At 46.7% G+C, this 137,512-nt stretch overlaps 66 non-coding genes and 7 pseudogenes across 66 annotated transcripts; all 73 read right to left on the bottom strand.

Moving 5' to 3' along the window:
* Positions 1 to 1,307: 1,307 nt before the first annotated feature.
* On the bottom strand, positions 1,308 to 1,418 carry LOC142727897 (U2 spliceosomal RNA; annotated as a pseudogene).
* Positions 1,419 to 2,724: 1,306 nt separating this feature from the next.
* LOC142727857 (U2 spliceosomal RNA) lies at positions 2,725 to 2,915 on the bottom strand. Its single transcript, XR_012877307.1, has one exon. It is a non-coding gene; the product is annotated as a U2 spliceosomal RNA (small nuclear RNA).
* A 1,306-nt stretch (positions 2,916 to 4,221) lies between these two features.
* Positions 4,222 to 4,412, bottom strand: LOC142727856 (U2 spliceosomal RNA). Its single transcript, XR_012877306.1, has one exon. It is a non-coding gene; the product is annotated as a U2 spliceosomal RNA (small nuclear RNA).
* Positions 4,413 to 5,716: 1,304 nt separating this feature from the next.
* Positions 5,717 to 5,907, bottom strand: LOC142727855 (U2 spliceosomal RNA). Its single transcript, XR_012877305.1, has one exon. It is a non-coding gene; the product is annotated as a U2 spliceosomal RNA (small nuclear RNA).
* A 1,306-nt stretch (positions 5,908 to 7,213) lies between these two features.
* On the bottom strand, positions 7,214 to 7,404 carry LOC142727854 (U2 spliceosomal RNA). The gene has a single exon (XR_012877304.1). It is a non-coding gene; the product is annotated as a U2 spliceosomal RNA (small nuclear RNA).
* Positions 7,405 to 8,712: 1,308 nt separating this feature from the next.
* Positions 8,713 to 8,904, bottom strand: LOC142727877 (U2 spliceosomal RNA). The gene has a single exon (XR_012877325.1). It is a non-coding gene; the product is annotated as a U2 spliceosomal RNA (small nuclear RNA).
* Positions 8,905 to 10,210: 1,306 nt separating this feature from the next.
* Positions 10,211 to 10,401, bottom strand: LOC142727853 (U2 spliceosomal RNA). Its single transcript, XR_012877303.1, has one exon. It is a non-coding gene; the product is annotated as a U2 spliceosomal RNA (small nuclear RNA).
* A 1,308-nt stretch (positions 10,402 to 11,709) lies between these two features.
* On the bottom strand, positions 11,710 to 11,900 carry LOC142727852 (U2 spliceosomal RNA). Its single transcript, XR_012877302.1, has one exon. It is a non-coding gene; the product is annotated as a U2 spliceosomal RNA (small nuclear RNA).
* Positions 11,901 to 13,204: 1,304 nt separating this feature from the next.
* On the bottom strand, positions 13,205 to 13,395 carry LOC142727851 (U2 spliceosomal RNA). The gene has a single exon (XR_012877301.1). It is a non-coding gene; the product is annotated as a U2 spliceosomal RNA (small nuclear RNA).
* A 1,306-nt stretch (positions 13,396 to 14,701) lies between these two features.
* Positions 14,702 to 14,892, bottom strand: LOC142727849 (U2 spliceosomal RNA). Its single transcript, XR_012877299.1, has one exon. It is a non-coding gene; the product is annotated as a U2 spliceosomal RNA (small nuclear RNA).
* A 1,306-nt stretch (positions 14,893 to 16,198) lies between these two features.
* LOC142727847 (U2 spliceosomal RNA) lies at positions 16,199 to 16,389 on the bottom strand. Its single transcript, XR_012877298.1, has one exon. It is a non-coding gene; the product is annotated as a U2 spliceosomal RNA (small nuclear RNA).
* A 1,308-nt stretch (positions 16,390 to 17,697) lies between these two features.
* On the bottom strand, positions 17,698 to 17,888 carry LOC142727846 (U2 spliceosomal RNA). Its single transcript, XR_012877297.1, has one exon. It is a non-coding gene; the product is annotated as a U2 spliceosomal RNA (small nuclear RNA).
* A 1,307-nt stretch (positions 17,889 to 19,195) lies between these two features.
* On the bottom strand, positions 19,196 to 19,386 carry LOC142727845 (U2 spliceosomal RNA). The gene has a single exon (XR_012877296.1). It is a non-coding gene; the product is annotated as a U2 spliceosomal RNA (small nuclear RNA).
* A 1,307-nt stretch (positions 19,387 to 20,693) lies between these two features.
* LOC142727844 (U2 spliceosomal RNA) lies at positions 20,694 to 20,884 on the bottom strand. The gene has a single exon (XR_012877295.1). It is a non-coding gene; the product is annotated as a U2 spliceosomal RNA (small nuclear RNA).
* Positions 20,885 to 22,194: 1,310 nt separating this feature from the next.
* On the bottom strand, positions 22,195 to 22,385 carry LOC142727953 (U2 spliceosomal RNA). Its single transcript, XR_012877380.1, has one exon. It is a non-coding gene; the product is annotated as a U2 spliceosomal RNA (small nuclear RNA).
* A 1,310-nt stretch (positions 22,386 to 23,695) lies between these two features.
* Positions 23,696 to 23,886, bottom strand: LOC142727952 (U2 spliceosomal RNA). Its single transcript, XR_012877379.1, has one exon. It is a non-coding gene; the product is annotated as a U2 spliceosomal RNA (small nuclear RNA).
* Positions 23,887 to 25,196: 1,310 nt separating this feature from the next.
* Positions 25,197 to 25,387, bottom strand: LOC142727951 (U2 spliceosomal RNA). The gene has a single exon (XR_012877378.1). It is a non-coding gene; the product is annotated as a U2 spliceosomal RNA (small nuclear RNA).
* A 1,310-nt stretch (positions 25,388 to 26,697) lies between these two features.
* On the bottom strand, positions 26,698 to 26,889 carry LOC142727878 (U2 spliceosomal RNA). The gene has a single exon (XR_012877326.1). It is a non-coding gene; the product is annotated as a U2 spliceosomal RNA (small nuclear RNA).
* Positions 26,890 to 33,786: 6,897 nt separating this feature from the next.
* Positions 33,787 to 33,978, bottom strand: LOC142727879 (U2 spliceosomal RNA). The gene has a single exon (XR_012877327.1). It is a non-coding gene; the product is annotated as a U2 spliceosomal RNA (small nuclear RNA).
* A 6,899-nt stretch (positions 33,979 to 40,877) lies between these two features.
* Positions 40,878 to 41,068, bottom strand: LOC142727950 (U2 spliceosomal RNA). The gene has a single exon (XR_012877377.1). It is a non-coding gene; the product is annotated as a U2 spliceosomal RNA (small nuclear RNA).
* Positions 41,069 to 42,414: 1,346 nt separating this feature from the next.
* LOC142727949 (U2 spliceosomal RNA) lies at positions 42,415 to 42,605 on the bottom strand. The gene has a single exon (XR_012877376.1). It is a non-coding gene; the product is annotated as a U2 spliceosomal RNA (small nuclear RNA).
* Positions 42,606 to 43,915: 1,310 nt separating this feature from the next.
* Positions 43,916 to 44,125, bottom strand: LOC142727889 (U2 spliceosomal RNA; annotated as a pseudogene).
* Positions 44,126 to 50,990: 6,865 nt separating this feature from the next.
* LOC142727946 (U2 spliceosomal RNA) lies at positions 50,991 to 51,181 on the bottom strand. Its single transcript, XR_012877374.1, has one exon. It is a non-coding gene; the product is annotated as a U2 spliceosomal RNA (small nuclear RNA).
* Positions 51,182 to 52,487: 1,306 nt separating this feature from the next.
* Positions 52,488 to 52,678, bottom strand: LOC142727945 (U2 spliceosomal RNA). The gene has a single exon (XR_012877373.1). It is a non-coding gene; the product is annotated as a U2 spliceosomal RNA (small nuclear RNA).
* Positions 52,679 to 53,984: 1,306 nt separating this feature from the next.
* On the bottom strand, positions 53,985 to 54,191 carry LOC142727890 (U2 spliceosomal RNA; annotated as a pseudogene).
* Positions 54,192 to 55,541: 1,350 nt separating this feature from the next.
* LOC142727896 (U2 spliceosomal RNA) lies at positions 55,542 to 55,652 on the bottom strand (annotated as a pseudogene).
* A 1,306-nt stretch (positions 55,653 to 56,958) lies between these two features.
* On the bottom strand, positions 56,959 to 57,149 carry LOC142727944 (U2 spliceosomal RNA). Its single transcript, XR_012877372.1, has one exon. It is a non-coding gene; the product is annotated as a U2 spliceosomal RNA (small nuclear RNA).
* Positions 57,150 to 58,455: 1,306 nt separating this feature from the next.
* Positions 58,456 to 58,646, bottom strand: LOC142727943 (U2 spliceosomal RNA). The gene has a single exon (XR_012877371.1). It is a non-coding gene; the product is annotated as a U2 spliceosomal RNA (small nuclear RNA).
* A 1,306-nt stretch (positions 58,647 to 59,952) lies between these two features.
* LOC142727942 (U2 spliceosomal RNA) lies at positions 59,953 to 60,143 on the bottom strand. Its single transcript, XR_012877370.1, has one exon. It is a non-coding gene; the product is annotated as a U2 spliceosomal RNA (small nuclear RNA).
* Positions 60,144 to 61,449: 1,306 nt separating this feature from the next.
* LOC142727941 (U2 spliceosomal RNA) lies at positions 61,450 to 61,640 on the bottom strand. Its single transcript, XR_012877369.1, has one exon. It is a non-coding gene; the product is annotated as a U2 spliceosomal RNA (small nuclear RNA).
* A 1,306-nt stretch (positions 61,641 to 62,946) lies between these two features.
* LOC142727940 (U2 spliceosomal RNA) lies at positions 62,947 to 63,137 on the bottom strand. The gene has a single exon (XR_012877368.1). It is a non-coding gene; the product is annotated as a U2 spliceosomal RNA (small nuclear RNA).
* A 1,306-nt stretch (positions 63,138 to 64,443) lies between these two features.
* LOC142727939 (U2 spliceosomal RNA) lies at positions 64,444 to 64,634 on the bottom strand. The gene has a single exon (XR_012877367.1). It is a non-coding gene; the product is annotated as a U2 spliceosomal RNA (small nuclear RNA).
* Positions 64,635 to 65,940: 1,306 nt separating this feature from the next.
* On the bottom strand, positions 65,941 to 66,131 carry LOC142727938 (U2 spliceosomal RNA). The gene has a single exon (XR_012877366.1). It is a non-coding gene; the product is annotated as a U2 spliceosomal RNA (small nuclear RNA).
* A 1,306-nt stretch (positions 66,132 to 67,437) lies between these two features.
* Positions 67,438 to 67,628, bottom strand: LOC142727937 (U2 spliceosomal RNA). The gene has a single exon (XR_012877365.1). It is a non-coding gene; the product is annotated as a U2 spliceosomal RNA (small nuclear RNA).
* A 1,306-nt stretch (positions 67,629 to 68,934) lies between these two features.
* Positions 68,935 to 69,125, bottom strand: LOC142727934 (U2 spliceosomal RNA). The gene has a single exon (XR_012877363.1). It is a non-coding gene; the product is annotated as a U2 spliceosomal RNA (small nuclear RNA).
* A 1,308-nt stretch (positions 69,126 to 70,433) lies between these two features.
* On the bottom strand, positions 70,434 to 70,624 carry LOC142727933 (U2 spliceosomal RNA). The gene has a single exon (XR_012877362.1). It is a non-coding gene; the product is annotated as a U2 spliceosomal RNA (small nuclear RNA).
* A 1,306-nt stretch (positions 70,625 to 71,930) lies between these two features.
* On the bottom strand, positions 71,931 to 72,121 carry LOC142727932 (U2 spliceosomal RNA). Its single transcript, XR_012877361.1, has one exon. It is a non-coding gene; the product is annotated as a U2 spliceosomal RNA (small nuclear RNA).
* Positions 72,122 to 73,430: 1,309 nt separating this feature from the next.
* On the bottom strand, positions 73,431 to 73,621 carry LOC142727931 (U2 spliceosomal RNA). The gene has a single exon (XR_012877360.1). It is a non-coding gene; the product is annotated as a U2 spliceosomal RNA (small nuclear RNA).
* Positions 73,622 to 74,927: 1,306 nt separating this feature from the next.
* LOC142727930 (U2 spliceosomal RNA) lies at positions 74,928 to 75,118 on the bottom strand. Its single transcript, XR_012877359.1, has one exon. It is a non-coding gene; the product is annotated as a U2 spliceosomal RNA (small nuclear RNA).
* A 1,306-nt stretch (positions 75,119 to 76,424) lies between these two features.
* LOC142727929 (U2 spliceosomal RNA) lies at positions 76,425 to 76,615 on the bottom strand. Its single transcript, XR_012877358.1, has one exon. It is a non-coding gene; the product is annotated as a U2 spliceosomal RNA (small nuclear RNA).
* Positions 76,616 to 77,928: 1,313 nt separating this feature from the next.
* Positions 77,929 to 78,143, bottom strand: LOC142727894 (U2 spliceosomal RNA; annotated as a pseudogene).
* Positions 78,144 to 84,457: 6,314 nt separating this feature from the next.
* Positions 84,458 to 84,648, bottom strand: LOC142727928 (U2 spliceosomal RNA). Its single transcript, XR_012877357.1, has one exon. It is a non-coding gene; the product is annotated as a U2 spliceosomal RNA (small nuclear RNA).
* Positions 84,649 to 85,954: 1,306 nt separating this feature from the next.
* LOC142727927 (U2 spliceosomal RNA) lies at positions 85,955 to 86,145 on the bottom strand. The gene has a single exon (XR_012877356.1). It is a non-coding gene; the product is annotated as a U2 spliceosomal RNA (small nuclear RNA).
* A 1,306-nt stretch (positions 86,146 to 87,451) lies between these two features.
* Positions 87,452 to 87,642, bottom strand: LOC142727926 (U2 spliceosomal RNA). The gene has a single exon (XR_012877355.1). It is a non-coding gene; the product is annotated as a U2 spliceosomal RNA (small nuclear RNA).
* A 1,306-nt stretch (positions 87,643 to 88,948) lies between these two features.
* LOC142727924 (U2 spliceosomal RNA) lies at positions 88,949 to 89,139 on the bottom strand. The gene has a single exon (XR_012877354.1). It is a non-coding gene; the product is annotated as a U2 spliceosomal RNA (small nuclear RNA).
* A 1,306-nt stretch (positions 89,140 to 90,445) lies between these two features.
* Positions 90,446 to 90,636, bottom strand: LOC142727922 (U2 spliceosomal RNA). The gene has a single exon (XR_012877352.1). It is a non-coding gene; the product is annotated as a U2 spliceosomal RNA (small nuclear RNA).
* A 1,306-nt stretch (positions 90,637 to 91,942) lies between these two features.
* LOC142727921 (U2 spliceosomal RNA) lies at positions 91,943 to 92,133 on the bottom strand. The gene has a single exon (XR_012877351.1). It is a non-coding gene; the product is annotated as a U2 spliceosomal RNA (small nuclear RNA).
* A 1,306-nt stretch (positions 92,134 to 93,439) lies between these two features.
* LOC142727920 (U2 spliceosomal RNA) lies at positions 93,440 to 93,630 on the bottom strand. The gene has a single exon (XR_012877350.1). It is a non-coding gene; the product is annotated as a U2 spliceosomal RNA (small nuclear RNA).
* Positions 93,631 to 94,936: 1,306 nt separating this feature from the next.
* On the bottom strand, positions 94,937 to 95,127 carry LOC142727919 (U2 spliceosomal RNA). The gene has a single exon (XR_012877349.1). It is a non-coding gene; the product is annotated as a U2 spliceosomal RNA (small nuclear RNA).
* Positions 95,128 to 96,433: 1,306 nt separating this feature from the next.
* Positions 96,434 to 96,624, bottom strand: LOC142727918 (U2 spliceosomal RNA). The gene has a single exon (XR_012877348.1). It is a non-coding gene; the product is annotated as a U2 spliceosomal RNA (small nuclear RNA).
* Positions 96,625 to 97,930: 1,306 nt separating this feature from the next.
* LOC142727917 (U2 spliceosomal RNA) lies at positions 97,931 to 98,121 on the bottom strand. Its single transcript, XR_012877347.1, has one exon. It is a non-coding gene; the product is annotated as a U2 spliceosomal RNA (small nuclear RNA).
* A 1,306-nt stretch (positions 98,122 to 99,427) lies between these two features.
* Positions 99,428 to 99,644, bottom strand: LOC142727893 (U2 spliceosomal RNA; annotated as a pseudogene).
* A 1,351-nt stretch (positions 99,645 to 100,995) lies between these two features.
* LOC142727895 (U2 spliceosomal RNA) lies at positions 100,996 to 101,106 on the bottom strand (annotated as a pseudogene).
* Positions 101,107 to 102,412: 1,306 nt separating this feature from the next.
* On the bottom strand, positions 102,413 to 102,603 carry LOC142727916 (U2 spliceosomal RNA). The gene has a single exon (XR_012877346.1). It is a non-coding gene; the product is annotated as a U2 spliceosomal RNA (small nuclear RNA).
* Positions 102,604 to 103,909: 1,306 nt separating this feature from the next.
* On the bottom strand, positions 103,910 to 104,100 carry LOC142727915 (U2 spliceosomal RNA). The gene has a single exon (XR_012877345.1). It is a non-coding gene; the product is annotated as a U2 spliceosomal RNA (small nuclear RNA).
* A 1,306-nt stretch (positions 104,101 to 105,406) lies between these two features.
* LOC142727913 (U2 spliceosomal RNA) lies at positions 105,407 to 105,597 on the bottom strand. Its single transcript, XR_012877344.1, has one exon. It is a non-coding gene; the product is annotated as a U2 spliceosomal RNA (small nuclear RNA).
* Positions 105,598 to 106,903: 1,306 nt separating this feature from the next.
* On the bottom strand, positions 106,904 to 107,094 carry LOC142727912 (U2 spliceosomal RNA). The gene has a single exon (XR_012877343.1). It is a non-coding gene; the product is annotated as a U2 spliceosomal RNA (small nuclear RNA).
* Positions 107,095 to 108,400: 1,306 nt separating this feature from the next.
* LOC142727910 (U2 spliceosomal RNA) lies at positions 108,401 to 108,591 on the bottom strand. Its single transcript, XR_012877341.1, has one exon. It is a non-coding gene; the product is annotated as a U2 spliceosomal RNA (small nuclear RNA).
* Positions 108,592 to 109,897: 1,306 nt separating this feature from the next.
* On the bottom strand, positions 109,898 to 110,088 carry LOC142727909 (U2 spliceosomal RNA). Its single transcript, XR_012877340.1, has one exon. It is a non-coding gene; the product is annotated as a U2 spliceosomal RNA (small nuclear RNA).
* Positions 110,089 to 111,392: 1,304 nt separating this feature from the next.
* On the bottom strand, positions 111,393 to 111,583 carry LOC142727908 (U2 spliceosomal RNA). Its single transcript, XR_012877339.1, has one exon. It is a non-coding gene; the product is annotated as a U2 spliceosomal RNA (small nuclear RNA).
* A 1,306-nt stretch (positions 111,584 to 112,889) lies between these two features.
* Positions 112,890 to 113,080, bottom strand: LOC142727907 (U2 spliceosomal RNA). The gene has a single exon (XR_012877338.1). It is a non-coding gene; the product is annotated as a U2 spliceosomal RNA (small nuclear RNA).
* Positions 113,081 to 114,386: 1,306 nt separating this feature from the next.
* LOC142727906 (U2 spliceosomal RNA) lies at positions 114,387 to 114,577 on the bottom strand. Its single transcript, XR_012877337.1, has one exon. It is a non-coding gene; the product is annotated as a U2 spliceosomal RNA (small nuclear RNA).
* A 1,306-nt stretch (positions 114,578 to 115,883) lies between these two features.
* Positions 115,884 to 116,074, bottom strand: LOC142727898 (U2 spliceosomal RNA). The gene has a single exon (XR_012877336.1). It is a non-coding gene; the product is annotated as a U2 spliceosomal RNA (small nuclear RNA).
* Positions 116,075 to 117,380: 1,306 nt separating this feature from the next.
* Positions 117,381 to 117,571, bottom strand: LOC142727886 (U2 spliceosomal RNA). Its single transcript, XR_012877333.1, has one exon. It is a non-coding gene; the product is annotated as a U2 spliceosomal RNA (small nuclear RNA).
* A 1,306-nt stretch (positions 117,572 to 118,877) lies between these two features.
* On the bottom strand, positions 118,878 to 119,068 carry LOC142727874 (U2 spliceosomal RNA). Its single transcript, XR_012877322.1, has one exon. It is a non-coding gene; the product is annotated as a U2 spliceosomal RNA (small nuclear RNA).
* Positions 119,069 to 120,374: 1,306 nt separating this feature from the next.
* On the bottom strand, positions 120,375 to 120,565 carry LOC142727888 (U2 spliceosomal RNA). Its single transcript, XR_012877335.1, has one exon. It is a non-coding gene; the product is annotated as a U2 spliceosomal RNA (small nuclear RNA).
* A 6,648-nt stretch (positions 120,566 to 127,213) lies between these two features.
* Positions 127,214 to 127,404, bottom strand: LOC142727862 (U2 spliceosomal RNA). The gene has a single exon (XR_012877311.1). It is a non-coding gene; the product is annotated as a U2 spliceosomal RNA (small nuclear RNA).
* Positions 127,405 to 128,734: 1,330 nt separating this feature from the next.
* Positions 128,735 to 128,925, bottom strand: LOC142727850 (U2 spliceosomal RNA). Its single transcript, XR_012877300.1, has one exon. It is a non-coding gene; the product is annotated as a U2 spliceosomal RNA (small nuclear RNA).
* A 1,295-nt stretch (positions 128,926 to 130,220) lies between these two features.
* On the bottom strand, positions 130,221 to 130,411 carry LOC142727948 (U2 spliceosomal RNA). Its single transcript, XR_012877375.1, has one exon. It is a non-coding gene; the product is annotated as a U2 spliceosomal RNA (small nuclear RNA).
* Positions 130,412 to 131,761: 1,350 nt separating this feature from the next.
* On the bottom strand, positions 131,762 to 131,952 carry LOC142727935 (U2 spliceosomal RNA). The gene has a single exon (XR_012877364.1). It is a non-coding gene; the product is annotated as a U2 spliceosomal RNA (small nuclear RNA).
* A 1,342-nt stretch (positions 131,953 to 133,294) lies between these two features.
* On the bottom strand, positions 133,295 to 133,485 carry LOC142727923 (U2 spliceosomal RNA). The gene has a single exon (XR_012877353.1). It is a non-coding gene; the product is annotated as a U2 spliceosomal RNA (small nuclear RNA).
* A 1,340-nt stretch (positions 133,486 to 134,825) lies between these two features.
* LOC142727911 (U2 spliceosomal RNA) lies at positions 134,826 to 135,016 on the bottom strand. The gene has a single exon (XR_012877342.1). It is a non-coding gene; the product is annotated as a U2 spliceosomal RNA (small nuclear RNA).
* Positions 135,017 to 136,311: 1,295 nt separating this feature from the next.
* LOC142727843 (U2 spliceosomal RNA) lies at positions 136,312 to 136,502 on the bottom strand. Its single transcript, XR_012877294.1, has one exon. It is a non-coding gene; the product is annotated as a U2 spliceosomal RNA (small nuclear RNA).
* Between the last annotated feature and the right edge of the window lie 1,010 nt (positions 136,503 to 137,512).

The raw sequence follows: 137,512 nt of genomic DNA, 5'->3' as shown, positions 1-137,512 counted from the left end.
GAAAACGTACAATTAATTTTTGTTTTCCTCTTTCCTTTTTTTTCCTTAAGAAATCAAAAAAACATTCCTTTTTTAACAGCAATAGTTCCTAACATATCCACTAGATGTTCCTGCAAATCATTACCATCCCACTCACAGTTTACAATGCACGTTAACCATGTTGGCACACCATACCTTTCAAGAAACCCTGGTAAATTTTCTCTTACACAGAGCCGCACCCTCCTCCGCATTTTTTCAAAATTAATTTTACTACGTAACTGCTCTACTTCTTCCAATAACCTGTCTCTTTCTGCTCTTTCCTCTTCTGAAATGACACTTTTTTTCTTTCTCTCTGCTTTTTTCCTTTTTTTCTCATCACTTTGCCCACTTCCTTCCAATTTATGAAGCTTGCCTTCTTCCAAACTAACTTCCGCTTCCTTTCTTTTGACTATCTTCTTATTTTCCTCTTGTACCTCACGTTTGCTTTTCTTTGGGCACGATTTGAATATGTGCCCCTCCTCTCCACACATATTACATACTTTCCCTTTCTGACATTCATTATACTTATGTCCCTCTTGCAGACATTTTGTACACATTACTTTCTCACAGGCTTCTCTCTCATGACCATACTCTTTACAATTCAAACAAAACATATCCATTCCAAGAAAAAATAAATTTCCACACGCACTTCCAATCTTGAACCGCGCTGGAGGAAACAATAGGTTTCTAGATTCACCAATTCTCACAAATTTACAAAGAAATTTCCACTTCCCAGTCCAAAATCCAAAAGGGTTAAACACTTTCCCCTTTCCCACCACCTCCTCACAAAACTTATTGAGAAATAACTTAATGTCCTCTTCATCCACGTAAGGCGAAAACATTTTTACAACCACCAACTTTTTGTTTGGCACAAAATGTGGTGTTACCTTCACACCCACAAGTCTTGGGTCCCTTTTACCTTCCTTCAAGCGTTCTAAAAAGACAGCATAAATTTCTTCTGTGGCGAAGGTAACGTCAAAGCACCCTCTCCTCGGATAGTCCATCACCGCCAAAATGCATGATCTCTCCAGCTGAAAGAAATCCAACAAAAGAACCTTTGTGATGAACTCCAGATCCTTCCTTTGTCGCTCAGATTCCTCCACGAAAAACCGGACAGCATTCCTGGTACGCATATATTCGGGAATTTCCTCCATCCTGCTCCAAACGAATTCCAGCAATCTCCAAAGAATACCTTCAGTACCGAAGTACCAGGCAGGTGATCGCTCCCCGTTGCCCTGGACTAATCCTCCTCCCCAATAGCAGCAGAGGGGTGAAGTCTCTCCTAAGAGAAACGATCCCCCCAGGCCAAGGAAAAGGGTACCAGGGCACCTCCTGACCAAGAAACAAGGCAATACCCTAAAGTACTACACTTGATCTTAGCCAAAAGGCCGAGAAGCGATAACCCGAGCGGCCCTTGCCTTGCCCGAGCCTGTCCCATACTGCTGTTCACCCCTTGCAGCGATTGATTCAGCCTACTCCTAGGCAATTCCATGGGGCCCTGCAGGCTCACACACATTTACAGCTACTAAGCGGGAGGGAGGTGAATAAAGGCCGGAGAGGAAGCTACACAGGATTTGCTTCTTTTGCTTGCACCACAATGCAGTGCTGAAAGAGGAGGAATCTACATAAAAACGCCTTCCTGGCAACGCCCAAATGCCCTCCTGCCATGCAGATAAACACTGGCAGCGGCAGCAAGTGCATGCCCACAGCCACCCCTTGTTCCTTCACACCTTGTATCAGCTGTAATCCAGTCCAGTCCAGTCCAGTGCTGCCTGCTGAGCAGCACTGACCAACACTGCCTGGGCCCAGGCTTTTATCTATCTCTGAGGCAGGCCCCATTATGATGTCAGAAAGCTGGCTCTGGAATCCTGAGGGCTCCACTATGACACGTGCAAAGTTCCGTCTGAACTTTATATAAGACGGTGCGGCTCAGTCAGTCACTCAGTGTTGCCTGAGAGGGCAACACTGCAACAGCCGGCCGCCAGGCTGTCTTTTTTTTGCACATTTATTTGCCTCCAGGAGGCCACAAGAGGGAGACAAGGGACTGCAAAATGGAAAATAGGCATCCACCAACTTTACAGACAACTTCTCTTTGCTCCTACAACCTCCATCCTTGCACAGTTTGTTATTCTTCCAGGTAACATAGTAACAAATCCAAATTGCTGCTCTCTTTGTAGGCAAGCAAGGGTTTGTTGCAACTGCAATTCTTACTTCTTCTTGGAAATGTAGGGACGACAGTACATTCCATCACATCCATCTAGTGTACACAGGTAGGTCCATTGTGGCGGGCGGGCTGCTTTAATGGCTGTTTGCTGTTCCCCCTACTCCACTCCACTATTTGACTGTGGTGCTGCATCAATCAATCAGTGGCTGGCTCAGGTGCAGCTCTTTAACCTACCTAAAAGGGAGGGCGGAGAGAAGACAAGGAAGGTGAATGAGCTGTTCCAATGTGAAATGCCGGAAACACAGAAACACAGAAGACACACACACACACACACACACACACACACACACACAACAAGAGGTGGCAATGTATTAATTAATTGCATTTAATAAATGAGCTCATTATCACACATGACTGTACAAATGCATTGTCCAACAGGTGTTGAAATAATGGGATTAAAAGGGGAGATCCCATCAGAAAGACAAAAACAATAGCAAACACAAATAGCACTTTTGGAATCTGATTTTAGTCAACACATAAGGGAAGGGTGCACCGGTCCTGGAAATACTGCAATACCAGGTCAATGCGTGGAGTGGACAGAGCAAGCTCTATTTCCATCTCCCTGTTCTAAAAATCCATTTAATATATGGTCCCCAGATAGGGGACGTATCAGATATTAAACTGATAAGAACAGATACTACACTTGATCTTAGCCAAAAGGCCGAGAAGCGATAACCCGAGCGGCCCTTGCCTTGCCCGAGCCTGTCCCATACTGCTGTTCACCCCTTGCAGCGATTGATTCAGCCTACTCCTAGGCAATTCCATGGGGCCCTGCAGGCTCACACACATTTACAGCTACTAAGCGGGAGGGAGGTGAATAAAGGCCGGAGAGGAAGCTACACAGGATTTGCTTCTTTTGCTTGCACCACAATGCAGTGCTGAAAGAGGAGGAATCTACATAAAAACGCCTTCCTGGCAACGCCCAAATGCCCTCCTGCCATGCAGATAAACACTGGCAGCGGCAGCAAGTGCATGCCCACAGCCACCCCTTGTTCCTTCACACCTTGTATCAGCTGTAATCCAGTCCAGTCCAGTCCAGTGCTGCCTGCTGAGCAGCACTGACCAACACTGCCTGGGCCCAGGCTTTTATCTATCTCTGAGGCAGGCCCCATTATGATGTCAGAAAGCTGGCTCTGGAATCCTGAGGGCTCCACTATGACACGTGCAAAGTTCCGTCTGAACTTTATATAAGACGGTGCGGCTCAGTCAGTCACTCAGTGTTGCCTGAGAGGGCAACACTGCAACAGCCGGCCGCCAGGCTGTCTTTTTTTTGCACATTTATTTGCCTCCAGGAGGCCACAAGAGGGAGACAAGGGACTGCAAAATGGAAAATAGGCATCCACCAACTTTACAGACAACTTCTCTTTGCTCCTACAACCTCCATCCTTGCACAGTTTGTTATTCTTCCAGGTAACATAGTAACAAATCCAAATTGCTGCTCTCTTTGTAGGCAAGCAAGGGTTTGTTGCAACTGCAATTCTTACTTCTTCTTGGAAATGTAGGGACGACAGTACATTCCATCACATCCATCTAGTGTACACAGGTAGGTCCATTGTGGCGGGCGGGCTGCTTTAATGGCTGTTTGCTGTTCCCCCTACTCCACTCCACTATTTGACTGTGGTGCTGCATCAATCAATCAGTGGCTGGCTCAGGTGCAGCTCTTTAACCTACCTAAAAGGGAGGGCGGAGAGAAGACAAGGAAGGTGAATGAGCTGTTCCAATGTGAAATGCCGGAAACACAGAAACACAGAAGACACACACACACACACACACACACACACACACACACAACAAGAGGTGGCAATGTATTAATTAATTGCATTTAATAAATGAGCTCATTATCACACATGACTGTACAAATGCATTGTCCAACAGGTGTTGAAATAATGGGATTAAAAGGGGAGATCCCATCAGAAAGACAAAAACAATAGCAAACACAAATAGCACTTTTGGAATCTGATTTTAGTCAACACATAAGGGAAGGGTGCACCGGTCCTGGAAATACTGCAATACCAGGTCAATGCGTGGAGTGGACAGAGCAAGCTCTATTTCCATCTCCCTGTTCTAAAAATCCATTTAATATATGGTCCCCAGATAGGGGACGTATCAGATATTAAACTGATAAGAACAGATACTACACTTGATCTTAGCCAAAAGGCCGAGAAGCGATAACCCGAGCGGCCCTTGCCTTGCCCGAGCCTGTCCCATACTGCTGTTCACCCCTTGCAGCGATTGATTCAGCCTACTCCTAGGCAATTCCATGGGGCCCTGCAGGCTCACACACATTTACAGCTACTAAGCGGGAGGGAGGTGAATAAAGGCCGGAGAGGAAGCTACACAGGATTTGCTTCTTTTGCTTGCACCACAATGCAGTGCTGAAAGAGGAGGAATCTACATAAAAACGCCTTCCTGGCAACGCCCAAATGCCCTCCTGCCATGCAGATAAACACTGGCAGCGGCAGCAAGTGCATGCCCACAGCCACCCCTTGTTCCTTCACACCTTGTATCAGCTGTAATCCAGTCCAGTCCAGTCCAGTGCTGCCTGCTGAGCAGCACTGACCAACACTGCCTGGGCCCAGGCTTTTATCTATCTCTGAGGCAGGCCCCATTATGATGTCAGAAAGCTGGCTCTGGAATCCTGAGGGCTCCACTATGACACGTGCAAAGTTCCGTCTGAACTTTATATAAGACGGTGCGGCTCAGTCAGTCACTCAGTGTTGCCTGAGAGGGCAACACTGCAACAGCCGGCCGCCAGGCTGTCTTTTTTTTGCACATTTATTTGCCTCCAGGAGGCCACAAGAGGGAGACAAGGGACTGCAAAATGGAAAATAGGCATCCACCAACTTTACAGACAACTTCTCTTTGCTCCTACAACCTCCATCCTTGCACAGTTTGTTATTCTTCCAGGTAACATAGTAACAAATCCAAATTGCTGCTCTCTTTGTAGGCAAGCAAGGGTTTGTTGCAACTGCAATTCTTACTTCTTCTTGGAAATGTAGGGACGACAGTACATTCCATCACATCCATCTAGTGTACACAGGTAGGTCCATTGTGGCGGGCGGGCTGCTTTAATGGCTGTTTGCTGTTCCCCCTACTCCACTCCACTATTTGACTGTGGTGCTGCATCAATCAATCAGTGGCTGGCTCAGGTGCAGCTCTTTAACCTACCTAAAAGGGAGGGCGGAGAGAAGACAAGGAAGGTGAATGAGCTGTTCCAATGTGAAATGCCGGAAACACAGAAACACAGAAGACACACACACACACACACACACACACACACACACAACAAGAGGTGGCAATGTATTAATTAATTGCATTTAATAAATGAGCTCATTATCACACATGACTGTACAAATGCATTGTCCAACAGGTGTTGAAATAATGGGATTAAAAGGGGAGATCCCATCAGAAAGACAAAAACAATAGCAAACACAAATAGCACTTTTGGAATCTGATTTTAGTCAACACATAAGGGAAGGGTGCACCGGTCCTGGAAATACTGCAATACCAGGTCAATGCGTGGAGTGGACAGAGCAAGCTCTATTTCCATCTCCCTGTTCTAAAAATCCATTTAATATATGGTCCCCAGATAGGGGACGTATCAGATATTAAACTGATAAGAACAGATACTACACTTGATCTTAGCCAAAAGGCCGAGAAGCGATAACCCGAGCGGCCCTTGCCTTGCCCGAGCCTGTCCCATACTGCTGTTCACCCCTTGCAGCGATTGATTCAGCCTACTCCTAGGCAATTCCATGGGGCCCTGCAGGCTCACACACATTTACAGCTACTAAGCGGGAGGGAGGTGAATAAAGGCCGGAGAGGAAGCTACACAGGATTTGCTTCTTTTGCTTGCACCACAATGCAGTGCTGAAAGAGGAGGAATCTACATAAAAACGCCTTCCTGGCAACGCCCAAATGCCCTCCTGCCATGCAGATAAACACTGGCAGCGGCAGCAAGTGCATGCCCACAGCCACCCCTTGTTCCTTCACACCTTGTATCAGCTGTAATCCAGTCCAGTCCAGTCCAGTGCTGCCTGCTGAGCAGCACTGACCAACACTGCCTGGGCCCAGGCTTTTATCTATCTCTGAGGCAGGCCCCATTATGATGTCAGAAAGCTGGCTCTGGAATCCTGAGGGCTCCACTATGACACGTGCAAAGTTCCGTCTGAACTTTATATAAGACGGTGCGGCTCAGTCAGTCACTCAGTGTTGCCTGAGAGGGCAACACTGCAACAGCCGGCCGCCAGGCTGTCTTTTTTTTGCACATTTATTTGCCTCCAGGAGGCCACAAGAGGGAGACAAGGGACTGCAAAATGGAAAATAGGCATCCACCAACTTTACAGACAACTTCTCTTTGCTCCTACAACCTCCATCCTTGCACAGTTTGTTATTCTTCCAGGTAACATAGTAACAAATCCAAATTGCTGCTCTCTTTGTAGGCAAGCAAGGGTTTGTTGCAACTGCAATTCTTACTTCTTCTTGGAAATGTAGGGACGACAGTACATTCCATCACATCCATCTAGTGTACACAGGTAGGTCCATTGTGGCGGGCGGGCTGCTTTAATGGCTGTTTGCTGTTCCCCCTACTCCACTCCACTATTTGACTGTGGTGCTGCATCAATCAATCAGTGGCTGGCTCAGGTGCAGCTCTTTAACCTACCTAAAAGGGAGGGCGGAGAGAAGACAAGGAAGGTGAATGAGCTGTTCCAATGTGAAATGCCGGAAACACAGAAACACAGAAGACACACACACACACACACACACACACACACACACACAACAAGAGGTGGCAATGTATTAATTAATTGCATTTAATAAATGAGCTCATTATCACACATGACTGTACAAATGCATTGTCCAACAGGTGTTGAAATAATGGGATTAAAAGGGGAGATCCCATCAGAAAGACAAAAACAATAGCAAACACAAATAGCACTTTTGGAATCTGATTTTAGTCAACACATAAGGGAAGGGTGCACCGGTCCTGGAAATACTGCAATACCAGGTCAATGCGTGGAGTGGACAGAGCAAGCTCTATTTCCATCTCCCTGTTCTAAAAATCCATTTAATATATGGTCCCCAGATAGGGGACGTATCAGATATTAAACTGATAAGAACAGATACTACACTTGATCTTAGCCAAAAGGCCGAGAAGCGATAACCCGAGCGGCCCTTGCCTTGCCCGAGCCTGTCCCATACTGCTGTTCACCCCTTGCAGCGATTGATTCAGCCTACTCCTAGGCAATTCCATGGGGCCCTGCAGGCTCACACACATTTACAGCTACTAAGCGGGAGGGAGGTGAATAAAGGCCGGAGAGGAAGCTACACAGGATTTGCTTCTTTTGCTTGCACCACAATGCAGTGCTGAAAGAGGAGGAATCTACATAAAAACGCCTTCCTGGCAACGCCCAAATGCCCTCCTGCCATGCAGATAAACACTGGCAGCGGCAGCAAGTGCATGCCCACAGCCACCCCTTGTTCCTTCACACCTTGTATCAGCTGTAATCCAGTCCAGTCCAGTCCAGTGCTGCCTGCTGAGCAGCACTGACCAACACTGCCTGGGCCCAGGCTTTTATCTATCTCTGAGGCAGGCCCCATTATGATGTCAGAAAGCTGGCTCTGGAATCCTGAGGGCTCCACTATGACACGTGCAAAGTTCCGTCTGAACTTTATATAAGACGGTGCGGCTCAGTCAGTCACTCAGTGTTGCCTGAGAGGGCAACACTGCAACAGCCGGCCGCCAGGCTGTCTTTTTTTTGCACATTTATTTGCCTCCAGGAGGCCACAAGAGGGAGACAAGGGACTGCAAAATGGAAAATAGGCATCCACCAACTTTACAGACAACTTCTCTTTGCTCCTACAACCTCCATCCTTGCACAGTTTGTTATTCTTCCAGGTAACATAGTAACAAATCCAAATTGCTGCTCTCTTTGTAGGCAAGCAAGGGTTTGTTGCAACTGCAATTCTTACTTCTTCTTGGAAATGTAGGGACGACAGTACATTCCATCACATCCATCTAGTGTACACAGGTAGGTCCATTGTGGCGGGCGGGCTGCTTTAATGGCTGTTTGCTGTTCCCCCTACTCCACTCCACTATTTGACTGTGGTGCTGCATCAATCAATCAGTGGCTGGCTCAGGTGCAGCTCTTTAACCTACCTAAAAGGGAGGGCGGAGAGAAGACAAGGAAGGTGAATGAGCTGTTCCAATGTGAAATGCCGGAAACACAGAAACACAGAAGACACACACACACACACACACACACACACACACACACACAACAAGAGGTGGCAATGTATTAATTAATTGCATTTAATAAATGAGCTCATTATCACACATGACTGTACAAATGCATTGTCCAACAGGTGTTGAAATAATGGGATTAAAAGGGGAGATCCCATCAGAAAGACAAAAACAATAGCAAACACAAATAGCACTTTTGGAATCTGATTTTAGTCAACACATAAGGGAAGGGTGCACCGGTCCTGGAAATACTGCAATACCAGGTCAATGCGTGGAGTGGACAGAGCAAGCTCTATTTCCATCTCCCTGTTCTAAAAATCCATTTAATATATGGTCCCCAGATAGGGGACGTATCAGATATTAAACTGATAAGAACAGATACTACACTTGAATCTTAGCCAAAAGGCCGAGAAGCGATAACCCGAGCGGCCCTTGCCTTGCCCGAGCCTGTCCCATACTGCTGTTCACCCCTTGCAGCGATTGATTCAGCCTACTCCTAGGCAATTCCATGGGGCCCTGCAGGCTCACACACATTTACAGCTACTAAGCGGGAGGGAGGTGAATAAAGGCCGGAGAGGAAGCTACACAGGATTTGCTTCTTTTGCTTGCACCACAATGCAGTGCTGAAAGAGGAGGAATCTACATAAAAACGCCTTCCTGGCAACGCCCAAATGCCCTCCTGCCATGCAGATAAACACTGGCAGCGGCAGCAAGTGCATGCCCACAGCCACCCCTTGTTCCTTCACACCTTGTATCAGCTGTAATCCAGTCCAGTCCAGTCCAGTGCTGCCTGCTGAGCAGCACTGACCAACACTGCCTGGGCCCAGGCTTTTATCTATCTCTGAGGCAGGCCCCATTATGATGTCAGAAAGCTGGCTCTGGAATCCTGAGGGCTCCACTATGACACGTGCAAAGTTCCGTCTGAACTTTATATAAGACGGTGCGGCTCAGTCAGTCACTCAGTGTTGCCTGAGAGGGCAACACTGCAACAGCCGGCCGCCAGGCTGTCTTTTTTTTGCACATTTATTTGCCTCCAGGAGGCCACAAGAGGGAGACAAGGGACTGCAAAATGGAAAATAGGCATCCACCAACTTTACAGACAACTTCTCTTTGCTCCTACAACCTCCATCCTTGCACAGTTTGTTATTCTTCCAGGTAACATAGTAACAAATCCAAATTGCTGCTCTCTTTGTAGGCAAGCAAGGGTTTGTTGCAACTGCAATTCTTACTTCTTCTTGGAAATGTAGGGACGACAGTACATTCCATCACATCCATCTAGTGTACACAGGTAGGTCCATTGTGGCGGGCGGGCTGCTTTAATGGCTGTTTGCTGTTCCCCCTACTCCACTCCACTATTTGACTGTGGTGCTGCATCAATCAATCAGTGGCTGGCTCAGGTGCAGCTCTTTAACCTACCTAAAAGGGAGGGCGGAGAGAAGACAAGGAAGGTGAATGAGCTGTTCCAATGTGAAATGCCGGAAACACAGAAACACAGAAGACACACACACACACACACACACACACACACACACACAACAAGAGGTGGCAATGTATTAATTAATTGCATTTAATAAATGAGCTCATTATCACACATGACTGTACAAATGCATTGTCCAACAGGTGTTGAAATAATGGGATTAAAAGGGGAGATCCCATCAGAAAGACAAAAACAATAGCAAACACAAATAGCACTTTTGGAATCTGATTTTAGTCAACACATAAGGGAAGGGTGCACCGGTCCTGGAAATACTGCAATACCAGGTCAATGCGTGGAGTGGACAGAGCAAGCTCTATTTCCATCTCCCTGTTCTAAAAATCCATTTAATATATGGTCCCCAGATAGGGGACGTATCAGATATTAAACTGATAAGAACAGATACTACACTTGATCTTAGCCAAAAGGCCGAGAAGCGATAACCCGAGCGGCCCTTGCCTTGCCCGAGCCTGTCCCATACTGCTGTTCACCCCTTGCAGCGATTGATTCAGCCTACTCCTAGGCAATTCCATGGGGCCCTGCAGGCTCACACACATTTACAGCTACTAAGCGGGAGGGAGGTGAATAAAGGCCGGAGAGGAAGCTACACAGGATTTGCTTCTTTTGCTTGCACCACAATGCAGTGCTGAAAGAGGAGGAATCTACATAAAAACGCCTTCCTGGCAACGCCCAAATGCCCTCCTGCCATGCAGATAAACACTGGCAGCGGCAGCAAGTGCATGCCCACAGCCACCCCTTGTTCCTTCACACCTTGTATCAGCTGTAATCCAGTCCAGTCCAGTCCAGTGCTGCCTGCTGAGCAGCACTGACCAACACTGCCTGGGCCCAGGCTTTTATCTATCTCTGAGGCAGGCCCCATTATGATGTCAGAAAGCTGGCTCTGGAATCCTGAGGGCTCCACTATGACACGTGCAAAGTTCCGTCTGAACTTTATATAAGACGGTGCGGCTCAGTCAGTCACTCAGTGTTGCCTGAGAGGGCAACACTGCAACAGCCGGCCGCCAGGCTGTCTTTTTTTTGCACATTTATTTGCCTCCAGGAGGCCACAAGAGGGAGACAAGGGACTGCAAAATGGAAAATAGGCATCCACCAACTTTACAGACAACTTCTCTTTGCTCCTACAACCTCCATCCTTGCACAGTTTGTTATTCTTCCAGGTAACATAGTAACAAATCCAAATTGCTGCTCTCTTTGTAGGCAAGCAAGGGTTTGTTGCAACTGCAATTCTTACTTCTTCTTGGAAATGTAGGGACGACAGTACATTCCATCACATCCATCTAGTGTACACAGGTAGGTCCATTGTGGCGGGCGGGCTGCTTTAATGGCTGTTTGCTGTTCCCCCTACTCCACTCCACTATTTGACTGTGGTGCTGCATCAATCAATCAGTGGCTGGCTCAGGTGCAGCTCTTTAACCTACCTAAAAGGGAGGGCGGAGAGAAGACAAGGAAGGTGAATGAGCTGTTCCAATGTGAAATGCCGGAAACACAGAAACACAGAAGACACACACACACACACACACACACACACACACACACACAACAAGAGGTGGCAATGTATTAATTAATTGCATTTAATAAATGAGCTCATTATCACACATGACTGTACAAATGCATTGTCCAACAGGTGTTGAAATAATGGGATTAAAAGGGGAGATCCCATCAGAAAGACAAAAACAATAGCAAACACAAATAGCACTTTTGGAATCTGATTTTAGTCAACACATAAGGGAAGGGTGCACCGGTCCTGGAAATACTGCAATACCAGGTCAATGCGTGGAGTGGACAGAGCAAGCTCTATTTCCATCTCCCTGTTCTAAAAATCCATTTAATATATGGTCCCCAGATAGGGGACGTATCAGATATTAAACTGATAAGAACAGATACTACACTTGATCTTAGCCAAAAGGCCGAGAAGCGATAACCCGAGCGGCCCTTGCCTTGCCCGAGCCTGTCCCATACTGCTGTTCACCCCTTGCAGCGATTGATTCAGCCTACTCCTAGGCAATTCCATGGGGCCCTGCAGGCTCACACACATTTACAGCTACTAAGCGGGAGGGAGGTGAATAAAGGCCGGAGAGGAAGCTACACAGGATTTGCTTCTTTTGCTTGCACCACAATGCAGTGCTGAAAGAGGAGGAATCTACATAAAAACGCCTTCCTGGCAACGCCCAAATGCCCTCCTGCCATGCAGATAAACACTGGCAGCGGCAGCAAGTGCATGCCCACAGCCACCCCTTGTTCCTTCACACCTTGTATCAGCTGTAATCCAGTCCAGTCCAGTCCAGTGCTGCCTGCTGAGCAGCACTGACCAACACTGCCTGGGCCCAGGCTTTTATCTATCTCTGAGGCAGGCCCCATTATGATGTCAGAAAGCTGGCTCTGGAATCCTGAGGGCTCCACTATGACACGTGCAAAGTTCCGTCTGAACTTTATATAAGACGGTGCGGCTCAGTCAGTCACTCAGTGTTGCCTGAGAGGGCAACACTGCAACAGCCGGCCGCCAGGCTGTCTTTTTTTTGCACATTTATTTGCCTCCAGGAGGCCACAAGAGGGAGACAAGGGACTGCAAAATGGAAAATAGGCATCCACCAACTTTACAGACAACTTCTCTTTGCTCCTACAACCTCCATCCTTGCACAGTTTGTTATTCTTCCAGGTAACATAGTAACAAATCCAAATTGCTGCTCTCTTTGTAGGCAAGCAAGGGTTTGTTGCAACTGCAATTCTTACTTCTTCTTGGAAATGTAGGGACGACAGTACATTCCATCACATCCATCTAGTGTACACAGGTAGGTCCATTGTGGCGGGCGGGCTGCTTTAATGGCTGTTTGCTGTTCCCCCTACTCCACTCCACTATTTGACTGTGGTGCTGCATCAATCAATCAGTGGCTGGCTCAGGTGCAGCTCTTTAACCTACCTAAGGGAGGGCGGAGAGAAGACAAGGAAGGTGAATGAGCTGTTCCAATGTGAAATGCCGGAAACACAGAAACACAGAAGACACACACACACACACACACACACACACACACACACAACAAGAGGTGGCAATGTATTAATTAATTGCATTTAATAAATGAGCTCATTATCACACATGACTGTACAAATGCATTGTCCAACAGGTGTTGAAATAATGGGATTAAAAGGGGAGATCCCATCAGAAAGACAAAAACAATAGCAAACACAAATAGCACTTTTGGAATCTGATTTTAGTCAACACATAAGGGAAGGGTGCACCGGTCCTGGAAATACTGCAATACCAGGTCAATGCGTGGAGTGGACAGAGCAAGCTCTATTTCCATCTCCCTGTTCTAAAAATCCATTTAATATATGGTCCCCAGATAGGGGACGTATCAGATATTAAACTGATAAGAACAGATACTACACTTGATCTTAGCCAAAAGGCCGAGAAGCGATAACCCGAGCGGCCCTTGCCTTGCCCGAGCCTGTCCCATACTGCTGTTCACCCCTTGCAGCGATTGATTCAGCCTACTCCTAGGCAATTCCATGGGGCCCTGCAGGCTCACACACATTTACAGCTACTAAGCGGGAGGGAGGTGAATAAAGGCCGGAGAGGAAGCTACACAGGATTTGCTTCTTTTGCTTGCACCACAATGCAGTGCTGAAAGAGGAGGAATCTACATAAAAACGCCTTCCTGGCAACGCCCAAATGCCCTCCTGCCATGCAGATAAACACTGGCAGCGGCAGCAAGTGCATGCCCACAGCCACCCCTTGTTCCTTCACACCTTGTATCAGCTGTAATCCAGTCCAGTCCAGTCCAGTGCTGCCTGCTGAGCAGCACTGACCAACACTGCCTGGGCCCAGGCTTTTATCTATCTCTGAGGCAGGCCCCATTATGATGTCAGAAAGCTGGCTCTGGAATCCTGAGGGCTCCACTATGACACGTGCAAAGTTCCGTCTGAACTTTATATAAGACGGTGCGGCTCAGTCAGTCACTCAGTGTTGCCTGAGAGGGCAACACTGCAACAGCCGGCCGCCAGGCTGTCTTTTTTTTGCACATTTATTTGCCTCCAGGAGGCCACAAGAGGGAGACAAGGGACTGCAAAATGGAAAATAGGCATCCACCAACTTTACAGACAACTTCTCTTTGCTCCTACAACCTCCATCCTTGCACAGTTTGTTATTCTTCCAGGTAACATAGTAACAAATCCAAATTGCTGCTCTCTTTGTAGGCAAGCAAGGGTTTGTTGCAACTGCAATTCTTACTTCTTCTTGGAAATGTAGGGACGACAGTACATTCCATCACATCCATCTAGTGTACACAGGTAGGTCCATTGTGGCGGGCGGGCTGCTTTAATGGCTGTTTGCTGTTCCCCCTACTCCACTCCACTATTTGACTGTGGTGCTGCATCAATCAATCAGTGGCTGGCTCAGGTGCAGCTCTTTAACCTACCTAAAAGGGAGGGCGGAGAGAAGACAAGGAAGGTGAATGAGCTGTTCCAATGTGAAATGCCGGAAACACAGAAACACAGAAGACACACACACACACACACACACACACACACACACACAACAAGAGGTGGCAATGTATTAATTAATTGCATTTAATAAATGAGCTCATTATCACACATGACTGTACAAATGCATTGTCCAACAGGTGTTGAAATAATGGGATTAAAAGGGGAGATCCCATCAGAAAGACAAAAACAATAGCAAACACAAATAGCACTTTTGGAATCTGATTTTAGTCAACACATAAGGGAAGGGTGCACCGGTCCTGGAAATACTGCAATACCAGGTCAATGCGTGGAGTGGACAGAGCAAGCTCTATTTCCATCTCCCTGTTCTAAAAATCCATTTAATATATGGTCCCCAGATAGGGGACGTATCAGATATTAAACTGATAAGAACAGATACTACACTTGATCTTAGCCAAAAGGCCGAGAAGCGATAACCCGAGCGGCCCTTGCCTTGCCCGAGCCTGTCCCATACTGCTGTTCACCCCTTGCAGCGATTGATTCAGCCTACTCCTAGGCAATTCCATGGGGCCCTGCAGGCTCACACACATTTACAGCTACTAAGCGGGAGGGAGGTGAATAAAGGCCGGAGAGGAAGCTACACAGGATTTGCTTCTTTTGCTTGCACCACAATGCAGTGCTGAAAGAGGAGGAATCTACATAAAAACGCCTTCCTGGCAACGCCCAAATGCCCTCCTGCCATGCAGATAAACACTGGCAGCGGCAGCAAGTGCATGCCCACAGCCACCCCTTGTTCCTTCACACCTTGTATCAGCTGTAATCCAGTCCAGTCCAGTCCAGTGCTGCCTGCTGAGCAGCACTGACCAACACTGCCTGGGCCCAGGCTTTTATCTATCTCTGAGGCAGGCCCCATTATGATGTCAGAAAGCTGGCTCTGGAATCCTGAGGGCTCCACTATGACACGTGCAAAGTTCCGTCTGAACTTTATATAAGACGGTGCGGCTCAGTCAGTCACTCAGTGTTGCCTGAGAGGGCAACACTGCAACAGCCGGCCGCCAGGCTGTCTTTTTTTTGCACATTTATTTGCCTCCAGGAGGCCACAAGAGGGAGACAAGGGACTGCAAAATGGAAAATAGGCATCCACCAACTTTACAGACAACTTCTCTTTGCTCCTACAACCTCCATCCTTGCACAGTTTGTTATTCTTCCAGGTAACATAGTAACAAATCCAAATTGCTGCTCTCTTTGTAGGCAAGCAAGGGTTTGTTGCAACTGCAATTCTTACTTCTTCTTGGAAATGTAGGGACGACAGTACATTCCATCACATCCATCTAGTGTACACAGGTAGGTCCATTGTGGCGGGCGGGCTGCTTTAATGGCTGTTTGCTGTTCCCCCTACTCCACTCCACTATTTGACTGTGGTGCTGCATCAATCAATCAGTGGCTGGCTCAGGTGCAGCTCTTTAACCTACCTAAAAGGGAGGGCGGAGAGAAGACAAGGAAGGTGAATGAGCTGTTCCAATGTGAAATGCCGGAAACACAGAAACACAGAAGACACACACACACACACACACACACACACACACACACAACAAGAGGTGGCAATGTATTAATTAATTGCATTTAATAAATGAGCTCATTATCACACATGACTGTACAAATGCATTGTCCAACAGGTGTTGAAATAATGGGATTAAAAGGGGAGATCCCATCAGAAAGACAAAAACAATAGCAAACACAAATAGCACTTTTGGAATCTGATTTTAGTCAACACATAAGGGAAGGGTGCACCGGTCCTGGAAATACTGCAATACCAGGTCAATGCGTGGAGTGGACAGAGCAAGCTCTATTTCCATCTCCCTGTTCTAAAAATCCATTTAATATATGGTCCCCAGATAGGGGACGTATCAGATATTAAACTGATAAGAACAGATACTACACTTGATCTTAGCCAAAAGGCCGAGAAGCGATAACCCGAGCGGCCCTTGCCTTGCCCGAGCCTGTCCCATACTGCTGTTCACCCCTTGCAGCGATTGATTCAGCCTACTCCTAGGCAATTCCATGGGGCCCTGCAGGCTCACACACATTTACAGCTACTAAGCGGGAGGGAGGTGAATAAAGGCCGGAGAGGAAGCTACACAGGATTTGCTTCTTTTGCTTGCACCACAATGCAGTGCTGAAAGAGGAGGAATCTACATAAAAACGCCTTCCTGGCAACGCCCAAATGCCCTCCTGCCATGCAGATAAACACTGGCAGCGGCAGCAAGTGCATGCCCACAGCCACCCCTTGTTCCTTCACACCTTGTATCAGCTGTAATCCAGTCCAGTCCAGTCCAGTGCTGCCTGCTGAGCAGCACTGACCAACACTGCCTGGGCCCAGGCTTTTATCTATCTCTGAGGCAGGCCCCATTATGATGTCAGAAAGCTGGCTCTGGAATCCTGAGGGCTCCACTATGACACGTGCAAAGTTCCGTCTGAACTTTATATAAGACGGTGCGGCTCAGTCAGTCACTCAGTGTTGCCTGAGAGGGCAACACTGCAACAGCCGGCCGCCAGGCTGTCTTTTTTTTGCACATTTATTTGCCTCCAGGAGGCCACAAGAGGGAGACAAGGGACTGCAAAATGGAAAATAGGCATCCACCAACTTTACAGACAACTTCTCTTTGCTCCTACAACCTCCATCCTTGCACAGTTTGTTATTCTTCCAGGTAACATAGTAACAAATCCAAATTGCTGCTCTCTTTGTAGGCAAGCAAGGGTTTGTTGCAACTGCAATTCTTACTTCTTCTTGGAAATGTAGGGACGACAGTACATTCCATCACATCCATCTAGTGTACACAGGTAGGTCCATTGTGGCGGGCGGGCTGCTTTAATGGCTGTTTGCTGTTCCCCCTACTCCACTCCACTATTTGACTGTGGTGCTGCATCAATCAATCAGTGGCTGGCTCAGGTGCAGCTCTTTAACCTACCTAAAAGGGAGGGCGGAGAGAAGACAAGGAAGGTGAATGAGCTGTTCCAATGTGAAATGCCGGAAACACAGAAACACAGAAGACACACACACACACACACACACACACACACACACACACAACAAGAGGTGGCAATGTATTAATTAATTGCATTTAATAAATGAGCTCATTATCACACATGACTGTACAAATGCATTGTCCAACAGGTGTTGAAATAATGGGATTAAAAGGGGAGATCCCATCAGAAAGACAAAAACAATAGCAAACACAAATAGCACTTTTGGAATCTGATTTTAGTCAACACATAAGGGAAGGGTGCACCGGTCCTGGAAATACTGCAATACCAGGTCAATGCGTGGAGTGGACAGAGCAAGCTCTATTTCCATCTCCCTGTTCTAAAAATCCATTTAATATATGGTCCCCAGATAGGGGACGTATCAGATATTAAACTGATAAGAACAGATACTACACTTGATCTTAGCCAAAAGGCCGAGAAGCGATAACCCGAGCGGCCCTTGCCTTGCCCGAGCCTGTCCCATACTGCTGTTCACCCCTTGCAGCGATTGATTCAGCCTACTCCTAGGCAATTCCATGGGGCCCTGCAGGCTCACACACATTTACAGCTACTAAGCGGGAGGGAGGTGAATAAAGGCCGGAGAGGAAGCTACACAGGATTTGCTTCTTTTGCTTGCACCACAATGCAGTGCTGAAAGAGGAGGAATCTACATAAAAACGCCTTCCTGGCAACGCCCAAATGCCCTCCTGCCATGCAGATAAACACTGGCAGCGGCAGCAAGTGCATGCCCACAGCCACCCCTTGTTCCTTCACACCTTGTATCAGCTGTAATCCAGTCCAGTCCAGTCCAGTGCTGCCTGCTGAGCAGCACTGACCAACACTGCCTGGGCCCAGGCTTTTATCTATCTCTGAGGCAGGCCCCATTATGATGTCAGAAAGCTGGCTCTGGAATCCTGAGGGCTCCACTATGACACGTGCAAAGTTCCGTCTGAACTTTATATAAGACGGTGCGGCTCAGTCAGTCACTCAGTGTTGCCTGAGAGGGCAACACTGCAACAGCCGGCCGCCAGGCTGTCTTTTTTTTGCACATTTATTTGCCTCCAGGAGGCCACAAGAGGGAGACAAGGGACTGCAAAATGGAAAATAGGCATCCACCAACTTTACAGACAACTTCTCTTTGCTCCTACAACCTCCATCCTTGCACAGTTTGTTATTCTTCCAGGTAACATAGTAACAAATCCAAATTGCTGCTCTCTTTGTAGGCAAGCAAGGGTTTGTTGCAACTGCAATTCTTACTTCTTCTTGGAAATGTAGGGACGACAGTACATTCCATCACATCCATCTAGTGTACACAGGTAGGTCCATTGTGGCGGGCGGGCTGCTTTAATGGCTGTTTGCTGTTCCCCCTACTCCACTCCACTATTTGACTGTGGTGCTGCATCAATCAATCAGTGGCTGGCTCAGGTGCAGCTCTTTAACCTACCTAAAAGGGAGGGCGGAGAGAAGACAAGGAAGGTGAATGAGCTGTTCCAATGTGAAATGCCGGAAACACAGAAACACAGAAGACACACACACACACACACACACACACACACACACACACACAAGAGGTGGCAATGTATTAATTAATTGCATTTAATAAATGAGCTCATTATCACACATGACTGTACAAATGCATTGTCCAACAGGTGTTGAAATAATGGGATTAAAAGGGGAGATCCCATCAGAAAGACAAAAACAATAGCAAACACAAATAGCACTTTTGGAATCTGATTTTAGTCAACACATAAGGGAAGGGTGCACCGGTCCTGGAAATACTGCAATACCAGGTCAATGCGTGGAGTGGACAGAGCAAGCTCTATTTCCATCTCCCTGTTCTAAAAATCCATTTAATATATGGTCCCCAGATAGGGGACGTATCAGATATTAAACTGATAAGAACAGATACTACACTTGATCTTAGCCAAAAGGCCGAGAAGCGATAACCCGAGCGGCCCTTGCCTTGCCCGAGCCTGTCCCATACTGCTGTTCACCCCTTGCAGCGATTGATTCAGCCTACTCCTAGGCAATTCCATGGGGCCCTGCAGGCTCACACACATTTACAGCTACTAAGCGGGAGGGAGGTGAATAAAGGCCGGAGAGGAAGCTACACAGGATTTGCTTCTTTTGCTTGCACCACAATGCAGTGCTGAAAGAGGAGGAATCTACATAAAAACGCCTTCCTGGCAACGCCCAAATGCCCTCCTGCCATGCAGATAAACACTGGCAGCGGCAGCAAGTGCATGCCCACAGCCACCCCTTGTTCCTTCACACCTTGTATCAGCTGTAATCCAGTCCAGTCCAGTCCAGTGCTGCCTGCTGAGCAGCACTGACCAACACTGCCTGGGCCCAGGCTTTTATCTATCTCTGAGGCAGGCCCCATTATGATGTCAGAAAGCTGGCTCTGGAATCCTGAGGGCTCCACTATGACACGTGCAAAGTTCCGTCTGAACTTTATATAAGACGGTGCGGCTCAGTCAGTCACTCAGTGTTGCCTGAGAGGGCAACACTGCAACAGCCGGCCGCCAGGCTGTCTTTTTTTTGCACATTTATTTGCCTCCAGGAGGCCACAAGAGGGAGACAAGGGACTGCAAAATGGAAAATAGGCATCCACCAACTTTACAGACAACTTCTCTTTGCTCCTACAACCTCCATCCTTGCACAGTTTGTTATTCTTCCAGGTAACATAGTAACAAATCCAAATTGCTGCTCTCTTTGTAGGCAAGCAAGGGTTTGTTGCAACTGCAATTCTTACTTCTTCTTGGAAATGTAGGGACGACAGTACATTCCATCACATCCATCTAGTGTACACAGGTAGGTCCATTGTGGCGGGCGGGCTGCTTTAATGGCTGTTTGCTGTTCCCCCTACTCCACTCCACTATTTGACTGTGGTGCTGCATCAATCAATCAGTGGCTGGCTCAGGTGCAGCTCTTTAACCTACCTAAAAGGGAGGGCGGAGAGAAGACAAGGAAGGTGAATGAGCTGTTCCAATGTGAAATGCCGGAAACACAGAAACACAGAAGACACACACACACACACACACACACACACACACACACACACAAGAGGTGGCAATGTATTAATTAATTGCATTTAATAAATGAGCTCATTATCACACATGACTGTACAAATGCATTGTCCAACAGGTGTTGAAATAATGGGATTAAAAGGGGAGATCCCATCAGAAAGACAAAAACAATAGCAAACACAAATAGCACTTTTGGAATCTGATTTTAGTCAACACATAAGGGAAGGGTGCACCGGTCCTGGAAATACTGCAATACCAGGTCAATGCGTGGAGTGGACAGAGCAAGCTCTATTTCCATCTCCCTGTTCTAAAAATCCATTTAATATATGGTCCCCAGATAGGGGACGTATCAGATATTAAACTGATAAGAACAGATACTACACTTGATCTTAGCCAAAAGGCCGAGAAGCGATAACCCGAGCGGCCCTTGCCTTGCCCGAGCCTGTCCCATACTGCTGTTCACCCCTTGCAGCGATTGATTCAGCCTACTCCTAGGCAATTCCATGGGGCCCTGCAGGCTCACACACATTTACAGCTACTAAGCGGGAGGGAGGTGAATAAAGGCCGGAGAGGAAGCTACACAGGATTTGCTTCTTTTGCTTGCACCACAATGCAGTGCTGAAAGAGGAGGAATCTACATAAAAACGCCTTCCTGGCAACGCCCAAATGCCCTCCTGCCATGCAGATAAACACTGGCAGCGGCAGCAAGTGCATGCCCACAGCCACCCCTTGTTCCTTCACACCTTGTATCAGCTGTAATCCAGTCCAGTCCAGTCCAGTGCTGCCTGCTGAGCAGCACTGACCAACACTGCCTGGGCCCAGGCTTTTATCTATCTCTGAGGCAGGCCCCATTATGATGTCAGAAAGCTGGCTCTGGAATCCTGAGGGCTCCACTATGACACGTGCAAAGTTCCGTCTGAACTTTATATAAGACGGTGCGGCTCAGTCAGTCACTCAGTGTTGCCTGAGAGGGCAACACTGCAACAGCCGGCCGCCAGGCTGTCTTTTTTTTGCACATTTATTTGCCTCCAGGAGGCCACAAGAGGGAGACAAGGGACTGCAAAATGGAAAATAGGCATCCACCAACTTTACAGACAACTTCTCTTTGCTCCTACAACCTCCATCCTTGCACAGTTTGTTATTCTTCCAGGTAACATAGTAACAAATCCAAATTGCTGCTCTCTTTGTAGGCAAGCAAGGGTTTGTTGCAACTGCAATTCTTACTTCTTCTTGGAAATGTAGGGACGACAGTACATTCCATCACATCCATCTAGTGTACACAGGTAGGTCCATTGTGGCGGGCGGGCTGCTTTAATGGCTGTTTGCTGTTCCCCCTACTCCACTCCACTATTTGACTGTGGTGCTGCATCAATCAATCAGTGGCTGGCTCAGGTGCAGCTCTTTAACCTACCTAAAAGGGAGGGCGGAGAGAAGACAAGGAAGGTGAATGAGCTGTTCCAATGTGAAATGCCGGAAACACAGAAACACAGAAGACACACACACACACACACACACACACACACACACACACACAACAAGAGGTGGCAATGTATTAATTAATTGCATTTAATAAATGAGCTCATTATCACACATGACTGTACAAATGCATTGTCCAACAGGTGTTGAAATAATGGGATTAAAAGGGGAGATCCCATCAGAAAGACAAAAACAATAGCAAACACAAATAGCACTTTTGGAATCTGATTTTAGTCAACACATAAGGGAAGGGTGCACCGGTCCTGGAAATACTGCAATACCAGGTCAATGCGTGGAGTGGACAGAGCAAGCTCTATTTCCATCTCCCTGTTCTAAAAATCCATTTAATATATGGTCCCCAGATAGGGGACGTATCAGATATTAAACTGATAAGAACAGATACTACACTTGATCTTAGCCAAAAGGCCGAGAAGCGATAACCCGAGCGGCCCTTGCCTTGCCCGAGCCTGTCCCATACTGCTGTTCACCCCTTGCAGCGATTGATTCAGCCTACTCCTAGGCAATTCCATGGGGCCCTGCAGGCTCACACACATTTACAGCTACTAAGCGGGAGGGAGGTGAATAAAGGCCGGAGAGGAAGCTACACAGGATTTGCTTCTTTTGCTTGCACCACAATGCAGTGCTGAAAGAGGAGGAATCTACATAAAAACGCCTTCCTGGCAACGCCCAAATGCCCTCCTGCCATGCAGATAAACACTGGCAGCGGCAGCAAGTGCATGCCCACAGCCACCCCTTGTTCCTTCACACCTTGTATCAGCTGTAATCCAGTCCAGTCCAGTCCAGTGCTGCCTGCTGAGCAGCACTGACCAACACTGCCTGGGCCCAGGCTTTTATCTATCTCTGAGGCAGGCCCCATTATGATGTCAGAAAGCTGGCTCTGGAATCCTGAGGGCTCCACTATGACACGTGCAAAGTTCCGTCTGAACTTTATATAAGACGGTGCGGCTCAGTCAGTCACTCAGTGTTGCCTGAGAGGGCAACACTGCAACAGCCGGCCGCCAGGCTGTCTTTTTTTTGCACATTTATTTGCCTCCAGGAGGCCACAAGAGGGAGACAAGGGACTGCAAAATGGAAAATAGGCATCCACCAACTTTACAGACAACTTCTCTTTGCTCCTACAACCTCCATCCTTGCACAGTTTGTTATTCTTCCAGGTAACATAGTAACAAATCCAAATTGCTGCTCTCTTTGTAGGCAAGCAAGGGTTTGTTGCAACTGCAATTCTTACTTCTTCTTGGAAATGTAGGGACGACAGTACATTCCATCACATCCATCTAGTGTACACAGGTAGGTCCATTGTGGCGGGCGGGCTGCTTTAATGGCTGTTTGCTGTTCCCCCTACTCCACTCCACTATTTGACTGTGGTGCTGCATCAATCAATCAGTGGCTGGCTCAGGTGCAGCTCTTTAACCTACCTAAAAGGGAGGGCGGAGAGAAGACAAGGAAGGTGAATGAGCTGTTCCAATGTGAAATGCCGGAAACACAGAAACACAGAAGACACACACACACACACACACACACACACACACACACACACAACAAGAGGTGGCAATGTATTAATTAATTGCATTTAATAAATGAGCTCATTATCACACATGACTGTACAAATGCATTGTCCAACAGGTGTTGAAATAATGGGATTAAAAGGGGAGATCCCATCAGAAAGACAAAAACAATAGCAAACACAAATAGCACTTTTGGAATCTGATTTTAGTCAACACATAAGGGAAGGGTGCACCGGTCCTGGAAATACTGCAATACCAGGTCAATGCGTGGAGTGGACAGAGCAAGCTCTATTTCCATCTCCCTGTTCTAAAAATCCATTTAATATATGGTCCCCAGATAGGGGACGTATCAGATATTAAACTGATAAGAACAGATACTACACTTGATCTTAGCCAAAAGGCCGAGAAGCGATAACCCGAGCGGCCCTTGCCTTGCCCGAGCCTGTCCCATACTGCTGTTCACCCCTTGCAGCGATTGATTCAGCCTACTCCTAGGCAATTCCATGGGGCCCTGCAGGCTCACACACATTTACAGCTACTAAGCGGGAGGGAGGTGAATAAAGGCCGGAGAGGAAGCTACACAGGATTTGCTTCTTTTGCTTGCACCACAATGCAGTGCTGAAAGAGGAGGAATCTACATAAAAACGCCTTCCTGGCAACGCCCAAATGCCCTCCTGCCATGCAGATAAACACTGGCAGCGGCAGCAAGTGCATGCCCACAGCCACCCCTTGTTCCTTCACACCTTGTATCAGCTGTAATCCAGTCCAGTCCAGTCCAGTGCTGCCTGCTGAGCAGCACTGACCAACACTGCCTGGGCCCAGGCTTTTATCTATCTCTGAGGCAGGCCCCATTATGATGTCAGAAAGCTGGCTCTGGAATCCTGAGGGCTCCACTATGACACGTGCAAAGTTCCGTCTGAACTTTATATAAGACGGTGCGGCTCAGTCAGTCACTCAGTGTTGCCTGAGAGGGCAACACTGCAACAGCCGGCCGCCAGGCTGTCTTTTTTTTGCACATTTATTTGCCTCCAGGAGGCCACAAGAGGGAGACAAGGGACTGCAAAATGGAAAATAGGCATCCACCAACTTTACAGACAACTTCTCTTTGCTCCTACAACCTCCATCCTTGCACAGTTTGTTATTCTTCCAGGTAACATAGTAACAAATCCAAATTGCTGCTCTCTTTGTAGGCAAGCAAGGGTTTGTTGCAACTGCAATTCTTACTTCTTCTTGGAAATGTAGGGACGACAGTACATTCCATCACATCCATCTAGTGTACACAGGTAGGTCCATTGTGGCGGGCGGGCTGCTTTAATGGCTGTTTGCTGTTCCCCCTACTCCACTCCACTATTTGACTGTGGTGCTGCATCAATCAATCAGTGGCTGGCTCAGGTGCAGCTCTTTAACCTACCTAAAAGGGAGGGCGGAGAGAAGACAAGGAAGGTGAATGAGCTGTTCCAATGTGAAATGCCGGAAACACAGAAACACAGAAGACACACACACACACACACACACACACACACACACACACACAACAAGAGGTGGCAATGTATTAATTAATTGCATTTAATAAATGAGCTCATTATCACACATGACTGTACAAATGCATTGTCCAACAGGTGTTGAAATAATGGGATTAAAAGGGGAGATCCCATCAGAAAGACAAAAACAATAGCAAACACAAATAGCACTTTTGGAATCTGATTTTAGTCAACACATAAGGGAAGGGTGCACCGGTCCTGGAAATACTGCAATACCAGGTCAATGCGTGGAGTGGACAGAGCAAGCTCTATTTCCATCTCCCTGTTCTAAAAATCCATTTAATATATGGTCCCCAGATAGGGGACGTATCAGATATTAAACTGATAAGAACAGATACTACACTTGATCTTAGCCAAAAGGCCGAGAAGCGATAACCCGAGCGGCCCTTGCCTTGCCCGAGCCTGTCCCATACTGCTGTTCACCCCTTGCAGCGATTGATTCAGCCTACTCCTAGGCAATTCCATGGGGCCCTGCAGGCTCACACACATTTACAGCTACTAAGCGGGAGGGAGGTGAATAAAGGCCGGAGAGGAAGCTACACAGGATTTGCTTCTTTTGCTTGCACCACAATGCAGTGCTGAAAGAGGAGGAATCTACATAAAAACGCCTTCCTGGCAACGCCCAAATGCCCTCCTGCCATGCAGATAAACACTGGCAGCGGCAGCAAGTGCATGCCCACAGCCACCCCTTGTTCCTTCACACCTTGTATCAGCTGTAATCCAGTCCAGTCCAGTCCAGTGCTGCCTGCTGAGCAGCACTGACCAACACTGCCTGGGCCCAGGCTTTTATCTATCTCTGAGGCAGGCCCCATTATGATGTCAGAAAGCTGGCTCTGGAATCCTGAGGGCTCCACTATGACACGTGCAAAGTTCCGTCTGAACTTTATATAAGACGGTGCGGCTCAGTCAGTCACTCAGTGTTGCCTGAGAGGGCAACACTGCAACAGCCGGCCGCCAGGCTGTCTTTTTTTTGCACATTTATTTGCCTCCAGGAGGCCACAAGAGGGAGACAAGGGACTGCAAAATGGAAAATAGGCATCCACCAACTTTACAGACAACTTCTCTTTGCTCCTACAACCTCCATCCTTGCACAGTTTGTTATTCTTCCAGGTAACATAGTAACAAATCCAAATTGCTGCTCTCTTTGTAGGCAAGCAAGGGTTTGTTGCAACTGCAATTCTTACTTCTTCTTGGAAATGTAGGGACGACAGTACATTCCATCACATCCATCTAGTGTACACAGGTAGGTCCATTGTGGCGGGCGGGCTGCTTTAATGGCTGTTTGCTGTTCCCCCTACTCCACTCCACTATTTGACTGTGGTGCTGCATCAATCAATCAGTGGCTGGCTCAGGTGCAGCTCTTTAACCTACCTAAAAGGGAGGGCGGAGAGAAGACAAGGAAGGTGAATGAGCTGTTCCAATGTGAAATGCCGGAAACACAGAAACACAGAAGACACACACACACACACACACACACACACACACACACACACAACAAGAGGTGGCAATGTATTAATTAATTGCATTTAATAAATGAGCTCATTATCACACATGACTGTACAAATGCATTGTCCAACAGGTGTTGAAATAATGGGATTAAAAGGGGAGATCCCATCAGAAAGACAAAAACAATAGCAAACACAAATAGCACTTTTGGAATCTGATTTTAGTCAACACATAAGGGAAGGGTGCACCGGTCCTGGAAATACTGCAATACCAGGTCAATGCGTGGAGTGGACAGAGCAAGCTCTATTTCCATCTCCCTGTTCTAAAAATCCATTTAATATATGGTCCCCAGATAGGGGACGTATCAGATATTAAACTGATAAGAACAGATAAGGTTTCAACTAAGTTTTTTATTGGCAAAAATAATATATTTTACAGACTTTTTTTTAAAATTGAAACCACAAGATAAAATCAACAGCATAATACATGAATATTCATACATTTAAATGAATACAAAAGTAATAATAATAAGACCATTAATACAGATGTTATAATAAAAGTACAGAACAATAGCAGGATAAAATTTATACAGGGCATAAAAGACATAAAAGAATAAAACCATTTTTATTTACAATGTTATGGTATTCCACATTTGCAAACACCACATGGATGTTGCTTCTTTTACCCCTAGCTGCTTTTTGTCCCTAAGATAATAAATATACATTTCACTTAGGGCATATTTCACACAATTTTTAACGTCAATAAAATCATGTTTAAAAAGCAGAATGTTCCTAACCTTCCAAATGGCATTCTTAAAACAGTTTAAAATGATCCAACAGACCATTTGCTGTTTAAAACTTGGGCAGTTAAAAAGACCATAAAACACGTATTCAAATTTAAGATCTTTAAGACCGCAGGCCCATTTCAGCAATGGGCCTACCTTCCTCCAAACCTCCTGTGCATATGGGCAGTTCCAAAACAGGTGCATTATCGTCTCGTCGTCACCACACCTGTCTCTCGGGCACTTGGCTCTCGCCACCAGTCCTCGCCTATGCTGGAATTCACGAGTAGGGAGGCACTGGTGAACGATTGCCCAGGCAAGGTCCTTGTGCACATTTGCCATAAATTTCCCGAAAACGTTCCGCCACACCACCTTGGACCTTGCCTGTGAGAAATTTGAAACTGCCAGTGTATCCTCCTGCCGCCTACAGGAGAGTGACACTTTTTTCTGGTCCCCCAATATGTCAGGCTCCAATTCTTGGAGACCTAGGAGCCTGACAGTTTTTTCGAGCACCGCATATTGTTTTGGGGGACACAGAAGCACAGGAGAATTCAAAGGGACACGAAACCATCGTTTAAAAATCATGCCCGTAGCGTACTTTAAAAAGTAGCTAAAAATACCATCAGAATTATACATTTTAAAACAGAAGCAAAAGTATTTAATGTAAAAGAAGTTAAAAAGGTTAGGAACATCTCTCCCGCCATTGTCCTTACATCTGTACATAAAATCACGTTTTAGTTTTTCCATTTTGGAACCCCATAAAAACATAAAACAGATCCTGGTCACTTTTTTAATATATAAAATTGTTGGAGGGAAAACCATAGCTACATAAAGCATTATGGGTAATAAAACAGATTTAATTATTAAAACTTTTCCCTCCATGGTGAGATTTCTCAAATTCCACATTAAAACCTTTTTTTCCATTTTGGCAATTACTGAATCCCAATTGGGTCTCCCATCGTTTTCTTGATTAAAAACAATTCCTAAAATTTTTATCTGATCCTGCTGCATGTTAACTCCTGGTGTCACAGAGGAATCCCATACACCAGTATAAAAACAGTCACACTTATCAACGTTTAATTTAAAACCAGAGGCTTCACAAAAAAAGCCGGTGTTCCTCAATGCCCGTCTCATAGAAGCGGCGTCTGGGCATAGGACGGTGGCGTCATCCATATAGCCTAGGATTTTTACCTGGTTCCCCCTTCCTCCAGGTATGGGCACGCCTCTGATGACTTTATCATCTCTTATTAGGGTGAACAGAGGTTCTATGGCACAAATAAAAAGGAGCGGAGACAACGGGCACCCCTGTTTCACCCCTGATAAAAGAGGAACACCTTTAGTTAAAAATCCGTTGATAGAAATTTGGCTAAAACAGGATCGATATAAAAGCTTAATACGTGTTAAAATAATTTCAGGAACAGCCATCTTTTTAAGAACCATAAAAAGATATTCATGGGAGACCCGGTCAAAAGCCTTCTCGAAATCTAAGGATAAAATAGCAAGGCTTTGACCCCTTTCTTTAAAATACCAAATGATGTCACGTAAAATATTCAGGGACTCAGTAATTGACCTCCCAGGTACCCCACATACCTGGTTTGGATGGATTAATTTATGAATAAAAGGTTTAAAACGGATTGTTATTAGTTTAGCTAAAATTTTACAATCAACGTTTAAAAGAGTAATAGGGCGCCAGTTTTTTAACTGGTCCCTCTCACCTTTTTTAAAAATTAAGGACACAATCCCCCTCCTCCAGGAAGGGGGCAGCTCTTCAGTAATAAAAACTTCCTTATACAATAAAAACATGTCATTCTTTAAAATTTCCCAAAAAGCATGATAAAATTCGATGGGCAGACCATCTTCCCCAGGAGCTTTCCCATTAGAAAAACTTTTAAAAGCAAATAAAAGTTCCTCCAAGGTAATATTACGGGATAAAACTTCCTGGTCTAAAATATCTAGCTTGGCATCAAGGGAATTAAGAACATGTTCTAAAAAGGAAGGATCAATATTTTTCTTGTTAAAAAGAGATTGGTAGAAATTAAAAGCAGAATTTAAAATGCCGACCATAGTGGTTTCTCCTTCAAGGTTTAAAATGACATCTCGTTTATCCATTACCTTTTTGAAGAAGAACCGGGAACACTTCTCGCCATCCTCGAGGTGCTTTACATGTGAATTAAAAATTATTTGTTTCCCTTTCTCTTCTATGGCATATTTTATTTCAGCTTTAAGATTTAAGATATCATCATCAACATCCATACCAATCTCCTTCAATTTAAAAAGTACATGTAAACGTTTATTAAGAACATAAAACCATTGTTTTTTCTCTTTTGCTTTCTTCTTACCTGCTCGAATAAAAAAAGCTCTGATTTTGGGTTTAATGCCCTCCCACCAGTGTAGCATAGGCTGACTGGGCGCTCTATGGGACTGCCAACACTGGTAGGTCCGCACAAACTCCTCTTTAATGATGGGGTCCTCCAGGAGTGTGGTGTTTAGTCTCCAGGGACCCCTACAAGCTTTTTGCTCTCCCTCTAGCTCCAGGTGCACTGAAAGGAGCTTGTGATCAGATAAAATATTTGTTAAAAGCAAACATTTTTTGGGAATAAAACTATTAGAAGTGAAAATAAAATCAATTCTGGAGCTCACTCTTCCATTGGACCAGGTGGGGCCTGGGTCCGCAGGCAAGAGTTCCCTCCAGCAATCTTTCAATTTAAAATCACCAATAAAATTCTTGAGCAGGTAAGAAGTACGGTCAATTTTTCGATTAAAATCCCCACCCTGGCGGTGTTCTCCATCTCGCACACAGTTAAAATCACCACCCACCAGCAGGGGGGTAGACCCAACACAAAACAATGGTAAAATCTCTAATAGTTCTGCCCTCTCCTGTTTGGTAGGAGGGGCATAAACGTTTAAAACACGAATTAAAGTTCCATTAAAAAGCAAATGTATTAAAATAGCTCTGCCGGGCATGATTTCAGTCACTGTTTGGATGGAGATAAAACGACCTCGGCAGAGCAATCCAACCCCCGCAGAGCGACAGTCATTTCCACCAGACCAGACTGAGGGGCCTAGTTTCCAGTCCATCTTTAAATCTTGATATTCCAAGTCATTAGGGATTCCACATTCTTGAAGCAGGCAAAGGTCAAAGTCCACAGTCTCTAAAAATGAAAATAAAGCAGTCCTGCGGACAGGGCTCTTTAGGGACCTCACATTTAGTGAGGCGACTTTGATAGGAACCAACATAGTCTTAGTTGAGGTCAGGGTCCGAACCAGAAGAGTCGTACTCGGAGATCAGCTGCGAGTCTGGACCCCCTTTTTGAGGGGTCAATAAATCTTGGATGTTGGTAGGGTCAGAGCCAGATACGTGGGCGGCTCCAACCCCCACACTGCTCTCATCCGAACTCCGATAGGCAGCTTTCCTCCGAACTCCGGACTCCTCTTCCTCTCGCTGTCTCTTTGCAGAATGGCTCCTATCCATCTCCTCGAAGTCGCTCTCACCCATCTCTGGCCCCTGGCTGAAGATATCGCTGATGTCCTTCCTGGGCAGCTGCACAGGGGCCTGTGAGGTCCCATCGCTCTTGGCAACCTTTGCCTGCTTACGGGGAGCCTTCATCGCAAGCCCCTCCACAACCGCAGTGGAGGAACTTTGCTCCGACCCCCCCGTTGACCGGAAATGGTCAAAACGAGGCTCCAATCCAGCATATTTTAGGGTTTTCTTAATGGAGCCCTCGTCTGACACAGAGTGTCTCCGCTCCATGCCCACACTCTTGGGACAGGCGTCAGGTCCTACTGCAGAACCTACGGAGCCACGACGCCTGTCGCTAACCACTGCCTCAACAGGGTCCACTGCAGGCGGAGCAGAGGACCTGTTTGCAGAGGTGCCGGTCAACTTATGTCCAGCAGAGTCAGAATTCCTCCTGCTCTGCCTGGACCCGGTGGAATCCCTATGGCCGTCCCTCGAGGCTGACATCGGTGGGCCCCCCGATGGAGCTGTGAAGGACTTTGGCCTGGACCCCTCAGTCGTCAATGCTCGTTTTGGGGCATTACCAGCGGCGTCTGCACATGTTGCAAACTGCCGCTCTGGCCCTGGTCTGGGTGGCCCAGATTTCGCTCTGCGGGGGCAATCTTTAAAAGCATGCCCAGTCATGCCGCACAGATTGCACAACACCTCGGAACTGCATTTTGCCGCTACGTGTCCAACCTGGCCACACCTGTTACACTGCACCACATGGGGCCGGTCACAATGTTCTCTGGTGTGGCCATATCTCAAGCAGTTCCGGCAGGCTATTGGCATCTGGGGGTAAAATAGGAATCCTCGATTCTTCCCAATGGCAAAGTTCTGGGGTGGGTGATGTAAGCCTCCAATGCCATTGGGATCCTGGCGGAACTTCACCCAATATTTTCTTTTGCCATTCCAGAAGCTCTGGGTGTTCAAGATTTTATGTGAGAAGCGGACCTCCCTGCAGTAACGACTGAGGAAGGTTTCAATGTCACACTCTGAGACAAATGGACTGAACATGCACATCACGAGCGGGACTTCTTCCTCCCCGTAGAGGAATAAAAAGTTCAGTCCATTTAGCCGCTCCTCACTCTGGTCCGCATCAGACAATCTTTTGTGCATGTTGTCGCAACATGCCGCGGCCGTAAAGGATACGGTGTACCGACCGCGGCTTTCCTGGTCGTTGAGACACAGGATGTCCGCCCGCTTGAGCCCCAGGAAGTCCAGCAGAATCACCTCCACAATGAAGCGAAGGTTCTTCCGCTGGCGATGGCCTTCTTCCACCTCGATGCGGACGGACTGGCGCAACCGGGTGTCCCCGGATGCAAATCCAAATGTATATGGCATTTTCAGTGCCTGGGGGCTAAGCCTGTCCCTTATAGCAGCAAGGGCTCAGATTCCACAATTAAGTGGAACCCTCCCCCAAGGCCAAGGATTAGGGTACCCCAGACACCTACGAAGCCCGATAAACGCCCTCGGAACGCTCTTAGAAAAACGCCTCAAGGCCGGTTGACCTCTTGGGTAAGGCGCGATCGCAACTCGTTGTCCGGGGGCTAAGCCCACTCCCCAAATAGCAGCAAGGGGGTGAAGTCTCTCTGTGAAAAGAGACGATCCCCCAAGGCCAAGGAGCAGGGTACCCTGGACACCTCCCAACAAAACCAGATGCAGAAATACTACACCTGATCTTGCCAAAAGGCCGAGAAGCGATAACCCGAGCGGCCCTTGCCTTGCCCGAGCCTGTCCCATACTGCTGTTCACCCCTTGCAGCGATTGATTCAGCCTACTCCTAGGCAATTCCATGGGGCCCTGCAGGCTCACACACATTTACAGCTACTAAGCGGGAGGGAGGTGAATAAAGGCCGGAGAGGAAGCTACACAGGATTTGCTTCTTTTGCTTGCACCACAATGCAGTGCTGAAAGAGGAGGAATCTACATAAAAACGCCTTCCTGGCAACGCCCAAATGCCCTCCTGCCATGCAGATAAACACTGGCAGCGGCAGCAAGTGCATGCCCACAGCCACCCCTTGTTCCTTCACACCTTGTATCAGCTGTAATCCAGTCCAGTCCAGTCCAGTGCTGCCTGCTGAGCAGCACTGACCAACACTGCCTGGGCCCAGGCTTTTATCTATCTCTGAGGCAGGCCCCATTATGATGTCAGAAAGCTGGCTCTGGAATCCTGAGGGCTCCACTATGACACGTGCAAAGTTCCGTCTGAACTTTATATAAGACGGTGCGGCTCAGTCAGTCACTCAGTGTTGCCTGAGAGGGCAACACTGCAACAGCCGGCCGCCAGGCTGTCTTTTTTTTGCACATTTATTTGCCTCCAGGAGGCCACAAGAGGGAGACAAGGGACTGCAAAATGGAAAATAGGCATCCACCAACTTTACAGACAACTTCTCTTTGCTCCTACAACCTCCATCCTTGCACAGTTTGTTATTCTTCCAGGTAACATAGTAACAAATCCAAATTGCTGCTCTCTTTGTAGGCAAGCAAGGGTTTGTTGCAACTGCAATTCTTACTTCTTCTTGGAAATGTAGGGACGACAGTACATTCCATCACATCCATCTAGTGTACACAGGTAGGTCCATTGTGGCGGGCGGGCTGCTTTAATGGCTGTTTGCTGTTCCCCCTACTCCACTCCACTATTTGACTGTGGTGCTGCATCAATCAATCAGTGGCTGGCTCAGGTGCAGCTCTTTAACCTACCTAAAAGGGAGGGCGGAGAGAAGACAAGGAAGGTGAATGAGCTGTTCCAATGTGAAATGCCGGAAACACAGAAACACAGAAGACACACACACACACACACACACACACACACACACACACACACACACACACACACACACACACACACACACACACAACAAGAGGTGGCAATGTATTAATTAATTGCATTTAATAAATGAGCTCATTATCACACATGACTGTACAAATGCATTGTCCAACAGGTGTTGAAATAATGGGATTAAAAGGGGAGATCCCATCAGAAAGACAAAAACAATAGCAAACACAAATAGCACTTTTGGAATCTGATTTTAGTCAACACATAAGGGAAGGGTGCACCGGTCCTGGAAATACTGCAATACCAGGTCAATGCGTGGAGTGGACAGAGCAAGCTCTATTTCCATCTCCCTGTTCTAAAAATCCATTTAATATATGGTCCCCAGATAGGGGACGTATCAGATATTAAACTGATAAGAACAGATAAGGTTTCAACAAAGTTTTTTATTGGCAAAAATAATATATTTTACAGACTTTTTTTTTTAAAAATTGAAACCACAAGATAAAATCAATGGCATAATACATAAATATTCATACATTTAAATGAATACAAAAGAATAATAATAAGACCAGTAATACAGATGTTATAATAAAAGTACAGAACAATAGCAGGATAAAATTTGTACAGGGCATAAAAGACATAAAAGAATAAAACCATTTTTATTTACAATGTTATGGTATTCCACATTTGCAAACACCACATGGATGTTGCTTCTTTTACCCCTAGCTGCTTTTTGTCCCTAAGATAATAAATATACATTTCACTTAGGGCATATTTCACACAATTTTTAACGTCAATAAAATCATGTTTAAAAAGCAGAATGTTCCTAACCTTCCAGATGGCATTCTTAAAACAGTTTAAAATGATCCAACAGACCATTTGCTGTTTAAAACTTGGGCAGTTAAAAAGACCATAAAACACGTATTCAAATTTAAGATCTTTAAGACCGCAGGCCCATTTCAGCAATGGGCCTACCTTCCTCCAAACCTCCTGTGCATATGGGCAGTTCCAAAACAGGTGCATTACCGTCTCGTCGTCACCACACCTGTCTCTCGGGCACTTGGCTCTCGCCACCAGTCCTCGCCTATGCTGGAATTCACGGGTAGGGAGGCACTGGTGAACGATTGCCCAGGCAAGGTCCCTGTGCACATTTGCCATAAATTTTCCGAAAACGTTCCGCCACACCACCTTGGACCTTGCCTGTGAGAAATTTGAAACTGCCAGTGTATCTTCCTGCCGCCTACAGGAGAGTGACACTTTTTTCTGGTCCCCCAATATGTCAGGCTCCAATTCTTGGAGACCTAGGAGCCTGACAGTTTTTTCGAGCACCGCATATTGTTTTGGGGGACACAGAAGCACAGGAGAATTCAAAGGGACACGAAACCATCGTTTAAAAATCATGCCCGTAGCGTACTTTAAAAAGTAGCTAAAAATACCATCAGAATTATACATTTTAAAACAGAAGCAAAAGTATTTAATGTAAAAGAAGTTAAAAAGGTTAGGAACATCTCTCCCGCCATTGTCCTTACATCTGTACATAAAATCACGTTTTAGTTTTTCCATTTTGGAACCCCATAAAAACATAAAACAGATCCTGGTCACTTTTTTAATATATAAAATTGTTGGAGGGAAAACCATAGCTACATAAAGCATTATGGGTAATAAAACAGATTTAATTATTAAAACTTTTCCCTCCATGGTGAGATTTCTCAAATTCCACATTAAAACCTTTTTTTCCATTTTGGCAATTACTGAATCCCAATTGGGTCTCCCATCGTTTTCTTGATTAAAAACAATTCCTAAAATTTTTATCTGATCCTGCTGCATGTTAACTCCTGGTGTCACAGAGGAATCCCATACACCAGTATAAAAACAGTCACATTTATCAACGTTTAATTTAAAACCAGAGGCTTCACAAAAAAAGCCGGTGTTCCTCAATGCCCTTCTCATGGAAGCGGCGTCTGGGCATAGGATGGTGGCGTCATCCATATAGCCTAGGATTTTTACCTGGTTCCCCCTTCCTCCAGGTATGGGCACGCCTCTGATGACTTTATCATCTCTTATTAGGGTGAACAGAGGTTCTATGGCACAAATAAAAAGGAGCGGAGACAACGGGCACCCCTGTTTCACCCCTGATAAAAGAGGAACACCTTTAGTTAAAAATCCGTTGATAGAAATTTGGCTAAAACAGGATCGATATAAAAGCTTAATACGTGTTAAAATAATTTCAGGAACAGCCATCTTTTTAAGAACCATAAAAAGATATTCATGGGAGACCCGGTCAAAAGCCTTCTCGAAATCTAAGGATAAAATAGCAAGGCTTTGACCCCTTTCTTTAAAATACCAAATGATGTCACGTAAAATATTCAGGGACTCAGTAATTGACCTCCCAGGTACCCCACATACCTGGTTTGGATGGATTAATTTATGAATAAAAGGTTTAAAACGGATTGTTATTAGTTTAGCTAAAATTTTACAATCAACGTTTAAAAGAGTAATAGGGCGCCAGTTTTTTAACTGGTCCCTCTCACCTTTTTTAAAAATTAAGGACACAATCCCCCTCCTCCAGGAAGGGGGCAGCTCTTCAGTAATAAAAACTTCCTTATACAATAAAAACATGTCATTCTTTAAAATTTCCCAAAAAGCATGATAAAATTCGATGGGCAGACCATCTTCCCCAGGAGCTTTCCCATTAGAAAAACTTTTAAAAGCAAATAAAAGTTCCTCCAAGGTAATATTACGGGATAAAACTTCCTGGTCTAAAATATCTAGCTTGGCATCAAGGGAATTAAGAACATGTTCTAAAAAGGAAGGATCAATATTTTTCTTGTTAAAAAGAGATTGGTAGAAATTAAAAGCAGAATTTAAAATGCCGACCATAGTGGTTTCTCCTTCAAGGTTTAAAATGACATCTCGTTTATCCATTACCTTTTTGAAGAAGAACCGGGAACACTTCTCGCCATCCTCGAGGTGCTTTACATGTGAATTAAAAATTATTTGTTTCCCTTTCTCTTCTATGGCATATTTTATTTCAGCTTTAAGATTTAAGATATCATCATCAACATCCATACCAATCTCCTTCAATTTAAAAAGTACATGTAAACGTTTATTAAGAACATAAAACCATTGTTTTTTCTCTTTTGCTTTCTTCTTACCTGCTCGAATAAAAAAAGCTCTGATTTTGGGTTTAATGCCCTCCCACCAGTGTAGCATAGGCTGACTGGGCGCTCTATGGGACTGCCAACACTGGTAGGTCCGCACAAACTCCTCTTTAATGATGGGGTCCTCCAGGAGTGTGGTGTTTAGTCTCCAGGGACCCCTACAAGCTTTTTGCTCTCCCTCTAGCTCCAGGTGCACTGAAAGGAGCTTGTGATCAGATAAAATATTTGTTAAAAGCAAACATTTTTTGGGAATAAAACTATTAGAAGTGAAAATAAAATCAATTCTGGAGCTCACTCTTCCATTGGACCAGGTGGGGCCTGGGTCCGCAGGCAAGAGTTCCCTCCAGCAATCTTTCAATTTAAAATCACCAATAAAATTCTTGAGCAGGTAAGAAGTACGGTCAATTTTTCGATTAAAATCCCCACCCTGGCGGTGTTCTCCATCTCGCACACAGTTAAAATCACCACCCACCAGCAGGGGGGTAGACCCAACACAAAACAATGGTAAAATCTCTAATAGTTCTGCCCTCTCCTGTTTGGTAGGAGGGGCATAAACGTTTAAAACACGAATTAAAGTTCCATTAAAAAGCAAATGTATTAAAATAGCTCTGCCGGGCATGATTTCAGTCACTGTTTGGATGGAGATAAAACGACCTCGGCAGAGCAATCCAACCCCCGCAGAGCGACAGTCATTTCCACCAGACCAGACTGAGGGGCCTAGTTTCCAGTCCATCTTTAAATCTTGATATTCCAAGTCATTAGGGATTCCACATTCTTGAAGCAGGCAAAGGTCAAAGTCCACAGTCTCTAAAAATGAAAATAAAGCAGTCCTGCGGACAGGGCTCTTTAGGGACCTCACATTTAGTGAGGCGACTTTGATAGGAACCAACATAGTCTTAGTTGAGGTCAGGGTCCGAACCAGAAGAGTCGTACTCGGAGATCAGCTGCGAGTCTGGACCCCCTTTTTGAGGGGTCAATAAATCTTGGATGTTGGTAGGGTCAGAGCCAGATACGTGGGCGGCTCCAACCCCCACACTGCTCTCATCCGAACTCCGATAGGCAGCTTTCCTCCGAACTCCGGACTCCTCTTCCTCTCGCTGTCTCTTTGCAGAATGGCTCCTATCCATCTCCTCGAAGTCGCTCTCACCCATCTCTGGCCCCTGGCTGAAGATATCGCTGATGTCCTTCCTGGGCAGCTGCACAGGGGCCTGTGAGGTCCCATCGCTCTTGGCAACCTTTGCCTGCTTACGGGGAGCCTTCATCGCAAGCCCCTCCACAACCGCAGTGGAGGAACTTTGCTCCGACCCCCCCGTTGACCGGAAATGGTCAAAACGAGGCTCCAATCCAGCATATTTTAGGGTTTTCTTAATGGAGCCCTCGTCTGACACAGAGTGTCTCCGCTCCATGCCCACACTCTTGGGACAGGCGTCAGGTCCTACTGCAGAACCTACGGAGCCACGACGCCTGTCGCTAACCACTGCCTCAACAGGGTCCACTGCAGGCGGAGCAGAGGACCTGTTTGCAGAGGTGCCGGTCAACTTATGTCCAGCAGAGTCAGAATTCCTCCTGCTCTGCCTGGACCCGGTGGAATCCCTATGGCCGTCCCTCGAGGCTGACATCGGTGGGCCCCCCGATGGAGCTGTGAAGGACTTTGGCCTGGACCCCTCAGTCGTCAATGCTCGTTTTGGGGCATTACCAGCGGCGTCTGCACATGTTGCAAACTGCCGCTCTGGCCCTGGTCTGGGTGGCCCAGATTTCGCTCTGCGGGGGCAATCTTTAAAAGCATGCCCAGTCATGCCGCACAGATTGCACAACACCTCGGAACTGCATTTTGCCGCTACGTGTCCAACCTGGCCACACCTGTTACACTGCACCACATGGGGCCGGTCACAATGTTCTCTGGTGTGGCCATATCTCAAGCAGTTCCGGCAGGCTATTGGCATCTGGGGGTAAAATAGGAATCCTCGATTCTTCCCAATGGCAAAGTTCTGGGGTGGGTGATGTAAGCCTCCAATGCCATTGGGATCCTGGCGGAACTTCACCCAATATTTTCTTTTGCCATTCCAGAAGCTCTGGGTGTTCAAGATTTTATGTGAGAAGCGGACCTCCCTGCAGTAACGACTGAGGAAGGTTTCAATGTCACACTCTGAGACAAATGGACTGAACATGCACATCACGAGCGGGACTTCTTCCTCCCCGTAGAGGAATAAAAAGTTCAGTCCATTTAGCCGCTCCTCACTCTGGTCCGCATCAGACAATCTTTTGTGCATGTTGTCGCAACATGCCGCGGCCGTAAAGGATACGGTGTACCGACCGCGGCTTTCCTGGTCGTTGAGACACAGGATGTCCGCCCGCTTGAGCCCCAGGAAGTCCAGCAGAATCACCTCCACAATGAAGCGAAGGTTCTTCCGCTGGCGATGGCCTTCTTCCACCTCGATGCGGACGGACTGGCGCAACCGGGTGTCCCCGGATGCAAATCCAAATGTATATGGCATTTTCAGTGCCTGGGGGCTAAGCCTGTCCCTTATAGCAGCAAGGGCTCAGATTCCACAATTAAGTGGAACCCTCCCCCAAGGCCAAGGATTAGGGTACCCCAGACACCTACGAAGCCCGATAAACGCCCTCGGAACGCTCTTAGAAAAACGCCTCAAGGCCGGTTGACCTCTTGGGTAAGGCGCGATCGCAACTCGTTGTCCGGGGGCTAAGCCCACTCCCCAAATAGCAGCAAGGGGGTGAAGTCTCTCTGTGAAAAGAGACGATCCCCCAAGGCCAAGGAGCAGGGTACCCCGGACACCTCCCAACAAAACCAGATGCAGAAATACTACACCTGATCTTGCCAAAAGGCCGAGAAGCGATAACCCGAGCGGCCCTTGCCTTGCCCGAGCCTGTCCCATACTGCTGTTCACCCCTTGCAGCGATTGATTCAGCCTACTCCTAGGCAATTCCATGGGGCCCTGCAGGCTCACACACATTTACAGCTACTAAGCGGGAGGGAGGTGAATAAAGGCCGGAGAGGAAGCTACACAGGATTTGCTTCTTTTGCTTGCACCACAATGCAGTGCTGAAAGAGGAGGAATCTACATAAAAACGCCTTCCTGGCAACGCCCAAATGCCCTCCTGCCATGCAGATAAACACTGGCAGCGGCAGCAAGTGCATGCCCACAGCCACCCCTTGTTCCTTCACACCTTGTATCAGCTGTAATCCAGTCCAGTCCAGTCCAGTGCTGCCTGCTGAGCAGCACTGACCAACACTGCCTGGGCCCAGGCTTTTATCTATCTCTGAGGCAGGCCCCATTATGATGTCAGAAAGCTGGCTCTGGAATCCTGAGGGCTCCACTATGACACGTGCAAAGTTCCGTCTGAACTTTATATAAGACGGTGCGGCTCAGTCAGTCACTCAGTGTTGCCTGAGAGGGCAACACTGCAACAGCCGGCCGCCAGGCTGTCTTTTTTTTGCACATTTATTTGCCTCCAGGAGGCCACAAGAGGGAGACAAGGGACTGCAAAATGGAAAATAGGCATCCACCAACTTTACAGACAACTTCTCTTTGCTCCTACAACCTCCATCCTTGCACAGTTTGTTATTCTTCCAGGTAACATAGTAACAAATCCAAATTGCTGCTCTCTTTGTAGGCAAGCAAGGGTTTGTTGCAACTGCAATTCTTACTTCTTCTTGGAAATGTAGGGACGACAGTACATTCCATCACATCCATCTAGTGTACACAGGTAGGTCCATTGTGGCGGGCGGGCTGCTTTAATGGCTGTTTGCTGTTCCCCCTACTCCACTCCACTATTTGACTGTGGTGCTGCATCAATCAATCAGTGGCTGGCTCAGGTGCAGCTCTTTAACCTACCTAAAAGGGAGGGCGGAGAGAAGACAAGGAAGGTGAATGAGCTGTTCCAATGTGAAATGCCGGAAACACAGAAACACAGAAGACACACACACACACACACACACACACACACACACACACACACACACACACACACACACACACACACACACACACAACAAGAGGTGGCAATGTATTAATTAATTGCATTTAATAAATGAGCTCATTATCACACATGACTGTACAAATGCATTGTCCAACAGGTGTTGAAATAATGGGATTAAAAGGGGAGATCCCATCAGAAAGACAAAAACAATAGCAAACACAAATAGCACTTTTGGAATCTGATTTTAGTCAACACATAAGGGAAGGGTGCACCGGTCCTGGAAATACTGCAATACCAGGTCAATGCGTGGAGTGGACAGAGCAAGCTCTATTTCCATCTCCCTGTTCTAAAAATCCATTTAATATATGGTCCCCAGATAGGGGACGTATCAGATATTAAACTGATAAGAACAGATACTACACTTGATCTTAGCCAAAAGGCCGAGAAGCGATAACCCGAGCGGCCCTTGCCTTGCCCGAGCCTGTCCCATACTGCTGTTCACCCCTTGCAGCGATTGATTCAGCCTACTCCTAGGCAATTCCATGGGGCTGCAGGCTCACACACATTTACAGCTACTAAGCGGGAGGGAGGTGAATAAAGGCCGGAGAGGAAGCTACACAGGATTTGCTTCTTTTGCTTGCACCACAATGCAGTGCTGAAAGAGGAGGAATCTACATAAAAACGCCTTCCTGGCAACGCCCAAATGCCCTCCTGCCATGCAGATAAACACTGGCAGCGGCAGCAAGTGCATGCCCACAGCCACCCCTTGTTCCTTCACACCTTGTATCAGCTGTAATCCAGTCCAGTCCAGTCCAGTGCTGCCTGCTGAGCAGCACTGACCAACACTGCCTGGGCCCAGGCTTTTATCTATCTCTGAGGCAGGCCCCATTATGATGTCAGAAAGCTGGCTCTGGAATCCTGAGGGCTCCACTATGACACGTGCAAAGTTCCGTCTGAACTTTATATAAGACGGTGCGGCTCAGTCAGTCACTCAGTGTTGCCTGAGAGGGCAACACTGCAACAGCCGGCCGCCAGGCTGTCTTTTTTTTGCACATTTATTTGCCTCCAGGAGGCCACAAGAGGGAGACAAGGGACTGCAAAATGGAAAATAGGCATCCACCAACTTTACAGACAACTTCTCTTTGCTCCTACAACCTCCATCCTTGCACAGTTTGTTATTCTTCCAGGTAACATAGTAACAAATCCAAATTGCTGCTCTCTTTGTAGGCAAGCAAGGGTTTGTTGCAACTGCAATTCTTACTTCTTCTTGGAAATGTAGGGACGACAGTACATTCCATCACATCCATCTAGTGTACACAGGTAGGTCCATTGTGGCGGGCGGGCTGCTTTAATGGCTGTTTGCTGTTCCCCCTACTCCACTCCACTATTTGACTGTGGTGCTGCATCAATCAATCAGTGGCTGGCTCAGGTGCAGCTCTTTAACCTACCTAAAAGGGAGGGCGGAGAGAAGACAAGGAAGGTGAATGAGCTGTTCCAATGTGAAATGCCGGAAACACAGAAACACAGAAGACACACACACACACACACACACACACACACACACACACACACACACACACACACACACACACACACACACACACACACAACAAGAGGTGGCAATGTATTAATTAATTGCATTTAATAAATGAGCTCATTATCACACATGACTGTACAAATGCATTGTCCAACAGGTGTTGAAATAATGGGATTAAAAGGGGAGATCCCATCAGAAAGACAAAAACAATAGCAAACACAAATAGCACTTTTGGAATCTGATTTTAGTCAACACATAAGGGAAGGGTGCACCGGTCCTGGAAATACTGCAATACCAGGTCAATGCGTGGAGTGGACAGAGCAAGCTCTATTTCCATCTCCCTGTTCTAAAAATCCATTTAATATATGGTCCCCAGATAGGGGACGTATCAGATATTAAACTGATAAGAACAGATACTACACTTGATCTTAGCCAAAAGGCCGAGAAGCGATAACCCGAGCGGCCCTTGCCTTGCCCGAGCCTGTCCCATACTGCTGTTCACCCCTTGCAGCGATTGATTCAGCCTACTCCTAGGCAATTCCATGGGGCCCTGCAGGCTCACACACATTTACAGCTACTAAGCGGGAGGGAGGTGAATAAAGGCCGGAGAGGAAGCTACACAGGATTTGCTTCTTTTGCTTGCACCACAATGCAGTGCTGAAAGAGGAGGAATCTACATAAAAACGCCTTCCTGGCAACGCCCAAATGCCCTCCTGCCATGCAGATAAACACTGGCAGCGGCAGCAAGTGCATGCCCACAGCCACCCCTTGTTCCTTCACACCTTGTATCAGCTGTAATCCAGTCCAGTCCAGTCCAGTGCTGCCTGCTGAGCAGCACTGACCAACACTGCCTGGGCCCAGGCTTTTATCTATCTCTGAGGCAGGCCCCATTATGATGTCAGAAAGCTGGCTCTGGAATCCTGAGGGCTCCACTATGACACGTGCAAAGTTCCGTCTGAACTTTATATAAGACGGTGCGGCTCAGTCAGTCACTCAGTGTTGCCTGAGAGGGCAACACTGCAACAGCCGGCCGCCAGGCTGTCTTTTTTTTGCACATTTATTTGCCTCCAGGAGGCCACAAGAGGGAGACAAGGGACTGCAAAATGGAAAATAGGCATCCACCAACTTTACAGACAACTTCTCTTTGCTCCTACAACCTCCATCCTTGCACAGTTTGTTATTCTTCCAGGTAACATAGTAACAAATCCAAATTGCTGCTCTCTTTGTAGGCAAGCAAGGGTTTGTTGCAACTGCAATTCTTACTTCTTCTTGGAAATGTAGGGACGACAGTACATTCCATCACATCCATCTAGTGTACACAGGTAGGTCCATTGTGGCGGGCGGGCTGCTTTAATGGCTGTTTGCTGTTCCCCCTACTCCACTCCACTATTTGACTGTGGTGCTGCATCAATCAATCAGTGGCTGGCTCAGGTGCAGCTCTTTAACCTACCTAAAAGGGAGGGCGGAGAGAAGACAAGGAAGGTGAATGAGCTGTTCCAATGTGAAATGCCGGAAACACAGAAACACAGAAGACACACACACACACACACACACACACACACACACACACACAACAAGAGGTGGCAATGTATTAATTAATTGCATTTAATAAATGAGCTCATTATCACACATGACTGTACAAATGCATTGTCCAACAGGTGTTGAAATAATGGGATTAAAAGGGGAGATCCCATCAGAAAGACAAAAACAATAGCAAACACAAATAGCACTTTTGGAATCTGATTTTAGTCAACACATAAGGGAAGGGTGCACCGGTCCTGGAAATACTGCAATACCAGGTCAATGCGTGGAGTGGACAGAGCAAGCTCTATTTCCATCTCCCTGTTCTAAAAATCCATTTAATATATGGTCCCCAGATAGGGGACGTATCAGATATTAAACTGATAAGAACAGATTTTTTTTTTTTTTTTTTTTTTTTTTTTCAACAAAGTTTTTTATTGGCAAAAATAATATATTTTACAGACTTTTTTTTAAAATTGAAACCACAAGATAAAATCAACAGCATAATACATGAATATTCATACATTTAAATGAATACAAAAGTAATAATAATAAGACCATTAATACAGATGTTATAATAAAAGTACAGAACAATAGCAGGATAAAATTTATACAGGGCATAAAAGACATAAAAGAATAAAACCATTTTTATTTACAATGTTATGGTATTCCACATTTGCAAACACCACATGGATGTTGCTTCTTTTACCCCTAGCTGCTTTTTGTCCCTAAGATAATAAATATACATTTCACTTAGGGCATATTTCACACAATTTTTAACGTCAATAAAATCATGTTTAAAAAGCAGAATGTTCCTAACCTTCCAAATGGCATTCTTAAAACAGTTTAAAATGATCCAACAGACCATTTGCTGTTTAAAACTTGGGCAGTTAAAAAGACCATAAAACACGTATTCAAATTTAAGATCTTTAAGACCGCAGGCCCATTTCAGCAATGGGCCTACCTTCCTCCAAACCTCCTGTGCATATGGGCAGTTCCAAAACAGGTGCATTATCGTCTCGTCGTCACCACACCTGTCTCTCGGGCACTTGGCTCTCGCCACCAGTCCTCGCCTATGCTGGAATTCACGAGTAGGGAGGCACTGGTGAACGATTGCCCAGGCAAGGTCCTTGTGCACATTTGCCATAAATTTCCCGAAAACGTTCCGCCACACCACCTTGGACCTTGCCTGTGAGAAATTTGAAACTGCCAGTGTATCCTCCTGCCGCCTACAGGAGAGTGACACTTTTTTCTGGTCCCCCAATATGTCAGGCTCCAATTCTTGGAGACCTAGGAGCCTGACAGTTTTTTCGAGCACCGCATATTGTTTTGGGGGACACAGAAGCACAGGAGAATTCAAAGGGACACGAAACCATCGTTTAAAAATCATGCCCGTAGCGTACTTTAAAAAGTAGCTAAAAATACCATCAGAATTATATATTTTAAAACAGAAGCAAAAGTATTTAATGTAAAAGAAGTTAAAAAGGTTAGGAACATCTCTCCCGCCATTGTCCTTACATCTGTACATAAAATCACGTTTTAGTTTTTCCATTTTGGAACCCCATAAAAACATAAAACAGATCCTGGTCACTTTTTTAATATATAAAATTGTTGGAGGGAAAACCATAGCTACATAAAGCATTATGGGTAATAAAACAGATTTAATTATTAAAACTTTTCCCTCCATGGTGAGATTTCTCAAATTCCACATTAAAACCTTTTTTTCCATTTTGGCAATTACTGAATCCCAATTGGGTCTCCCATCGTTTTCTTGATTAAAAACAATTCCTAAAATTTTTATCTGATCCTGCTGCATGTTAACTCCTGGTGTCACAGAGGAATCCCATACACCAGTATAAAAACAGTCACACTTATCAACGTTTAATTTAAAACCAGAGGCTTCACAAAAAAAGCCGGTGTTCCTCAATGCCCGTCTCATAGAAGCGGCGTCTGGGCATAGGACGGTGGCGTCATCCATATAGCCTAGGATTTTTACCTGGTTCCCCCTTCCTCCAGGTATGGGCACGCCTCTGATGACTTTATCATCTCTTATTAGGGTGAACAGAGGTTCTATGGCACAAATAAAAAGGAGCGGAGACAACGGGCACCCCTGTTTCACCCCTGATAAAAGAGGAACACCTTTAGTTAAAAATCCGTTGATAGAAATTTGGCTAAAACAGGATCGATATAAAAGCTTAATACGTGTTAAAATAATTTCAGGAACAGCCATCTTTTTAAGAACCATAAAAAGATATTCATGGGAGACCCGGTCAAAAGCCTTCTCGAAATCTAAGGATAAAATAGCAAGGCTTTGACCCCTTTCTTTAAAATACCAAATGATGTCACGTAAAATATTCAGGGACTCAGTAATTGACCTCCCAGGTACCCCACATACCTGGTTTGGATGGATTAATTTATGAATAAAAGGTTTAAAACGGATTGTTATTAGTTTAGCTAAAATTTTACAATCAACGTTTAAAAGAGTAATAGGGCGCCAGTTTTTTAACTGGTCCCTCTCACCTTTTTTAAAAATTAAGGACACAATCCCCCTCCTCCAGGAAGGGGGCAGCTCTTCAGTAATAAAAACTTCCTTATACAATAAAAACATGTCATTCTTTAAAATTTCCCAAAAAGCATGATAAAATTCGATGGGCAGACCATCTTCCCCAGGAGCTTTCCCATTAGAAAAACTTTTAAAAGCAAATAAAAGTTCCTCCAAGGTAATATTACGGGATAAAACTTCCTGGTCTAAAATATCTAGCTTGGCATCAAGGGAATTAAGAACATGTTCTAAAAAGGAAGGATCAATATTTTTCTTGTTAAAAAGAGATTGGTAGAAATTAAAAGCAGAATTTAAAATGCCGACCATAGTGGTTTCTCCTTCAAGGTTTAAAATGACATCTCGTTTATCCATTACCTTTTTGAAGAAGAACCGGGAACACTTCTCGCCATCCTCGAGGTGCTTTACATGTGAATTAAAAATTATTTGTTTCCCTTTCTCTTCTATGGCATATTTTATTTCAGCTTTAAGATTTAAGATATCATCATCAACATCCATACCAATCTCCTTCAATTTAAAAAGTACATGTAAACGTTTATTAAGAACATAAAACCATTGTTTTTTCTCTTTTGCTTTCTTCTTACCTGCTCGAATAAAAAAAGCTCTGATTTTGGGTTTAATGCCCTCCCACCAGTGTAGCATAGGCTGACTGGGCGCTCTATGGGACTGCCAACACTGGTAGGTCCGCACAAACTCCTCTTTAATGATGGGGTCCTCCAGGAGTGTGGTGTTTAGTCTCCAGGGACCCCTACAAGCTTTTTGCTCTCCCTCTAGCTCCAGGTGCACTGAAAGGAGCTTGTGATCAGATAAAATATTTGTTAAAAGCAAACATTTTTTGGGAATAAAACTATTAGAAGTGAAAATAAAATCAATTCTGGAGCTCACTCTTCCATTGGACCAGGTGGGGCCTGGGTCCGCAGGCAAGAGTTCCCTCCAGCAATCTTTCAATTTAAAATCACCAATAAAATTCTTGAGCAGGTAAGAAGTACGGTCAATTTTTCGATTAAAATCCCCACCCTGCCGGTGTTCTCCATCTCGCACACAGTTAAAATCACCACCCACCAGCAGGGGGGTAGACCCAACACAAAACAATGGTAAAATCTCTAATAGTTCTGCCCTCTCCTGTTTGGTAGGAGGGGCATAAACGTTTAAAACACGAATTAAAATTCCATTAAAAAGCAAATGTATTAAAATAGCTCTGCCGGGCATGATTTCAGTCACTGTTTGGATGGAGATAAAACGACCTCGGCAGAGCAATCCAACCCCCGCAGAGCGACAGTCATTTCCACCAGACCAGACTGAGGGGCCTAGTTTCCAGTCCATCTTTAAATCTTGATATTCCAAGTCATTAGGGATTCCACATTCTTGAAGCAGGCAAAGGTCAAAGTCCACAGTCTCTAAAAATGAAAATAAAGCAGTCCTGCGGACAGGGCTCTTTAGGGACCTCACATTTAGTGAGGCGACTTTGATAGGAACCAACATAGTCTTAGTTGAGGTCAGGGTCCGAACCAGAAGAGTCGTACTCGGAGATCAGCTGCGAGTCTGGACCCCCTTTTTGAGGGGTCAATAAATCTTGGATGTTGGTAGGGTCAGAGCCAGATACGTGGGCGGCTCCAACCCCCACACTGCTCTCATCCGAACTCCGATAGGCAGCTTTCCTCCGAACTCCGGACTCCTCTTCCTCTCGCTGTCTCTTTGCAGAATGGCTCCTATCCATCTCCTCGAAGTCGCTCTCACCCATCTCTGGCCCCTGGCTGAAGATATCGCTGATGTCCTTCCTGGGCAGCTGCACAGGGGCCTGTGAGGTCCCATCACTCTTGGCAACCTTTGCCTGCTTACGGGGAGCCTTCATCGCAAGCCCCTCCACAACCGCAGTGGAGGAACTTTGCTCCGACCCCCCCGTTGACCGGAAATGGTCAAAACGAGGCTCCAATCCAGCATATTTTAGGGTTTTCTTAATGGAGCCCTCGTCTGACACAGAGTGTCTCCGCTCCATGCCCACACTCTTGGGACAGGCGTCAGGTCCTACTGCAGAACCTACGGAGCCACGACGCCTGTCGCTAACCACTGCCTCAACAGGGTCCACTGCAGGCGGAGCAGAGGACCTGTTTGCAGAGGTGCCGGTCAACTTATGTCCAGCAGAGTCAGAATTCCTCCTGCTCTGCCTGGACCCGGTGGAATCCCTATGGCCGTCCCTCGAGGCTGACATCGGTGGGCCCCCCGATGGAGCTGTGAAGGACTTTGGCCTGGACCCCTCAGTCGTCAATGCTCGTTTTGGGGCATTACCAGCGGCGTCTGCACATGTTGCAAACTGCCGCTCTGGCCCTGGTCTGGGTGGCCCAGATTTCGCTCTGCGGGGGCAATCTTTAAAAGCATGCCCAGTCATGCCGCACAGATTGCACAACACCTCGGAACTGCATTTTGCCGCTACGTGTCCAACCTGGCCACACCTGTTACACTGCACCACATGGGGCCGGTCACAATGTTCTCTGGTGTGGCCATATCTCAAGCAGTTCCGGCAGGCTATTGGCATCTGGGGGTAAAATAGGAATCCTCGATTCTTCCCAATGGCAAAGTTCTGGGGTGGGTGATGTAAGCCTCCAATGCCATTGGGATCCTGGCGGAACTTCACCCAATATTTTCTTTTGCCATTCCAGAAGCTCTGGGTGTTCAAGATTTTATGTGAGAAGCGGACCTCCCTGCAGTAACGACTGAGGAAGGTTTCAATGTCACACTCTGAGACAAATGGACTGAACATGCACATCACGAGCGGGACTTCTTCCTCCCCGTAGAGGAATAAAAAGTTCAGTCCATTTAGCCGCTCCTCACTCTGGTCCGCATCAGACAATCTTTTGTGCATGTTGTCGCAACATGCCGCGGCCGTAAAGGATACGGTGTACCGACCGCGGCTTTCCTGGTCGTTGAGACACAGGATGTCCGCCCGCTTGAGCCCCAGGAAGTCCAGCAGAATCACCTCCACAATGAAGCGAAGGTTCTTCCGCTGGCGATGGCCTTCTTCCACCTCGATGCGGACGGACTGGCGCAACCGGGTGTCCCCGGATGCAAATCCAAATGTATATGGCATTTTCAGTGCCTGGGGGCTAAGCCTGTCCCTTATAGCAGCAAGGGCTCAGATTCCACAATTAAGTGGAACCCTCCCCCAAGGCCAAGGATTAGGGTACCCCAGACACCTACGAAGCCCGATAAACGCCCTCGGAACGCTCTTAGAAAAACGCCTCAAGGCCGGTTGACCTCTTGGGTAAGGCGCGATCGCAACTCGTTGTCCGGGGGCTAAGCCCACTCCCCAAATAGCAGCAAGGGGGTGAAGTCTCTCTGTGAAAAGAGACGATCCCCCAAGGCCAAGGAGCAGGGTACCCCGGACACCTCCCAACAAAACCAGATGCAGAAATACTACACCTGATCTTGCCAAAAGGCCGAGAAGCGATAACCCGAGCGGCCCTTGCCTTGCCCGAGCCTGTCCCATACTGCTGTTCACCCCTTGCAGCGATTGATTCAGCCTACTCCTAGGCAATTCCATGGGGCCCTGCAGGCTCACACACATTTACAGCTACTAAGCGGGAGGGAGGTGAATAAAGGCCGGAGAGGAAGCTACACAGGATTTGCTTCTTTTGCTTGCACCACAATGCAGTGCTGAAAGAGGAGGAATCTACATAAAAACGCCTTCCTGGCAACGCCCAAATGCCCTCCTGCCATGCAGATAAACACTGGCAGCGGCAGCAAGTGCATGCCCACAGCCACCCCTTGTTCCTTCACACCTTGTATCAGCTGTAATCCAGTCCAGTCCAGTCCAGTGCTGCCTGCTGAGCAGCACTGACCAACACTGCCTGGGCCCAGGCTTTTATCTATCTCTGAGGCAGGCCCCATTATGATGTCAGAAAGCTGGCTCTGGAATCCTGAGGGCTCCACTATGACACGTGCAAAGTTCCGTCTGAACTTTATATAAGACGGTGCGGCTCAGTCAGTCACTCAGTGTTGCCTGAGAGGGCAACACTGCAACAGCCGGCCGCCAGGCTGTCTTTTTTTTGCACATTTATTTGCCTCCAGGAGGCCACAAGAGGGAGACAAGGGACTGCAAAATGGAAAATAGGCATCCACCAACTTTACAGACAACTTCTCTTTGCTCCTACAACCTCCATCCTTGCACAGTTTGTTATTCTTCCAGGTAACATAGTAACAAATCCAAATTGCTGCTCTCTTTGTAGGCAAGCAAGGGTTTGTTGCAACTGCAATTCTTACTTCTTCTTGGAAATGTAGGGACGACAGTACATTCCATCACATCCATCTAGTGTACACAGGTAGGTCCATTGTGGCGGGCGGGCTGCTTTAATGGCTGTTTGCTGTTCCCCCTACTCCACTCCACTATTTGACTGTGGTGCTGCATCAATCAATCAGTGGCTGGCTCAGGTGCAGCTCTTTAACCTACCTAAAAGGGAGGGCGGAGAGAAGACAAGGAAGGTGAATGAGCTGTTCCAATGTGAAATGCCGGAAACACAGAAACACAGAAGACACACACACACACACACACACACACACACACACACACACAACAAGAGGTGGCAATGTATTAATTAATTGCATTTAATAAATGAGCTCATTATCACACATGACTGTACAAATGCATTGTCCAACAGGTGTTGAAATAATGGGATTAAAAGGGGAGATCCCATCAGAAAGACAAAAACAATAGCAAACACAAATAGCACTTTTGGAATCTGATTTTAGTCAACACATAAGGGAAGGGTGCACCGGTCCTGGAAATACTGCAATACCAGGTCAATGCGTGGAGTGGACAGAGCAAGCTCTATTTCCATCTCCCTGTTCTAAAAATCCATTTAATATATGGTCCCCAGATAGGGGACGTATCAGATATTAAACTGATAAGAACAGATACTACACTTGATCTTAGCCAAAAGGCCGAGAAGCGATAACCCGAGCGGCCCTTGCCTTGCCCGAGCCTGTCCCATACTGCTGTTCACCCCTTGCAGCGATTGATTCAGCCTACTCCTAGGCAATTCCATGGGGCCCTGCAGGCTCACACACATTTACAGCTACTAAGCGGGAGGGAGGTGAATAAAGGCCGGAGAGGAAGCTACACAGGATTTGCTTCTTTTGCTTGCACCACAATGCAGTGCTGAAAGAGGAGGAATCTACATAAAAACGCCTTCCTGGCAACGCCCAAATGCCCTCCTGCCATGCAGATAAACACTGGCAGCGGCAGCAAGTGCATGCCCACAGCCACCCCTTGTTCCTTCACACCTTGTATCAGCTGTAATCCAGTCCAGTCCAGTCCAGTGCTGCCTGCTGAGCAGCACTGACCAACACTGCCTGGGCCCAGGCTTTTATCTATCTCTGAGGCAGGCCCCATTATGATGTCAGAAAGCTGGCTCTGGAATCCTGAGGGCTCCACTATGACACGTGCAAAGTTCCGTCTGAACTTTATATAAGACGGTGCGGCTCAGTCAGTCACTCAGTGTTGCCTGAGAGGGCAACACTGCAACAGCCGGCCGCCAGGCTGTCTTTTTTTTGCACATTTATTTGCCTCCAGGAGGCCACAAGAGGGAGACAAGGGACTGCAAAATGGAAAATAGGCATCCACCAACTTTACAGACAACTTCTCTTTGCTCCTACAACCTCCATCCTTGCACAGTTTGTTATTCTTCCAGGTAACATAGTAACAAATCCAAATTGCTGCTCTCTTTGTAGGCAAGCAAGGGTTTGTTGCAACTGCAATTCTTACTTCTTCTTGGAAATGTAGGGACGACAGTACATTCCATCACATCCATCTAGTGTACACAGGTAGGTCCATTGTGGCGGGCGGGCTGCTTTAATGGCTGTTTGCTGTTCCCCCTACTCCACTCCACTATTTGACTGTGGTGCTGCATCAATCAATCAGTGGCTGGCTCAGGTGCAGCTCTTTAACCTACCTAAAAGGGAGGGCGGAGAGAAGACAAGGAAGGTGAATGAGCTGTTCCAATGTGAAATGCCGGAAACACAGAAACACAGAAGACACACACACACACACACACACACACACACACACACAACAAGAGGTGGCAATGTATTAATTAATTGCATTTAATAAATGAGCTCATTATCACACATGACTGTACAAATGCATTGTCCAACAGGTGTTGAAATAATGGGATTAAAAGGGGAGATCCCATCAGAAAGACAAAAACAATAGCAAACACAAATAGCACTTTTGGAATCTGATTTTAGTCAACACATAAGGGAAGGGTGCACCGGTCCTGGAAATACTGCAATACCAGGTCAATGCGTGGAGTGGACAGAGCAAGCTCTATTTCCATCTCCCTGTTCTAAAAATCCATTTAATATATGGTCCCCAGATAGGGGACGTATCAGATATTAAACTGATAAGAACAGATACTACACTTGATCTTAGCCAAAAGGCCGAGAAGCGATAACCCGAGCGGCCCTTGCCTTGCCCGAGCCTGTCCCATACTGCTGTTCACCCCTTGCAGCGATTGATTCAGCCTACTCCTAGGCAATTCCATGGGGCCCTGCAGGCTCACACACATTTACAGCTACTAAGCGGGAGGGAGGTGAATAAAGGCCGGAGAGGAAGCTACACAGGATTTGCTTCTTTTGCTTGCACCACAATGCAGTGCTGAAAGAGGAGGAATCTACATAAAAACGCCTTCCTGGCAACGCCCAAATGCCCTCCTGCCATGCAGATAAACACTGGCAGCGGCAGCAAGTGCATGCCCACAGCCACCCCTTGTTCCTTCACACCTTGTATCAGCTGTAATCCAGTCCAGTCCAGTCCAGTGCTGCCTGCTGAGCAGCACTGACCAACACTGCCTGGGCCCAGGCTTTTATCTATCTCTGAGGCAGGCCCCATTATGATGTCAGAAAGCTGGCTCTGGAATCCTGAGGGCTCCACTATGACACGTGCAAAGTTCCGTCTGAACTTTATATAAGACGGTGCGGCTCAGTCAGTCACTCAGTGTTGCCTGAGAGGGCAACACTGCAACAGCCGGCCGCCAGGCTGTCTTTTTTTTGCACATTTATTTGCCTCCAGGAGGCCACAAGAGGGAGACAAGGGACTGCAAAATGGAAAATAGGCATCCACCAACTTTACAGACAACTTCTCTTTGCTCCTACAACCTCCATCCTTGCACAGTTTGTTATTCTTCCAGGTAACATAGTAACAAATCCAAATTGCTGCTCTCTTTGTAGGCAAGCAAGGGTTTGTTGCAACTGCAATTCTTACTTCTTCTTGGAAATGTAGGGACGACAGTACATTCCATCACATCCATCTAGTGTACACAGGTAGGTCCATTGTGGCGGGCGGGCTGCTTTAATGGCTGTTTGCTGTTCCCCCTACTCCACTCCACTATTTGACTGTGGTGCTGCATCAATCAATCAGTGGCTGGCTCAGGTGCAGCTCTTTAACCTACCTAAAAGGGAGGGCGGAGAGAAGACAAGGAAGGTGAATGAGCTGTTCCAATGTGAAATGCCGGAAACACAGAAACACAGAAGACACACACACACACACACACACACACACACACACACAACAAGAGGTGGCAATGTATTAATTAATTGCATTTAATAAATGAGCTCATTATCACACATGACTGTACAAATGCATTGTCCAACAGGTGTTGAAATAATGGGATTAAAAGGGGAGATCCCATCAGAAAGACAAAAACAATAGCAAACACAAATAGCACTTTTGGAATCTGATTTTAGTCAACACATAAGGGAAGGGTGCACCGGTCCTGGAAATACTGCAATACCAGGTCAATGCGTGGAGTGGACAGAGCAAGCTCTATTTCCATCTCCCTGTTCTAAAAATCCATTTAATATATGGTCCCCAGATAGGGGACGTATCAGATATTAAACTGATAAGAACAGATTTTTTTTTTTTTTTTTTTTTTTTAATTCATTCAGATCACGTCTTAAAAATCATAAAATTCAAAATAAAAAAGACTTAGATCATCACAATGAAAACTGAAAACGTACAATTAATTTTTGTTTTCCTCTTTCCTTTTTTTTCCTTAAGAAATCAAAAAAACATTCCTTTTTTAACAGCAATAGTTCCTAACATATCCACTAGATGTTCCTGCAAATCATTACCATCCCACTCACAGTTTACAATGCACGTTAACCATGTTGGCACACCATACCTTTCAAGAAACCCTGGTAAATTTTCTCTTACACAGAGCCGCACCCTCCTCCGCATTTTTTCAAAATTAATTTTACTACGTAACTGCTCTACTTCTTCCAATAACCTGTCTCTTTCTGCTCTTTCCTCTTCTGAAATGACACTTTTTTTCTTTCTCTCTGCTTTTTTCCTTTTTTTCTCATCACTTTGCCCACTTCCTTCCAATTTATGAAGCTTGCCTTCTTCCAAACTAACTTCCGCTTCCTTTCTTTTGACTATCTTCTTATTTTCCTCTTGTACCTCACGTTTGCTTTTCTTTGGGCACGATTTGAATATGTGCCCCTCCTCTCCACACATATTACATACTTTCCCTTTCTGACATTCATTATACTTATGTCCCTCTTGCAGACATTTTGTACACATTACTTTCTCACAGGCTTCTCTCTCATGACCATACTCTTTACAATTCAAACAAAACATATCCATTCCAAGAAAAAATAAATTTCCACACGCACTTCCAATCTTGAACCGCGCTGGAGGAAACAATAGGTTTCTAGATTCACCAATTCTCACAAATTTACAAAGAAATTTCCACTTCCCAGTCCAAAATCCAAAAGGGTTAAACACTTTCCCCTTTCCCACCACCTCCTCACAAAACTTATTGAGAAATAACTTAATGTCCTCTTCATCCACGTAAGGCGAAAACATTTTTACAACCACCAACTTTTTGTTTGGCACAAAATGTGGTGTTACCTTCACACCCACAAGTCTTGGGTCCCTTTTACCTTCCTTCAAGCGTTCTAAAAAGACAGCATAAATTTCTTCTGTGGCGAAGGTAACGTCAAAGCACCCTCTCCTCGGATAGTCCATCACCGCCAAAATGCATGATCTCTCCAGCTGAAAGAAATCCAACAAAAGAACCTTTGTGATGAACTCCAGATCCTTCCTTTGTCGCTCAGATTCCTCCACGAAAAACCGGACAGCATTCCTGGTACGCATATATTCGGGAATTTCCTCCATCCTGCTCCAAACGAATTCCAGCAATCTCCAAAGAATACCTTCAGTACCGAAGTACCAGGCAGGTGATCGCTCCCCGTTGCCCTGGACTAATCCTCCTCCCCAATAGCAGCAGAGGGGTGAAGTCTCTCCTAAGAGAAACGATCCCCCCAGGCCAAGGAAAAGGGTACCAGGGCACCTCCTGACCAAGAAACAAGGCAATACCCTAAAGTACTACACTTGATCTTAGCCAAAAGGCCGAGAAGCGATAACCCGAGCGGCCCTTGCCTTGCCCGAGCCTGTCCCATACTGCTGTTCACCCCTTGCAGCGATTGATTCAGCCTACTCCTAGGCAATTCCATGGGGCCCTGCAGGCTCACACACATTTACAGCTACTAAGCGGGAGGGAGGTGAATAAAGGCCGGAGAGGAAGCTACACAGGATTTGCTTCTTTTGCTTGCACCACAATGCAGTGCTGAAAGAGGAGGAATCTACATAAAAACGCCTTCCTGGCAACGCCCAAATGCCCTCCTGCCATGCAGATAAACACTGGCAGCGGCAGCAAGTGCATGCCCACAGCCACCCCTTGTTCCTTCACACCTTGTATCAGCTGTAATCCAGTCCAGTCCAGTCCAGTGCTGCCTGCTGAGCAGCACTGACCAACACTGCCTGGGCCCAGGCTTTTATCTATCTCTGAGGCAGGCCCCATTATGATGTCAGAAAGCTGGCTCTGGAATCCTGAGGGCTCCACTATGACACGTGCAAAGTTCCGTCTGAACTTTATATAAGACGGTGCGGCTCAGTCAGTCACTCAGTGTTGCCTGAGAGGGCAACACTGCAACAGCCGGCCGCCAGGCTGTCTTTTTTTTGCACATTTATTTGCCTCCAGGAGGCCACAAGAGGGAGACAAGGGACTGCAAAATGGAAAATAGGCATCCACCAACTTTACAGACAACTTCTCTTTGCTCCTACAACCTCCATCCTTGCACAGTTTGTTATTCTTCCAGGTAACATAGTAACAAATCCAAATTGCTGCTCTCTTTGTAGGCAAGCAAGGGTTTGTTGCAACTGCAATTCTTACTTCTTCTTGGAAATGTAGGGACGACAGTACATTCCATCACATCCATCTAGTGTACACAGGTAGGTCCATTGTGGCGGGCGGGCTGCTTTAATGGCTGTTTGCTGTTCCCCCTACTCCACTCCACTATTTGACTGTGGTGCTGCATCAATCAATCAGTGGCTGGCTCAGGTGCAGCTCTTTAACCTACCTAAAAGGGAGGGCGGAGAGAAGACAAGGAAGGTGAATGAGCTGTTCCAATGTGAAATGCCGGAAACACAGAAACACAGAAGACACACACACACACACACACACACACACACACACACAACAAGAGGTGGCAATGTATTAATTAATTGCATTTAATAAATGAGCTCATTATCACACATGACTGTACAAATGCATTGTCCAACAGGTGTTGAAATAATGGGATTAAAAGGGGAGATCCCATCAGAAAGACAAAAACAATAGCAAACACAAATAGCACTTTTGGAATCTGATTTTAGTCAACACATAAGGGAAGGGTGCACCGGTCCTGGAAATACTGCAATACCAGGTCAATGCGTGGAGTGGACAGAGCAAGCTCTATTTCCATCTCCCTGTTCTAAAAATCCATTTAATATATGGTCCCCAGATAGGGGACGTATCAGATATTAAACTGATAAGAACAGATACTACACTTGATCTTAGCCAAAAGGCCGAGAAGCGATAACCCGAGCGGCCCTTGCCTTGCCCGAGCCTGTCCCATACTGCTGTTCACCCCTTGCAGCGATTGATTCAGCCTACTCCTAGGCAATTCCATGGGGCCCTGCAGGCTCACACACATTTACAGCTACTAAGCGGGAGGGAGGTGAATAAAGGCCGGAGAGGAAGCTACACAGGATTTGCTTCTTTTGCTTGCACCACAATGCAGTGCTGAAAGAGGAGGAATCTACATAAAAACGCCTTCCTGGCAACGCCCAAATGCCCTCCTGCCATGCAGATAAACACTGGCAGCGGCAGCAAGTGCATGCCCACAGCCACCCCTTGTTCCTTCACACCTTGTATCAGCTGTAATCCAGTCCAGTCCAGTCCAGTGCTGCCTGCTGAGCAGCACTGACCAACACTGCCTGGGCCCAGGCTTTTATCTATCTCTGAGGCAGGCCCCATTATGATGTCAGAAAGCTGGCTCTGGAATCCTGAGGGCTCCACTATGACACGTGCAAAGTTCCGTCTGAACTTTATATAAGACGGTGCGGCTCAGTCAGTCACTCAGTGTTGCCTGAGAGGGCAACACTGCAACAGCCGGCCGCCAGGCTGTCTTTTTTTTGCACATTTATTTGCCTCCAGGAGGCCACAAGAGGGAGACAAGGGACTGCAAAATGGAAAATAGGCATCCACCAACTTTACAGACAACTTCTCTTTGCTCCTACAACCTCCATCCTTGCACAGTTTGTTATTCTTCCAGGTAACATAGTAACAAATCCAAATTGCTGCTCTCTTTGTAGGCAAGCAAGGGTTTGTTGCAACTGCAATTCTTACTTCTTCTTGGAAATGTAGGGACGACAGTACATTCCATCACATCCATCTAGTGTACACAGGTAGGTCCATTGTGGCGGGCGGGCTGCTTTAATGGCTGTTTGCTGTTCCCCCTACTCCACTCCACTATTTGACTGTGGTGCTGCATCAATCAATCAGTGGCTGGCTCAGGTGCAGCTCTTTAACCTACCTAAAAGGGAGGGCGGAGAGAAGACAAGGAAGGTGAATGAGCTGTTCCAATGTGAAATGCCGGAAACACAGAAACACAGAAGACACACACACACACACACACACACACACACACACACAACAAGAGGTGGCAATGTATTAATTAATTGCATTTAATAAATGAGCTCATTATCACACATGACTGTACAAATGCATTGTCCAACAGGTGTTGAAATAATGGGATTAAAAGGGGAGATCCCATCAGAAAGACAAAAACAATAGCAAACACAAATAGCACTTTTGGAATCTGATTTTAGTCAACACATAAGGGAAGGGTGCACCGGTCCTGGAAATACTGCAATACCAGGTCAATGCGTGGAGTGGACAGAGCAAGCTCTATTTCCATCTCCCTGTTCTAAAAATCCATTTAATATATGGTCCCCAGATAGGGGACGTATCAGATATTAAACTGATAAGAACAGATACTACACTTGATCTTAGCCAAAAGGCCGAGAAGCGATAACCCGAGCGGCCCTTGCCTTGCCCGAGCCTGTCCCATACTGCTGTTCACCCCTTGCAGCGATTGATTCAGCCTACTCCTAGGCAATTCCATGGGGCCCTGCAGGCTCACACACATTTACAGCTACTAAGCGGGAGGGAGGTGAATAAAGGCCGGAGAGGAAGCTACACAGGATTTGCTTCTTTTGCTTGCACCACAATGCAGTGCTGAAAGAGGAGGAATCTACATAAAAACGCCTTCCTGGCAACGCCCAAATGCCCTCCTGCCATGCAGATAAACACTGGCAGCGGCAGCAAGTGCATGCCCACAGCCACCCCTTGTTCCTTCACACCTTGTATCAGCTGTAATCCAGTCCAGTCCAGTCCAGTGCTGCCTGCTGAGCAGCACTGACCAACACTGCCTGGGCCCAGGCTTTTATCTATCTCTGAGGCAGGCCCCATTATGATGTCAGAAAGCTGGCTCTGGAATCCTGAGGGCTCCACTATGACACGTGCAAAGTTCCGTCTGAACTTTATATAAGACGGTGCGGCTCAGTCAGTCACTCAGTGTTGCCTGAGAGGGCAACACTGCAACAGCCGGCCGCCAGGCTGTCTTTTTTTTGCACATTTATTTGCCTCCAGGAGGCCACAAGAGGGAGACAAGGGACTGCAAAATGGAAAATAGGCATCCACCAACTTTACAGACAACTTCTCTTTGCTCCTACAACCTCCATCCTTGCACAGTTTGTTATTCTTCCAGGTAACATAGTAACAAATCCAAATTGCTGCTCTCTTTGTAGGCAAGCAAGGGTTTGTTGCAACTGCAATTCTTACTTCTTCTTGGAAATGTAGGGACGACAGTACATTCCATCACATCCATCTAGTGTACACAGGTAGGTCCATTGTGGCGGGCGGGCTGCTTTAATGGCTGTTTGCTGTTCCCCCTACTCCACTCCACTATTTGACTGTGGTGCTGCATCAATCAATCAGTGGCTGGCTCAGGTGCAGCTCTTTAACCTACCTAAAAGGGAGGGCGGAGAGAAGACAAGGAAGGTGAATGAGCTGTTCCAATGTGAAATGCCGGAAACACAGAAACACAGAAGACACACACACACACACACACACACACACACACACACAACAAGAGGTGGCAATGTATTAATTAATTGCATTTAATAAATGAGCTCATTATCACACATGACTGTACAAATGCATTGTCCAACAGGTGTTGAAATAATGGGATTAAAAGGGGAGATCCCATCAGAAAGACAAAAACAATAGCAAACACAAATAGCACTTTTGGAATCTGATTTTAGTCAACACATAAGGGAAGGGTGCACCGGTCCTGGAAATACTGCAATACCAGGTCAATGCGTGGAGTGGACAGAGCAAGCTCTATTTCCATCTCCCTGTTCTAAAAATCCATTTAATATATGGTCCCCAGATAGGGGACGTATCAGATATTAAACTGATAAGAACAGATACTACACTTGATCTTAGCCAAAAGGCCGAGAAGCGATAACCCGAGCGGCCCTTGCCTTGCCCGAGCCTGTCCCATACTGCTGTTCACCCCTTGCAGCGATTGATTCAGCCTACTCCTAGGCAATTCCATGGGGCCCTGCAGGCTCACACACATTTACAGCTACTAAGCGGGAGGGAGGTGAATAAAGGCCGGAGAGGAAGCTACACAGGATTTGCTTCTTTTGCTTGCACCACAATGCAGTGCTGAAAGAGGAGGAATCTACATAAAAACGCCTTCCTGGCAACGCCCAAATGCCCTCCTGCCATGCAGATAAACACTGGCAGCGGCAGCAAGTGCATGCCCACAGCCACCCCTTGTTCCTTCACACCTTGTATCAGCTGTAATCCAGTCCAGTCCAGTCCAGTGCTGCCTGCTGAGCAGCACTGACCAACACTGCCTGGGCCCAGGCTTTTATCTATCTCTGAGGCAGGCCCCATTATGATGTCAGAAAGCTGGCTCTGGAATCCTGAGGGCTCCACTATGACACGTGCAAAGTTCCGTCTGAACTTTATATAAGACGGTGCGGCTCAGTCAGTCACTCAGTGTTGCCTGAGAGGGCAACACTGCAACAGCCGGCCGCCAGGCTGTCTTTTTTTTGCACATTTATTTGCCTCCAGGAGGCCACAAGAGGGAGACAAGGGACTGCAAAATGGAAAATAGGCATCCACCAACTTTACAGACAACTTCTCTTTGCTCCTACAACCTCCATCCTTGCACAGTTTGTTATTCTTCCAGGTAACATAGTAACAAATCCAAATTGCTGCTCTCTTTGTAGGCAAGCAAGGGTTTGTTGCAACTGCAATTCTTACTTCTTCTTGGAAATGTAGGGACGACAGTACATTCCATCACATCCATCTAGTGTACACAGGTAGGTCCATTGTGGCGGGCGGGCTGCTTTAATGGCTGTTTGCTGTTCCCCCTACTCCACTCCACTATTTGACTGTGGTGCTGCATCAATCAATCAGTGGCTGGCTCAGGTGCAGCTCTTTAACCTACCTAAAAGGGAGGGCGGAGAGAAGACAAGGAAGGTGAATGAGCTGTTCCAATGTGAAATGCCGGAAACACAGAAACACAGAAGACACACACACACACACACACACACACACACACACACAACAAGAGGTGGCAATGTATTAATTAATTGCATTTAATAAATGAGCTCATTATCACACATGACTGTACAAATGCATTGTCCAACAGGTGTTGAAATAATGGGATTAAAAGGGGAGATCCCATCAGAAAGACAAAAACAATAGCAAACACAAATAGCACTTTTGGAATCTGATTTTAGTCAACACATAAGGGAAGGGTGCACCGGTCCTGGAAATACTGCAATACCAGGTCAATGCGTGGAGTGGACAGAGCAAGCTCTATTTCCATCTCCCTGTTCTAAAAATCCATTTAATATATGGTCCCCAGATAGGGGACGTATCAGATATTAAACTGATAAGAACAGATACTACACTTGATCTTAGCCAAAAGGCCGAGAAGCGATAACCCGAGCGGCCCTTGCCTTGCCCGAGCCTGTCCCATACTGCTGTTCACCCCTTGCAGCGATTGATTCAGCCTACTCCTAGGCAATTCCATGGGGCCCTGCAGGCTCACACACATTTACAGCTACTAAGCGGGAGGGAGGTGAATAAAGGCCGGAGAGGAAGCTACACAGGATTTGCTTCTTTTGCTTGCACCACAATGCAGTGCTGAAAGAGGAGGAATCTACATAAAAACGCCTTCCTGGCAACGCCCAAATGCCCTCCTGCCATGCAGATAAACACTGGCAGCGGCAGCAAGTGCATGCCCACAGCCACCCCTTGTTCCTTCACACCTTGTATCAGCTGTAATCCAGTCCAGTCCAGTCCAGTGCTGCCTGCTGAGCAGCACTGACCAACACTGCCTGGGCCCAGGCTTTTATCTATCTCTGAGGCAGGCCCCATTATGATGTCAGAAAGCTGGCTCTGGAATCCTGAGGGCTCCACTATGACACGTGCAAAGTTCCGTCTGAACTTTATATAAGACGGTGCGGCTCAGTCAGTCACTCAGTGTTGCCTGAGAGGGCAACACTGCAACAGCCGGCCGCCAGGCTGTCTTTTTTTTGCACATTTATTTGCCTCCAGGAGGCCACAAGAGGGAGACAAGGGACTGCAAAATGGAAAATAGGCATCCACCAACTTTACAGACAACTTCTCTTTGCTCCTACAACCTCCATCCTTGCACAGTTTGTTATTCTTCCAGGTAACATAGTAACAAATCCAAATTGCTGCTCTCTTTGTAGGCAAGCAAGGGTTTGTTGCAACTGCAATTCTTACTTCTTCTTGGAAATGTAGGGACGACAGTACATTCCATCACATCCATCTAGTGTACACAGGTAGGTCCATTGTGGCGGGCGGGCTGCTTTAATGGCTGTTTGCTGTTCCCCCTACTCCACTCCACTATTTGACTGTGGTGCTGCATCAATCAATCAGTGGCTGGCTCAGGTGCAGCTCTTTAACCTACCTAAAAGGGAGGGCGGAGAGAAGACAAGGAAGGTGAATGAGCTGTTCCAATGTGAAATGCCGGAAACACAGAAACACAGAAGACACACACACACACACACACACACACACACACACACAACAAGAGGTGGCAATGTATTAATTAATTGCATTTAATAAATGAGCTCATTATCACACATGACTGTACAAATGCATTGTCCAACAGGTGTTGAAATAATGGGATTAAAAGGGGAGATCCCATCAGAAAGACAAAAACAATAGCAAACACAAATAGCACTTTTGGAATCTGATTTTAGTCAACACATAAGGGAAGGGTGCACCGGTCCTGGAAATACTGCAATACCAGGTCAATGCGTGGAGTGGACAGAGCAAGCTCTATTTCCATCTCCCTGTTCTAAAAATCCATTTAATATATGGTCCCCAGATAGGGGACGTATCAGATATTAAACTGATAAGAACAGATACTACACTTGATCTTAGCCAAAAGGCCGAGAAGCGATAACCCGAGCGGCCCTTGCCTTGCCCGAGCCTGTCCCATACTGCTGTTCACCCCTTGCAGCGATTGATTCAGCCTACTCCTAGGCAATTCCATGGGGCCCTGCAGGCTCACACACATTTACAGCTACTAAGCGGGAGGGAGGTGAATAAAGGCCGGAGAGGAAGCTACACAGGATTTGCTTCTTTTGCTTGCACCACAATGCAGTGCTGAAAGAGGAGGAATCTACATAAAAACGCCTTCCTGGCAACGCCCAAATGCCCTCCTGCCATGCAGATAAACACTGGCAGCGGCAGCAAGTGCATGCCCACAGCCACCCCTTGTTCCTTCACACCTTGTATCAGCTGTAATCCAGTCCAGTCCAGTCCAGTGCTGCCTGCTGAGCAGCACTGACCAACACTGCCTGGGCCCAGGCTTTTATCTATCTCTGAGGCAGGCCCCATTATGATGTCAGAAAGCTGGCTCTGGAATCCTGAGGGCTCCACTATGACACGTGCAAAGTTCCGTCTGAACTTTATATAAGACGGTGCGGCTCAGTCAGTCACTCAGTGTTGCCTGAGAGGGCAACACTGCAACAGCCGGCCGCCAGGCTGTCTTTTTTTTGCACATTTATTTGCCTCCAGGAGGCCACAAGAGGGAGACAAGGGACTGCAAAATGGAAAATAGGCATCCACCAACTTTACAGACAACTTCTCTTTGCTCCTACAACCTCCATCCTTGCACAGTTTGTTATTCTTCCAGGTAACATAGTAACAAATCCAAATTGCTGCTCTCTTTGTAGGCAAGCAAGGGTTTGTTGCAACTGCAATTCTTACTTCTTCTTGGAAATGTAGGGACGACAGTACATTCCATCACATCCATCTAGTGTACACAGGTAGGTCCATTGTGGCGGGCGGGCTGCTTTAATGGCTGTTTGCTGTTCCCCCTACTCCACTCCACTATTTGACTGTGGTGCTGCATCAATCAATCAGTGGCTGGCTCAGGTGCAGCTCTTTAACCTACCTAAAAGGGAGGGCGGAGAGAAGACAAGGAAGGTGAATGAGCTGTTCCAATGTGAAATGCCGGAAACACAGAAACACAGAAGACACACACACACACACACACACACACACACACACACAACAAGAGGTGGCAATGTATTAATTAATTGCATTTAATAAATGAGCTCATTATCACACATGACTGTACAAATGCATTGTCCAACAGGTGTTGAAATAATGGGATTAAAAGGGGAGATCCCATCAGAAAGACAAAAACAATAGCAAACACAAATAGCACTTTTGGAATCTGATTTTAGTCAACACATAAGGGAAGGGTGCACCGGTCCTGGAAATACTGCAATACCAGGTCAATGCGTGGAGTGGACAGAGCAAGCTCTATTTCCATCTCCCTGTTCTAAAAATCCATTTAATATATGGTCCCCAGATAGGGGACGTATCAGATATTAAACTGATAAGAACAGATACTACACTTGATCTTAGCCAAAAGGCCGAGAAGCGATAACCCGAGCGGCCCTTGCCTTGCCCGAGCCTGTCCCATACTGCTGTTCACCCCTTGCAGCGATTGATTCAGCCTACTCCTAGGCAATTCCATGGGGCCCTGCAGGCTCACACACATTTACAGCTACTAAGCGGGAGGGAGGTGAATAAAGGCCGGAGAGGAAGCTACACAGGATTTGCTTCTTTTGCTTGCACCACAATGCAGTGCTGAAAGAGGAGGAATCTACATAAAAACGCCTTCCTGGCAACGCCCAAATGCCCTCCTGCCATGCAGATAAACACTGGCAGCGGCAGCAAGTGCATGCCCACAGCCACCCCTTGTTCCTTCACACCTTGTATCAGCTGTAATCCAGTCCAGTCCAGTCCAGTGCTGCCTGCTGAGCAGCACTGACCAACACTGCCTGGGCCCAGGCTTTTATCTATCTCTGAGGCAGGCCCCATTATGATGTCAGAAAGCTGGCTCTGGAATCCTGAGGGCTCCACTATGACACGTGCAAAGTTCCGTCTGAACTTTATATAAGACGGTGCGGCTCAGTCAGTCACTCAGTGTTGCCTGAGAGGGCAACACTGCAACAGCCGGCCGCCAGGCTGTCTTTTTTTTGCACATTTATTTGCCTCCAGGAGGCCACAAGAGGGAGACAAGGGACTGCAAAATGGAAAATAGGCATCCACCAACTTTACAGACAACTTCTCTTTGCTCCTACAACCTCCATCCTTGCACAGTTTGTTATTCTTCCAGGTAACATAGTAACAAATCCAAATTGCTGCTCTCTTTGTAGGCAAGCAAGGGTTTGTTGCAACTGCAATTCTTACTTCTTCTTGGAAATGTAGGGACGACAGTACATTCCATCACATCCATCTAGTGTACACAGGTAGGTCCATTGTGGCGGGCGGGCTGCTTTAATGGCTGTTTGCTGTTCCCCCTACTCCACTCCACTATTTGACTGTGGTGCTGCATCAATCAATCAGTGGCTGGCTCAGGTGCAGCTCTTTAACCTACCTAAAAGGGAGGGCGGAGAGAAGACAAGGAAGGTGAATGAGCTGTTCCAATGTGAAATGCCGGAAACACAGAAACACAGAAGACACACACACACACACACACACACACACACACACACAACAAGAGGTGGCAATGTATTAATTAATTGCATTTAATAAATGAGCTCATTATCACACATGACTGTACAAATGCATTGTCCAACAGGTGTTGAAATAATGGGATTAAAAGGGGAGATCCCATCAGAAAGACAAAAACAATAGCAAACACAAATAGCACTTTTGGAATCTGATTTTAGTCAACACATAAGGGAAGGGTGCACCGGTCCTGGAAATACTGCAATACCAGGTCAATGCGTGGAGTGGACAGAGCAAGCTCTATTTCCATCTCCCTGTTCTAAAAATCCATTTAATATATGGTCCCCAGATAGGGGACGTATCAGATATTAAACTGATAAGAACAGATACTACACTTGATCTTAGCCAAAAGGCCGAGAAGCGATAACCCGAGCGGCCCTTGCCTTGCCCGAGCCTGTCCCATACTGCTGTTCACCCCTTGCAGCGATTGATTCAGCCTACTCCTAGGCAATTCCATGGGGCCCTGCAGGCTCACACACATTTACAGCTACTAAGCGGGAGGGAGGTGAATAAAGGCCGGAGAGGAAGCTACACAGGATTTGCTTCTTTTGCTTGCACCACAATGCAGTGCTGAAAGAGGAGGAATCTACATAAAAACGCCTTCCTGGCAACGCCCAAATGCCCTCCTGCCATGCAGATAAACACTGGCAGCGGCAGCAAGTGCATGCCCACAGCCACCCCTTGTTCCTTCACACCTTGTATCAGCTGTAATCCAGTCCAGTCCAGTCCAGTGCTGCCTGCTGAGCAGCACTGACCAACACTGCCTGGGCCCAGGCTTTTATCTATCTCTGAGGCAGGCCCCATTATGATGTCAGAAAGCTGGCTCTGGAATCCTGAGGGCTCCACTATGACACGTGCAAAGTTCCGTCTGAACTTTATATAAGACGGTGCGGCTCAGTCAGTCACTCAGTGTTGCCTGAGAGGGCAACACTGCAACAGCCGGCCGCCAGGCTGTCTTTTTTTTGCACATTTATTTGCCTCCAGGAGGCCACAAGAGGGAGACAAGGGACTGCAAAATGGAAAATAGGCATCCACCAACTTTACAGACAACTTCTCTTTGCTCCTACAACCTCCATCCTTGCACAGTTTGTTATTCTTCCAGGTAACATAGTAACAAATCCAAATTGCTGCTCTCTTTGTAGGCAAGCAAGGGTTTGTTGCAACTGCAATTCTTACTTCTTCTTGGAAATGTAGGGACGACAGTACATTCCATCACATCCATCTAGTGTACACAGGTAGGTCCATTGTGGCGGGCGGGCTGCTTTAATGGCTGTTTGCTGTTCCCCCTACTCCACTCCACTATTTGACTGTGGTGCTGCATCAATCAATCAGTGGCTGGCTCAGGTGCAGCTCTTTAACCTACCTAAAAGGGAGGGCGGAGAGAAGACAAGGAAGGTGAATGAGCTGTTCCAATGTGAAATGCCGGAAACACAGAAACACAGAAGACACACACACACACACACACACACACACACACACACAACAAGAGGTGGCAATGTATTAATTAATTGCATTTAATAAATGAGCTCATTATCACACATGACTGTACAAATGCATTGTCCAACAGGTGTTGAAATAATGGGATTAAAAGGGGAGATCCCATCAGAAAGACAAAAACAATAGCAAACACAAATAGCACTTTTGGAATCTGATTTTAGTCAACACATAAGGGAAGGGTGCACCGGTCCTGGAAATACTGCAATACCAGGTCAATGCGTGGAGTGGACAGAGCAAGCTCTATTTCCATCTCCCTGTTCTAAAAATCCATTTAATATATGGTCCCCAGATAGGGGACGTATCAGATATTAAACTGATAAGAACAGATACTACACTTGATCTTAGCCAAAAGGCCGAGAAGCGATAACCCGAGCGGCCCTTGCCTTGCCCGAGCCTGTCCCATACTGCTGTTCACCCCTTGCAGCGATTGATTCAGCCTACTCCTAGGCAATTCCATGGGGCCCTGCAGGCTCACACACATTTACAGCTACTAAGCGGGAGGGAGGTGAATAAAGGCCGGAGAGGAAGCTACACAGGATTTGCTTCTTTTGCTTGCACCACAATGCAGTGCTGAAAGAGGAGGAATCTACATAAAAACGCCTTCCTGGCAACGCCCAAATGCCCTCCTGCCATGCAGATAAACACTGGCAGCGGCAGCAAGTGCATGCCCACAGCCACCCCTTGTTCCTTCACACCTTGTATCAGCTGTAATCCAGTCCAGTCCAGTCCAGTGCTGCCTGCTGAGCAGCACTGACCAACACTGCCTGGGCCCAGGCTTTTATCTATCTCTGAGGCAGGCCCCATTATGATGTCAGAAAGCTGGCTCTGGAATCCTGAGGGCTCCACTATGACACGTGCAAAGTTCCGTCTGAACTTTATATAAGACGGTGCGGCTCAGTCAGTCACTCAGTGTTGCCTGAGAGGGCAACACTGCAACAGCCGGCCGCCAGGCTGTCTTTTTTTTGCACATTTATTTGCCTCCAGGAGGCCACAAGAGGGAGACAAGGGACTGCAAAATGGAAAATAGGCATCCACCAACTTTACAGACAACTTCTCTTTGCTCCTACAACCTCCATCCTTGCACAGTTTGTTATTCTTCCAGGTAACATAGTAACAAATCCAAATTGCTGCTCTCTTTGTAGGCAAGCAAGGGTTTGTTGCAACTGCAATTCTTACTTCTTCTTGGAAATGTAGGGACGACAGTACATTCCATCACATCCATCTAGTGTACACAGGTAGGTCCATTGTGGCGGGCGGGCTGCTTTAATGGCTGTTTGCTGTTCCCCCTACTCCACTCCACTATTTGACTGTGGTGCTGCATCAATCAATCAGTGGCTGGCTCAGGTGCAGCTCTTTAACCTACCTAAAAGGGAGGGCGGAGAGAAGACAAGGAAGGTGAATGAGCTGTTCCAATGTGAAATGCCGGAAACACAGAAACACAGAAGACACACACACACACACACACACACACACACACACACAACAAGAGGTGGCAATGTATTAATTAATTGCATTTAATAAATGAGCTCATTATCACACATGACTGTACAAATGCATTGTCCAACAGGTGTTGAAATAATGGGATTAAAAGGGGAGATCCCATCAGAAAGACAAAAACAATAGCAAACACAAATAGCACTTTTGGAATCTGATTTTAGTCAACACATAAGGGAAGGGTGCACCGGTCCTGGAAATACTGCAATACCAGGTCAATGCGTGGAGTGGACAGAGCAAGCTCTATTTCCATCTCCCTGTTCTAAAAATCCATTTAATATATGGTCCCCAGATAGGGGACGTATCAGATATTAAACTGATAAGAACAGATACTACACTTGATCTTAGCCAAAAGGCCGAGAAGCGATAACCCGAGCGGCCCTTGCCTTGCCCGAGCCTGTCCCATACTGCTGTTCACCCCTTGCAGCGATTGATTCAGCCTACTCCTAGGCAATTCCATGGGGCCCTGCAGGCTCACACACATTTACAGCTACTAAGCGGGAGGGAGGTGAATAAAGGCCGGAGAGGAAGCTACACAGGATTTGCTTCTTTTGCTTGCACCACAATGCAGTGCTGAAAGAGGAGGAATCTACATAAAAACGCCTTCCTGGCAACGCCCAAATGCCCTCCTGCCATGCAGATAAACACTGGCAGCGGCAGCAAGTGCATGCCCACAGCCACCCCTTGTTCCTTCACACCTTGTATCAGCTGTAATCCAGTCCAGTCCAGTCCAGTGCTGCCTGCTGAGCAGCACTGACCAACACTGCCTGGGCCCAGGCTTTTATCTATCTCTGAGGCAGGCCCCATTATGATGTCAGAAAGCTGGCTCTGGAATCCTGAGGGCTCCACTATGACACGTGCAAAGTTCCGTCTGAACTTTATATAAGACGGTGCGGCTCAGTCAGTCACTCAGTGTTGCCTGAGAGGGCAACACTGCAACAGCCGGCCGCCAGGCTGTCTTTTTTTTGCACATTTATTTGCCTCCAGGAGGCCACAAGAGGGAGACAAGGGACTGCAAAATGGAAAATAGGCATCCACCAACTTTACAGACAACTTCTCTTTGCTCCTACAACCTCCATCCTTGCACAGTTTGTTATTCTTCCAGGTAACATAGTAACAAATCCAAATTGCTGCTCTCTTTGTAGGCAAGCAAGGGTTTGTTGCAACTGCAATTCTTACTTCTTCTTGGAAATGTAGGGACGACAGTACATTCCATCACATCCATCTAGTGTACACAGGTAGGTCCATTGTGGCGGGCGGGCTGCTTTAATGGCTGTTTGCTGTTCCCCCTACTCCACTCCACTATTTGACTGTGGTGCTGCATCAATCAATCAGTGGCTGGCTCAGGTGCAGCTCTTTAACCTACCTAAAAGGGAGGGCGGAGAGAAGACAAGGAAGGTGAATGAGCTGTTCCAATGTGAAATGCCGGAAACACAGAAACACAGAAGACACACACACACACACACACACACACACACACACACACAACAAGAGGTGGCAATGTATTAATTAATTGCATTTAATAAATGAGCTCATTATCACACATGACTGTACAAATGCATTGTCCAACAGGTGTTGAAATAATGGGATTAAAAGGGGAGATCCCATCAGAAAGACAAAAACAATAGCAAACACAAATAGCACTTTTGGAATCTGATTTTAGTCAACACATAAGGGAAGGGTGCACCGGTCCTGGAAATACTGCAATACCAGGTCAATGCGTGGAGTGGACAGAGCAAGCTCTATTTCCATCTCCCTGTTCTAAAAATCCATTTAATATATGGTCCCCAGATAGGGGACGTATCAGATATTAAACTGATAAGAACAGATACTACACTTGATCTTAGCCAAAAGGCCGAGAAGCGATAACCCGAGCGGCCCTTGCCTTGCCCGAGCCTGTCCCATACTGCTGTTCACCCCTTGCAGCGATTGATTCAGCCTACTCCTAGGCAATTCCATGGGGCCCTGCAGGCTCACACACATTTACAGCTACTAAGCGGGAGGGAGGTGAATAAAGGCCGGAGAGGAAGCTACACAGGATTTGCTTCTTTTGCTTGCACCACAATGCAGTGCTGAAAGAGGAGGAATCTACATAAAAACGCCTTCCTGGCAACGCCCAAATGCCCTCCTGCCATGCAGATAAACACTGGCAGCGGCAGCAAGTGCATGCCCACAGCCACCCCTTGTTCCTTCACACCTTGTATCAGCTGTAATCCAGTCCAGTCCAGTCCAGTGCTGCCTGCTGAGCAGCACTGACCAACACTGCCTGGGCCCAGGCTTTTATCTATCTCTGAGGCAGGCCCCATTATGATGTCAGAAAGCTGGCTCTGGAATCCTGAGGGCTCCACTATGACACGTGCAAAGTTCCGTCTGAACTTTATATAAGACGGTGCGGCTCAGTCAGTCACTCAGTGTTGCCTGAGAGGGCAACACTGCAACAGCCGGCCGCCAGGCTGTCTTTTTTTTGCACATTTATTTGCCTCCAGGAGGCCACAAGAGGGAGACAAGGGACTGCAAAATGGAAAATAGGCATCCACCAACTTTACAGACAACTTCTCTTTGCTCCTACAACCTCCATCCTTGCACAGTTTGTTATTCTTCCAGGTAACATAGTAACAAATCCAAATTGCTGCTCTCTTTGTAGGCAAGCAAGGGTTTGTTGCAACTGCAATTCTTACTTCTTCTTGGAAATGTAGGGACGACAGTACATTCCATCACATCCATCTAGTGTACACAGGTAGGTCCATTGTGGCGGGCGGGCTGCTTTAATGGCTGTTTGCTGTTCCCCCTACTCCACTCCACTATTTGACTGTGGTGCTGCATCAATCAATCAGTGGCTGGCTCAGGTGCAGCTCTTTAACCTACCTAAAAGGGAGGGCGGAGAGAAGACAAGGAAGGTGAATGAGCTGTTCCAATGTGAAATGCCGGAAACACAGAAACACAGAAGACACACACACACACACACACACACACACACACACACAACAAGAGGTGGCAATGTATTAATTAATTGCATTTAATAAATGAGCTCATTATCACACATGACTGTACAAATGCATTGTCCAACAGGTGTTGAAATAATGGGATTAAAAGGGGAGATCCCATCAGAAAGACAAAAACAATAGCAAACACAAATAGCACTTTTGGAATCTGATTTTAGTCAACACATAAGGGAAGGGTGCACCGGTCCTGGAAATACTGCAATACCAGGTCAATGCGTGGAGTGGACAGAGCAAGCTCTATTTCCATCTCCCTGTTCTAAAAATCCATTTAATATATGGTCCCCAGATAGGGGACGTATCAGATATTAAACTGATAAGAACAGATACTACACTTGATCTTAGCCAAAAGGCCGAGAAGCGATAACCCGAGCGGCCCTTGCCTTGCCCGAGCCTGTCCCATACTGCTGTTCACCCCTTGCAGCGATTGATTCAGCCTACTCCTAGGCAATTCCATGGGGCCCTGCAGGCTCACACACATTTACAGCTACTAAGCGGGAGGGAGGTGAATAAAGGCCGGAGAGGAAGCTACACAGGATTTGCTTCTTTTGCTTGCACCACAATGCAGTGCTGAAAGAGGAGGAATCTACATAAAAACGCCTTCCTGGCAACGCCCAAATGCCCTCCTGCCATGCAGATAAACACTGGCAGCGGCAGCAAGTGCATGCCCACAGCCACCCCTTGTTCCTTCACACCTTGTATCAGCTGTAATCCAGTCCAGTCCAGTCCAGTGCTGCCTGCTGAGCAGCACTGACCAACACTGCCTGGGCCCAGGCTTTTATCTATCTCTGAGGCAGGCCCCATTATGATGTCAGAAAGCTGGCTCTGGAATCCTGAGGGCTCCACTATGACACGTGCAAAGTTCCGTCTGAACTTTATATAAGACGGTGCGGCTCAGTCAGTCACTCAGTGTTGCCTGAGAGGGCAACACTGCAACAGCCGGCCGCCAGGCTGTCTTTTTTTTGCACATTTATTTGCCTCCAGGAGGCCACAAGAGGGAGACAAGGGACTGCAAAATGGAAAATAGGCATCCACCAACTTTACAGACAACTTCTCTTTGCTCCTACAACCTCCATCCTTGCACAGTTTGTTATTCTTCCAGGTAACATAGTAACAAATCCAAATTGCTGCTCTCTTTGTAGGCAAGCAAGGGTTTGTTGCAACTGCAATTCTTACTTCTTCTTGGAAATGTAGGGACGACAGTACATTCCATCACATCCATCTAGTGTACACAGGTAGGTCCATTGTGGCGGGCGGGCTGCTTTAATGGCTGTTTGCTGTTCCCCCTACTCCACTCCACTATTTGACTGTGGTGCTGCATCAATCAATCAGTGGCTGGCTCAGGTGCAGCTCTTTAACCTACCTAAAAGGGAGGGCGGAGAGAAGACAAGGAAGGTGAATGAGCTGTTCCAATGTGAAATGCCGGAAACACAGAAACACAGAAGACACACACACACACACACACACACACACACACACACACACAAGAGGTGGCAATGTATTAATTAATTGCATTTAATAAATGAGCTCATTATCACACATGACTGTACAAAAATGCATTGTCCAACAGGTGTTGAAATAATGGGATTAAAAGGGGAGATCCCATCAGAAAGACAAAAACAATAGCAAACACAAATAGCACTTTTGGAATCTGATTTTAGTCAACACATAAGGGAAGGGTGCACCGGTCCTGGAAATACTGCAATACCAGGTCAATGCGTGGAGTGGACAGAGCAAGCTCTATTTCCATCTCCCTGTTCTAAAAATCCATTTAATATATGGTCCCCAGATAGGGGACGTATCAGATATTAAACTGATAAGAACAGATACTACACTTGATCTTAGCCAAAAGGCCGAGAAGCGATAACCCGAGCGGCCCTTGCCTTGCCCGAGCCTGTCCCATACTGCTGTTCACCCCTTGCAGCGATTGATTCAGCCTACTCCTAGGCAATTCCATGGGGCCCTGCAGGCTCACACACATTTACAGCTACTAAGCGGGAGGGAGGTGAATAAAGGCCGGAGAGGAAGCTACACAGGATTTGCTTCTTTTGCTTGCACCACAATGCAGTGCTGAAAGAGGAGGAATCTACATAAAAACGCCTTCCTGGCAACGCCCAAATGCCCTCCTGCCATGCAGATAAACACTGGCAGCGGCAGCAAGTGCATGCCCACAGCCACCCCTTGTTCCTTCACACCTTGTATCAGCTGTAATCCAGTCCAGTCCAGTCCAGTGCTGCCTGCTGAGCAGCACTGACCAACACTGCCTGGGCCCAGGCTTTTATCTATCTCTGAGGCAGGCCCCATTATGATGTCAGAAAGCTGGCTCTGGAATCCTGAGGGCTCCACTATGACACGTGCAAAGTTCCGTCTGAACTTTATATAAGACGGTGCGGCTCAGTCAGTCACTCAGTGTTGCCTGAGAGGGCAACACTGCAACAGCCGGCCGCCAGGCTGTCTTTTTTTTGCACATTTATTTGCCTCCAGGAGGCCACAAGAGGGAGACAAGGGACTGCAAAATGGAAAATAGGCATCCACCAACTTTACAGACAACTTCTCTTTGCTCCTACAACCTCCATCCTTGCACAGTTTGTTATTCTTCCAGGTAACATAGTAACAAATCCAAATTGCTGCTCTCTTTGTAGGCAAGCAAGGGTTTGTTGCAACTGCAATTCTTACTTCTTCTTGGAAATGTAGGGACGACAGTACATTCCATCACATCCATCTAGTGTACACAGGTAGGTCCATTGTGGCGGGCGGGCTGCTTTAATGGCTGTTTGCTGTTCCCCCTACTCCACTCCACTATTTGACTGTGGTGCTGCATCAATCAATCAGTGGCTGGCTCAGGTGCAGCTCTTTAACCTACCTAAAAGGGAGGGCGGAGAGAAGACAAGGAAGGTGAATGAGCTGTTCCAATGTGAAATGCCGGAAACACAGAAACACAGAAGACACACACACACACACACACACACACACACACACACAACAAGAGGTGGCAATGTATTAATTAATTGCATTTAATAAATGAGCTCATTATCACACATGACTGTACAAATGCATTGTCCAACAGGTGTTGAAATAATGGGATTAAAAGGGGAGATCCCATCAGAAAGACAAAAACAATAGCAAACACAAATAGCACTTTTGGAATCTGATTTTAGTCAACACATAAGGGAAGGGTGCACCGGTCCTGGAAATACTGCAATACCAGGTCAATGCGTGGAGTGGACAGAGCAAGCTCTATTTCCATCTCCCTGTTCTAAAAATCCATTTAATATATGGTCCCCAGATAGGGGACGTATCAGATATTAAACTGATAAGAACAGATACTACACTTGATCTTAGCCAAAAGGCCGAGAAGCGATAACCCGAGCGGCCCTTGCCTTGCCCGAGCCTGTCCCATACTGCTGTTCACCCCTTGCAGCGATTGATTCAGCCTACTCCTAGGCAATTCCATGGGGCCCTGCAGGCTCACACACATTTACAGCTACTAAGCGGGAGGGAGGTGAATAAAGGCCGGAGAGGAAGCTACACAGGATTTGCTTCTTTTGCTTGCACCACAATGCAGTGCTGAAAGAGGAGGAATCTACATAAAAACGCCTTCCTGGCAACGCCCAAATGCCCTCCTGCCATGCAGATAAACACTGGCAGCGGCAGCAAGTGCATGCCCACAGCCACCCCTTGTTCCTTCACACCTTGTATCAGCTGTAATCCAGTCCAGTCCAGTCCAGTGCTGCCTGCTGAGCAGCACTGACCAACACTGCCTGGGCCCAGGCTTTTATCTATCTCTGAGGCAGGCCCCATTATGATGTCAGAAAGCTGGCTCTGGAATCCTGAGGGCTCCACTATGACACGTGCAAAGTTCCGTCTGAACTTTATATAAGACGGTGCGGCTCAGTCAGTCACTCAGTGTTGCCTGAGAGGGCAACACTGCAACAGCCGGCCGCCAGGCTGTCTTTTTTTTGCACATTTATTTGCCTCCAGGAGGCCACAAGAGGGAGACAAGGGACTGCAAAATGGAAAATAGGCATCCACCAACTTTACAGACAACTTCTCTTTGCTCCTACAACCTCCATCCTTGCACAGTTTGTTATTCTTCCAGGTAACATAGTAACAAATCCAAATTGCTGCTCTCTTTGTAGGCAAGCAAGGGTTTGTTGCAACTGCAATTCTTACTTCTTCTTGGAAATGTAGGGACGACAGTACATTCCATCACATCCATCTAGTGTACACAGGTAGGTCCATTGTGGCGGGCGGGCTGCTTTAATGGCTGTTTGCTGTTCCCCCTACTCCACTCCACTATTTGACTGTGGTGCTGCATCAATCAATCAGTGGCTGGCTCAGGTGCAGCTCTTTAACCTACCTAAAAGGGAGGGCGGAGAGAAGACAAGGAAGGTGAATGAGCTGTTCCAATGTGAAATGCCGGAAACACAGAAACACAGAAGACACACACACACACACACACACACACACACACACACAACAAGAGGTGGCAATGTATTAATTAATTGCATTTAATAAATGAGCTCATTATCACACATGACTGTACAAATGCATTGTCCAACAGGTGTTGAAATAATGGGATTAAAAGGGGAGATCCCATCAGAAAGACAAAAACAATAGCAAACACAAATAGCACTTTTGGAATCTGATTTTAGTCAACACATAAGGGAAGGGTGCACCGGTCCTGGAAATACTGCAATACCAGGTCAATGCGTGGAGTGGACAGAGCAAGCTCTATTTCCATCTCCCTGTTCTAAAAATCCATTTAATATATGGTCCCCAGATAGGGGACGTATCAGATATTAAACTGATAAGAACAGATACTACACTTGATCTTAGCCAAAAGGCCGAGAAGCGATAACCCGAGCGGCCCTTGCCTTGCCCGAGCCTGTCCCATACTGCTGTTCACCCCTTGCAGCGATTGATTCAGCCTACTCCTAGGCAATTCCATGGGGCCCTGCAGGCTCACACACATTTACAGCTACTAAGCGGGAGGGAGGTGAATAAAGGCCGGAGAGGAAGCTACACAGGATTTGCTTCTTTTGCTTGCACCACAATGCAGTGCTGAAAGAGGAGGAATCTACATAAAAACGCCTTCCTGGCAACGCCCAAATGCCCTCCTGCCATGCAGATAAACACTGGCAGCGGCAGCAAGTGCATGCCCACAGCCACCCCTTGTTCCTTCACACCTTGTATCAGCTGTAATCCAGTCCAGTCCAGTCCAGTGCTGCCTGCTGAGCAGCACTGACCAACACTGCCTGGGCCCAGGCTTTTATCTATCTCTGAGGCAGGCCCCATTATGATGTCAGAAAGCTGGCTCTGGAATCCTGAGGGCTCCACTATGACACGTGCAAAGTTCCGTCTGAACTTTATATAAGACGGTGCGGCTCAGTCAGTCACTCAGTGTTGCCTGAGAGGGCAACACTGCAACAGCCGGCCGCCAGGCTGTCTTTTTTTTGCACATTTATTTGCCTCCAGGAGGCCACAAGAGGGAGACAAGGGACTGCAAAATGGAAAATAGGCATCCACCAACTTTACAGACAACTTCTCTTTGCTCCTACAACCTCCATCCTTGCACAGTTTGTTATTCTTCCAGGTAACATAGTAACAAATCCAAATTGCTGCTCTCTTTGTAGGCAAGCAAGGGTTTGTTGCAACTGCAATTCTTACTTCTTCTTGGAAATGTAGGGACGACAGTACATTCCATCACATCCATCTAGTGTACACAGGTAGGTCCATTGTGGCGGGCGGGCTGCTTTAATGGCTGTTTGCTGTTCCCCCTACTCCACTCCACTATTTGACTGTGGTGCTGCATCAATCAATCAGTGGCTGGCTCAGGTGCAGCTCTTTAACCTACCTAAAAGGGAGGGCGGAGAGAAGACAAGGAAGGTGAATGAGCTGTTCCAATGTGAAATGCCGGAAACACAGAAACACAGAAGACACACACACACACACACACACACACACACACACACAACAAGAGGTGGCAATGTATTAATTAATTGCATTTAATAAATGAGCTCATTATCACACATGACTGTACAAATGCATTGTCCAACAGGTGTTGAAATAATGGGATTAAAAGGGGAGATCCCATCAGAAAGACAAAAACAATAGCAAACACAAATAGCACTTTTGGAATCTGATTTTAGTCAACACATAAGGGAAGGGTGCACGGTGCACCGGTCCTGGAAATACTGCAATACCAGGTCAATGCGTGGAGTGGACAGAGCAAGCTCTATTTCCATCTCCCTGTTCTAAAAATCCATTTAATATATGGTCCCCAGATAGGGGACGTATCAGATATTAAACTGATAAGAACAGATTTTTTTTTTTTTTTTTTTTTTTTTTTATTAAACCATTCAGGTTTTTTTGAATAAAACCGAGAACTGTAGTTGTTCAAACCACCTCTCTATTTTTCAAAAAATCTCATCACTCTGGTTCATTATTTTATTTTTCCATCAAATACAAGATAAGTCAAACAAAATTCCTCAAACTAAATACCTCCATTTTAACATTCGCCATATCCCTTCCGCATCCATACCTTTTTCTAGATCCCATTTATAATAAAAATACAATTTAGCCAATACCATACTAACCACATCCTCCATCTCAAATACTTCTCTTTTATACACATTCAAATTCCTCGTATTCCACAATACCTCTTTCACACAAGTCAAAAAAATCCACAACACTCTATCCTTTTCACTACCCAAACTACACAAACCAAACAAGACAATTTCATACGTCAAACTCTTCAAACCAGTCAATTCTTCGCACAACCCACTCAACTTTTTCCAAACATCCTTTGCATGCTTACACGACCAAAACACATGACTCACATCCTCATCATCCCCACAACCTTCTCTCGGACACCTTTCAGATGCAACCAAACCTCTTCTTTTCTGCACACTCCTTACAGGCAACACTCCATGTACCGACATCCATAACAAATCTTTCTGCTTATTTGACACATCATACGTAACAATCTTCTTCCACACAGACTTAGACTCCATCGAATTCAAACCATTTACAGAACACATCACATTATTCATACACATACTTCTCACAACATTCTTTTCGCTCAAAAATCTCTCCATTCTTACATCCTCTAGCTGGAACTTTTTAATAAATTTTTCAACATACAAATACCACCCTGTGCACTGAAAAGCAATTGGTTTACATAAATTACGTTTTTCCCACCTTAGACGCTGAATCACCGTTCCAGCTAGATACTTCGACATTCTGGAAGCCTTGGATTCTTTAAATAAAAGCTCTACAAAAAACCGTACACAATTAATTCCAATGAAGATCTCCAAATTTGGGAAATCAAGGCCTCCATTTCGTCTGCTTTTCATTAGAATTTCTCTCTTTGCCTTCTCAATCCCGCTCCCCCATAAAAAAAGGAACAAAACTCTATTCACTTTTTTTAACATATCAACAGCAGGAGGAAAAACCAGAGCAACATATAAAATCATAGGTAGAATAATACTTTTGACAATTAAAACCTTCCCCGAAAAAGAAAGATCCCTCATTCTCCACATTTCCAACTTTCTCACAATCCTACCACCTAACTCATCCCAACTTTCTCTCCCTTTCAACTCATCATCAAACACAATACCCAAAATTTTCACACCATCCACCTGTTCCATATCAGAATCACTCACTCGCTCATTACTGAAAAAAAATTTAAATTTGCTCTTACCCCAATTTATTTTAAAAGCAGACGCAATACAAAACATGTTTACAATCAACTTCACTCTGGACATATCATACACAGAATCACACAATACACAAATATCATCCATATATCCCAAAGCTTTCACACGTTTTCCATCACACCCGGGCACCACCAAACCTTTCACAACCTTATCATTTCTAATCATTTGCAACAATGGTTCAATCGCACAAATAAATAGGATGGGAGACAACGGACAACCCTGTCGCACACCAGACATAATACTAAATGATTCGGAAAAAAACCCATTCACCTGCACACAACTCTTTGCATTCGCGTATAAATTCTTCAACAAACTCACAAACTGAACCGGAAAACCCATTCTCTCTAACACTTTAAACAAAAACACATGCGCCACACGATCAAACGCTTTCTCAAAATCTAACGCACACACAATCACCTTCTTATTCCGACCCTTACAATCCTCAAGCATATCCCGCACCAACGCCATATTCTCATGCAATTTCCTTTTTGGTACCGCACATACCTGATCCTCATCAATCACACACCCAATCACATTTCTCATACGATTCGCAATCAGCTTGGCAAAAATTTTATAATCCGTATTCAGCAAAGTAATTGGTCGCCAGTTTTCTAAACGCCTCTTATCTCCTTTTTTATGCAACAGAACTACCATACCCTTCTTCATCACATCACACATATTCGTCCCAGAAAACAACACTCTCATAACATCTATAACATCCTTCCCAATTATGTCCCAATATTTCCCATAGAACTCAGCTGGTATTCCATCGATCCCTGGAGACTTATTTTTAGCCATACTTCCCACCACATCCTTTATTTCACCATCCATAATCTCACCAAGCAAAGACTCACATTCACTTTCAGGAACAAAATTACACACAATATCCAGAAACTCCTCATCATCACCCAAATCACACTTCTTCACATCATACAGTTGTTTATAAAAATCAGACACCACATCAATCACATCCTTACCAAACACCTCTTTATCATCCTTATCCAGTAACACATTCATTCCACTTTTTCCACCACACATTTTTTTAAAGAAAAATCTAGTACATTTCTCGTGATTATCTCTAACCTCCACCTTAGACCTAAATATTATTTCTTTCCCTTTTTCTCGGAACCACTCCTTAATATCTTTTTTTGTTTTTTCCAAATCGTGTCTTACATCCATACCCAAATTTTTACATTGTTGAAGGAACGTCATCCGCATGTTAAAGCGTAAATATTGCAATCTTTTCCTTCTCGCTCTTCTATATCCTATCTGTCTAAAAAACCCACCAATCTTTTTTTTCACCCATACCCACCATTCACACACATTAGAGAAAGAACTTTTCTTTCTAGCCCAAAAACCATATTTTTTCCCAAACCTAGTTTTTACCCTTTCATCACACAGAAAACTGACATTCATCTTCCATACCCCTCTACCATAAAATAAATTATTTATAACAAAAACCCCCAACAAACACTCGTGATCTGAAAACCACACTCTCTCCTGCGCATAATCTACACATTTCATTGCAGAGGTAGAAAAAAAGAAAAAATCCAGACGAGAATCCGTTCTTCCGTCATCGGCATGATAGGTAAATGGACCTGGTTTCCTGGTGACAGCGTCCTGCAAAGCAAAGTCCTGCAAAATTTTATTCCACAAAACTCCAGTGACATCCACATTAGACTCTGTGGACCCAGCTCGGGCCTGCTTCTCCAGGATACAGTTAATGTCACCAACAATAATGACAGGAACTTTACCGTGTAGAAAAAATTTTAAACTATCAAAAAGTGCCAACCTATCAGTTTTCACAGCATGGCCATAGATATTGATTAGCCTAAACTGCCACCCCTTATAGGCTAGTAACACGCAGACACATCTTCCTTCCTGTATAATTTGAGTCTGTTTGATGACAAACTCATTATTTTTGAAGAGGATACCAATTCCATCATTCCTATTTGTGGAAGAAAAAGACCAAATTGCTTCCCCAAACTTCCATTCTTCTTTCCTAGGCATTTTTGATAAACCACATTCTTGTACGCAAACAATGTCGCTGCCCTTAGAGGCCAAAAAGTCCAGGACTGCAGTACGCTTGTGAGCAGAGGAGAACACCCGTACATTTTGTGAGACAATTTTTAATCTCAAAGACATGCGGGCATAGTATGGTTAGTGCAATGGAAAGCCATGAAGAACCAGAACATATCACGTCCCAGGGAAATACATCGCTCTTTCCAGATTCGCCACATTGACTTCACTGAGGAAACCTTCCCCAGGAGAGCTGGGTACTTCTGAGGCCACCTCAGATGACTTAGGGCTAGAACTAGAGTCACTGTCCAACAATGAGAAAGGATTTGCATGAGCCGAATCTTCCAACAAGCCTATCTTCAGTCTCTTCACCGCTTTTCCAGACTTCCCCCTTTTTGAGACAACTTTATGGAAGATTTCCGCACTAGTGGCACTAGGCATCCTGGCCTCCTTCTCGTCCTCCTCCGATATTGACCACTCCACTTTAGCTGAGTCTTCCATTTTTGACTCTGGGCTAGAAAAAGACAAAATTTGCATACTTGCACCATCATCAGGGGAAGCACACCCAATAGGTGGCGCTGTGTCTTCACCTTCCATAGGTATAACCCCAGGTGCTTCATCAACACTTTGCTCTGCAGGAGGGACCACACCCAACTCCATGCTGTTAGTATGTGAGGTTAGAACCTCTCCTAATACAGCTTTCCCTGGGTCCTGACAAGCAGACACAGAAACACTGCCAGCAGGCTCTGAAATTTCCTCAGAAGAGGCAGCAAGGGAACTTGTTGTTCTCACCTGTCTGCCCCATGTTCTTCTCTCTTGTCCTAAGAAAGGAAACACCTTTGGACATTTCCTACAGGTATGGCCAGGCAAACCACAAATATCACACCTGGATGGGGAAATACATGCACTAGCCTCATGTCCGGTTTCCTTGCAATTTCTGCAAACCTTGCCTTTACATGCATCTTTGGTATGCCCGTAGGAAAAACATGATCTGCAAAAGCATGGCATATCTTGGTAATACAGATACCCCTTATTACCACCAATTGAAAAATTAGCAGGAGGATTCATCACTCCTCCAATACAGCTGGAGTCAGGTTTCAGCCTGACCCAGTACTTGATATCACCATTGAAAACTCCCCATAGATTCTTCTGCTCCACACCACCTCTAACATGGGTACAGTAGTGAGCTAAAAAGGCCCTGACCAGCCTTCTATCCAGAAATGGGTTATACATGTGGATGGTAATACATTTCTCCACTGCTGAAAAAAGAGGTTGCACTTCAATAGATGTTAAAGCCTCATGCATGTGTTTCTCCTTGAGCAACTGAAAAACATTTAGACAGTAGGCGGCCTCAAAAAAGGATACATCATACGTAGCAATATTGCTGAAAGCTTGGATACAGAATACCTCTACCAACTTAACTCCAGCCAGGTCCAGAAGGATGTTCTCAATGATGTGCCCAGTATCCACTTCGTCTCTCCTCTGCTCATTTACCACAAAACGAATAGTATTCCGCACTGCTGCCATCTTGATATGGAATGCCCAACGGCACGGTGATCGCTCCCAAAAACGTCGGAGAGGACTCCACGAAAGACCGAACCCCCGGCCCAGACCAGGCAATAAACCTGATCTGAGCCAAAAGGCCGAGAAGCGATAACCCGAGCGGCCCTTGCCTTGCCCGAGCCTGTCCCATACTGCTGTTCACCCCTTGCAGCGATTGATTCAGCCTACTCCTAGGCAATTCCATGGGGCCCTGCAGGCTCACACACATTTACAGCTACTAAGCGGGAGGGAGGTGAATAAAGGCCGGAGAGGAAGCTACACAGGATTTGCTTCTTTTGCTTGCACCACAATGCAGTGCTGAAAGAGGAGGAATCTACATAAAAACGCCTTCCTGGCAACGCCCAAATGCCCTCCTGCCATGCAGATAAACACTGGCAGCGGCAGCAAGTGCATGCCCACAGCCACCCCTTGTTCCTTCACACCTTGTATCAGCTGTAATCCAGTCCAGTCCAGTCCAGTGCTGCCTGCTGAGCAGCACTGACCAACACTGCCTGGGCCCAGGCTTTTATCTATCTCTGAGGCAGGCCCCATTATGATGTCAGAAAGCTGGCTCTGGAATCCTGAGGGCTCCACTATGACACGTGCAAAGTTCCGTCTGAACTTTATATAAGACGGTGCGGCTCAGTCAGTCACTCAGTGTTGCCTGAGAGGGCAACACTGCAACAGCCGGCCGCCAGGCTGTCTTTTTTTTGCACATTTATTTGCCTCCAGGAGGCCACAAGAGGGAGACAAGGGACTGCAAAATGGAAAATAGGCATCCACCAACTTTACAGACAACTTCTCTTTGCTCCTACAACCTCCATCCTTGCACAGTTTGTTATTCTTCCAGGTAACATAGTAACAAATCCAAATTGCTGCTCTCTTTGTAGGCAAGCAAGGGTTTGTTGCAACTGCAATTCTTACTTCTTCTTGGAAATGTAGGGACGACAGTACATTCCATCACATCCATCTAGTGTACACAGGTAGGTCCATTGTGGCGGGCGGGCTGCTTTAATGGCTGTTTGCTGTTCCCCCTACTCCACTCCACTATTTGACTGTGGTGCTGCATCAATCAATCAGTGGCTGGCTCAGGTGCAGCTCTTTAACCTACCTAAAAGGGAGGGCGGAGAGAAGACAAGGAAGGTGAATGAGCTGTTCCAATGTGAAATGCCGGAAACACAGAAACACAGAAGACACACACACACACACACACACACACACACACACACAACAAGAGGTGGCAATGTATTAATTAATTGCATTTAATAAATGAGCTCATTATCACACATGACTGTACAAATGCATTGTCCAACAGGTGTTGAAATAATGGGATTAAAAGGGGAGATCCCATCAGAAAGACAAAAACAATAGCAAACACAAATAGCACTTTTGGAATCTGATTTTAGTCAACACATAAGGGAAGGGTGCACCGGTCCTGGAAATACTGCAATACCAGGTCAATGCGTGGAGTGGACAGAGCAAGCTCTATTTCCATCTCCCTGTTCTAAAAATCCATTTAATATATGGTCCCCAGATAGGGGACGTATCAGATATTAAACTGATAAGAACAGATACTACACTTGATCTTAGCCAAAAGGCCGAGAAGCGATAACCCGAGCGGCCCTTGCCTTGCCCGAGCCTGTCCCATACTGCTGTTCACCCCTTGCAGCGATTGATTCAGCCTACTCCTAGGCAATTCCATGGGGCCCTGCAGGCTCACACACATTTACAGCTACTAAGCGGGAGGGAGGTGAATAAAGGCCGGAGAGGAAGCTACACAGGATTTGCTTCTTTTGCTTGCACCACAATGCAGTGCTGAAAGAGGAGGAATCTACATAAAAACGCCTTCCTGGCAACGCCCAAATGCCCTCCTGCCATGCAGATAAACACTGGCAGCGGCAGCAAGTGCATGCCCACAGCCACCCCTTGTTCCTTCACACCTTGTATCAGCTGTAATCCAGTCCAGTCCAGTCCAGTGCTGCCTGCTGAGCAGCACTGACCAACACTGCCTGGGCCCAGGCTTTTATCTATCTCTGAGGCAGGCCCCATTATGATGTCAGAAAGCTGGCTCTGGAATCCTGAGGGCTCCACTATGACACGTGCAAAGTTCCGTCTGAACTTTATATAAGACGGTGCGGCTCAGTCAGTCACTCAGTGTTGCCTGAGAGGGCAACACTGCAACAGCCGGCCGCCAGGCTGTCTTTTTTTTGCACATTTATTTGCCTCCAGGAGGCCACAAGAGGGAGACAAGGGACTGCAAAATGGAAAATAGGCATCCACCAACTTTACAGACAACTTCTCTTTGCTCCTACAACCTCCATCCTTGCACAGTTTGTTATTCTTCCAGGTAACATAGTAACAAATCCAAATTGCTGCTCTCTTTGTAGGCAAGCAAGGGTTTGTTGCAACTGCAATTCTTACTTCTTCTTGGAAATGTAGGGACGACAGTACATTCCATCACATCCATCTAGTGTACACAGGTAGGTCCATTGTGGCGGGCGGGCTGCTTTAATGGCTGTTTGCTGTTCCCCCTACTCCACTCCACTATTTGACTGTGGTGCTGCATCAATCAATCAGTGGCTGGCTCAGGTGCAGCTCTTTAACCTACCTAAAAGGGAGGGCGGAGAGAAGACAAGGAAGGTGAATGAGCTGTTCCAATGTGAAATGCCGGAAACACAGAAACACAGAAGACACACACACACACACACACACACACACACACACACAACAAGAGGTGGCAATGTATTAATTAATTGCATTTAATAAATGAGCTCATTATCACACATGACTGTACAAATGCATTGTCCAACAGGTGTTGAAATAATGGGATTAAAAGGGGAGATCCCATCAGAAAGACAAAAACAATAGCAAACACAAATAGCACTTTTGGAATCTGATTTTAGTCAACACATAAGGGAAGGGTGCACCGGTCCTGGAAATACTGCAATACCAGGTCAATGCGTGGAGTGGACAGAGCAAGCTCTATTTCCATCTCCCTGTTCTAAAAATCCATTTAATATATGGTCCCCAGATAGGGGACGTATCAGATATTAAACTGATAAGAACAGATACTACACTTGATCTTAGCCAAAAGGCCGAGAAGCGATAACCCGAGCGGCCCTTGCCTTGCCCGAGCCTGTCCCATACTGCTGTTCACCCCTTGCAGCGATTGATTCAGCCTACTCCTAGGCAATTCCATGGGGCCCTGCAGGCTCACACACATTTACAGCTACTAAGCGGGAGGGAGGTGAATAAAGGCCGGAGAGGAAGCTACACAGGATTTGCTTCTTTTGCTTGCACCACAATGCAGTGCTGAAAGAGGAGGAATCTACATAAAAACGCCTTCCTGGCAACGCCCAAATGCCCTCCTGCCATGCAGATAAACACTGGCAGCGGCAGCAAGTGCATGCCCACAGCCACCCCTTGTTCCTTCACACCTTGTATCAGCTGTAATCCAGTCCAGTCCAGTCCAGTGCTGCCTGCTGAGCAGCACTGACCAACACTGCCTGGGCCCAGGCTTTTATCTATCTCTGAGGCAGGCCCCATTATGATGTCAGAAAGCTGGCTCTGGAATCCTGAGGGCTCCACTATGACACGTGCAAAGTTCCGTCTGAACTTTATATAAGACGGTGCGGCTCAGTCAGTCACTCAGTGTTGCCTGAGAGGGCAACACTGCAACAGCCGGCCGCCAGGCTGTCTTTTTTTTGCACATTTATTTGCCTCCAGGAGGCCACAAGAGGGAGACAAGGGACTGCAAAATGGAAAATAGGCATCCACCAACTTTACAGACAACTTCTCTTTGCTCCTACAACCTCCATCCTTGCACAGTTTGTTATTCTTCCAGGTAACATAGTAACAAATCCAAATTGCTGCTCTCTTTGTAGGCAAGCAAGGGTTTGTTGCAACTGCAATTCTTACTTCTTCTTGGAAATGTAGGGACGACAGTACATTCCATCACATCCATCTAGTGTACACAGGTAGGTCCATTGTGGCGGGCGGGCTGCTTTAATGGCTGTTTGCTGTTCCCCCTACTCCACTCCACTATTTGACTGTGGTGCTGCATCAATCAATCAGTGGCTGGCTCAGGTGCAGCTCTTTAACCTACCTAAAAGGGAGGGCGGAGAGAAGACAAGGAAGGTGAATGAGCTGTTCCAATGTGAAATGCCGGAAACACAGAAACACAGAAGACACACACACACACACACACACACACACACACACACAACAAGAGGTGGCAATGTATTAATTAATTGCATTTAATAAATGAGCTCATTATCACACATGACTGTACAAATGCATTGTCCAACAGGTGTTGAAATAATGGGATTAAAAGGGGAGATCCCATCAGAAAGACAAAAACAATAGCAAACACAAATAGCACTTTTGGAATCTGATTTTAGTCAACACATAAGGGAAGGGTGCACCGGTCCTGGAAATACTGCAATACCAGGTCAATGCGTGGAGTGGACAGAGCAAGCTCTATTTCCATCTCCCTGTTCTAAAAATCCATTTAATATATGGTCCCCAGATAGGGGACGTATCAGATATTAAACTGATAAGAACAGATACTACACTTGATCTTAGCCAAAAGGCCGAGAAGCGATAACCCGAGCGGCCCTTGCCTTGCCCGAGCCTGTCCCATACTGCTGTTCACCCCTTGCAGCGATTGATTCAGCCTACTCCTAGGCAATTCCATGGGGCCCTGCAGGCTCACACACATTTACAGCTACTAAGCGGGAGGGAGGTGAATAAAGGCCGGAGAGGAAGCTACACAGGATTTGCTTCTTTTGCTTGCACCACAATGCAGTGCTGAAAGAGGAGGAATCTACATAAAAACGCCTTCCTGGCAACGCCCAAATGCCCTCCTGCCATGCAGATAAACACTGGCAGCGGCAGCAAGTGCATGCCCACAGCCACCCCTTGTTCCTTCACACCTTGTATCAGCTGTAATCCAGTCCAGTCCAGTCCAGTGCTGCCTGCTGAGCAGCACTGACCAACACTGCCTGGGCCCAGGCTTTTATCTATCTCTGAGGCAGGCCCCATTATGATGTCAGAAAGCTGGCTCTGGAATCCTGAGGGCTCCACTATGACACGTGCAAAGTTCCGTCTGAACTTTATATAAGACGGTGCGGCTCAGTCAGTCACTCAGTGTTGCCTGAGAGGGCAACACTGCAACAGCCGGCCGCCAGGCTGTCTTTTTTTTGCACATTTATTTGCCTCCAGGAGGCCACAAGAGGGAGACAAGGGACTGCAAAATGGAAAATAGGCATCCACCAACTTTACAGACAACTTCTCTTTGCTCCTACAACCTCCATCCTTGCACAGTTTGTTATTCTTCCAGGTAACATAGTAACAAATCCAAATTGCTGCTCTCTTTGTAGGCAAGCAAGGGTTTGTTGCAACTGCAATTCTTACTTCTTCTTGGAAATGTAGGGACGACAGTACATTCCATCACATCCATCTAGTGTACACAGGTAGGTCCATTGTGGCGGGCGGGCTGCTTTAATGGCTGTTTGCTGTTCCCCCTACTCCACTCCACTATTTGACTGTGGTGCTGCATCAATCAATCAGTGGCTGGCTCAGGTGCAGCTCTTTAACCTACCTAAAAGGGAGGGCGGAGAGAAGACAAGGAAGGTGAATGAGCTGTTCCAATGTGAAATGCCGGAAACACAGAAACACAGAAGACACACACACACACACACACACACACACACACACACAACAAGAGGTGGCAATGTATTAATTAATTGCATTTAATAAATGAGCTCATTATCACACATGACTGTACAAATGCATTGTCCAACAGGTGTTGAAATAATGGGATTAAAAGGGGAGATCCCATCAGAAAGACAAAAACAATAGCAAACACAAATAGCACTTTTGGAATCTGATTTTAGTCAACACATAAGGGAAGGGTGCACCGGTCCTGGAAATACTGCAATACCAGGTCAATGCGTGGAGTGGACAGAGCAAGCTCTATTTCCATCTCCCTGTTCTAAAAATCCATTTAATATATGGTCCCCAGATAGGGGACGTATCAGATATTAAACTGATAAGAACAGATACTACACTTGATCTTAGCCAAAAGGCCGAGAAGCGATAACCCGAGCGGCCCTTGCCTTGCCCGAGCCTGTCCCATACTGCTGTTCACCCCTTGCAGCGATTGATTCAGCCTACTCCTAGGCAATTCCATGGGGCCCTGCAGGCTCACACACATTTACAGCTACTAAGCGGGAGGGAGGTGAATAAAGGCCGGAGAGGAAGCTACACAGGATTTGCTTCTTTTGCTTGCACCACAATGCAGTGCTGAAAGAGGAGGAATCTACATAAAAACGCCTTCCTGGCAACGCCCAAATGCCCTCCTGCCATGCAGATAAACACTGGCAGCGGCAGCAAGTGCATGCCCACAGCCACCCCTTGTTCCTTCACACCTTGTATCAGCTGTAATCCAGTCCAGTCCAGTCCAGTGCTGCCTGCTGAGCAGCACTGACCAACACTGCCTGGGCCCAGGCTTTTATCTATCTCTGAGGCAGGCCCCATTATGATGTCAGAAAGCTGGCTCTGGAATCCTGAGGGCTCCACTATGACACGTGCAAAGTTCCGTCTGAACTTTATATAAGACGGTGCGGCTCAGTCAGTCACTCAGTGTTGCCTGAGAGGGCAACACTGCAACAGCCGGCCGCCAGGCTGTCTTTTTTTTGCACATTTATTTGCCTCCAGGAGGCCACAAGAGGGAGACAAGGGACTGCAAAATGGAAAATAGGCATCCACCAACTTTACAGACAACTTCTCTTTGCTCCTACAACCTCCATCCTTGCACAGTTTGTTATTCTTCCAGGTAACATAGTAACAAATCCAAATTGCTGCTCTCTTTGTAGGCAAGCAAGGGTTTGTTGCAACTGCAATTCTTACTTCTTCTTGGAAATGTAGGGACGACAGTACATTCCATCACATCCATCTAGTGTACACAGGTAGGTCCATTGTGGCGGGCGGGCTGCTTTAATGGCTGTTTGCTGTTCCCCCTACTCCACTCCACTATTTGACTGTGGTGCTGCATCAATCAATCAGTGGCTGGCTCAGGTGCAGCTCTTTAACCTACCTAAAAGGGAGGGCGGAGAGAAGACAAGGAAGGTGAATGAGCTGTTCCAATGTGAAATGCCGGAAACACAGAAACACAGAAGACACACACACACACACACACACACACACACACACACAACAAGAGGTGGCAATGTATTAATTAATTGCATTTAATAAATGAGCTCATTATCACACATGACTGTACAAATGCATTGTCCAACAGGTGTTGAAATAATGGGATTAAAAGGGGAGATCCCATCAGAAAGACAAAAACAATAGCAAACACAAATAGCACTTTTGGAATCTGATTTTAGTCAACACATAAGGGAAGGGTGCACCGGTCCTGGAAATACTGCAATACCAGGTCAATGCGTGGAGTGGACAGAGCAAGCTCTATTTCCATCTCCCTGTTCTAAAAATCCATTTAATATATGGTCCCCAGATAGGGGACGTATCAGATATTAAACTGATAAGAACAGATACTACACTTGATCTTAGCCAAAAGGCCGAGAAGCGATAACCCGAGCGGCCCTTGCCTTGCCCGAGCCTGTCCCATACTGCTGTTCACCCCTTGCAGCGATTGATTCAGCCTACTCCTAGGCAATTCCATGGGGCCCTGCAGGCTCACACACATTTACAGCTACTAAGCGGGAGGGAGGTGAATAAAGGCCGGAGAGGAAGCTACACAGGATTTGCTTCTTTTGCTTGCACCACAATGCAGTGCTGAAAGAGGAGGAATCTACATAAAAACGCCTTCCTGGCAACGCCCAAATGCCCTCCTGCCATGCAGATAAACACTGGCAGCGGCAGCAAGTGCATGCCCACAGCCACCCCTTGTTCCTTCACACCTTGTATCAGCTGTAATCCAGTCCAGTCCAGTCCAGTGCTGCCTGCTGAGCAGCACTGACCAACACTGCCTGGGCCCAGGCTTTTATCTATCTCTGAGGCAGGCCCCATTATGATGTCAGAAAGCTGGCTCTGGAATCCTGAGGGCTCCACTATGACACGTGCAAAGTTCCGTCTGAACTTTATATAAGACGGTGCGGCTCAGTCAGTCACTCAGTGTTGCCTGAGAGGGCAACACTGCAACAGCCGGCCGCCAGGCTGTCTTTTTTTTGCACATTTATTTGCCTCCAGGAGGCCACAAGAGGGAGACAAGGGACTGCAAAATGGAAAATAGGCATCCACCAACTTTACAGACAACTTCTCTTTGCTCCTACAACCTCCATCCTTGCACAGTTTGTTATTCTTCCAGGTAACATAGTAACAAATCCAAATTGCTGCTCTCTTTGTAGGCAAGCAAGGGTTTGTTGCAACTGCAATTCTTACTTCTTCTTGGAAATGTAGGGACGACAGTACATTCCATCACATCCATCTAGTGTACACAGGTAGGTCCATTGTGGCGGGCGGGCTGCTTTAATGGCTGTTTGCTGTTCCCCCTACTCCACTCCACTATTTGACTGTGGTGCTGCATCAATCAATCAGTGGCTGGCTCAGGTGCAGCTCTTTAACCTACCTAAAAGGGAGGGCGGAGAGAAGACAAGGAAGGTGAATGAGCTGTTCCAATGTGAAATGCCGGAAACACAGAAACACAGAAGACACACACACACACACACACACACACACACACACACAACAAGAGGTGGCAATGTATTAATTAATTGCATTTAATAAATGAGCTCATTATCACACATGACTGTACAAATGCATTGTCCAACAGGTGTTGAAATAATGGGATTAAAAGGGGAGATCCCATCAGAAAGACAAAAACAATAGCAAACACAAATAGCACTTTTGGAATCTGATTTTAGTCAACACATAAGGGAAGGGTGCACCGGTCCTGGAAATACTGCAATACCAGGTCAATGCGTGGAGTGGACAGAGCAAGCTCTATTTCCATCTCCCTGTTCTAAAAATCCATTTAATATATGGTCCCCAGATAGGGGACGTATCAGATATTAAACTGATAAGAACAGATACTACACTTGATCTTAGCCAAAAGGCCGAGAAGCGATAACCCGAGCGGCCCTTGCCTTGCCCGAGCCTGTCCCATACTGCTGTTCACCCCTTGCAGCGATTGATTCAGCCTACTCCTAGGCAATTCCATGGGGCCCTGCAGGCTCACACACATTTACAGCTACTAAGCGGGAGGGAGGTGAATAAAGGCCGGAGAGGAAGCTACACAGGATTTGCTTCTTTTGCTTGCACCACAATGCAGTGCTGAAAGAGGAGGAATCTACATAAAAACGCCTTCCTGGCAACGCCCAAATGCCCTCCTGCCATGCAGATAAACACTGGCAGCGGCAGCAAGTGCATGCCCACAGCCACCCCTTGTTCCTTCACACCTTGTATCAGCTGTAATCCAGTCCAGTCCAGTCCAGTGCTGCCTGCTGAGCAGCACTGACCAACACTGCCTGGGCCCAGGCTTTTATCTATCTCTGAGGCAGGCCCCATTATGATGTCAGAAAGCTGGCTCTGGAATCCTGAGGGCTCCACTATGACACGTGCAAAGTTCCGTCTGAACTTTATATAAGACGGTGCGGCTCAGTCAGTCACTCAGTGTTGCCTGAGAGGGCAACACTGCAACAGCCGGCCGCCAGGCTGTCTTTTTTTTGCACATTTATTTGCCTCCAGGAGGCCACAAGAGGGAGACAAGGGACTGCAAAATGGAAAATAGGCATCCACCAACTTTACAGACAACTTCTCTTTGCTCCTACAACCTCCATCCTTGCACAGTTTGTTATTCTTCCAGGTAACATAGTAACAAATCCAAATTGCTGCTCTCTTTGTAGGCAAGCAAGGGTTTGTTGCAACTGCAATTCTTACTTCTTCTTGGAAATGTAGGGACGACAGTACATTCCATCACATCCATCTAGTGTACACAGGTAGGTCCATTGTGGCGGGCGGGCTGCTTTAATGGCTGTTTGCTGTTCCCCCTACTCCACTCCACTATTTGACTGTGGTGCTGCATCAATCAATCAGTGGCTGGCTCAGGTGCAGCTCTTTAACCTACCTAAAAGGGAGGGCGGAGAGAAGACAAGGAAGGTGAATGAGCTGTTCCAATGTGAAATGCCGGAAACACAGAAACACAGAAGACACACACACACACACACACACACACACACACACACAACAAGAGGTGGCAATGTATTAATTAATTGCATTTAATAAATGAGCTCATTATCACACATGACTGTACAAATGCATTGTCCAACAGGTGTTGAAATAATGGGATTAAAAGGGGAGATCCCATCAGAAAGACAAAAACAATAGCAAACACAAATAGCACTTTTGGAATCTGATTTTAGTCAACACATAAGGGAAGGGTGCACCGGTCCTGGAAATACTGCAATACCAGGTCAATGCGTGGAGTGGACAGAGCAAGCTCTATTTCCATCTCCCTGTTCTAAAAATCCATTTAATATATGGTCCCCAGATAGGGGACGTATCAGATATTAAACTGATAAGAACAGATACTACACTTGATCTTAGCCAAAAGGCCGAGAAGCGATAACCCGAGCGGCCCTTGCCTTGCCCGAGCCTGTCCCATACTGCTGTTCACCCCTTGCAGCGATTGATTCAGCCTACTCCTAGGCAATTCCATGGGGCCCTGCAGGCTCACACACATTTACAGCTACTAAGCGGGAGGGAGGTGAATAAAGGCCGGAGAGGAAGCTACACAGGATTTGCTTCTTTTGCTTGCACCACAATGCAGTGCTGAAAGAGGAGGAATCTACATAAAAACGCCTTCCTGGCAACGCCCAAATGCCCTCCTGCCATGCAGATAAACACTGGCAGCGGCAGCAAGTGCATGCCCACAGCCACCCCTTGTTCCTTCACACCTTGTATCAGCTGTAATCCAGTCCAGTCCAGTCCAGTGCTGCCTGCTGAGCAGCACTGACCAACACTGCCTGGGCCCAGGCTTTTATCTATCTCTGAGGCAGGCCCCATTATGATGTCAGAAAGCTGGCTCTGGAATCCTGAGGGCTCCACTATGACACGTGCAAAGTTCCGTCTGAACTTTATATAAGACGGTGCGGCTCAGTCAGTCACTCAGTGTTGCCTGAGAGGGCAACACTGCAACAGCCGGCCGCCAGGCTGTCTTTTTTTTGCACATTTATTTGCCTCCAGGAGGCCACAAGAGGGAGACAAGGGACTGCAAAATGGAAAATAGGCATCCACCAACTTTACAGACAACTTCTCTTTGCTCCTACAACCTCCATCCTTGCACAGTTTGTTATTCTTCCAGGTAACATAGTAACAAATCCAAATTGCTGCTCTCTTTGTAGGCAAGCAAGGGTTTGTTGCAACTGCAATTCTTACTTCTTCTTGGAAATGTAGGGACGACAGTACATTCCATCACATCCATCTAGTGTACACAGGTAGGTCCATTGTGGCGGGCGGGCTGCTTTAATGGCTGTTTGCTGTTCCCCCTACTCCACTCCACTATTTGACTGTGGTGCTGCATCAATCAATCAGTGGCTGGCTCAGGTGCAGCTCTTTAACCTACCTAAAAGGGAGGGCGGAGAGAAGACAAGGAAGGTGAATGAGCTGTTCCAATGTGAAATGCCGGAAACACAGAAACACAGAAGACACACACACACACACACACACACACACACACACACAACAAGAGGTGGCAATGTATTAATTAATTGCATTTAATAAATGAGCTCATTATCACACATGACTGTACAAATGCATTGTCCAACAGGTGTTGAAATAATGGGATTAAAAGGGGAGATCCCATCAGAAAGACAAAAACAATAGCAAACACAAATAGCACTTTTGGAATCTGATTTTAGTCAACACATAAGGGAAGGGTGCACCGGTCCTGGAAATACTGCAATACCAGGTCAATGCGTGGAGTGGACAGAGCAAGCTCTATTTCCATCTCCCTGTTCTAAAAATCCATTTAATATATGGTCCCCAGATAGGGGACGTATCAGATATTAAACTGATAAGAACAGATACTACACTTGATCTTAGCCAAAAGGCCGAGAAGCGATAACCCGAGCGGCCCTTGCCTTGCCCGAGCCTGTCCCATACTGCTGTTCACCCCTTGCAGCGATTGATTCAGCCTACTCCTAGGCAATTCCATGGGGCCCTGCAGGCTCACACACATTTACAGCTACTAAGCGGGAGGGAGGTGAATAAAGGCCGGAGAGGAAGCTACACAGGATTTGCTTCTTTTGCTTGCACCACAATGCAGTGCTGAAAGAGGAGGAATCTACATAAAAACGCCTTCCTGGCAACGCCCAAATGCCCTCCTGCCATGCAGATAAACACTGGCAGCGGCAGCAAGTGCATGCCCACAGCCACCCCTTGTTCCTTCACACCTTGTATCAGCTGTAATCCAGTCCAGTCCAGTCCAGTGCTGCCTGCTGAGCAGCACTGACCAACACTGCCTGGGCCCAGGCTTTTATCTATCTCTGAGGCAGGCCCCATTATGATGTCAGAAAGCTGGCTCTGGAATCCTGAGGGCTCCACTATGACACGTGCAAAGTTCCGTCTGAACTTTATATAAGACGGTGCGGCTCAGTCAGTCACTCAGTGTTGCCTGAGAGGGCAACACTGCAACAGCCGGCCGCCAGGCTGTCTTTTTTTTGCACATTTATTTGCCTCCAGGAGGCCACAAGAGGGAGACAAGGGACTGCAAAATGGAAAATAGGCATCCACCAACTTTACAGACAACTTCTCTTTGCTCCTACAACCTCCATCCTTGCACAGTTTGTTATTCTTCCAGGTAACATAGTAACAAATCCAAATTGCTGCTCTCTTTGTAGGCAAGCAAGGGTTTGTTGCAACTGCAATTCTTACTTCTTCTTGGAAATGTAGGGACGACAGTACATTCCATCACATCCATCTAGTGTACACAGGTAGGTCCATTGTGGCGGGCGGGCTGCTTTAATGGCTGTTTGCTGTTCCCCCTACTCCACTCCACTATTTGACTGTGGTGCTGCATCAATCAATCAGTGGCTGGCTCAGGTGCAGCTCTTTAACCTACCTAAAAGGGAGGGCGGAGAGAAGACAAGGAAGGTGAATGAGCTGTTCCAATGTGAAATGCCGGAAACACAGAAACACAGAAGACACACACACACACACACACACACACACACACACACAACAAGAGGTGGCAATGTATTAATTAATTGCATTTAATAAATGAGCTCATTATCACACATGACTGTACAAATGCATTGTCCAACAGGTGTTGAAATAATGGGATTAAAAGGGGAGATCCCATCAGAAAGACAAAAACAATAGCAAACACAAATAGCACTTTTGGAATCTGATTTTAGTCAACACATAAGGGAAGGGTGCACCGGTCCTGGAAATACTGCAATACCAGGTCAATGCGTGGAGTGGACAGAGCAAGCTCTATTTCCATCTCCCTGTTCTAAAAATCCATTTAATATATGGTCCCCAGATAGGGGACGTATCAGATATTAAACTGATAAGAACAGATACTACACTTGATCTTAGCCAAAAGGCCGAGAAGCGATAACCCGAGCGGCCCTTGCCTTGCCCGAGCCTGTCCCATACTGCTGTTCACCCCTTGCAGCGATTGATTCAGCCTACTCCTAGGCAATTCCATGGGGCCCTGCAGGCTCACACACATTTACAGCTACTAAGCGGGAGGGAGGTGAATAAAGGCCGGAGAGGAAGCTACACAGGATTTGCTTCTTTTGCTTGCACCACAATGCAGTGCTGAAAGAGGAGGAATCTACATAAAAACGCCTTCCTGGCAACGCCCAAATGCCCTCCTGCCATGCAGATAAACACTGGCAGCGGCAGCAAGTGCATGCCCACAGCCACCCCTTGTTCCTTCACACCTTGTATCAGCTGTAATCCAGTCCAGTCCAGTCCAGTGCTGCCTGCTGAGCAGCACTGACCAACACTGCCTGGGCCCAGGCTTTTATCTATCTCTGAGGCAGGCCCCATTATGATGTCAGAAAGCTGGCTCTGGAATCCTGAGGGCTCCACTATGACACGTGCAAAGTTCCGTCTGAACTTTATATAAGACGGTGCGGCTCAGTCAGTCACTCAGTGTTGCCTGAGAGGGCAACACTGCAACAGCCGGCCGCCAGGCTGTCTTTTTTTTGCACATTTATTTGCCTCCAGGAGGCCACAAGAGGGAGACAAGGGACTGCAAAATGGAAAATAGGCATCCACCAACTTTACAGACAACTTCTCTTTGCTCCTACAACCTCCATCCTTGCACAGTTTGTTATTCTTCCAGGTAACATAGTAACAAATCCAAATTGCTGCTCTCTTTGTAGGCAAGCAAGGGTTTGTTGCAACTGCAATTCTTACTTCTTCTTGGAAATGTAGGGACGACAGTACATTCCATCACATCCATCTAGTGTACACAGGTAGGTCCATTGTGGCGGGCGGGCTGCTTTAATGGCTGTTTGCTGTTCCCCCTACTCCACTCCACTATTTGACTGTGGTGCTGCATCAATCAATCAGTGGCTGGCTCAGGTGCAGCTCTTTAACCTACCTAAAAGGGAGGGCGGAGAGAAGACAAGGAAGGTGAATGAGCTGTTCCAATGTGAAATGCCGGAAACACAGAAACACAGAAGACACACACACACACACACACACACACACACACACACAACAAGAGGTGGCAATGTATTAATTAATTGCATTTAATAAATGAGCTCATTATCACACATGACTGTACAAATGCATTGTCCAACAGGTGTTGAAATAATGGGATTAAAAGGGGAGATCCCATCAGAAAGACAAAAACAATAGCAAACACAAATAGCACTTTTGGAATCTGATTTTAGTCAACACATAAGGGAAGGGTGCACCGGTCCTGGAAATACTGCAATACCAGGTCAATGCGTGGAGTGGACAGAGCAAGCTCTATTTCCATCTCCCTGTTCTAAAAATCCATTTAATATATGGTCCCCAGATAGGGGACGTATCAGATATTAAACTGATAAGAACAGATACTACACTTGATCTTAGCCAAAAGGCCGAGAAGCGATAACCCGAGCGGCCCTTGCCTTGCCCGAGCCTGTCCCATACTGCTGTTCACCCCTTGCAGCGATTGATTCAGCCTACTCCTAGGCAATTCCATGGGGCCCTGCAGGCTCACACACATTTACAGCTACTAAGCGGGAGGGAGGTGAATAAAGGCCGGAGAGGAAGCTACACAGGATTTGCTTCTTTTGCTTGCACCACAATGCAGTGCTGAAAGAGGAGGAATCTACATAAAAACGCCTTCCTGGCAACGCCCAAATGCCCTCCTGCCATGCAGATAAACACTGGCAGCGGCAGCAAGTGCATGCCCACAGCCACCCCTTGTTCCTTCACACCTTGTATCAGCTGTAATCCAGTCCAGTCCAGTCCAGTGCTGCCTGCTGAGCAGCACTGACCAACACTGCCTGGGCCCAGGCTTTTATCTATCTCTGAGGCAGGCCCCATTATGATGTCAGAAAGCTGGCTCTGGAATCCTGAGGGCTCCACTATGACACGTGCAAAGTTCCGTCTGAACTTTATATAAGACGGTGCGGCTCAGTCAGTCACTCAGTGTTGCCTGAGAGGGCAACACTGCAACAGCCGGCCGCCAGGCTGTCTTTTTTTTGCACATTTATTTGCCTCCAGGAGGCCACAAGAGGGAGACAAGGGACTGCAAAATGGAAAATAGGCATCCACCAACTTTACAGACAACTTCTCTTTGCTCCTACAACCTCCATCCTTGCACAGTTTGTTATTCTTCCAGGTAACATAGTAACAAATCCAAATTGCTGCTCTCTTTGTAGGCAAGCAAGGGTTTGTTGCAACTGCAATTCTTACTTCTTCTTGGAAATGTAGGGACGACAGTACATTCCATCACATCCATCTAGTGTACACAGGTAGGTCCATTGTGGCGGGCGGGCTGCTTTAATGGCTGTTTGCTGTTCCCCCTACTCCACTCCACTATTTGACTGTGGTGCTGCATCAATCAATCAGTGGCTGGCTCAGGTGCAGCTCTTTAACCTACCTAAAAGGGAGGGCGGAGAGAAGACAAGGAAGGTGAATGAGCTGTTCCAATGTGAAATGCCGGAAACACAGAAACACAGAAGACACACACACACACACACACACACACACACACACACAACAAGAGGTGGCAATGTATTAATTAATTGCATTTAATAAATGAGCTCATTATCACACATGACTGTACAAATGCATTGTCCAACAGGTGTTGAAATAATGGGATTAAAAGGGGAGATCCCATCAGAAAGACAAAAACAATAGCAAACACAAATAGCACTTTTGGAATCTGATTTTAGTCAACACATAAGGGAAGGGTGCACCGGTCCTGGAAATACTGCAATACCAGGTCAATGCGTGGAGTGGACAGAGCAAGCTCTATTTCCATCTCCCTGTTCTAAAAATCCATTTAATATATGGTCCCCAGATAGGGGACGTATCAGATATTAAACTGATAAGAACAGATTTTTTTTTTTTTTTTTTTTTTTTTTTTTTTTTTTTTTCATTCAGATCACGTCTTAAAAATCATAAAATTCAAAATAAAAAAGACTTAGATCATCACAATGAAAACTGAAAACGTATAATTAACTTTTGTTTTCCTCTTTCCTTTTTTCCTTTTAAGAAATCAAAAAAACATTCCTTTTTTAACAGCAATAGTTCCTAACATATCCACTAAATGTTCCTGCAAATCATTACCATCCCATTCACAGTTTACAATGCACGCTAACCACGTTGGCACACCATACCGTTCAAGAAACCCTGGTAAATTTTCTCTTACACAGAGCCGCACCCTTCTCCGCATTTTTTCAAAATTAATTTTACTACGTAACTGCTCTACTTCTTCCAGTAACCTGTCTCTTTCTGCTCTTTCCTCTTCTGAAATGACACTTTTTTTCTTTCTCTCTGCTTTTTTCCTTTTTTTCTCATCACTTTGCCCACTTCCTTCCAATTTCTGAAGCTTTCCTTCTTCCAAACTAACTTCCGCTTCCTTTCTTTTGACTATCTTCTTATTTTCCTCTTGTACCTCACGTTTGCTTTTCTTTGGGCATGATTTGAATATGTGCCCCTCCTCTCCACACATATTACATACTTTCCCTTTCTGACATTCATTATACTTATGCCCCTCTTGCAGACATTTTGTACACATTACTTTCTCACACGTTTCTCTCTCATGACCATAATCTTTACAATTCAAACAAAACATATCCATTCCCAAAAAAAATAAATTTCCACATGCACTTCCAATCTTAAACCGCGCTGGAGGAAACAATAGGTTTCTAGATTCACCAATTCTCACAAATTTACAAAGAAATTTCCATTTCCCAGTCCAAAATCCAAAGGGGTTAAACACTTTCCCCTTTCCCACCACCTCCTCACAAAACTTAGTGAGAAATGACTTAATGTCCTCTTCCTCCACGTAAGGCGAAAACATCTTTACGACCACCAACTTCTTGTTTGGCACAAAATGTGGTGTTACCTTCACACCCACAAGTCTTGGGTCCCTTTTACCTTCCTTCAAGCGTTCCAAAAAATCTGAATAAATTTCTTCTGTAGCGAAGGTAACGTCAAAGCACCCTCTCCTCGGATAGTCCATCACCGCCAAAATGCACGATCTCTCCAGCTGAAAGAAATCCAACAAAAGGACCTTCGTGATGTACTCCAAATCCTTCCTTTGCCTCTCAGATTCCTCCACGAAAAACCGGACCGCATTCCTGGTTCGCATATGTTCGGGAATTTCCTCCATCCTGCTCCAAAAGAATTCCAGCAATCTCCAAAGAAATACCTTCAGTACCGGAGTACCAGGCAGGTGATCGCTCCCCGTTGCCCTGGACTAATCCTCCTCCCCAATAGCAGCAGAGGGGTGAAGTCTCTCCTAAGAGAAACGATCCCCCCAGGCCAAGGAAAAGGGTACCAGGGCACCTCCTGACCAAGAAACAAGGCAATACCCTAAAGTACTACACTTGATCTTAGCCAAAAGGCCGAGAAGCGATAACCCGAGCGGCCCTTGCCTTGCCCGAGCCTGTCCCATACTGCTGTTCACCCCTTGCAGCGATTGATTCAGCCTACTCCTAGGCAATTCCATGGGGCCCTGCAGGCTCACACACATTTACAGCTACTAAGCGGGAGGGAGGTGAATAAAGGCCGGAGAGGAAGCTACACAGGATTTGCTTCTTTTGCTTGCACCACAATGCAGTGCTGAAAGAGGAGGAATCTACATAAAAACGCCTTCCTGGCAACGCCCAAATGCCCTCCTGCCATGCAGATAAACACTGGCAGCGGCAGCAAGTGCATGCCCACAGCCACCCCTTGTTCCTTCACACCTTGTATCAGCTGTAATCCAGTCCAGTCCAGTCCAGTGCTGCCTGCTGAGCAGCACTGACCAACACTGCCTGGGCCCAGGCTTTTATCTATCTCTGAGGCAGGCCCCATTATGATGTCAGAAAGCTGGCTCTGGAATCCTGAGGGCTCCACTATGACACGTGCAAAGTTCCGTCTGAACTTTATATAAGACGGTGCGGCTCAGTCAGTCACTCAGTGTTGCCTGAGAGGGCAACACTGCAACAGCCGGCCGCCAGGCTGTCTTTTTTTTGCACATTTATTTGCCTCCAGGAGGCCACAAGAGGGAGACAAGGGACTGCAAAATGGAAAATAGGCATCCACCAACTTTACAGACAACTTCTCTTTGCTCCTACAACCTCCATCCTTGCACAGTTTGTTATTCTTCCAGGTAACATAGTAACAAATCCAAATTGCTGCTCTCTTTGTAGGCAAGCAAGGGTTTGTTGCAACTGCAATTCTTACTTCTTCTTGGAAATGTAGGGACGACAGTACATTCCATCACATCCATCTAGTGTACACAGGTAGGTCCATTGTGGCGGGCGGGCTGCTTTAATGGCTGTTTGCTGTTCCCCCTACTCCACTCCACTATTTGACTGTGGTGCTGCATCAATCAATCAGTGGCTGGCTCAGGTGCAGCTCTTTAACCTACCTAAAAGGGAGGGCGGAGAGAAGACAAGGAAGGTGAATGAGCTGTTCCAATGTGAAATGCCGGAAACACAGAAACACAGAAGACACACACACACACACACACACACACACACACACACAACAAGAGGTGGCAATGTATTAATTAATTGCATTTAATAAATGAGCTCATTATCACACATGACTGTACAAATGCATTGTCCAACAGGTGTTGAAATAATGGGATTAAAAGGGGAGATCCCATCAGAAAGACAAAAACAATAGCAAACACAAATAGCACTTTTGGAATCTGATTTTAGTCAACACATAAGGGAAGGGTGCACCGGTCCTGGAAATACTGCAATACCAGGTCAATGCGTGGAGTGGACAGAGCAAGCTCTATTTCCATCTCCCTGTTCTAAAAATCCATTTAATATATGGTCCCCAGATAGGGGACGTATCAGATATTAAACTGATAAGAACAGATACTACACTTGATCTTAGCCAAAAGGCCGAGAAGCGATAACCCGAGCGGCCCTTGCCTTGCCCGAGCCTGTCCCATACTGCTGTTCACCCCTTGCAGCGATTGATTCAGCCTACTCCTAGGCAATTCCATGGGGCCCTGCAGGCTCACACACATTTACAGCTACTAAGCGGGAGGGAGGTGAATAAAGGCCGGAGAGGAAGCTACACAGGATTTGCTTCTTTTGCTTGCACCACAATGCAGTGCTGAAAGAGGAGGAATCTACATAAAAACGCCTTCCTGGCAACGCCCAAATGCCCTCCTGCCATGCAGATAAACACTGGCAGCGGCAGCAAGTGCATGCCCACAGCCACCCCTTGTTCCTTCACACCTTGTATCAGCTGTAATCCAGTCCAGTCCAGTCCAGTGCTGCCTGCTGAGCAGCACTGACCAACACTGCCTGGGCCCAGGCTTTTATCTATCTCTGAGGCAGGCCCCATTATGATGTCAGAAAGCTGGCTCTGGAATCCTGAGGGCTCCACTATGACACGTGCAAAGTTCCGTCTGAACTTTATATAAGACGGTGCGGCTCAGTCAGTCACTCAGTGTTGCCTGAGAGGGCAACACTGCAACAGCCGGCCGCCAGGCTGTCTTTTTTTTGCACATTTATTTGCCTCCAGGAGGCCACAAGAGGGAGACAAGGGACTGCAAAATGGAAAATAGGCATCCACCAACTTTACAGACAACTTCTCTTTGCTCCTACAACCTCCATCCTTGCACAGTTTGTTATTCTTCCAGGTAACATAGTAACAAATCCAAATTGCTGCTCTCTTTGTAGGCAAGCAAGGGTTTGTTGCAACTGCAATTCTTACTTCTTCTTGGAAATGTAGGGACGACAGTACATTCCATCACATCCATCTAGTGTACACAGGTAGGTCCATTGTGGCGGGCGGGCTGCTTTAATGGCTGTTTGCTGTTCCCCCTACTCCACTCCACTATTTGACTGTGGTGCTGCATCAATCAATCAGTGGCTGGCTCAGGTGCAGCTCTTTAACCTACCTAAAAGGGAGGGCGGAGAGAAGACAAGGAAGGTGAATGAGCTGTTCCAATGTGAAATGCCGGAAACACAGAAACACAGAAGACACACACACACACACACACACACACACACACACACAACAAGAGGTGGCAATGTATTAATTAATTGCATTTAATAAATGAGCTCATTATCACACATGACTGTACAAATGCATTGTCCAACAGGTGTTGAAATAATGGGATTAAAAGGGGAGATCCCATCAGAAAGACAAAAACAATAGCAAACACAAATAGCACTTTTGGAATCTGATTTTAGTCAACACATAAGGGAAGGGTGCACCGGTCCTGGAAATACTGCAATACCAGGTCAATGCGTGGAGTGGACAGAGCAAGCTCTATTTCCATCTCCCTGTTCTAAAAATCCATTTAATATATGGTCCCCAGATAGGGGACGTATCAGATATTAAACTGATAAGAACAGATACTACACTTGATCTTAGCCAAAAGGCCGAGAAGCGATAACCCGAGCGGCCCTTGCCTTGCCCGAGCCTGTCCCATACTGCTGTTCACCCCTTGCAGCGATTGATTCAGCCTACTCCTAGGCAATTCCATGGGGCCCTGCAGGCTCACACACATTTACAGCTACTAAGCGGGAGGGAGGTGAATAAAGGCCGGAGAGGAAGCTACACAGGATTTGCTTCTTTTGCTTGCACCACAATGCAGTGCTGAAAGAGGAGGAATCTACATAAAAACGCCTTCCTGGCAACGCCCAAATGCCCTCCTGCCATGCAGATAAACACTGGCAGCGGCAGCAAGTGCATGCCCACAGCCACCCCTTGTTCCTTCACACCTTGTATCAGCTGTAATCCAGTCCAGTCCAGTCCAGTGCTGCCTGCTGAGCAGCACTGACCAACACTGCCTGGGCCCAGGCTTTTATCTATCTCTGAGGCAGGCCCCATTATGATGTCAGAAAGCTGGCTCTGGAATCCTGAGGGCTCCACTATGACACGTGCAAAGTTCCGTCTGAACTTTATATAAGACGGTGCGGCTCAGTCAGTCACTCAGTGTTGCCTGAGAGGGCAACACTGCAACAGCCGGCCGCCAGGCTGTCTTTTTTTTGCACATTTATTTGCCTCCAGGAGGCCACAAGAGGGAGACAAGGGACTGCAAAATGGAAAATAGGCATCCACCAACTTTACAGACAACTTCTCTTTGCTCCTACAACCTCCATCCTTGCACAGTTTGTTATTCTTCCAGGTAACATAGTAACAAATCCAAATTGCTGCTCTCTTTGTAGGCAAGCAAGGGTTTGTTGCAACTGCAATTCTTACTTCTTCTTGGAAATGTAGGGACGACAGTACATTCCATCACATCCATCTAGTGTACACAGGTAGGTCCATTGTGGCGGGCGGGCTGCTTTAATGGCTGTTTGCTGTTCCCCCTACTCCACTCCACTATTTGACTGTGGTGCTGCATCAATCAATCAGTGGCTGGCTCAGGTGCAGCTCTTTAACCTACCTAAAAGGGAGGGCGGAGAGAAGACAAGGAAGGTGAATGAGCTGTTCCAATGTGAAATGCCGGAAACACAGAAACACAGAAGACACACACACACACACACACACACACACACACACACAACAAGAGGTGGCAATGTATTAATTAATTGCATTTAATAAATGAGCTCATTATCACACATGACTGTACAAATGCATTGTCCAACAGGTGTTGAAATAATGGGATTAAAAGGGGAGATCCCATCAGAAAGACAAAAACAATAGCAAACACAAATAGCACTTTTGGAATCTGATTTTAGTCAACACATAAGGGAAGGGTGCACCGGTCCTGGAAATACTGCAATACCAGGTCAATGCGTGGAGTGGACAGAGCAAGCTCTATTTCCATCTCCCTGTTCTAAAAATCCATTTAATATATGGTCCCCAGATAGGGGACGTATCAGATATTAAACTGATAAGAACAGATACTACACTTGATCTTAGCCAAAAGGCCGAGAAGCGATAACCCGAGCGGCCCTTGCCTTGCCCGAGCCTGTCCCATACTGCTGTTCACCCCTTGCAGCGATTGATTCAGCCTACTCCTAGGCAATTCCATGGGGCCCTGCAGGCTCACACACATTTACAGCTACTAAGCGGGAGGGAGGTGAATAAAGGCCGGAGAGGAAGCTACACAGGATTTGCTTCTTTTGCTTGCACCACAATGCAGTGCTGAAAGAGGAGGAATCTACATAAAAACGCCTTCCTGGCAACGCCCAAATGCCCTCCTGCCATGCAGATAAACACTGGCAGCGGCAGCAAGTGCATGCCCACAGCCACCCCTTGTTCCTTCACACCTTGTATCAGCTGTAATCCAGTCCAGTCCAGTCCAGTGCTGCCTGCTGAGCAGCACTGACCAACACTGCCTGGGCCCAGGCTTTTATCTATCTCTGAGGCAGGCCCCATTATGATGTCAGAAAGCTGGCTCTGGAATCCTGAGGGCTCCACTATGACACGTGCAAAGTTCCGTCTGAACTTTATATAAGACGGTGCGGCTCAGTCAGTCACTCAGTGTTGCCTGAGAGGGCAACACTGCAACAGCCGGCCGCCAGGCTGTCTTTTTTTTGCACATTTATTTGCCTCCAGGAGGCCACAAGAGGGAGACAAGGGACTGCAAAATGGAAAATAGGCATCCACCAACTTTACAGACAACTTCTCTTTGCTCCTACAACCTCCATCCTTGCACAGTTTGTTATTCTTCCAGGTAACATAGTAACAAATCCAAATTGCTGCTCTCTTTGTAGGCAAGCAAGGGTTTGTTGCAACTGCAATTCTTACTTCTTCTTGGAAATGTAGGGACGACAGTACATTCCATCACATCCATCTAGTGTACACAGGTAGGTCCATTGTGGCGGGCGGGCTGCTTTAATGGCTGTTTGCTGTTCCCCCTACTCCACTCCACTATTTGACTGTGGTGCTGCATCAATCAATCAGTGGCTGGCTCAGGTGCAGCTCTTTAACCTACCTAAAAGGGAGGGCGGAGAGAAGACAAGGAAGGTGAATGAGCTGTTCCAATGTGAAATGCCGGAAACACAGAAACACAGAAGACACACACACACACACACACACACACACACACACACAACAAGAGGTGGCAATGTATTAATTAATTGCATTTAATAAATGAGCTCATTATCACACATGACTGTACAAATGCATTGTCCAACAGGTGTTGAAATAATGGGATTAAAAGGGGAGATCCCATCAGAAAGACAAAAACAATAGCAAACACAAATAGCACTTTTGGAATCTGATTTTAGTCAACACATAAGGGAAGGGTGCACCGGTCCTGGAAATACTGCAATACCAGGTCAATGCGTGGAGTGGACAGAGCAAGCTCTATTTCCATCTCCCTGTTCTAAAAATCCATTTAATATATGGTCCCCAGATAGGGGACGTATCAGATATTAAACTGATAAGAACAGATACTACACTTGATCTTAGCCAAAAGGCCGAGAAGCGATAACCCGAGCGGCCCTTGCCTTGCCCGAGCCTGTCCCATACTGCTGTTCACCCCTTGCAGCGATTGATTCAGCCTACTCCTAGGCAATTCCATGGGGCCCTGCAGGCTCACACACATTTACAGCTACTAAGCGGGAGGGAGGTGAATAAAGGCCGGAGAGGAAGCTACACAGGATTTGCTTCTTTTGCTTGCACCACAATGCAGTGCTGAAAGAGGAGGAATCTACATAAAAACGCCTTCCTGGCAACGCCCAAATGCCCTCCTGCCATGCAGATAAACACTGGCAGCGGCAGCAAGTGCATGCCCACAGCCACCCCTTGTTCCTTCACACCTTGTATCAGCTGTAATCCAGTCCAGTCCAGTCCAGTGCTGCCTGCTGAGCAGCACTGACCAACACTGCCTGGGCCCAGGCTTTTATCTATCTCTGAGGCAGGCCCCATTATGATGTCAGAAAGCTGGCTCTGGAATCCTGAGGGCTCCACTATGACACGTGCAAAGTTCCGTCTGAACTTTATATAAGACGGTGCGGCTCAGTCAGTCACTCAGTGTTGCCTGAGAGGGCAACACTGCAACAGCCGGCCGCCAGGCTGTCTTTTTTTTGCACATTTATTTGCCTCCAGGAGGCCACAAGAGGGAGACAAGGGACTGCAAAATGGAAAATAGGCATCCACCAACTTTACAGACAACTTCTCTTTGCTCCTACAACCTCCATCCTTGCACAGTTTGTTATTCTTCCAGGTAACATAGTAACAAATCCAAATTGCTGCTCTCTTTGTAGGCAAGCAAGGGTTTGTTGCAACTGCAATTCTTACTTCTTCTTGGAAATGTAGGGACGACAGTACATTCCATCACATCCATCTAGTGTACACAGGTAGGTCCATTGTGGCGGGCGGGCTGCTTTAATGGCTGTTTGCTGTTCCCCCTACTCCACTCCACTATTTGACTGTGGTGCTGCATCAATCAATCAGTGGCTGGCTCAGGTGCAGCTCTTTAACCTACCTAAAAGGGAGGGCGGAGAGAAGACAAGGAAGGTGAATGAGCTGTTCCAATGTGAAATGCCGGAAACACAGAAACACAGAAGACACACACACACACACACACACACACACACACACACAACAAGAGGTGGCAATGTATTAATTAATTGCATTTAATAAATGAGCTCATTATCACACATGACTGTACAAATGCATTGTCCAACAGGTGTTGAAATAATGGGATTAAAAGGGGAGATCCCATCAGAAAGACAAAAACAATAGCAAACACAAATAGCACTTTTGGAATCTGATTTTAGTCAACACATAAGGGAAGGGTGCACCGGTCCTGGAAATACTGCAATACCAGGTCAATGCGTGGAGTGGACAGAGCAAGCTCTATTTCCATCTCCCTGTTCTAAAAATCCATTTAATATATGGTCCCCAGATAGGGGACGTATCAGATATTAAACTGATAAGAACAGATACTACACTTGATCTTAGCCAAAAGGCCGAGAAGCGATAACCCGAGCGGCCCTTGCCTTGCCCGAGCCTGTCCCATACTGCTGTTCACCCCTTGCAGCGATTGATTCAGCCTACTCCTAGGCAATTCCATGGGGCCCTGCAGGCTCACACACATTTACAGCTACTAAGCGGGAGGGAGGTGAATAAAGGCCGGAGAGGAAGCTACACAGGATTTGCTTCTTTTGCTTGCACCACAATGCAGTGCTGAAAGAGGAGGAATCTACATAAAAACGCCTTCCTGGCAACGCCCAAATGCCCTCCTGCCATGCAGATAAACACTGGCAGCGGCAGCAAGTGCATGCCCACAGCCACCCCTTGTTCCTTCACACCTTGTATCAGCTGTAATCCAGTCCAGTCCAGTCCAGTGCTGCCTGCTGAGCAGCACTGACCAACACTGCCTGGGCCCAGGCTTTTATCTATCTCTGAGGCAGGCCCCATTATGATGTCAGAAAGCTGGCTCTGGAATCCTGAGGGCTCCACTATGACACGTGCAAAGTTCCGTCTGAACTTTATATAAGACGGTGCGGCTCAGTCAGTCACTCAGTGTTGCCTGAGAGGGCAACACTGCAACAGCCGGCCGCCAGGCTGTCTTTTTTTTGCACATTTATTTGCCTCCAGGAGGCCACAAGAGGGAGACAAGGGACTGCAAAATGGAAAATAGGCATCCACCAACTTTACAGACAACTTCTCTTTGCTCCTACAACCTCCATCCTTGCACAGTTTGTTATTCTTCCAGGTAACATAGTAACAAATCCAAATTGCTGCTCTCTTTGTAGGCAAGCAAGGGTTTGTTGCAACTGCAATTCTTACTTCTTCTTGGAAATGTAGGGACGACAGTACATTCCATCACATCCATCTAGTGTACACAGGTAGGTCCATTGTGGCGGGCGGGCTGCTTTAATGGCTGTTTGCTGTTCCCCCTACTCCACTCCACTATTTGACTGTGGTGCTGCATCAATCAATCAGTGGCTGGCTCAGGTGCAGCTCTTTAACCTACCTAAAAGGGAGGGCGGAGAGAAGACAAGGAAGGTGAATGAGCTGTTCCAATGTGAAATGCCGGAAACACAGAAACACAGAAGACACACACACACACACACACACACACACACACACACAACAAGAGGTGGCAATGTATTAATTAATTGCATTTAATAAATGAGCTCATTATCACACATGACTGTACAAATGCATTGTCCAACAGGTGTTGAAATAATGGGATTAAAAGGGGAGATCCCATCAGAAAGACAAAAACAATAGCAAACACAAATAGCACTTTTGGAATCTGATTTTAGTCAACACATAAGGGAAGGGTGCACCGGTCCTGGAAATACTGCAATACCAGGTCAATGCGTGGAGTGGACAGAGCAAGCTCTATTTCCATCTCCCTGTTCTAAAAATCCATTTAATATATGGTCCCCAGATAGGGGACGTATCAGATATTAAACTGATAAGAACAGATACTACACTTGATCTTAGCCAAAAGGCCGAGAAGCGATAACCCGAGCGGCCCTTGCCTTGCCCGAGCCTGTCCCATACTGCTGTTCACCCCTTGCAGCGATTGATTCAGCCTACTCCTAGGCAATTCCATGGGGCCCTGCAGGCTCACACACATTTACAGCTACTAAGCGGGAGGGAGGTGAATAAAGGCCGGAGAGGAAGCTACACAGGATTTGCTTCTTTTGCTTGCACCACAATGCAGTGCTGAAAGAGGAGGAATCTACATAAAAACGCCTTCCTGGCAACGCCCAAATGCCCTCCTGCCATGCAGATAAACACTGGCAGCGGCAGCAAGTGCATGCCCACAGCCACCCCTTGTTCCTTCACACCTTGTATCAGCTGTAATCCAGTCCAGTCCAGTCCAGTGCTGCCTGCTGAGCAGCACTGACCAACACTGCCTGGGCCCAGGCTTTTATCTATCTCTGAGGCAGGCCCCATTATGATGTCAGAAAGCTGGCTCTGGAATCCTGAGGGCTCCACTATGACACGTGCAAAGTTCCGTCTGAACTTTATATAAGACGGTGCGGCTCAGTCAGTCACTCAGTGTTGCCTGAGAGGGCAACACTGCAACAGCCGGCCGCCAGGCTGTCTTTTTTTTGCACATTTATTTGCCTCCAGGAGGCCACAAGAGGGAGACAAGGGACTGCAAAATGGAAAATAGGCATCCACCAACTTTACAGACAACTTCTCTTTGCTCCTACAACCTCCATCCTTGCACAGTTTGTTATTCTTCCAGGTAACATAGTAACAAATCCAAATTGCTGCTCTCTTTGTAGGCAAGCAAGGGTTTGTTGCAACTGCAATTCTTACTTCTTCTTGGAAATGTAGGGACGACAGTACATTCCATCACATCCATCTAGTGTACACAGGTAGGTCCATTGTGGCGGGCGGGCTGCTTTAATGGCTGTTTGCTGTTCCCCCTACTCCACTCCACTATTTGACTGTGGTGCTGCATCAATCAATCAGTGGCTGGCTCAGGTGCAGCTCTTTAACCTACCTAAAAGGGAGGGCGGAGAGAAGACAAGGAAGGTGAATGAGCTGTTCCAATGTGAAATGCCGGAAACACAGAAACACAGAAGACACACACACACACACACACACACACACACACACAACAAGAGGTGGCAATGTATTAATTAATTGCATTTAATAAATGAGCTCATTATCACACATGACTGTACAAATGCATTGTCCAACAGGTGTTGAAATAATGGGATTAAAAGGGGAGATCCCATCAGAAAGACAAAAACAATAGCAAACACAAATAGCACTTTTGGAATCTGATTTTAGTCAACACATAAGGGAAGGGTGCACCGGTCCTGGAAATACTGCAATACCAGGTCAATGCGTGGAGTGGACAGAGCAAGCTCTATTTCCATCTCCCTGTTCTAAAAATCCATTTAATATATGGTCCCCAGATAGGGGACGTATCAGATATTAAACTGATAAGAACAGATACTACACTTGATCTTAGCCAAAAGGCCGAGAAGCGATAACCCGAGCGGCCCTTGCCTTGCCCGAGCCTGTCCCATACTGCTGTTCACCCCTTGCAGCGATTGATTCAGCCTACTCCTAGGCAATTCCATGGGGCCCTGCAGGCTCACACACATTTACAGCTACTAAGCGGGAGGGAGGTGAATAAAGGCCGGAGAGGAAGCTACACAGGATTTGCTTCTTTTGCTTGCACCACAATGCAGTGCTGAAAGAGGAGGAATCTACATAAAAACGCCTTCCTGGCAACGCCCAAATGCCCTCCTGCCATGCAGATAAACACTGGCAGCGGCAGCAAGTGCATGCCCACAGCCACCCCTTGTTCCTTCACACCTTGTATCAGCTGTAATCCAGTCCAGTCCAGTCCAGTGCTGCCTGCTGAGCAGCACTGACCAACACTGCCTGGGCCCAGGCTTTTATCTATCTCTGAGGCAGGCCCCATTATGATGTCAGAAAGCTGGCTCTGGAATCCTGAGGGCTCCACTATGACACGTGCAAAGTTCCGTCTGAACTTTATATAAGACGGTGCGGCTCAGTCAGTCACTCAGTGTTGCCTGAGAGGGCAACACTGCAACAGCCGGCCGCCAGGCTGTCTTTTTTTTGCACATTTATTTGCCTCCAGGAGGCCACAAGAGGGAGACAAGGGACTGCAAAATGGAAAATAGGCATCCACCAACTTTACAGACAACTTCTCTTTGCTCCTACAACCTCCATCCTTGCACAGTTTGTTATTCTTCCAGGTAACATAGTAACAAATCCAAATTGCTGCTCTCTTTGTAGGCAAGCAAGGGTTTGTTGCAACTGCAATTCTTACTTCTTCTTGGAAATGTAGGGACGACAGTACATTCCATCACATCCATCTAGTGTACACAGGTAGGTCCATTGTGGCGGGCGGGCTGCTTTAATGGCTGTTTGCTGTTCCCCCTACTCCACTCCACTATTTGACTGTGGTGCTGCATCAATCAATCAGTGGCTGGCTCAGGTGCAGCTCTTTAACCTACCTAAAAGGGAGGGCGGAGAGAAGACAAGGAAGGTGAATGAGCTGTTCCAATGTGAAATGCCGGAAACACAGAAACACAGAAGACACACACACACACACACACACACACACACACACACAACAAGAGGTGGCAATGTATTAATTAATTGCATTTAATAAATGAGCTCATTATCACACATGACTGTACAAATGCATTGTCCAACAGGTGTTGAAATAATGGGATTAAAAGGGGAGATCCCATCAGAAAGACAAAAACAATAGCAAACACAAATAGCACTTTTGGAATCTGATTTTAGTCAACACATAAGGGAAGGGTGCACCGGTCCTGGAAATACTGCAATACCAGGTCAATGCGTGGAGTGGACAGAGCAAGCTCTATTTCCATCTCCCTGTTCTAAAAATCCATTTAATATATGGTCCCCAGATAGGGGACGTATCAGATATTAAACTGATAAGAACAGATACTACACTTGATCTTAGCCAAAAGGCCGAGAAGCGATAACCCGAGCGGCCCTTGCCTTGCCCGAGCCTGTCCCATACTGCTGTTCACCCCTTGCAGCGATTGATTCAGCCTACTCCTAGGCAATTCCATGGGGCCCTGCAGGCTCACACACATTTACAGCTACTAAGCGGGAGGGAGGTGAATAAAGGCCGGAGAGGAAGCTACACAGGATTTGCTTCTTTTGCTTGCACCACAATGCAGTGCTGAAAGAGGAGGAATCTACATAAAAACGCCTTCCTGGCAACGCCCAAATGCCCTCCTGCCATGCAGATAAACACTGGCAGCGGCAGCAAGTGCATGCCCACAGCCACCCCTTGTTCCTTCACACCTTGTATCAGCTGTAATCCAGTCCAGTCCAGTCCAGTGCTGCCTGCTGAGCAGCACTGACCAACACTGCCTGGGCCCAGGCTTTTATCTATCTCTGAGGCAGGCCCCATTATGATGTCAGAAAGCTGGCTCTGGAATCCTGAGGGCTCCACTATGACACGTGCAAAGTTCCGTCTGAACTTTATATAAGACGGTGCGGCTCAGTCAGTCACTCAGTGTTGCCTGAGAGGGCAACACTGCAACAGCCGGCCGCCAGGCTGTCTTTTTTTTGCACATTTATTTGCCTCCAGGAGGCCACAAGAGGGAGACAAGGGACTGCAAAATGGAAAATAGGCATCCACCAACTTTACAGACAACTTCTCTTTGCTCCTACAACCTCCATCCTTGCACAGTTTGTTATTCTTCCAGGTAACATAGTAACAAATCCAAATTGCTGCTCTCTTTGTAGGCAAGCAAGGGTTTGTTGCAACTGCAATTCTTACTTCTTCTTGGAAATGTAGGGACGACAGTACATTCCATCACATCCATCTAGTGTACACAGGTAGGTCCATTGTGGCGGGCGGGCTGCTTTAATGGCTGTTTGCTGTTCCCCCTACTCCACTCCACTATTTGACTGTGGTGCTGCATCAATCAATCAGTGGCTGGCTCAGGTGCAGCTCTTTAACCTACCTAAAAGGGAGGGCGGAGAGAAGACAAGGAAGGTGAATGAGCTGTTCCAATGTGAAATGCCGGAAACACAGAAACACAGAAGACACACACACACACACACACACACACACACACACACAACAAGAGGTGGCAATGTATTAATTAATTGCATTTAATAAATGAGCTCATTATCACACATGACTGTACAAATGCATTGTCCAACAGGTGTTGAAATAATGGGATTAAAAGGGGAGATCCCATCAGAAAGACAAAAACAATAGCAAACACAAATAGCACTTTTGGAATCTGATTTTAGTCAACACATAAGGGAAGGGTGCACCGGTCCTGGAAATACTGCAATACCAGGTCAATGCGTGGAGTGGACAGAGCAAGCTCTATTTCCATCTCCCTGTTCTAAAAATCCATTTAATATATGGTCCCCAGATAGGGGACGTATCAGATATTAAACTGATAAGAACAGATACTACACTTGATCTTAGCCAAAAGGCCGAGAAGCGATAACCCGAGCGGCCCTTGCCTTGCCCGAGCCTGTCCCATACTGCTGTTCACCCCTTGCAGCGATTGATTCAGCCTACTCCTAGGCAATTCCATGGGGCCCTGCAGGCTCACACACATTTACAGCTACTAAGCGGGAGGGAGGTGAATAAAGGCCGGAGAGGAAGCTACACAGGATTTGCTTCTTTTGCTTGCACCACAATGCAGTGCTGAAAGAGGAGGAATCTACATAAAAACGCCTTCCTGGCAACGCCCAAATGCCCTCCTGCCATGCAGATAAACACTGGCAGCGGCAGCAAGTGCATGCCCACAGCCACCCCTTGTTCCTTCACACCTTGTATCAGCTGTAATCCAGTCCAGTCCAGTCCAGTGCTGCCTGCTGAGCAGCACTGACCAACACTGCCTGGGCCCAGGCTTTTATCTATCTCTGAGGCAGGCCCCATTATGATGTCAGAAAGCTGGCTCTGGAATCCTGAGGGCTCCACTATGACACGTGCAAAGTTCCGTCTGAACTTTATATAAGACGGTGCGGCTCAGTCAGTCACTCAGTGTTGCCTGAGAGGGCAACACTGCAACAGCCGGCCGCCAGGCTGTCTTTTTTTTGCACATTTATTTGCCTCCAGGAGGCCACAAGAGGGAGACAAGGGACTGCAAAATGGAAAATAGGCATCCACCAACTTTACAGACAACTTCTCTTTGCTCCTACAACCTCCATCCTTGCACAGTTTGTTATTCTTCCAGGTAACATAGTAACAAATCCAAATTGCTGCTCTCTTTGTAGGCAAGCAAGGGTTTGTTGCAACTGCAATTCTTACTTCTTCTTGGAAATGTAGGGACGACAGTACATTCCATCACATCCATCTAGTGTACACAGGTAGGTCCATTGTGGCGGGCGGGCTGCTTTAATGGCTGTTTGCTGTTCCCCCTACTCCACTCCACTATTTGACTGTGGTGCTGCATCAATCAATCAGTGGCTGGCTCAGGTGCAGCTCTTTAACCTACCTAAAAGGGAGGGCGGAGAGAAGACAAGGAAGGTGAATGAGCTGTTCCAATGTGAAATGCCGGAAACACAGAAACACAGAAGACACACACACACACACACACACACACACACACACACAACAAGAGGTGGCAATGTATTAATTAATTGCATTTAATAAATGAGCTCATTATCACACATGACTGTACAAATGCATTGTCCAACAGGTGTTGAAATAATGGGATTAAAAGGGGAGATCCCATCAGAAAGACAAAAACAATAGCAAACACAAATAGCACTTTTGGAATCTGATTTTAGTCAACACATAAGGGAAGGGTGCACCGGTCCTGGAAATACTGCAATACCAGGTCAATGCGTGGAGTGGACAGAGCAAGCTCTATTTCCATCTCCCTGTTCTAAAAATCCATTTAATATATGGTCCCCAGATAGGGGACGTATCAGATATTAAACTGATAAGAACAGATACTACACTTGATCTTAGCCAAAAGGCCGAGAAGCGATAACCCGAGCGGCCCTTGCCTTGCCCGAGCCTGTCCCATACTGCTGTTCACCCCTTGCAGCGATTGATTCAGCCTACTCCTAGGCAATTCCATGGGGCCCTGCAGGCTCACACACATTTACAGCTACTAAGCGGGAGGGAGGTGAATAAAGGCCGGAGAGGAAGCTACACAGGATTTGCTTCTTTTGCTTGCACCACAATGCAGTGCTGAAAGAGGAGGAATCTACATAAAAACGCCTTCCTGGCAACGCCCAAATGCCCTCCTGCCATGCAGATAAACACTGGCAGCGGCAGCAAGTGCATGCCCACAGCCACCCCTTGTTCCTTCACACCTTGTATCAGCTGTAATCCAGTCCAGTCCAGTCCAGTGCTGCCTGCTGAGCAGCACTGACCAACACTGCCTGGGCCCAGGCTTTTATCTATCTCTGAGGCAGGCCCCATTATGATGTCAGAAAGCTGGCTCTGGAATCCTGAGGGCTCCACTATGACACGTGCAAAGTTCCGTCTGAACTTTATATAAGACGGTGCGGCTCAGTCAGTCACTCAGTGTTGCCTGAGAGGGCAACACTGCAACAGCCGGCCGCCAGGCTGTCTTTTTTTTGCACATTTATTTGCCTCCAGGAGGCCACAAGAGGGAGACAAGGGACTGCAAAATGGAAAATAGGCATCCACCAACTTTACAGACAACTTCTCTTTGCTCCTACAACCTCCATCCTTGCACAGTTTGTTATTCTTCCAGGTAACATAGTAACAAATCCAAATTGCTGCTCTCTTTGTAGGCAAGCAAGGGTTTGTTGCAACTGCAATTCTTACTTCTTCTTGGAAATGTAGGGACGACAGTACATTCCATCACATCCATCTAGTGTACACAGGTAGGTCCATTGTGGCGGGCGGGCTGCTTTAATGGCTGTTTGCTGTTCCCCCTACTCCACTCCACTATTTGACTGTGGTGCTGCATCAATCAATCAGTGGCTGGCTCAGGTGCAGCTCTTTAACCTACCTAAAAGGGAGGGCGGAGAGAAGACAAGGAAGGTGAATGAGCTGTTCCAATGTGAAATGCCGGAAACACAGAAACACAGAAGACACACACACACACACACACACACACACACACACACAACAAGAGGTGGCAATGTATTAATTAATTGCATTTAATAAATGAGCTCATTATCACACATGACTGTACAAATGCATTGTCCAACAGGTGTTGAAATAATGGGATTAAAAGGGGAGATCCCATCAGAAAGACAAAAACAATAGCAAACACAAATAGCACTTTTGGAATCTGATTTTAGTCAACACATAAGGGAAGGGTGCACCGGTCCTGGAAATACTGCAATACCAGGTCAATGCGTGGAGTGGACAGAGCAAGCTCTATTTCCATCTCCCTGTTCTAAAAATCCATTTAATATATGGTCCCCAGATAGGGGACGTATCAGATATTAAACTGATAAGAACAGATACTACACTTGATCTTAGCCAAAAGGCCGAGAAGCGATAACCCGAGCGGCCCTTGCCTTGCCCGAGCCTGTCCCATACTGCTGTTCACCCCTTGCAGCGATTGATTCAGCCTACTCCTAGGCAATTCCATGGGGCCCTGCAGGCTCACACACATTTACAGCTACTAAGCGGGAGGGAGGTGAATAAAGGCCGGAGAGGAAGCTACACAGGATTTGCTTCTTTTGCTTGCACCACAATGCAGTGCTGAAAGAGGAGGAATCTACATAAAAACGCCTTCCTGGCAACGCCCAAATGCCCTCCTGCCATGCAGATAAACACTGGCAGCGGCAGCAAGTGCATGCCCACAGCCACCCCTTGTTCCTTCACACCTTGTATCAGCTGTAATCCAGTCCAGTCCAGTCCAGTGCTGCCTGCTGAGCAGCACTGACCAACACTGCCTGGGCCCAGGCTTTTATCTATCTCTGAGGCAGGCCCCATTATGATGTCAGAAAGCTGGCTCTGGAATCCTGAGGGCTCCACTATGACACGTGCAAAGTTCCGTCTGAACTTTATATAAGACGGTGCGGCTCAGTCAGTCACTCAGTGTTGCCTGAGAGGGCAACACTGCAACAGCCGGCCGCCAGGCTGTCTTTTTTTTGCACATTTATTTGCCTCCAGGAGGCCACAAGAGGGAGACAAGGGACTGCAAAATGGAAAATAGGCATCCACCAACTTTACAGACAACTTCTCTTTGCTCCTACAACCTCCATCCTTGCACAGTTTGTTATTCTTCCAGGTAACATAGTAACAAATCCAAATTGCTGCTCTCTTTGTAGGCAAGCAAGGGTTTGTTGCAACTGCAATTCTTACTTCTTCTTGGAAATGTAGGGACGACAGTACATTCCATCACATCCATCTAGTGTACACAGGTAGGTCCATTGTGGCGGGCGGGCTGCTTTAATGGCTGTTTGCTGTTCCCCCTACTCCACTCCACTATTTGACTGTGGTGCTGCATCAATCAATCAGTGGCTGGCTCAGGTGCAGCTCTTTAACCTACCTAAAAGGGAGGGCGGAGAGAAGACAAGGAAGGTGAATGAGCTGTTCCAATGTGAAATGCCGGAAACACAGAAACACAGAAGACACACACACACACACACACACACACACACACACACAACAAGAGGTGGCAATGTATTAATTAATTGCATTTAATAAATGAGCTCATTATCACACATGACTGTACAAATGCATTGTCCAACAGGTGTTGAAATAATGGGATTAAAAGGGGAGATCCCATCAGAAAGACAAAAACAATAGCAAACACAAATAGCACTTTTGGAATCTGATTTTAGTCAACACATAAGGGAAGGGTGCACCGGTCCTGGAAATACTGCAATACCAGGTCAATGCGTGGAGTGGACAGAGCAAGCTCTATTTCCATCTCCCTGTTCTAAAAATCCATTTAATATATGGTCCCCAGATAGGGGACGTATCAGATATTAAACTGATAAGAACAGATACTACACTTGATCTTAGCCAAAAGGCCGAGAAGCGATAACCCGAGCGGCCCTTGCCTTGCCCGAGCCTGTCCCATACTGCTGTTCACCCCTTGCAGCGATTGATTCAGCCTACTCCTAGGCAATTCCATGGGGCCCTGCAGGCTCACACACATTTACAGCTACTAAGCGGGAGGGAGGTGAATAAAGGCCGGAGAGGAAGCTACACAGGATTTGCTTCTTTTGCTTGCACCACAATGCAGTGCTGAAAGAGGAGGAATCTACATAAAAACGCCTTCCTGGCAACGCCCAAATGCCCTCCTGCCATGCAGATAAACACTGGCAGCGGCAGCAAGTGCATGCCCACAGCCACCCCTTGTTCCTTCACACCTTGTATCAGCTGTAATCCAGTCCAGTCCAGTCCAGTGCTGCCTGCTGAGCAGCACTGACCAACACTGCCTGGGCCCAGGCTTTTATCTATCTCTGAGGCAGGCCCCATTATGATGTCAGAAAGCTGGCTCTGGAATCCTGAGGGCTCCACTATGACACGTGCAAAGTTCCGTCTGAACTTTATATAAGACGGTGCGGCTCAGTCAGTCACTCAGTGTTGCCTGAGAGGGCAACACTGCAACAGCCGGCCGCCAGGCTGTCTTTTTTTTGCACATTTATTTGCCTCCAGGAGGCCACAAGAGGGAGACAAGGGACTGCAAAATGGAAAATAGGCATCCACCAACTTTACAGACAACTTCTCTTTGCTCCTACAACCTCCATCCTTGCACAGTTTGTTATTCTTCCAGGTAACATAGTAACAAATCCAAATTGCTGCTCTCTTTGTAGGCAAGCAAGGGTTTGTTGCAACTGCAATTCTTACTTCTTCTTGGAAATGTAGGGACGACAGTACATTCCATCACATCCATCTAGTGTACACAGGTAGGTCCATTGTGGCGGGCGGGCTGCTTTAATGGCTGTTTGCTGTTCCCCCTACTCCACTCCACTATTTGACTGTGGTGCTGCATCAATCAATCAGTGGCTGGCTCAGGTGCAGCTCTTTAACCTACCTAAAAGGGAGGGCGGAGAGAAGACAAGGAAGGTGAATGAGCTGTTCCAATGTGAAATGCCGGAAACACAGAAACACAGAAGACACACACACACACACACACACACACACACACACACAACAAGAGGTGGCAATGTATTAATTAATTGCATTTAATAAATGAGCTCATTATCACACATGACTGTACAAATGCATTGTCCAACAGGTGTTGAAATAATGGGATTAAAAGGGGAGATCCCATCAGAAAGACAAAAACAATAGCAAACACAAATAGCACTTTTGGAATCTGATTTTAGTCAACACATAAGGGAAGGGTGCACCGGTCCTGGAAATACTGCAATACCAGGTCAATGCGTGGAGTGGACAGAGCAAGCTCTATTTCCATCTCCCTGTTCTAAAAATCCATTTAATATATGGTCCCCAGATAGGGGACGTATCAGATATTAAACTGATAAGAACAGATTTTCAGTTGGCTACCCCCTCGCGGGGGTGTCAATGATTTATTACTTAAAATTCAAAAACATTTACAATAAATTACAGCTTTTTTACAATGAATTACAGTAATAAAATCAATTTACATAAAAACACATAAAAGGGGACATGGTGGCAAATTCTTATATATTGGAGTTCCATTCTTTTACAAACCATTTATTTGAAAGGGTGGCATTTCTTTTTTTATCTAATAAATAATAAATGTACATCTCGCTAAAACAAAGACCTAAAACATCGTCAACAGATAAAACATCGTGCTTAAAAATCAGGATGTTCCTGGCCTTCCACAGAGCTTCTTTTACGCAGTTCATCGTCTTCCATGCAATAGTCTTTTGGTTCGCGGTTGGGCATCCAAAGAGTCCATATAAAATCATTTCGTAACTCAAGTCCTTTAGGTCTGCCATCTTCTTCATTAGAGGGAATATCTTTATCCAAATATGTTTAGTAAAATCGCAACTCCAAAAAATATGACGCACGGTCTCCTCAGCCTGGCAGCCTTCCCTCGGACAGATAGCAGACCTCGTGAATCCTCTCCTGAATTGGAATGCCCGGCATGGAAGACATTGATGAACGCAGCTCCAGGCCAGGTCCATCTGTGTATTAAAAAGATAAAACACATTAACCATTTTGAAGATAAAAGCACAGCGTTCATTATTAAAATTTTCAATATTAGTGACGACTTCATTTCCTCTTATGTCTTTTATAAGTTTCTTACTGTTTATCATGTCATTAAAATTTTTCCCTTTAAAATTAAACAAGGCCACTATTTTCTCTAAAATCACGTAATTTGCTGGTAGATTAAAAGCATAAGGTGAGGTTAAAACAATTTCAAACCACCCCATCCTTCGCATAAAAAACCCAGTATTAAAACGTAGAAAATAAGACCAATGATGTTGTTTAAAAGGAGAATTAAGACAGAAACAAAAGTACTTGATTAAAAGAAACCTATTAAAATCTGGAAAGTCTTTGCCACCCTTTGGTTTGATTTTCATTACCGTCTCACGTTTAAGTTTCTCCATTCTGGAACTCCAAAAGAAGGTAAAACAAGCTTTAGTAATTTTTCTTAATAAAACCGTGGGAGGAGGGAAAACCATGCTTAAGTATAAAAGCAAAGGTAAAATTATCATTTTAATTATTAACATTTTTCCCTCCATGGTAAGCTTCCTCATGTTCCACATGCATATTTTTTGATTTACCTTCTGCGCCACCATGTCCCAACTGATAAAACCATTGTCGTACTCACTGAAGGAGACACCTAAAATTTTAATATTATCAGACACAGGAACCGGTATATCTCTAAGAGCCATGCTTCCTATGTTTAAAATATTACTCTTGCTGAAGTTTACCTTAAAACCGGAAGCACAGCAATAAAACTCGATTTGCCTAAGGGTTCTCTGAAGCGACAGGGCGTCCCTACATAAAACCGCCACATCATCCATGTACCCCACTGCTTTGGCCTCTACGCCGCCTCCCCCGGGCAGGGGGACTCCACGGATACACTTATCGCGGCGAATTGCGCATAACAGAGGCTCCAATGCACATATAAAAAGCAGTGGGGACAAGGGACACCCCTGCTTCACCCCAGAGTTTAAAAATATGTCCTGTGTCTTAAAACCATTCACTAAAATTTTGCTGGTGCATTCTCTGTAAAAGGCTTTAATAGATAATAAAAAACCTTCAGGTATACCCATACGTTCTAAAACCTTAAAAAGATAAAAATGAGAGACACGGTCGAACGCCTTCTCAAAGTCTATAGATAAAATGGCTAGTTTACCTTTTCTAGACCTCGTGTCCTCAATCACGTCTTTTATTAGGTTTAAATTATCCCAGATGCTGCGGCCTGGCACCCCACACACCTGGTCAGAGTGTATAATGTGGGGTATTATGGCTTTTAATTTATTTGCACATATTTTAGCCATAATTTTATAGTCGCTATTTAGAAGGGTTATTGGTCTCCAATTCTTTAAAACTGCGATGTCACCCGTCTTATACAGCAGGGAGACCTCACCCTTCCGCCAGGACTTAGGCAGCATCTTGGAATTAAAAACATCAGAAAAAAGGTTAAAAAGATCCTCTTTTAAAATGTCATAAAATTTTACATAAAACTCACTGGGTATACCGTCCGGTCCGGGAACTTTCCCTGTTTTAAAACTTTTGACAGTTTCTAAAACCTCCTGCTCCGTCAGCTCCTGTAATAAAAAATTCTGGGAGACAGGGTCTAAAACAGTAGTAATCTCCTTCAGTGAGTCACGCATAAAATTATGATCCACAGTCTTAACATTAAAAAGGTCAGTGTAAAACTCATGAACTTTACTTAAAAGACCCTGTACATCTGACACCCCTTCTATATTTTTGATAATTGCCTTTTTGTTATTTATTTTCTTAAAAAAGTACCTGGAGCAGGTCTCGTTCTCCTCCACATGTTGTATTTTTGAACGGAATATAATCTCTTTACCTTTCTGCTCCAGGCACTGGGCTATCTCCTTTTTCAAATTGGTGATGTCATCTTTAACGTCTATGTCATGATCTTGCATTTTGTACAGGGTCTGCAGACGGGTATTGAGAATTTTAAAAAAAGCGTATTTCTCTTTGGCTTTCGCCACGCTTTTCTTAATAAAAAAATCTTTAATTTTCTTTTTCATTTTCTCCCACCATGCACTGATGGGAGTACGTGTATCTCTTACCCGCCTGCTTTCTTGGTAAAATTCAATAAAATCTGCTAAAACCTGTGGATCGTCTAAAAGGGAAACATTCATCTTCCAGGACTTTTTACATACAATATTATTAAGATCATGCTTTACTTTAAAAGATAAAAGCCTGTGATCTGAAAACACATTGGTTAAAACTTCACAATTAAAAGGCAGTAAATTTTCAGAACAAAAGATAAAATCAATCCTGGAGCTACAGGTGGCGTTGCTCCAGGTAACGCCGGCTTCCTCTGGACTGCTCCTGTTACATTCTTTGTATATGTCTTTTAATTTAAAATCAGTCACGATATCCTTGAGCAGTCCAGAGGTCTTGTCATAGTTCCTACTTGTACTGTTGGTAAGCCGGCGTTCTCCTCTCAGGATACAATTAAAATCACCTGCGAGGATAAAAGGCTCAGATGTGTTGATAAAAAGCGGTAAAATCTCCAGCATCCTCGCTCTTTCGTTCTTTTCTGGTGATCCGTAAAAATTTAAAAACTGCCACTTTACACCATCAATAAAAGCTTTAACCATTAAAATACGTCCTGGTAAGATTTCTTGAATAAAATCAATTAAAACGTTTCCCTTAAAAAGAATGGCGACCCCTGCTGATCTGGACTCGTTGGATCCAGACCAGACGGATGGACCATACTTCCAATCCTTTTTGTAATTTTCATATCTCATTGTATGGGGAATGCCGCACTCCTGCAGGAAAAATACAGAGGCTGCCAGGCAAGATAAAAAATTGAAGAGAGCAACCCTTCTCACTTTTGACTTGGCGCCCCTCACGTTGAGGGAGATTCCCATGAGCTCAGACATCGTGGAGAGTAAAAGCAAAATTCTGATTTTAAAATAATAAATAATAGGCGTACTTAAAATCAGATTGCTCCTCCACCAGCAATACCCGAAACCTCACTTGAACTCATGGCCCCGCCCTCATCCGACTCAACTGAAAAGAGGGACGAGGCAGGAGAAGAACTACTGTCGCTGAGAGCTGAGCCAGCAACACTCACCTCGTACACGGGGAGCCCAGACTCGCACAGCCTCACCTGGGTCTCTCTCGGTTGACCGACTGGGTCCATGTCTGGTGGGTCCCCCAAGGGCCCCGCCTCTCCCCCCTGGGCCCGTGAAGGCCGGTCTAGAGGGGGAGGTTGTGCGCATGGCGGGGTGTCCGATAATACGGAGGGAGCAGTGCCCGTCCTCCTCACCAGTGCAGGCGAGGAGGGGGTCCCAGGAGGAGCCACATCTTTCCGCACGGACGTATCCATCTGCTCCTCCCCTGTCTCCCTCCTACTGGCACGTTCTTGCTTCCCCTTTTTACGGGGACCCACCTGTACCCAGTCTTCTCCTTCCGAGTCGGTCTCTAGAGACCCAGGATTAGGAGCAGGCCCGGCACCGCCTGAGCAACCAGCCGTCTGGGATGCCACAGGTTCATCGATGGCCTGCTCCTTTTCTGCCTTCCTCTTGGCCTGCCGTTTTTCCTTCGCGCTGGGCTCATTTTTATCCCCTGAGGTCGCTGGCTGAGAGGCACCTGTTTTGGCTTCGGCTGGCCGTACCCTTGAAGCCCAGGTACCTCTCTGCTCTTTCGCCGCAACAGCTTGCTCTCCTCCTTGAGGACGGGACTGCTCTGCTGGTGGAGCACGTGGGGGCACCTCGGGTTGCTCATCTTCTTCGCCTCGGTACCTATGTGGACAAGCATAATAAAGATGACCAGTTTTTTGACAAAAATTGCATTTTTTCTCTTCTGTACATTCCCTCATTGTGTGTTGTTTACTTCCACAGTTCCTGCAGGTGACATCGCAGTTAAAACTGGTATGTCCATAGGTACCGCAGGCCCTGCAGAAGTTTGGCATTCCTGAGAAATAGAGGTCGCCATTCACATTCCCAAGTTTAAAACGAGCAGGTGGTAGCTTCGTTTCTTGGGTGGAGGGGTCCTTTATTAGCGTAACAATAAATTTCCATTTGACGGTCCACACACCGCACTCGTTCATAACTCTCCCCAGCAGCTTAACGTTCTTAAAGTATGCAGCAAGAAACGCCGCCACTTCCTGATCTTTCACGTATGGGGAATACATTTTAATCACTACGAGTTTGGTTACTTCAAAAGCGTGTTCAATTACCTGGACTCCCAAGGCCATGAGTTCACCTTGTTGCCTCTCAGCTTTTCCCATGGCATCACGGAGGATTCCTTCTCCCATAAAGGTCACGTCGTACACTCCACGCCTTGGGTAGTCCTGGATCGCCAAAATCTCGTTCTTGTGGACCGCCAACCGCTTTTCCAAAATATCGTGGACAAGGAACTTGAGACCACGAGGACCGCCTCCACCCTCTGCCAAGATAAATCTTGCAGTATTCCTCAACCGGGCGTATACCGGCACCGCATCAGGTCCGCCTGCCATTTGCGTGGCCAGGTCGGTACCGCACAGCTTGCGCTGCGCCCTTTGGCTTTAAGGAGACACACCAAAGGGCTGGGGGGGGGGATCGCAACTCGTTGCTCAGGACTAAGCCTCTCTCCCAAATAGCAGCACGGGGGTGAAGTCCAGGCGAACCTGGACGATCCCCCGAGGCCGAGAGAGAGGGTACCTGAGCACCTTCTGACTAAAAACCTCCTGTATAAATACACTTGGTCTTAGCCAAAAGGCCGAGAAGCGATAACCCGAGCGGCCCTTGCCTTGCCCGAGCCTGTCCCATACTGCTGTTCACCCCTTGCAGCGATTGATTCAGCCTACTCCTAGGCAATTCCATGGGGCCCTGCAGGCTCACACACATTTACAGCTACTAAGCGGGAGGGAGGTGAATAAAGGCCGGAGAGGAAGCTACACAGGATTTGCTTCTTTTGCTTGCACCACAATGCAGTGCTGAAAGAGGAGGAATCTACATAAAAACGCCTTCCTGGCAACGCCCAAATGCCCTCCTGCCATGCAGATAAACACTGGCAGCGGCAGCAAGTGCATGCCCACAGCCACCCCTTGTTCCTTCACACCTTGTATCAGCTGTAATCCAGTCCAGTCCAGTCCAGTGCTGCCTGCTGAGCAGCACTGACCAACACTGCCTGGGCCCAGGCTTTTATCTATCTCTGAGGCAGGCCCCATTATGATGTCAGAAAGCTGGCTCTGGAATCCTGAGGGCTCCACTATGACACGTGCAAAGTTCCGTCTGAACTTTATATAAGACGGTGCGGCTCAGTCAGTCACTCAGTGTTGCCTGAGAGGGCAACACTGCAACAGCCGGCCGCCAGGCTGTCTTTTTTTTGCACATTTATTTGCCTCCAGGAGGCCACAAGAGGGAGACAAGGGACTGCAAAATGGAAAATAGGCATCCACCAACTTTACAGACAACTTCTCTTTGCTCCTACAACCTCCATCCTTGCACAGTTTGTTATTCTTCCAGGTAACATAGTAACAAATCCAAATTGCTGCTCTCTTTGTAGGCAAGCAAGGGTTTGTTGCAACTGCAATTCTTACTTCTTCTTGGAAATGTAGGGACGACAGTACATTCCATCACATCCATCTAGTGTACACAGGTAGGTCCATTGTGGCGGGCGGGCTGCTTTAATGGCTGTTTGCTGTTCCCCCTACTCCACTCCACTATTTGACTGTGGTGCTGCATCAATCAATCAGTGGCTGGCTCAGGTGCAGCTCTTTAACCTACCTAAAAGGGAGGGCGGAGAGAAGACAAGGAAGGTGAATGAGCTGTTCCAATGTGAAATGCCGGAAACACAGAAACACAGAAGACACACACACACACACACACACACACACACACACACACACACACACAACAAGAGGTGGCAATGTATTAATTAATTGCATTTAATAAATGAGCTCATTATCACACATGACTGTACAAATGCATTGTCCAACAGGTGTTGAAATAATGGGATTAAAAGGGGAGATCCCATCAGAAAGACAAAAACAATAGCAAACACAAATAGCACTTTTGGAATCTGATTTTAGTCAACACATAAGGGAAGGGTGCACCGGTCCTGGAAATACTGCAATACCAGGTCAATGCGTGGAGTGGACAGAGCAAGCTCTATTTCCATCTCCCTGTTCTAAAAATCCATTTAATATATGGTCCCCAGATAGGGGACGTATCAGATATTAAACTGATAAGAACAGATACTACACTTGATCTTAGCCAAAAGGCCGAGAAGCGATAACCCGAGCGGCCCTTGCCTTGCCCGAGCCTGTCCCATACTGCTGTTCACCCCTTGCAGCGATTGATTCAGCCTACTCCTAGGCAATTCCATGGGGCCCTGCAGGCTCACACACATTTACAGCTACTAAGCGGGAGGGAGGTGAATAAAGGCCGGAGAGGAAGCTACACAGGATTTGCTTCTTTTGCTTGCACCACAATGCAGTGCTGAAAGAGGAGGAATCTACATAAAAACGCCTTCCTGGCAACGCCCAAATGCCCTCCTGCCATGCAGATAAACACTGGCAGCGGCAGCAAGTGCATGCCCACAGCCACCCCTTGTTCCTTCACACCTTGTATCAGCTGTAATCCAGTCCAGTCCAGTCCAGTGCTGCCTGCTGAGCAGCACTGACCAACACTGCCTGGGCCCAGGCTTTTATCTATCTCTGAGGCAGGCCCCATTATGATGTCAGAAAGCTGGCTCTGGAATCCTGAGGGCTCCACTATGACACGTGCAAAGTTCCGTCTGAACTTTATATAAGACGGTGCGGCTCAGTCAGTCACTCAGTGTTGCCTGAGAGGGCAACACTGCAACAGCCGGCCGCCAGGCTGTCTTTTTTTTGCACATTTATTTGCCTCCAGGAGGCCACAAGAGGGAGACAAGGGACTGCAAAATGGAAAATAGGCATCCACCAACTTTACAGACAACTTCTCTTTGCTCCTACAACCTCCATCCTTGCACAGTTTGTTATTCTTCCAGGTAACATAGTAACAAATCCAAATTGCTGCTCTCTTTGTAGGCAAGCAAGGGTTTGTTGCAACTGCAATTCTTACTTCTTCTTGGAAATGTAGGGACGACAGTACATTCCATCACATCCATCTAGTGTACACAGGTAGGTCCATTGTGGCGGGCGGGCTGCTTTAATGGCTGTTTGCTGTTCCCCCTACTCCACTCCACTATTTGACTGTGGTGCTGCATCAATCAATCAGTGGCTGGCTCAGGTGCAGCTCTTTAACCTACCTAAAAGGGAGGGCGGAGAGAAGACAAGGAAGGTGAATGAGCTGTTCCAATGTGAAATGCCGGAAACACAGAAACACAGAAGACACACACACACACACACACACACACACACACACACACACACACACACACACACACACACAACAAGAGGTGGCAATGTATTAATTAATTGCATTTAATAAATGAGCTCATTATCACACATGACTGTACAAATGCATTGTCCAACAGGTGTTGAAATAATGGGATTAAAAGGGGAGATCCCATCAGAAAGACAAAAACAATAGCAAACACAAATAGCACTTTTGGAATCTGATTTTAGTCAACACATAAGGGAAGGGTGCACCGGTCCTGGAAATACTGCAATACCAGGTCAATGCGTGGAGTGGACAGAGCAAGCTCTATTTCCATCTCCCTGTTCTAAAAATCCATTTAATATATGGTCCCCAGATAGGGGACGTATCAGATATTAAACTGATAAGAACAGATACTACACTTGATCTTAGCCAAAAGGCCGAGAAGCGATAACCCGAGCGGCCCTTGCCTTGCCCGAGCCTGTCCCATACTGCTGTTCACCCCTTGCAGCGATTGATTCAGCCTACTCCTAGGCAATTCCATGGGGCCCTGCAGGCTCACACACATTTACAGCTACTAAGCGGGAGGGAGGTGAATAAAGGCCGGAGAGGAAGCTACACAGGATTTGCTTCTTTTGCTTGCACCACAATGCAGTGCTGAAAGAGGAGGAATCTACATAAAAACGCCTTCCTGGCAACGCCCAAATGCCCTCCTGCCATGCAGATAAACACTGGCAGCGGCAGCAAGTGCATGCCCACAGCCACCCCTTGTTCCTTCACACCTTGTATCAGCTGTAATCCAGTCCAGTCCAGTCCAGTGCTGCCTGCTGAGCAGCACTGACCAACACTGCCTGGGCCCAGGCTTTTATCTATCTCTGAGGCAGGCCCCATTATGATGTCAGAAAGCTGGCTCTGGAATCCTGAGGGCTCCACTATGACACGTGCAAAGTTCCGTCTGAACTTTATATAAGACGGTGCGGCTCAGTCAGTCACTCAGTGTTGCCTGAGAGGGCAACACTGCAACAGCCGGCCGCCAGGCTGTCTTTTTTTTGCACAGCTAGTTGCCTCCAGGAGGCCACAAGAGGGAGACAAGGGACTGCAAAATGGAAAATAGGCATCCACCAACTTTACAGACAACTTGTTCTCCTTGCTCCTACAACCTCCATCCTTGCACAGTTTGTTATTTTATTCTTCTAGGTAACATAGTAACAAATCCAAATTGCTGCTCTCTTTGTAGGCAAGCAAGGGTTTGTTGCAACTGCAATTCTTACTTCTTCTTGGAAATGTTGGGACGGCAGTACATTCCATCACATCCATCTAGTGTACACAGGTAGGTCCATTGTGGCGGGTAGGCGGCTGGCTGCTTTAATGGCTGTTTGCTGTTCCCCTACTCCACTCCACTCCACTAGTTGACTGTGTTGCTGCATCAATCAGTGGCTGGCTCAGGTGCAGCTCTTTAACCTACCTAGGAGGGAGGGCGGAGAGAAGACAAGGAAGGTGAATGAGCTGTTCCAATGTGAAATGCCGGAAACACAGAAACACAGAAGACACACACACAACAAGAGGTGGCAATGTATTAATTAATTGCATTTAATAAATGAGCTCATTATCACACATGACTGTACAAATGCATTGTCCAACAGGTGTTGAAATAATGGGATTAAAAGGGGAGATCCCATCAGAAAGACAAAAACAATAGCAAACACAAATAGCACTTTTGGAATCTGATTTTAGTCAACACATAAGGGAAGGGTGCACCGGTCCTGGAAATACTGCAATACCAGGTCAATGCGTGGAGTGGACAGAGCAAGCTCTATTTCCATCTCCCTGTTCTAAAAATCCATTTAATATATGGTCCCCAGATAGGGGACGTATCAGATATTAAACTGATAAGAACAGATACTACACTTGATCTTAGCCAAAAGGCCGAGAAGCGATAACCCGAGCGGCCCTTGCCTTGCCCGAGCCTGTCCCATACTGCTGTTCACCCCTTGCAGCGATTGATTCAGCCTACTCCTAGGCAATTCCATGGGGCCCTGCAGGCTCACACACATTTACAGCTACTAAGCGGGAGGGAGGTGAATAAAGGCCGGAGAGGAAGCTACACAGGATTTGCTTCTTTTGCTTGCACCACAATGCAGTGCTGAAAGAGGAGGAATCTACATAAAAACGCCTTCCTGGCAACGCCCAAATGCCCTCCTGCCATGCAGATAAACACTGGCAGCGGCAGCAAGTGCATGCCCACAGCCACCCCTTGTTCCTTCACACCTTGTATCAGCTGTAATCCAGTCCAGTCCAGTCCAGTGCTGCCTGCTGAGCAGCACTGACCAACACTGCCTGGGCCCAGGCTTTTATCTATCTCTGAGGCAGGCCCCATTATGATGTCAGAAAGCTGGCTCTGGAATCCTGAGGGCTCCACTATGACACGTGCAAAGTTCCGTCTGAACTTTATATAAGACGGTGCGGCTCAGTCAGTCACTCAGTGTTGCCTGAGAGGGCAACACTGCAACAGCCGGCCGCCAGGCTGTCTTTTTTTTGCACATTTATTTGCCTCCAGGAGGCCACAAGAGGGAGACAAGGGACTGCAAAATGGAAAATAGGCATCCACCAACTTTACAGACAACTTCTCTTTGCTCCTACAACCTCCATCCTTGCACAGTTTGTTATTCTTCCAGGTAACATAGTAACAAATCCAAATTGCTGCTCTCTTTGTAGGCAAGCAAGGGTTTGTTGCAACTGCAATTCTTACTTCTTCTTGGAAATGTAGGGACGACAGTACATTCCATCACATCCATCTAGTGTACACAGGTAGGTCCATTGTGGCGGGCGGGCTGCTTTAATGGCTGTTTGCTGTTCCCCCTACTCCACTCCACTATTTGACTGTGGTGCTGCATCAATCAATCAGTGGCTGGCTCAGGTGCAGCTCTTTAACCTACCTAAAAGGGAGGGCGGAGAGAAGACAAGGAAGGTGAATGAGCTGTTCCAATGTGAAATGCCGGAAACACAGAAACACAGAAGACACACACACACACACACACACACACACACACACACACACACACACACACACACACACACACACACACACACACACACACAACAAGAGGTGGCAATGTATTAATTAATTGCATTTAATAAATGAGCTCATTATCACACATGACTGTACAAATGCATTGTCCAACAGGTGTTGAAATAATGGGATTAAAAGGGGAGATCCCATCAGAAAGACAAAAACAATAGCAAACACAAATAGCACTTTTGGAATCTGATTTTAGTCAACACATAAGGGAAGGGTGCACCGGTCCTGGAAATACTGCAATACCAGGTCAATGCGTGGAGTGGACAGAGCAAGCTCTATTTCCATCTCCCTGTTCTAAAAATCCATTTAATATATGGTCCCCAGATAGGGGACGTATCAGATATTAAACTGATAAGAACAGATACTACACTTGATCTTAGCCAAAAGGCCGAGAAGCGATAACCCGAGCGGCCCTTGCCTTGCCCGAGCCTGTCCCATACTGCTGTTCACCCCTTGCAGCGATTGATTCAGCCTACTCCTAGGCAATTCCATGGGGCCCTGCAGGCTCACACACATTTACAGCTACTAAGCGGGAGGGAGGTGAATAAAGGCCGGAGAGGAAGCTACACAGGATTTGCTTCTTTTGCTTGCACCACAATGCAGTGCTGAAAGAGGAGGAATCTACATAAAAACGCCTTCCTGGCAACGCCCAAATGCCCTCCTGCCATGCAGATAAACACTGGCAGCGGCAGCAAGTGCATGCCCACAGCCACCCCTTGTTCCTTCACACCTTGTATCAGCTGTAATCCAGTCCAGTCCAGTCCAGTGCTGCCTGCTGAGCAGCACTGACCAACACTGCCTGGGCCCAGGCTTTTATCTATCTCTGAGGCAGGCCCCATTATGATGTCAGAAAGCTGGCTCTGGAATCCTGAGGGCTCCACTATGACACGTGCAAAGTTCCGTCTGAACTTTATATAAGACGGTGCGGCTCAGTCAGTCACTCAGTGTTGCCTGAGAGGGCAACACTGCAACAGCCGGCCGCCAGGCTGTCTTTTTTTTGCACATTTATTTGCCTCCAGGAGGCCACAAGAGGGAGACAAGGGACTGCAAAATGGAAAATAGGCATCCACCAACTTTACAGACAACTTCTCTTTGCTCCTACAACCTCCATCCTTGCACAGTTTGTTATTCTTCCAGGTAACATAGTAACAAATCCAAATTGCTGCTCTCTTTGTAGGCAAGCAAGGGTTTGTTGCAACTGCAATTCTTACTTCTTCTTGGAAATGTAGGGACGACAGTACATTCCATCACATCCATCTAGTGTACACAGGTAGGTCCATTGTGGCGGGCGGGCTGCTTTAATGGCTGTTTGCTGTTCCCCCTACTCCACTCCACTATTTGACTGTGGTGCTGCATCAATCAATCAGTGGCTGGCTCAGGTGCAGCTCTTTAACCTACCTAAAAGGGAGGGCGGAGAGAAGACAAGGAAGGTGAATGAGCTGTTCCAATGTGAAATGCCGGAAACACAGAAACACAGAAGACACACACACACACACACACACACACACACACACACACACACACACACACACACACACACACACACACACACAACAAGAGGTGGCAATGTATTAATTAATTGCATTTAATAAATGAGCTCATTATCACACATGACTGTACAAATGCATTGTCCAACAGGTGTTGAAATAATGGGATTAAAAGGGGAGATCCCATCAGAAAGACAAAAACAATAGCAAACACAAATAGCACTTTTGGAATCTGATTTTAGTCAACACATAAGGGAAGGGTGCACCGGTCCTGGAAATACTGCAATACCAGGTCAATGCGTGGAGTGGACAGAGCAAGCTCTATTTCCATCTCCCTGTTCTAAAAATCCATTTAATATATGGTCCCCAGATAGGGGACGTATCAGATATTAAACTGATAAGAACAGATACTACACTTGATCTTAGCCAAAAGGCCGAGAAGCGATAACCCGAGCGGCCCTTGCCTTGCCCGAGCCTGTCCCATACTGCTGTTCACCCCTTGCAGCGATTGATTCAGCCTACTCCTAGGCAATTCCATGGGGCCCTGCAGGCTCACACACATTTACAGCTACTAAGCGGGAGGGAGGTGAATAAAGGCCGGAGAGGAAGCTACACAGGATTTGCTTCTTTTGCTTGCACCACAATGCAGTGCTGAAAGAGGAGGAATCTACATAAAAACGCCTTCCTGGCAACGCCCAAATGCCCTCCTGCCATGCAGATAAACACTGGCAGCGGCAGCAAGTGCATGCCCACAGCCACCCCTTGTTCCTTCACACCTTGTATCAGCTGTAATCCAGTCCAGTCCAGTCCAGTGCTGCCTGCTGAGCAGCACTGACCAACACTGCCTGGGCCCAGGCTTTTATCTATCTCTGAGGCAGGCCCCATTATGATGTCAGAAAGCTGGCTCTGGAATCCTGAGGGCTCCACTATGACACGTGCAAAGTTCCGTCTGAACTTTATATAAGACGGTGCGGCTCAGTCAGTCACTCAGTGTTGCCTGAGAGGGCAACACTGCAACAGCCGGCCGCCAGGCTGTCTTTTTTTTGCACATTTATTTGCCTCCAGGAGGCCACAAGAGGGAGACAAGGGACTGCAAAATGGAAAATAGGCATCCACCAACTTTACAGACAACTTCTCTTTGCTCCTACAACCTCCATCCTTGCACAGTTTGTTATTCTTCCAGGTAACATAGTAACAAATCCAAATTGCTGCTCTCTTTGTAGGCAAGCAAGGGTTTGTTGCAACTGCAATTCTTACTTCTTCTTGGAAATGTAGGGACGACAGTACATTCCATCACATCCATCTAGTGTACACAGGTAGGTCCATTGTGGCGGGCGGGCTGCTTTAATGGCTGTTTGCTGTTCCCCCTACTCCACTCCACTATTTGACTGTGGTGCTGCATCAATCAATCAGTGGCTGGCTCAGGTGCAGCTCTTTAACCTACCTAAAAGGGAGGGCGGAGAGAAGACAAGGAAGGTGAATGAGCTGTTCCAATGTGAAATGCCGGAAACACAGAAACACAGAAGACACACACACACACACACACACACACACACACACACACACACACACACACACACACACACACACACACACAACAAGAGGTGGCAATGTATTAATTAATTGCATTTAATAAATGAGCTCATTATCACACATGACTGTACAAATGCATTGTCCAACAGGTGTTGAAATAATGGGATTAAAAGGGGAGATCCCATCAGAAAGACAAAAACAATAGCAAACACAAATAGCACTTTTGGAATCTGATTTTAGTCAACACATAAGGGAAGGGTGCACCGGTCCTGGAAATACTGCAATACCAGGTCAATGCGTGGAGTGGACAGAGCAAGCTCTATTTCCATCTCCCTGTTCTAAAAATCCATTTAATATATGGTCCCCAGATAGGGGACGTATCAGATATTAAACTGATAAGAACAGATACTACACTTGATCTTAGCCAAAAGGCCGAGAAGCGATAACCCGAGCGGCCCTTGCCTTGCCCGAGCCTGTCCCATACTGCTGTTCACCCCTTGCAGCGATTGATTCAGCCTACTCCTAGGCAATTCCATGGGGCCCTGCAGGCTCACACACATTTACAGCTACTAAGCGGGAGGGAGGTGAATAAAGGCCGGAGAGGAAGCTACACAGGATTTGCTTCTTTTGCTTGCACCACAATGCAGTGCTGAAAGAGGAGGAATCTACATAAAAACGCCTTCCTGGCAACGCCCAAATGCCCTCCTGCCATGCAGATAAACACTGGCAGCGGCAGCAAGTGCATGCCCACAGCCACCCCTTGTTCCTTCACACCTTGTATCAGCTGTAATCCAGTCCAGTCCAGTCCAGTGCTGCCTGCTGAGCAGCACTGACCAACACTGCCTGGGCCCAGGCTTTTATCTATCTCTGAGGCAGGCCCCATTATGATGTCAGAAAGCTGGCTCTGGAATCCTGAGGGCTCCACTATGACACGTGCAAAGTTCCGTCTGAACTTTATATAAGACGGTGCGGCTCAGTCAGTCACTCAGTGTTGCCTGAGAGGGCAACACTGCAACAGCCGGCCGCCAGGCTGTCTTTTTTTTGCACAGCTAGTTGCCTCCAGGAGGCCACAAGAGGGAGACAAGGGACTGCAAAATGGAAAATAGGCATCCACCAACTTTACAGACAACTTGTTCTCCTTGCTCCTACAACCTCCATCCTTGCACAGTTTGTTATTTTATTCTTCTAGGTAACATAGTAACAAATCCAAATTGCTGCTCTCTTTGTAGGCAAGCAAGGGTTTGTTGCAACTGCAATTCTTACTTCTTCTTGGAAATGTTGGGACGGCAGTACATTCCATCACATCCATCTAGTGTACACAGGTAGGTCCATTGTGGCGGGTAGGCGGCTGGCTGCTTTAATGGCTGTTTGCTGTTCCCCTACTCCACTCCACTCCACTAGTTGACTGTGTTGCTGCATCAATCAGTGGCTGGCTCAGGTGCAGCTCTTTAACCTACCTAGGAGGGAGGGCGGAGAGAAGACAAGGAAGGTGAATGAGCTGTTCCAATGTGAAATGCCGGAAACACAGAAACACAGAAGACACACACACAACAAGAGGTGGCAATGTATTAATTAATTGCATTTAATAAATGAGCTCATTATCACACATGACTGTACAAATGCATTGTCCAACAGGTGTTGAAATAATGGGATTAAAAGGGGAGATCCCATCAGAAAGACAAAAACAATAGCAAACACAAATAGCACTTTTGGAATCTGATTTTAGTCAACACATAAGGGAAGGGTGCACCGGTCCTGGAAATACTGCAATACCAGGTCAATGCGTGGAGTGGACAGAGCAAGCTCTATTTCCATCTCCCTGTTCTAAAAATCCATTTAATATATGGTCCCCAGATAGGGGACGTATCAGATATTAAACTGATAAGAACAGATACTACACTTGATCTTAGCCAAAAGGCCGAGAAGCGATAACCCGAGCGGCCCTTGCCTTGCCCGAGCCTGTCCCATACTGCTGTTCACCCCTTGCAGCGATTGATTCAGCCTACTCCTAGGCAATTCCATGGGGCCCTGCAGGCTCACACACATTTACAGCTACTAAGCGGGAGGGAGGTGAATAAAGGCCGGAGAGGAAGCTACACAGGATTTGCTTCTTTTGCTTGCACCACAATGCAGTGCTGAAAGAGGAGGAATCTACATAAAAACGCCTTCCTGGCAACGCCCAAATGCCCTCCTGCCATGCAGATAAACACTGGCAGCGGCAGCAAGTGCATGCCCACAGCCACCCCTTGTTCCTTCACACCTTGTATCAGCTGTAATCCAGTCCAGTCCAGTCCAGTGCTGCCTGCTGAGCAGCACTGACCAACACTGCCTGGGCCCAGGCTTTTATCTATCTCTGAGGCAGGCCCCATTATGATGTCAGAAAGCTGGCTCTGGAATCCTGAGGGCTCCACTATGACACGTGCAAAGTTCCGTCTGAACTTTATATAAGACGGTGCGGCTCAGTCAGTCACTCAGTGTTGCCTGAGAGGGCAACACTGCAACAGCCGGCCGCCAGGCTGTCTTTTTTTTGCACATTTATTTGCCTCCAGGAGGCCACAAGAGGGAGACAAGGGACTGCAAAATGGAAAATAGGCATCCACCAACTTTACAGACAACTTCTCTTTGCTCCTACAACCTCCATCCTTGCACAGTTTGTTATTCTTCCAGGTAACATAGTAACAAATCCAAATTGCTGCTCTCTTTGTAGGCAAGCAAGGGTTTGTTGCAACTGCAATTCTTACTTCTTCTTGGAAATGTAGGGACGACAGTACATTCCATCACATCCATCTAGTGTACACAGGTAGGTCCATTGTGGCGGGCGGGCTGCTTTAATGGCTGTTTGCTGTTCCCCCTACTCCACTCCACTATTTGACTGTGGTGCTGCATCAATCAATCAGTGGCTGGCTCAGGTGCAGCTCTTTAACCTACCTAAAAGGGAGG

This window comes from Rhinoderma darwinii, unplaced genomic scaffold (assembly GCF_050947455.1).
Source record: "Rhinoderma darwinii isolate aRhiDar2 unplaced genomic scaffold, aRhiDar2.hap1 Scaffold_656, whole genome shotgun sequence".
NCBI lineage: Eukaryota > Metazoa > Chordata > Amphibia > Anura > Rhinodermatidae > Rhinoderma > Rhinoderma darwinii.
The sequence above is the reverse complement of the archived record's forward strand: the minus strand, read 5'-3'. Positions and strand labels throughout refer to the sequence as shown.